The sequence below is a fragment of the Sinohyriopsis cumingii genome, chromosome 7 (assembly GCF_028554795.1).
Source record: "Sinohyriopsis cumingii isolate HCF-2022 chromosome 7, ASM2855479v2, whole genome shotgun sequence".
Lineage (NCBI taxonomy): Eukaryota > Metazoa > Mollusca > Bivalvia > Unionida > Unionidae > Sinohyriopsis > Sinohyriopsis cumingii.
The window spans coordinates 64,733,556-64,877,734 of NC_142967.1; the positions used below are offsets into that span (position 1 = coordinate 64,733,556).

The 144,179-nt window shown below is 37.2% G+C and overlaps 1 protein-coding gene and 1 pseudogene across 1 annotated transcript; one reads left to right on the forward strand and one right to left on the reverse strand.

The window, feature by feature from the left end:
* Nucleotides 1-3,111: 3,111 nt before the first annotated feature.
* Nucleotides 3,112-119,250, reverse strand: LOC149795406 (structural maintenance of chromosomes protein 3-like). Its single transcript, XM_089965184.1, has 33 exons — nucleotides 119,163-119,250; nucleotides 114,170-114,245; nucleotides 102,573-102,611; nucleotides 97,964-98,103; nucleotides 97,271-97,350; nucleotides 93,508-93,586; nucleotides 90,992-91,109; nucleotides 89,607-89,721; nucleotides 82,006-82,066; nucleotides 76,954-77,034; nucleotides 76,019-76,183; nucleotides 75,362-75,483; nucleotides 72,220-72,364; nucleotides 66,505-66,573; nucleotides 64,474-64,577; nucleotides 60,234-60,333; nucleotides 48,305-48,465; nucleotides 42,649-42,790; nucleotides 42,306-42,456; nucleotides 41,372-41,591; nucleotides 40,800-40,881; nucleotides 38,120-38,311; nucleotides 33,973-34,156; nucleotides 32,982-33,052; nucleotides 28,821-28,910; nucleotides 28,090-28,176; nucleotides 27,058-27,201; nucleotides 26,705-26,773; nucleotides 25,826-25,915; nucleotides 23,920-23,988; nucleotides 13,774-13,951; nucleotides 9,728-9,834; nucleotides 3,112-8,562 (listed from the first exon to the last, which is right to left on the reverse strand). Exons 1-33 carry the CDS (start codon nucleotides 119,175-119,177, stop codon nucleotides 8,491-8,493), a joined length of 3,618 nt encoding a protein of 1,205 aa, XP_089821310.1. The 5' UTR covers nucleotides 119,178-119,250; the 3' UTR covers nucleotides 3,112-8,490.
* Nucleotides 107,546-108,990, forward strand: LOC149795407 (uncharacterized; annotated as a pseudogene).
* Nucleotides 119,251-144,179: the final 24,929 nt, after the last annotated feature.

Genomic DNA, 144,179 nt, shown 5'->3' on the forward strand with positions numbered 1-144,179 from the left:
AGCTTTTTAGTCTTGGTTTTCGCCTTTTATCACTTTCTATCACTTTCGCTGCCTTGTCAAGTGATATACTAAATCTGAAATCTGGAGGAAGAGTACATGGATACAATAGAAGATGATGTGCAACGGATACAATAGAAGATGATCTGCAATGGACACAATAGAAGATGATCTGCAACGAATACAATAGAAGATGATCTGCAATGGATACAGTAGCTATTACCCTGTTAGCATCTGGAAGCAAACTGCATTTTGAACATTTCTCTATTCACTAGTAACTATACAGATTTAGTACGAGTATTTTGTGCATTACCTATATCGTATATGTTTCTCAAATTAGCATTCATGAATTCCTGTCCCACCATACAAAAAGTAGATTGCATTCTACTCATATTATTTACCACTGCATTATTAGCAACTTGTTTCCCTTTCATTTTAAAGGACACAAAGATCCTGAGGAGTACAATTAATGCATTGTAAGTTAGTTTGGCATTGACATCTGTAAAGTTTAAATGTGACTGGCATGTATGCATCACAATGACATCTTTGATGTATTAAATTCAATGAACTTTATATTTCTGTTTCCCAAGACTTGTGTATTTACCATCCATATCTTGCCTCTCATATTTTGCCTTCTCTCATGCTTTGATATTTATTGTGCTAAAAGAATAACTACGGTCTACTGTTTTTACAAAAAGTTGCAAGCAGGATATGTATTAGTGTTGTAGCTGTGTGGGGTGGGCGACAGCTACATTGGGGAATTTGCTGGTGGAGCCAACAAACATCTAGGTTACATATTTCTTTAATTCAAATTCAAAAACTCCCTCTAACCAATTCTGCCTCTGTGTATATATCAGCCTAGCGGACTTCACACGAGTTATCCTGATATCACATTTCTATAACTGGCTTGATTATTTCTGGTACACAGATCTGTGTTTCCTACATTAAACTGAACATATCATATCTGACTAATGAGTTGTCTAGAAGTTGATTTGAAAACATAAATTATTATAATATATCTGATCAGACTCACACTCACTTTCAACCTCTTCCTCAAAATATAAATGTTAAATAAATGTAGTTTATGTGTAAGAATTGGCAAAGATTGTCAGAGTTCAAGTATAAAATATATATTTCTTTAAAATCTATATATAAGATAAATTAGAGAAACTTAATCTACTATCTTGTCTCTAATATCATCAGCATTTTCAAAATCAAAAACTATCTGTAATTCCTGTAAATAATCATTTAATTATTTTGCATAAATACAAATGCCTTGTTTTCACTTACATAGACCATATAGCTAGACCTGTTAAACCAAATGATTAATGTCCATAAGGTCATGGGGTGAGTGTGCTGTAAAGGTTCTGCTTGTATTGTTTTGGAACATGTGGATTCTATTCAACATGACTATGTACAAGACCAGAAAATTGGAAAACAAATAAATCCTATAAAATGTCCCTACTACAATAGCATACAAGAATATACCAATTATTCTAACTTCTCAATTCTGTGTTAACATGCATTCAACAAAAGGGAACAGCAGTCGAGGTAAATCCATCAATGTCAACTATTCTGTATGTGTTATTTCAGCTTTAGAACAATCTAATCCCCCTATTTTCCACACATTTAAAAACACAAAAATGTGGGTACTGGTATTTGTTTAATGATTTATAATATATAACAGGTAAAATACTATCCAAGTGCTCCTGAGTATGGTATGATCATTTTAAAAATCATAATAGGCATTAGTTTCATTTTATAATAAGAAATCCTTTAAGTTTTTATCTATTTCCTGTTTTAATGCATCCATTGTAATACCCAAGGAAATACCTTTCATGCCCACTTTGTTATCATTTATTTTAAATGAATAAGTACGACTACTCCATGAAAGTCATTTTATCTACTTCAGTTTTGAAAGTCTACTTTTATTTCAATTTTAACTGAATCAATACAACCATTTAATGAAAGTCATTGTAGCTACTTCAGCTTTGAATGTCTCAATGTGTTCGTCTTTTTCATCTACCGCTTAAAGAAAGCTGTTTCAACTACTTCAGTTTTTAATGTGTGTTTGCGTTTATTTCAATTTGAAATGAATTGGTGTTACCAATTAATGAAAGTAGTTTTATCTACTTCAGTTTTTAATGTATCAGCATCTGAGTAAACATTAATTAGATCGTTTATATATTTTGTTGTTCTTCTCATTGTGTATGTATGTACATGTATGTGTGTATGTATGTTTATGTGTATGTATGTACATGTATGTGTATGTATGTGTGTGTGTATGTATGTATGTATGAATGTATGTATGTGTGTGTGTATCTGTATGTTGTTGTTGTTGTTGTTGTAGGGTTTAATGCCATTTTTCAGCACACGATAGGCTATACATGGTGGCCAATATTAATGGTGGAGAAGAACCCGGGAAATCCCTAGAAAGTACCACCGACCCTCGAGAAGCTACTAGCAAGCTTTCTCACATACCCACATTGGCTGAATCCGAGACTCGAACCTACGCAGACAGAGGTGAGATGGCAGTGATCCGTAACGGAGTGTATTTGTATGTATGTATGCATGCATGCAAACATGCACGTACGTATGTACATATGTAGGTACGTACATATGTATGTATATCTTAAATTGTTTTTTTTGTTCTGTTTTTTTTTTGACATTTTCTTACTATAGTGATATAACTTCAAAGGCTTATGGTTAAGTAGTTACAGATGTTTAATCTACTAAAGTGGGTAAATATACTTGTGAAAATTCTTTGTTAACACATTTTGAACACTTATATGTTGAGTCCTTTTAAAAAGTTCACACTGGATGTAAGATGGACAATACTGTCTACACTAACTTATAAGTTGGGTCCAACAATTGTATAGACTCAGATTTGCCATCGCATTATGCACCAGCAAATCTGGGTCAATGCAATTTGGAGTAGTCAGCTGAACAAAGAACACAGACTGCTGGTACATTACACTTGGCAGAGCAGGGCCTTCTTTTTTTGTTGTTGCAGTTGGACCAGACTGAAGGACATATTGTGCATTGACAAAGTTGTATGTTTTGGTTCTTATGTCACTGACAGAGCATTGATAAAAAAAACTGAAACTGCATTACTTAGCTGGCTTGTATTTTTATTCAAGTTGATAAACAAGGCAAATAAAATGTTTCAAACATATGGAAATATAAGATCTGATGAACTATGAACTATGAAACCATATTCTAGCAAGATACAATGAACAATGACACAAACCACATTCTAGGAAAATAAAACGTACAATTACACGAACCACAATCTAGCAAGATACAATGGACAATGAAACAGTAAAATATCTTCAATAACCATGTAAATCTGACACTATGACAGCTTTGTAAAAACATAATATTGAAGCTTGACAAAGTTTTGAATCGGCACAATGTCTTCAGCAAGTTTGATACATGACATTTTACCAGTGAAATGAGTAAAATAAATGTTATAGCATGTATGTTATAAAATATAATTGCTAATAAAAATACGGTCATCAGCAATTAACTGGATTATTGGAAAGGTGAAAATATAAAATTCAGAGCATCAAAGCTTCTGATACAGAAGTTATCTTAGCCTAAAGAAGTTTCCACCATCAAGGATAATGAAGAGCTAAGTAACCTCATTGACTTTTTCCCCTTACTTACAACTGCATTTTTTCATAAGAAACATATTTACCACAAATTCTATCAGATCTTTACATACAGGCTGTTTATTTTTCATGCAGACACCTATGTCTGCACAAACATGCACACAAAAATCTCCTATGTCATTCATGCATCAGAAGTAGTTCCCAGTGCTGGTGCAGACCTGCCAACCCTGACGAGTCCGTCTCCATAAGGCAGTTGATTTTATCCAAAACATTGACCAGTTTTCAGTAAGGTGTAACAAAATATCAATAACCGCTATTGTAAAGATGGAAAACGTAATTAAAAGTTTGACACATCGATGATAAACATTATGTTCAAATGAAAAGTTTGTAAAGTACATGTGGACTTTTATTTACCACTAGTACAGTTACACAAACTCTAGTTCCAAACCCTATGCAGCTCAATGACTTGTTGCTATCTCTCAACTTGACAAAATTCTTGGAAACTGTTTTCCATTTCACATGACAACGGCAATCAATCTCCTGCCACGAGACATACTCAAATTAACAAGTTATGTCCAATTTTCGTAATGGCTTCCTTTCCAGCTTCTATTCACAAAAATCTAAGTACTCCTTTTCTATTCTTCAGTGTTGATTAGTAACACTTTTCTAGAAGCTTATTTTCCCCTAAAACATGCATCTCTTTCTAGATGCCATTTTTTTAAATTCTATAATCAACAGTTTGATCATGCAGATGCTTCACATGAACAAATAGGTGCAGTTTAAAGCGTCTGGAGTGCTGCTGTAAAGTTAGTATGGTTCCCTGATTAATTTTACTAATCCTAAGATGAAACCCGGATCCAAATAAAACAAGGATGAACCAATTATCCAGACTTTTCGGCAACAATAATTTTTCCGTAGTTTTTGCTAGTATGTTTTAAGACCAAATTTTAAGGGTAATTTTCATAAGACTTATGGCAAAATTGTAAGAGTTGGCAGGTCTGCTGATGTGCATACAAAATGCGATTCAGTTCCATAATCAAGATATACCAAAGAAGACGTATCAGGAAACAAAAGCTAATGAATGATAATGAAAATGTAATGCATGATAATGAAATGTAATGCATGATTATGAAACATAATGCATGATGATGAAATGTTATGCATGATAATTAAATGTAATGCATGATTATGAAAGATAACGCATGATGATTAAATGTTATGCTTGATAATGAAATGTAATGCATGATGAAATGTAATGCATGATGATGACATGTTATGCAGGCTGGTGAAATGTAAATCATGATGTAATGCATGATTATGAAAGATAATGCATGATGATTAAATGTTATGCTTGATAATGAAATGTAATGCATGATGAAATGTAATGCATGATGATGACATGTTATGCAGGCTGGTGAAATGTAAATCACGATGTAATGCATGATAATGAAATTGAATGCATGACAATGAAATGTATTTCTGAGATATGAACAATATTCTACAACAAAAGTTGCATCTGTATAATGAACAAATGTATGAGCATGTGATATTTTAGCCTGTTAAATAACTTTTCCAAATGAAAAATGTTGCTGCATTGTTCTGCCTTAAAAGTTGCCTGTAAAACAAAAACCCTTCATTAGTCAGTCATAGCCTGATTAAATGATACAACAGGAAAAACCAGTCCATGTCATTCAGCAATTACTATAACCCTATCTCCATGTAATGCTGAAATACCAAAACACTGCTCTCAGTTTCTGAATTCTGCCAGTAATTGGAAGTCAATTATTTGCTTTCAATATTGAAAAAACATGATCTTTGCTGCCATAAATAAGTTTTCAAAATTTATTTCCAAACACTCTCTTAAAAATGAGCTCCATATGAATTTTTCATTACTTATCATAAACAAGACACAACGTATTTTAGAAATTGTATCTGCCACACTATCTTCTCATTATCTGCAAAGTAATTTATATATCAAGTACTATTCTTAGACATGTCAAAGTCCCAATTTTACACAGGAAAAGATTTCTTAAAAATAAGTAAATGAAATTAAATAGAACTATATTAAAAATCAAATATTTGAGACATAATACTCCCACATATCTTTCATTCATTTTGAAACATTTACTCTAATTAATTATATTAGAAATCAAAATTAAAAATTCTGTTTCAAACTTTTTTTTACGATACCAAAAGCCATTCATGTCATAATCCTGAAGCATTTGTTTAAAAATTTGTATTATCATTATATTAAGATGGTTAGACAAATAGAGTTTCTTTGAACTGCTGAAAGAGTGAAAACTTTAATGGAAAATTTTCAGAATAATTTGGGAAAAATAATAAATTCTCAATACCAAAACCTCTTAATAAATGATTCTGAAACATAACCTTTGACCTCCAAGCAGTATTCACCTAGCACACTTTTAACCAAATACATTTAACATTTTATAACTTTTTTTCAATTTGATAAAATGTTTTGCTGTTAGAATTTGGACGAGTAAATCTTAACATTATTAATTAGCAACATTCACAACAATAATCATCATCATCTTCATCACCACTATCATTTACTGTCATCATCAAATGATGATATCAGCTTCATACTTACACATATTCCTATTACTATCATAAAAATAAAAAATAAAATAACAAAAAATACAAATAGATATAAAGTAAAAAATGTGTCTACTTATTGACAAATTTTAGAGAAGAAATTTTGTCTAGAATACCACAATGGCAAGCATATTGGATGTAAGAATGGCATTGTTTTCATTCATGACCAGCCAAATATCATAAGAAGTCTTTCTGTGAAAATCCCATGTTGATATTCCTATCCATTCAGGATGAATTGCAATTTAAAATTCTCAAGATGACTGTAATGGCAGCCAAAGTGAATGCCAGATTGGCACCAATATTCAGTTAGTTAGAACTAGAAGTGGTAAGAAGCATTTCTGTGAAAAACCTATGCTGATAAACTCATCACTTCAGGAGGAGTGATGATAAGATTTTCAAGAGGCTGCTATGTTGCCCATATTTAATGTCTGATTGGCATCATTTTCACTTAGGACCAACCAGACACCATAAATATTCTGGTGAAAACCCCATGTAGATCCAAATTTTGTTTTGCGATAGCGATTACAAGAATTTCAAGATGGCTGTCACATTTAATGTCAGAGTGACATCATTTTCATTTAACACAAGACACTAGACTTCTGGTGAAACCCCCCCAAGTTAATATGAAAATACATTAAAGAAGAGTGGCAATAATAAGATTTCAAGATGGCCACTCTGTTAAGGCTCCATTTAAATCAAACTCCTCAAAAGATGTCCCCTCTAGTGTTATAAGCATTAATCTATTAATTGTTTCTGAGCTTAATGTTTCTTATCTGTGTATTAATATTGTTTGTGCTGAATATCCCCTTTTAAAGTCTTGTCTAAAGAAGCATATGCACTGCCATCTAAGGAAGCTTGTTTTTTGTATGGTTGTTAAGTTCAACTTTCCACATAGGCATTGTCACTTTAATATCTCTGCCAAGGAATAAGAATTTTAACTAACAAGACTTCTGCCAAAATTTCATTTTCTTGAATCATTGCTTTGCTGACTATTATGTCAGATTTCTTATCTCTTCCATAATACTGTATTGATGTTTTAAATCCATATATGCTTTATCAGAAATTTTGATTTAAAAAAATACATATATTATGAATTTTTCATTTCCTTTTAGAGTCTTACTTGTACAATTTATCTTAAAGTGCTCTATAATATTGCTGCTCAAGATCCACTAACACTTTCCCAGCTCAAATAATCTGATATACTTCAAAACTTTCAAAATCAATGTCATCGCTGCTATCATCATACAGTATTTGCTGTATGAAATTGTTATCTGAAGAAAACAATGTTTTGAATCCAACATTTCAGTTTTTTTTAGGCAGTCCTTAATTTACACAAGCATTTGTCAAACTATTTGACGAATACAAGGTAAAAACTATGACAGAATACTCGTTACAGAGCCCAATGTGCCAATAAAATTTAGTTTAACAACAATTTTAATAATTTAATTTGCTCCAGGCCCATTAAGGGTTAACATTTAATTAAAAAAATTGTTTATTGCACAGAGTACCATTTTATGAATCAATTTGTTTACTGTTTTATGAGCTAATCTGTAATATGTATGTTATGTGAACTAAATTCTATACTGCAAAGAGTAATGTTTTATGAACTTATTTGTATATTTAATGAATATTTTGTTTTTGAACATGTGTCACTCTCACAAAAGTACATAATACCTGGTGAGTGCCCCTTTATGAAAAAATGAAGAAACTCAAAGTGCATTAAATAAAAAGCAAAATAATGAGAAATGCGATTATGTGTGAGAAATCTGTGTATAAAATTATTTTGAATTGCTGAACCCAATTTTTAAAAACTTATCTTGCATCCTAGGACATTAGTACTAGTAACTGTGTGCTTTGATTCACATGAAGAAATGATTTCTGGTTATGTCAGTGTATTCCAGTTCATGAAATGTGGTGGGTACAAATCTCTCCCTCCCCTCCCCTCACACACCGACACATATAACATTGGTAAGTCAAGGCTTCATTAAAATACATATGAAATACAGAAAACGTCTTCTGCGGAAGGTACTTCTCGTCTCACACTTGAAGACCAAATGCCATCCATGATAATCAGCTGCTTTACTGTACAATATTTCAAAATGTTGTCATTCTCCAGAACAAATTTCTTTTTGCATTGTTGGCTAAAGCTACACTGCCTGGAACTTCTGCAAACCAAACTGGGCCTTAACTCCCAACACAGCAATGATTCATCATAGCAGGGTAAATGTTATCCATTCGTGTCTTCTGCAATAGGAATCCTACTGCTCTACCCATGTGTAGTGTCATCCTCCACAAAGTCTTGTGCCTCTTCCTGACTGACACATTCAATATGGCTTACCTACAACCATGAAAAATGGTCAATACATGTTGTACACATAAGACAATTACACAAGTAAATCGTTTTACATATCACTGAGTAAATGGTCTTATGCAACAAATAACCATGCTGCCAGCTCTGTACACACCAATTATAGAATAGGAAATGAATGAGTACCCATAATAGATTATACACTAAAAATTAAAATAACAGTTCTGTTCAACGGCAACATTTTCAAAGGTATCGTATCGACAGAAACAAATGCCATAGGACCAATGACCATGCTTTTTCCTTTTATTTAATCAGTAACTTTCTTGAAGAAGTCATCCACATGCTCTTCCAATTTCTTCTCGTGATGCCAAGTAAATGCGTACACTTTAAGAGGTGGAGCAAAGAAAATTGTCTAAGTTATGAATCAAGTCAATGTCCCCATGGGGCAAGGAAAAATCCAGGGGAGAATACTGGTTGCATTATGACTTGTCTTATTTATGTGTGTATAAATGGTTTAAATATGATAATAACAGACCGAACTCTTCTGACATTCCTCAGGTGTAATTATAATGACTGAATCTGAATGAACTCATCTAAGATCTTGACGAAACAAGCTTACAAAGCAAGTCTCATCAAAATCTGTTCAGAAATATGGTCTTTAGAGTGTCAACAAGCTCAGTCAATCAGCTGCAAGACCGCCTCATTATTATGCATGTATGCTGCTCATAGAAGAACTCATCCGTATGTTTACATACAAAATCTCATCAAAAGCTGAACAGAAATATGGCCTTAAGAGTGTTTACAAGCACAGCTTACCAAATGCAAGATCACTTAAGATAGATGGATGATGTGTGACATATGCAGGTCATGCCATAAGCTCACTTGGCCTCTGGCCAGGTAACTGAATAAAGGAAACATTCTGTAGTCTCAATTGTTAACTGCCAAATTCTTTAACTCACAATGTATAAATTGACCCATGATATGCATGAAGATTAAATGTTCTACAAATGAACTGACATCATTATTGATACAAACATTATCATACCATACCAACTTAGCACAGGTGATAGCAAACTAAGTAGTGAAATAAAATGATAAACGAAGAAAACAGTAAAAAGCCAAATGTATGAATATAAATAAGACTGCATTTATCCTACATTAAAAATCAAGTATCATGAACATTTTACCATCTCACCTTATTTCTGAATTTAACACCATAGAATTTATCTGCATGTTCCAGAAGCTCCGGTCGGAATGTTGTGGTGATGAATTGAGCATCCTGACAAAGCTCATGTATCATATCTGAAAATTATAAATTTTGATACAAGTCTAGTTCAGTTAGGCTCTAATGAGCTTATGACTTCACGTGGCGAGTCAAAAGATGACCACATGCTTTTTTTTTTTTAAAAATCATCTTTAGCACTGCTTTATATTTAATGATTATAATCAACTTTTAATTTTCATTAATCCAGTTTGATGGAAAATTAGAGACAGAATAACAGAAAGCTATATCTCAGGGACAACCTTGTTCATGGAAATTTTCTGACTTCATTTCAGAACAGCAAAGAGTTCTGTGCAAAAAGTAACTAGTACTGACATAAAAACAAAATTACATTTTTCCAGATGCATCACTAGAGTACTTTGCGTACCACGAATGACATTATTTATACACATGCCCTGTGTTTAATTTCCCTATATGCAGGCATTAATAGGGCATAGCTGATTAAATATTTGGTCAAGGAAATTACTCCAGAGCATATTTTTTCTTTCAGTCAGTGGCCTTGAGCACTGACCTTTAGAACCCATAATAACATTCTTTCTTACCCAATATGTCTGACCTTTAGACCCCCCGAAAAACATTCTTTTTTATCTAATGTGTGGTCATATACAAATTTTTTTTTTTCTTCCCATGATTACTTATTCAATCACATTACTGTTAGGAAAAGAGCTCCATTATCAGCTTGGCGGCTGGACTGGATGCTGACCATCCAGAGCAGAAGTGTATGTCTAAGATATAACAGATCAGGTTAGCATTAAACCTGTTGTGACTTACAGACCCCAAGGCATTGCTCAGAAACATTGGGGAACATACACCAATGGGTATGCCATAGAATGGAAGGATGATCTGTCAGTTGTTGTTGTTGTAGGGTTTAACGCCATTTTTCAGCACAAGATAGGCTATACATGGCGGCCAGTATAACTGGTGGAGGAAGAACCCTGGAAAACCCAGGGAAGAACCACCGACCCACGATGATCTGTCAGCTGCATGCCTTTATTGGAAAGACCCATGAACAGAGGGACAGAAATTCTCCAAGTGGCCAACAACTGTGATGTCAACCTGGTATGCAAGATCTTAAGCGCATTTTTATGTGTGGACTGTCATTTCATCCCTCACTATCCTTACTACTGACGCCTTAGGGTGAAGGCTTAGATTTCACTTTCAGCTGATTTTGACTTTGCTCAGCTTTATTTACTTTAAAATTCTTGCACAGAACTGTGGACCATATTCCATCCAACCACTCTGTGCAGACACTGCATGCTTAAGAAGATGAACATTTATTGCAGACAATGCATGCTTAAGATGAACTCTTACTGCAGACACTGCATGCTTAAGAAGTTGAACACTTAGTGAAGACTCTGCATGCTTAAGATTAACACTTAGTGCAGACATTGCGTATTTATAAAGATGAACACTTAGCATAGTCTCTACATGCTTAAGAAGTTGAACACTGTGCGGACACAGCAAGCCTAAGATCAACACTTACTGCAGACACTACATGCGTAAGAAAATGAACAGTTAGTGCAGTCACAACATACTTAAGATTAACCCTTGGTGTAGACACTATGTTTAAGCTGAACACTTGGTGCAGACACTACACATAAGATGAACACTTAGTGCAGACAATGCATGCTGAAGATGAACATTTTAGTGCTGATACTGCATGCTTAAGAAGATGAACACTTAATGCTTATACTGCATGTGTAAGAAGATGAATACTTAGAACAACTGAGGCACATATGCATATCCTAGTTTGTTTAAATGACATAATAAAAACAACAGAATATAACTCTCAAATATTCAGTTATAACGATCATTAATAAATAAAGTGAAAACTTAAAACAGTGCACAAATATACATCTCCACTGTGTGTTTAATTTTTGTCAATGACTGTATATTATAATGATCATATATAAACAAGATATTACTTGGCTAATTTTGTCCACCAGTGTAGATTCTATTTTAAGATAATGAGCGATAAATAGGTTTATTTGATTATAGACCGGGAAGGTTATGGAAAATGGACTTGATTACTTTCTGAAGTAATTTTCCATTGGATGATTAAGTCAAGTGGGTTGTGTTGTGACATGGAGTCATACTAGAGTCATGGAGATCTATACAAGGAGGAAGAAATAACAATTTATTCCTAATTCCTATTTTGTATTGCTGTTCTTATTTTATGTTCAGCCTGCAAAAGTATTTAATGTTGTGTTTAGATTTAATTTGAGAGGAATCATTTATTTAAATTACTTAATGCAATTACAGAGTGCTCATATGATTGTTTGGACTAAGAACTATTTTGAGATTATTGTTAATTCATTCATAGGAGTTATGCACAATGCCAATGTGATACATCAAAACTGTTGGCACTTCAGCACATTCAAGACCCAGAATTCATTCAGAACACTCTATTCTTTTGGACCTGTGACAGAACTTTTAGGATTATTTGTGTGTGTGTGTGTGTGTGTGATTTGGATTTTTAACATAGTTTTAAAAAAAAATCAGTCATATCACTACAATTTCTGCAGTGTTGCAGTTTATAGTGATGTCTAACACTGGGGCATCATGCTGCAGACATGTAGCATGATCTCCCACCCAGTCACATTATGCGGACACCAGGCCGACCAGTCCTAACACTAACCTCCTAATGCTGAGCGCCAAGCGAGGCAGCTGTTAATACCATATTTTAAGTATCTGGTATGACCCTGCCGCAGATCGAACCCACGACCATTTAGGATTATTTGGATTTAATCCAAAATTCTCCAAGTTCATTTTATATTTTCATTTTATAACTCAGAGAATTAAATGATCTGTCATGCTGTACAAAACTTGCTGATTTTGCTCCCTTCTCTTGCTTAGTTTAAGACCATAGAGTCATAACAATACAAACACAATCTGTGAAATAAATTCAAAATGTTTTTTTTATCAAAATACAAAATAATGATTCCAACATGCAGAGAATACAATAATCAATAATACACTATCTGGATGTGTTTAAATTAAATTTGAGAGGAATCATTTATTTATAGGAATTACAAAGTGACTGTTTGGACTAAGCACTATTTTGGGATTATTGTGAATTCATTCAAAGGAGTTCTGCACAATGCCAATGTGATACATTAATGGTAAATCAGCCCATTCAAGAACTGGTCAGAACGCATACTGCTGTGAAAGCTTATACTGGTACTAGTGGTGGTCAGGGAGGTAATGGATATGTTTCTTCGCTTTATCTGTATAATATTCAGACATGAAAGAAATGCTTGTCTTTGTAAGAGAGATGAATTCGGGAGGTAGTGCAACTTATTTCTTAATATTAATGTGATCAGAGATTGTCTTCAACTGAAAAAACACTTTTCTTCTTTTAGCCAGAGTGACCTTGACTTCTGGATCCCAATATCAACAAACTTAATCTTAAGTGGAAGCCATCCACAAAGATTGGTAACTGTAAAAGGTGGAGAACCTGAGCATTGGTGTGGAAACACAAAATGAAACAGACATATCAACATCATAATATCCATATGTCTGCCTTATTGTGTGCATATAAAAATGAAAAATTGAAGAAGTCTAGAAGCACAACTCACAATCTAAAGCCACTGTAACTGCCAAGGAATCAAACTAAGCAGCAAAAGCAACATGTCCCCACACCTTCTCATTTATTCTTTTTCCATTCTTCCATCATCACAATTCTCCAAATATTCTGCACAAACCATCCTTTCATCACATTTAAAGGTTAAAAGACTCTCTATGTTAACTGTGCTAAATGAGCTGTACAACATTAGGTAAATACAATGTGTACTGACATATGGATGGATACGATCACATAAGCCACATTTTTGTTTTTAAATGGAACAAAACAAATTCCATTGTCAACTCTTATGTTGGTGAAAACCTTTTGTTATTTAGTATAAATGCTGGATCCTCAGGAGAATCACATAAAGAACTAAGTACAATGCTGCCCAAACCTGCCACAGCCTTCCTGTGTTGGGCATCCAAGGCCTGATCTATCTCATCAAACAAGTAGAATGGAGCAGGGTCACACTTTTGAATGGCAAATATCAACGTCAAGGCCACCAGGGATTTCTGGCCTCCTGACAACTGCTGCATATCTCTCATCTCAGCTTTGTTGCCTGTGAAGGAAACCTGGAAATACCAAAATGAGAAATTGATAGAACTTGGTGTTTGTACGTCTGAGCTGAGCTGAATGAAAACCGCACCTTCAAACATAAAAATAGCCTGACAAGGACATACCTTTTCAGTTAAAATGTGCACTTCTGTGATTAAGTGTGAAATTTTTTTTGGCATCTTTTCAAACTTCAAGCAGATATTTACTCACAAGTATTCTCTTAACCTATTTGGAATATGTTACCTTTTATGTAAGTCCTCCCTATAAAATATACTGAACAATTGGAGGAGATTTTAAATTGCTTGACTTTATGGTTTTTAACAGCACTTCCACACATGAAAAGGGTATATTGTGCTGAGGCAAGATATAAGAGAATGCCCTACCAAAAGACACACCAGAGTAGCTGACCCATCCAAGTTGCACACGGTGATCAAACCTGTACCCATCTGGTCAAGAGTCCAGCATGCTGACCACTCAGCTACTGCAGCTCCTTTTGAAGAGATTTAGTCAACAAGTTTCAGAAGTGTCTTGTAGACAGGTTCAGCTCACAAGATTTCAAATACTAAATCATTTACAGTATTATCATTTATTTTTGTGGGTTTCAATAAAGACTTTTTTGATGGTACAATGGTGCCCCTCTTTAACAGAAACCCCACCTTCCACTTCATATGGCCAGAATCACATGGCATTAAGATTGTCTTCAAAAGAATCACTCAAGATGGGCACCATTCTAATGCGACCACCATATGAGTACAAAAACTCTTAAATGTACCCCTTGCAAGCAAGCCATGGTTGTTTACAAACTGAAATCTCACTAATATTTGTCAATTTCTCAAGTCAAAATACTTACATTTGTTCCAACATTCAGATAAAGTAACATTAATCCGTACAAAGAGGTAAGTAATACAATTATCCTTACTGCTGTGTGTTCTTATATGTTAGGTTTTGTCACTTTGATAATTACTGGCTCTGATTACCACATATAAACAAAGCATGCTAACTAAAGCTAACCCTTGAGGAGCACAGTACTGTTCAGCTCAATTCAGTGTGACATTCCATCACCAGATGGTAAAATATCGTTAGCCTTTCTGGCTCCCCTCTCAGATTATAAAGTGTATCTGGCCATGTAACAGACCAACATATAAAAAGCTGATCATGTGACAAGCTCACTTCCTTGGTAAACTCTTAGCATTTCATGTGGTTACTCATACATTGACCATGAAGAGTAAGTTCAGTTTAGAACAAACGGTGAAAGCAATTCAACTATATAAATGCAGGGAGAGTCCTCTGACCACTACTGAGAAATCTGATGTCAGAAAGATTCAAATAAACATCAAGGTACATTCAGCTGCAATGAATTGAAAGACAGAATCGACTGATGCAGAGCTACAGGTATAACCAGATGCTGTGCCAAGATTTGACTGACAATGTGGTTTATCACCATGACTAATGATTATTCACAATTTTTAAAAAAATTAGCTGTTACATTCATAACCTGATAATATTCCTGTGATTTTTTAAATGAAATATTTAATTTATAAAAACTAGTTATTTCTTTCATATTTTACATGTAGTTATTATACATCTGTTTGATTTCCCTTTAGAGAGGACACCATTCTTATAAGGTCACTTTCCTGCTACAGAAGAGGTGGCTTTACAAGAGGGGGACCACTGTACTTAAATTGGTGGTTTTGCCTGTCGAAGTTTGCATAATTACAAGTATTTCAAATAAAGAACATAAAAAAACAAAATCATGACAACAACAGTGATTATTTCAATGCTCAAAACACTACTACCACCTCAGCAGCACAAATCAAACTCTGTCAAGATCAATCACTTAAACTCAACACCAAATGAAGCCAATGTAAGTTAATCGGTCATTAAAATATGTGTGAATGATCTCTTCTATAAAATAAATTCCACAAAGCTGCACCATAAATTACTTTTTGACAACCATGGCATTAACGCCATGGCTTAAGAGTGGTAAAATTAAACTTAGATCCACGTCAGTTCAGAGCATGTCATCATTTCATGTGTGAGCCAAACTCTTGACCAGCTGTCCCTTGCACAATACAATTAGCAATTATTGTACATATTTTATGAGTTCTAAGCCCATCAAAGTGCAATGATGAAAACTAAATAGAAAAATATCAGAATCAGTCCTTTGTTTGAGCCTGCCTCATGTATGAACTTTATCAATAAGGTGATTAATGGTGAATTGATAATTGCTACTCGTGTGAAAATGTGTGGAAGATCTGACCTAATTATCTGTGGCTTTGAGAATGCTGGACTTGTTTAATTAAAAACTTTCAGGATTTGTCAATTCAGTGACTTTGTCCACAAATTAGTGCAGTTCAATACTCTACAGTAATTAGTGTTAATACCTAGTATTTCATTAGTAACTGCACTTCAAACAAAGTACTAGTACTCTATAATCATGTTGATCACTGGGATTAAGCAAGCATGAATAAAATGAGCCATCCTTTCACAATGATTTAAATTTTGTCACAAGTTTCACGTAAATGAGGAACTGTGTTGAATAAGTATTAAATCCAATTTGTATGTGCTACCAACATTTATTGTTCTTTCTTTCATTTTCAGTAATATTAATGTGCTTGATCACATTTTCTCATGTCACAACATATTGATTCTGGGCTGTGAATGCAGCAACTGGATACCGTATATATAGATCTGCACTGAAACAATATAAAATGTTTTATCAGTATTTTTTTTAAAAAAGGTACAAATAAAATAAATACCAATAAAGCTAATTTTTATAACACAATTATGGAAAGGACACTGATTCATGAAATAGCTTTGTTGATCTCTAGAATGAAATGCATTAAGGAGATTGAGGGAGGGGGCTTCTTTATCATATGTGGCTAATTTTCATAGGGTGTTTAAATTTGTGGTTTAGGGTAGCAATGAACTCCATGAAAATTAGTGACACTACATTGATTGTTTTGCCTTCAAATCAGTTTAGTATCCATTGTCTGATCATAAACTTCATTCTGTATAAAACAGTTGTTTACATCTTAAGCTTAAAGATGAAATAAACATAATTGAATTTATTCATCATGTCCATGGCTCTCAGAGCCCACAATGTGACTAAGTGAACTAAATAAAAAATTAATTTGGATCTGCTTTTAACAGAAAGCAAATTTTTAGTAAATTGTGTTTCTCCAACAATACTTACCCGATCACATTAACGTTAGGGATATAAGCCTGCTACCTCTCGAATCCAGCCCTACTAAAAGACGAAAATTCGTCTTTTCGGTCTATCTCATATAGACCAAAGGGCAATAACTCTTGCCCCTTACCTCCCCTTGCCACCGCCAGGTGTCACTAGTTTTTTAAGCTGAGCGATATATATTATACGAGGATGCTCGCATAGCGGGGTGGTTGGGAGGGTTTTTAAGTAATATGATCGGGTAAGCATTCTCGGAGAAACACAATTTACTAAAAATTTGCTTTCTCCTTCAAATACGTTCCCCGATCACATTAACGTTAGGAGAATAATTAATAGGAGGAGGGAATGCTGAGCATCCTACCTCCACCCCGGGTACCTTCTAGGGAATGATGGCTGGATTCCCCATTTGAACGATAACCCGTTCTCCTAATTTCATCAGCAACAAGTCTAGGGTCACGTGATATGTGACCCCTATATACGGTTAAGAAGATAGTTATTGAAATCTTACCTACGAAATTTCACTGGCGAATCCAGCGAAGCTGATAGGCTGTGCCGATTGTTTTAAATGGGTCTGGTGGTCATCTGGGCTGCCGACACCGGACCTACCAGATTCAAGGTTTGCCTCTGCGAAGCCAAATCTCTGAGATAAAAACTGGAGAAGGTTGACTCTGCATGCCAGCCAACAATTTCTATTATATCTCGGATCAAAACATTGCGTTCAAATGCCAGGCTCGCCGAGATTGCTCTAATCTCATGAGCCATAATCTTCATGAGGCGACTCTGATCTTGTGAGACCTCAAAGTACGCTGAGCATATAACCCACTTCAGCCATGAAGAATGGGCTTGAGGGGTGATATCCCGTTTACCAGCTTTGACCGGAAGAAAGAGGCGCTTACGTGTGTCCCGACACGCCTCTGTGCATTTTAAACAGTGCTTGTGTGCCCGAACAGGATCTTGCATGGCTGCTGCTCTTGACTTATCTATGGAAGAGAGTGAGCGAATGACAATTCTTTGATTGCCAATGGATGGTAACCTATTTTTGGCTACAAAGCCTGGTTGCGTCAGGAGGACCACCAAAACATCTGATCTGAACTGAAGAAAGTTCGGGTAACTGGAAAGGGCATGTAACTCGCTCACCCTGCATGCTGAAGCTAAGGCTATCAAGAAACATGTTTTGTATGATAGTAGCTTTAACGAAGTGTGACCTAAAGGTTCAAATTTGTCTGAATTGAGCCATGTTAAAACCCAGGACAGATTCCATTCTGGAAACAGGGTGAGGGATTTTGGTCGATTGAAATCAAAATTGGCTAAAAGATCTGATAGATCTTTGTTATGCCCAATGTCACATCTACCATGATGGTGGAATGTGTCTGATATCATGGAGCGGGTAGCCTTTGATAGTAATTGGGGCCAACTGTTTCTCCTTGAAAAGCCAGAGAAAAAAGTCGGCCAGTTGAGAGATTGAGACACTCAGAGGGACGATGTTATTGATATGGCACCAGTCCCTGAAAAGACGCCACTTTCCCTCGTAAGCCTTCAGAGTGGAGGGCCTTCTTGCTCTTGAGATTCTCTCCACAATCGAAGGTTTAAATTGTTTGTCTCGCAAGGCTGCCCGGACAAGAGCCAAGCGTGAAGAGGAAGACGATCCGGGCAGGGGTGGAACACTGGTGACAGCGGTTGTTTGAGAAGATTTGGGCTGGTTGGAATCTTCCTGGGTAGATCTATCGCTAGATCGAGTAGATCGGTAACCCAGGATTTGTTCCATCTGAGAGAGGCAATCAGAATCATCCGACAGTTTTGACCCCTTAACCTCTTGATTATTTTTGGTACCAAAACCGTGGGAGGGTAGGCGAATGCCCACAACCCCTCCCAGCTGATTGACAGAGCGTCCACAGCATAAGCCTCTGGGTCTGGAACCGGAGAGACGAAGGTGGGCAACTTGCGATTCCACCTTGTTGCAAAAAGATCGATCATCAGACGCCCCCAGAGTGTGCAAATCCGAAGAAAGACTGATTGACGGAGTGACCATTCTGTGTGAATGACTTGACCTCTCCTGGATAGAGTGTCGGCCAAGACATTGAGTCTGCCGGGAGTGTGTCTGATTTGTACGTTGATGTGGAGGTTGTTGCACCAATGTAGAAACTGCCAGATCAGAATGCACAGGTCTGGTGATTTTGTGCCCCCTTGTTTGAGGAGGTAAGTCACCACCACAGACATAATGAGGACAGTTTTTCCTGAGAGTTGATCCTTCCGGAAATGAAAGGCATTGATGACAGCCCTCATTTCTAAAAGGTTGATGTGGAGAGATCTCTCCTCTGGCTCCCACGTGCCGCTGACTGTAGCGAAGTCCGGCAACAGGTGGGCACCCCAACCGTAGGTACTGGCGTCGGTACATATCGTTATCTCCGCTTGGGGCATCTCCAGAGGAATCCCCGTGGACAGCCAACCTGGGTTGTGCCACTGACTCAGGAATGATCGTATCTTGGGCGTGATCATTATTGTTTGATTGAGGGGACTTGAAAAGGGGCGCCATTGTGCCAGTAACATCATTTGTAAGGGACGCATAAAAAGACGGCCAAGTGGGATCAAGTCCGCCGCTGCATTGAATAATCCGAGGAGTTGCAAGAATTCTCTTGCTGAAATCCACGTCCTGTTGGAAACGGACTTGACGAGTTCGACGATCCGGATTACGCGAGCACAAGGAAGCCGTACCAGATTCAGATCCGTGAGAAACTCCATACTCAGATGGACAAAACGCTGAGATGGATGGAGATCGGAATCGGAGAAATTTCCGTGACATGGGGTGGATAGGGACGTGAAAATATGCGTCGGTCATATCTAGACTGACGGCATACTCGTCCTGCCGGATGGAAAGATGGATTGATCTCGCCGTTTCCATCTTGAATTTCAGTGGTAAAATGTATTGGTTGAGGCGACTCAGGTCGATGATCGGCCTCAACTTGCCGTTTGCCTTTTGGATAAGAAACAGCCTGGAATAAAACCCCCGGCGATTGCGGGTTTTTCACAATCTCCACCGCCCATTTTTCTATGAGCGACCGTATCTCCTGTTGTAGAAAGGTATCCTTCTCCCGATCGGACGGTACGTCTGTGAAGAGGGGAGAGGAGGACAGGGGAGGGGGTTGGATAAATGAAATCCGAAGTCCCTCCGAAATGACCTGGATCACCCAATTGTTCAGAGGAAAAAAGGTGATCCAGTGGTCCTGAAATTGCAGGAGGCGGCCACCTACAGGTAGGCTGTCCGCGGGTGGTGGAGAGGGTATGTCAATTTTTTGAGTTAGGAGGCTTGAAGACGGAGAAACTTTGTTTCTTACCGCCTCTGTATGGTTGCTTCCTAGCTTGATTAGACTGTTGTTTCCTGGCATTGGGTTGGGATCTATAGTGCACATTTGATTGTAAGGATCCCTTGTCCCTGGTCCGCCAATCATCCCTCCGCTGTGGTGGCGCTCACCAGATAATATGTACTTTTGAGAGAGTGACGTATGTAAGGTGAAGTAGTTCGCATTTAAAACATGCACAGTGGAGAGAATGTTTGCATACCTCTATGCTACATTAATGTAATGTGGATGATATTTCTTTTGGATATTGTACTTTTGGAAATTTTACATGATTTAAGCACACTGCTAACTAAAATGACTGCTCCCTTGTGTTCAAAAATCAGTCTGAATTAGTCTAAAGTACACTATACATAGCAGCTATTAAAATAGGGAAAATGAATTTTGCCAGACTAGACAATACCAGCTTCTGAAAGTGCAATGAATGAATTACCAAATATATAAAATGTAAAAAAAGTTATCGGCTCTTTTTTATACAAATGACCTCTGAAGTTCAGGAAGTGAAAATGACCAAGTAGAGCTAGCACTTTTTTGAAAGGTGCACATTTGAAGTAAGGCCAAGCTGTATACTCTATAACCCATAGTACACCCATCAATCATACACCAAAATAAAGGGAATTAAAGGTTCTTTGCATTATACCTAAGATATACAAGGTCTTTTTTAAATAGCCAGTATAACCAGTGAGGAAAGCCGGGGACATTCTTTTTCTTTAAATTCCTAACCCTATGCAAAATGCGAAACTGTATAGCGCCACCTGTGGCCGGGGCTGATTTTTTCTAAACGCCTGAGAGGGTTGGGCGGCGAGTTGGAGGGACAGTTCCTGAGCTGCCTGCTTCCGAACTTCTTCAATTTTTCCTCCAAAGAGTAAAGGCGACCCAAACGGAGTCATCCGTAAAGCCAGAGTATGATGGGGCTTGAGCGACGTGGACCGCAGACATGCGTCATGTCGTATCAGGTCTAAGTTGGCAGAAGCAGTCAACGCATTAGCCATGGAATGGTGAGCTGCCCTGCTAATAACTCTAGCGATCCGGGCCGTTGCTTCTCAAGCGTGGTCATTGTCGGATTTTTCTGTGAGTCGGAAAATGGCTAATGAAGCCAAGTCTAACATTGAAGACGTAGCGACTACGTTCCGGACTAGCTTTGACATGGCATGGAACACACTTTTGTCCACTTTGTAAAACAGTGGAGCTGATGTGAACTGCTGCCATATTTTTGTCCAGGGCCTCAAGATCCGTACCGAAGGCGTGTGAATGAGTTTTGTACCAGCAACCCTTTTATTTCGAACGTCGCTGGTACTTGGCTTTCTGAAAAGAACGCCTTAGCATTCCCCAGATCACCTATTCGTCCTGATAGACAATCACTGATCTCCTTAATTTTTGCCGACTGGGGAAGGAGCCGGAAGGACGGCATCTCTTCCTCCCCGTCAAGATCTACAGACGCCTTAACTTTGTAGTCTTGTGTGGCGGTAGGAGGTGGAGGGCATTCTGAAGTTGCCAACACCTTATAAATTTCTTCCACTGCCGCCTTGAAGCCAAACTCAGTCCGTTCCATGGTTGGATCTGCGTACGGCTGATTTGCAGGAGTTTCGTCACCCTCATTGTGTGCCGAGTCGTGTTCTGTAATAGCTTGCATTTCTGGATAGAGCATACCAGGTGGCATAGATGACGCGATTCCGTCATCCTTAACACTGTCACTAACTCTCCCTTGTGGATAAGCCGTGAACATATGGACGGCCGGCCCTGCCGGCTGGTTTGTCTGGCTTGTGGTCGGCCTGAATGTTGGCGACGGTCCTGCTATCAGCGGTACTGGCTGCTCCAATGGCCTGGCTGGACGGACAGATTTCTCACTAAAATCTCCGCCATAGTATTGGTATGTTGCTGGCGGTACAGCTTGACAGACGGATTTATCACTAAAATCCCCGTAAGTCATGTTTGGTCGGATCCTTTTACCAATAGGGTCCCCATGCTGGGACAGTTGGACAGCCGGTGATGTAGAGGTTGTATAAAGAAATGGATCCAATGGATCCGGTAAAAACCCCATGCGTCCTGACTTACAGGCCCGAAGGCCATGCTCGGATATGTGGGGGGACTTACGCCCACTGGGCAGCCTGAAATTGGGGGAACATTCCCCCAAAGAGTCAGACAAAGCTGTGTTAGCGAGCGAGGGAAATAAGGGTAATATCTGGCCTGATGTCAAGAGCTGCGTCGTCGTTTCCTGGACCAAACGACGCATCTGTTCAAAGTTGGACTGTTGTACCCTGTCAACATTATTTCCCTCCATTGCCGCTGATGTTACTGTGGCTGACAGTTGCAAACGACAAACTTTAGATGGAGGGGGGGACCCCAACGTCCCCCACAAGGCTCGCAATGGAGGCTGTCTTCGGATGTATACTGAGGACATCAATGCTATCTTTCTTCGACTTATTCCGTCTATCCCTCCCTTTTGCTGCCTTCTGGACTACATCAGTCCACATTTGCTCTGTCCAAGTATTACACACGCTGCATGGTATAGATGATTTACACTTGGTACATACAATACAAGAGTCACGGTTGTCTTCTTTTGCTTTGAACTTTTTGCATTTCATGCATTTGGTTGACATTTCTACTGAAACGACACAAGAAAAGAAAACAAAGCACAAATTAGCAATTCAGCATGTTATTAATTCGCTAATACCACAACCGTTACTAACGGAATAAGCGAAATTAGTCAGTGTCACATTAACTCTTAATTAACAACACGAGTTCCACGATAGCGTGTGTAACATGGTCTTCAGTAAACGAAATCCGTAAGGGTGACAAAGTCACTCAATTTTGAGAAAAATTGTTAAAATAATGTATACAACCTGTAGAAGAATGATTGTCCAACGCAATAAATCCAAATTTAACTTCGGGTGGTCCAATTTAATGCTAAGATGGCTTGGATTGTTTGGAGGTATAATGTACGTGTTATCAGTACAAGTGAAGCTTAAAAACTAGTGACACCTAGCGGTGGCAAGGGGAGGTAAGGTAATTTTCGTCTTTTAGTAGGGATGGATTAGAGAGGTAGCAGGCTTATATCCCTAATGTTAATGTGTTGTTGTTGTTGTTGTTGTGGGGTTTAACGCCATTTTTCAGCACGATAGGCTATACATGGCGGCCAGTATTAATGGTGGAGGAAGAACCCGGAAAACCCCGGAAAGAACCACCGACCCACGAGAAGCTACTGGCAAGCTTTCTCACATGCCCACATTGGCTGAATCTTAGACTCGAACCGCCGCAGACAGAGGTGAGATGGCAGTGATCCGTAACGAAGAGCGCTTTAGACCACTCGACCACTCTAATGTTAATGTGATCGGGGAACATGTTTGAAGGAGAAACAATATATATGTATAGTATGCCAACCAAAATCTTCTCAATTTTTCATTGCATACACTTCCAACAGTATCAAATATAATCTACCTACCTTAATGCCAACTCCTGTGAACTGCTCTACAAGAGGCACTTCTTGTGACTGAGATCCTTCCTCATCGTCCTGTCAATGAACAAAGGTACTGTTAATGATACACTATATATCAATGATGCCATATTTAATATTCTTCTAGACAGGCATGGCACACTCTGGAGACTATTGACCAAAGGGTCTAAATGAACTGGACCTTTGGTCAAGATTTGTGGCATTAAAATGAATCTACTGGGCAGAAACCATTTTTATCTTGTTAGACCTACCATTATCTTTACACCCAAAAATCTCAAGGTTTCCTTCTTACCCAAAGCACAAGTCATCTACAATGTTTGGTTAAAGAACCTATCTGATAACAGAAGTTATCCTGCAAAACCCATTTTTCTTTTAAATTGCAGCAACTTATAAAAACATCAATAATTACATTGTATTTTAATCAATTTAGTTCAGAGAGTAGGTAGCCATTGATTCTATTGATATATTGAGTGGGTATTTCTGCAGTTTTCATGTATTCACTGTCAATACTATGATATGAACTAATTAAGAACTTTGAAGGTCTTAATTTTTCTGAAATAAATAAAAAGAACCATGGCTGTCTGACTTCACAAGTTCTATGCTTCAGTTAGCAATGTGTGGAGATATATGTAGCTGTCACATAATTAACCTATTTAAGGTCTCCCAAATACTCTTCCCAACAGAGCCTGATAAAATACATGGACAGTATATCAACTTGAAGATAAAACCGAAGACATATGTTTGGAGATCCCAGAGTATATGTGTATGGCACTATTATTAAGAATTTTACATGTGAATATGCAGAAATTGTGAAACTGAGGCAATCTTGAGCCCTCTACAAATGTGAATGAGGGTAGTCTTCATATATATATATATATATATATATATATATATATATATATATATATATATATATATATATTTCAAAAGTTTTTCATAAAAAGAAATTTCTCTTTCAATCACTTTGTGAGAGATGTGTCCAATTATCCAACAATTCATGCTGCAAATAAAAAAAACATTCCAAGCATTAATCAATTCCTCAGCTCAAGCAATATATAAGAATTATTAATCTTTATATCATAAAACACATATAACAGGGAGTGACTTTCATAGTGATCTTGCTTTTGGTTTTTCTGGCTAGGCAAGACTAGTGACTTCACTCAGAGATGCTCCCAGGATTTTACCATAAGGAAGGCTATCCCCTCTTGTCACCAAAGATATGGGGTGGTAGTAGAAAATAAAAAGGCCCAGAGGAGGGGGTGGGAGAGGAGGAAACGGACATTGTTCAGTATTTACCTAACTATTATCTCTCTTTCTTCCTACTCCACTCTGTTAAGGCTCTATCAGTCAAAATCTTCAACGACCTCCCTCTAGTTTTATAAGCGTTGATGTGTTTATTGTTTCTAAGATTAATCTATTCCTAAGCCTTTTGAATATTGTTTTGTGCTGAGAACCCCTTTTTACTGTCTCTGGTTTGAAGGGGCATATGCATAGCTAGCTTAGCCAATTTCGACAAGTTAGGAAATTGTTCTTTATGGTTATCATTTACTATCTTTTAAGACTCTTATTTGTTCAATTTATTGTAACAGAAATAAAGTATGTATAATGCTATGCAGAGCACATTATTATATGCGCAACCATGAACTTCTGAGAGTTCTTGTGCACAACCACTTTCCAAGTGTGCGAATTCTTACAAATTTTGCACAAATCATGTGACCCTGGAAGCATCTCTGTTTCAGTGTGTGATTTCTAGTCCTCTTCTTAAATTAACTTACAAGGAACCAGAAACACTTTATTTTTTTAACTTTAATAATGCCATGGGGGTACCTTTTTCTCTTCCTACCCCTCCCCCCTCATAGCATATTACTCTATGTTCTACATAATAATGTCTTACCCCTTGGTCCTGATCACCCTTCTTCATCACTAACACTGCATGACCCTGGGGGGCAAGCTTCTTGAAAATCTCACTAAAATACTTTGAGACCTGAAAGAAAAAACAATGTTTGAAGACCATTAAAGGTAAATCTTGTTCCTACCTGTGTAAATTAATATAATTCAATTTTGGCAACAATAAAAATATAAAAAAATAGATGCAAAAATACAATTCTGAGTATCAGATATAATTTTTTTCCTCAGGTTTTAGAGCTACTTAAGCAGAAAACCTCATTCTGCATTTCTTCAGCTTCTCAAAAAATCTCGAGGAAGCCACAGTAGCTCACTTGATGGGGCGTCAAAACTCGCAATCCAAGTCTTCAGGACAGCCCAGATCAATAAATAATTCTGGCCTGATCACATGGTGTTAAAAATGACCAAGACCACAAGTCTGAATATGATTGAAAATTCCAAAGGATTCCTACTAATCAAAGCAATGTACTTCAAGTCTGTACTTCTGGAAACTGATAATTTACATTTTTGAATTTCTAAACTGTGAAGCCTTCTGGATTACATTATCTCTGAATTAAAAAATATGGACAACGCATTAAAATTAAGTTTTGCACCAACTACAGATATTTTGTTTTAAATGGTCAATAGGAGTATGTTTTGAATGGTCAATAAGAGTAAAGACTTTGTGCGTGGCAGTTAAATACTATTAATTACGCAAAGAAACCAATCAGACACCAACTGGTCAAGATAGGACTTTGGTAATAATGTACCAAACTCTTTATCCAAAATGATAAAACAAGTAACATTAGAACTAATGAAAACAACTATTTTCCACATAGTAGGACAATTATATCAGAAAGTTCGACTGAGCTTAAGTTAACTGGTTTACCTGTTTGAATGTCAACTGGATGGCTTCATACTTCCTATGATCAAGTGCATTCATCAGATCCAAAATTGACTGAAAGTAAAAGAAAAAATTACATTATAAATAAGGACCATTTACGCTAAAGCCATAAAATGCCAGTCCAAACATGCAATTTGGGAGAATGATGTACCTGTCAGTGTTCAAAGAGAGCATAAACACAATAAGATAAACTGATATCTTATTTATCATTGAAGTGCAAATATACTTCTATTCTTGTTCTCCTCCTGTGGAAATAAATAATCACTAACAGTTAATACTTATGCAATAGATGGCCCTGGTTTTTAAACTAGTCATATATTCTTTGTTCTATGTCTTACCTTATGAGCCCTATCCAGCTCTTCCTTCCGCTTCATCAGTTTTTCCTTTTGATCGGAAAAGTTGACAAATTGATCCAAAGCCTTCTTGTTCACATGACTATACTTCTTCAGCTCTTGGTTACACTGATCCAGTTTCTTAAATAACTGTAAAGTAAGACTCAGTATTTTAAAAACATCATATTAAAAGCAAACCAAATTTAAACTGAACATACCCATACCTTATCTTCTGCACGGTTCCAATAATGTCTGCAAATGACTGTCTGAGACTTAAAGGACAAAATTTTACAAGAACACGACATATTTTGCTTTTCTTGCAAACTTGTTTACAGTGAAAACACTCTTTCATATCCTAACACAAGACATTTCCATATGGTTCTTTAAGCAGAAGACAATCTATTTTAAATCTTCCCATTAAACATGATATGTAATGGAACTATGTTATTGTCTGATCAAGTGAAGAAATATATCAATAACAGATGTTCATTCACAGATCCTTAGTTGAATGATCTACATAACTAAAGCTTGATCCCTGCAAAATTGTCACATTCCCTCATAATTTTCACTGACATACACCAATTATTTTTTTGCCCATTTCCATAACTTTTGATGGTCTGTTAAAGCACAATATGCATTTTAAAGGTTTTATTTTTTTTTCTAGACTGAGGAAACCCTGATAAGTAACTGGACAGTTTTTCTAAATATGAAACCCATGATTTCTAATATTCTTCAAAAATCTTTGAACAAACCAAAGACTGCTGATAATCTTACTCCTCTTGTCATACTAATTATCCTATCCATATATGTCTATGCATAATCTACACACCACTGCAACAGATACCTATGATTCTGGAACAAGTCATTCACATCAACAGTCAATCCAAGAAACTCCAAAGCTAAATCTTGTGCTTGGTCAAACTTCAGTCATTTGCCTTTAAGTTTTGAATATTAGGCATTACGCATAATGTATGGATAGGATCAAGTTAACCCTAACTTCACACTGCATCACTTTTTCTTACAAGCACTGTTCCTTACCTGCTTCACACCCAAATTTTGGTATTTCTCGAAAGCATCACTTGGTAACGAGCCAAGTTCACGAATCTTCCTCATGCATTCATCTTTCTGCAATTACAGAAATTATCTTAGTTTTACAAAGCAAAAAATCCACCCAAACAACTGCTTAAGTGAAGGGAAGAAACTGAAGGAGCAAATATGAATCAAATTTTTCTGAAATACTGCTTAAAAGATTTTCACTACAATTTGTTTACAATATTTTAGTGAAGAAAATAAATTCAGAAGCTCAAGCTGCTACACACTGCCCCAACAAGAACTCAAATGTATAAAAAATGTCTCAAATATGTACATCTGGAAAAAGAAAAATTCAGCTGTATTCTGCTATTCATTAACTAATTTTATTATTTTCTGCATAGCAAGTAAGCATATTTTCAGGTGGATCTCTTGTATCCCTGAGGTATATTCAATATAACAGTATCTCTATATTCTCTTCCCTGGCAAATTTATGTAGCACTGAGGAACGTTAGTCTAAATTTCAGTTGCTCTTTTTCTTTGGTTCCTGTTCGTTTGTTTATTGCAAACAAAAACTGTGTGGAAGTGTAGATATGATTGAATAGATAGGTATGTGTAATATTGTTTTGGATAAAATGAGAAAAATGTGAACAAAGTATAAATCAATCATATAAATCAGTTTCTTAAAGATGAATCTTGGCAACACAGACCAAGCAGACTTTTAATGGCCACAGAATTACCTTTTTGAGAAGCAAGCTCTGTTTATTGGACATCTTTTCCAGCTCTTTGGCATCTTCACTTATCTTCTCCTGATGTTCCTTCTCCTGACCCTGGTGAAGACATTGTGTTAGGTGTTATTAGAATACATGCTATGAATATCCTACTGTATATATTTTCTTGTGTAAATCTCGATAATTTCAGGTGCACATGTATCTAAGGTCTCAACAGTGCGTGTGTGTGTGTGCATGTGTGTGTGTGATTTGGATTTTTAACGTAGCTTTAACAATTTTTCAGTCATATCATTACGATGTCTGCAGTGTTGCAATTTATAGTGATGCCTAGCACTGGGGCATCATGCCACAAACATGTAGCATGATGTACCACCCAGTCACATTATCATGACACCAGGCCGACCAGTCCTAACAGTACCCTCTTAATGTTGAGTGCTTTGCGAGGCAGCTGTTAGTGCCATTTTTATAAGTCTTTGGTATGACTCGACCAGGGTTTGAACTTATGACCTCCTGCATCAGAGGTGGATGTCTCAATATTGGATTAGATTTTATGAATTCTAATAATGAATACTAGTGGTACACTTCAACATTTTCATTATGTTGATACTGACACATCTACATTTAGACAGTTGGTAATGATTTGGCAGGACAACTCAATAAATGACAACAAATGTGTACAAATAGTCAAATCTGCCTCCTGCTGTTGTTGTTGTTGTTGTTGTTGTTGTTGTTGTAGGGTTTAACGCCATTTTTCAGCACATGATAGGCTATACATGGCGGCCAGTATTAATGGTGGAGGAAGAACCCGGAAAAACCCGGAAAGAACCACCGACCCATGAGAAGCTACCGGCAAGCTTTCTCACATATCCACATTAGCCGAATCCGAGACTCGAACTCACGCAGACAGAGGTGAGATGGCAGTGATCCGTAACGGAGAGCGCTTTAGACCACTCGGCCACTCGGGGCCCCAATCTGCCTCCTGCAAGTTCATTAATGATTTACGAAATTTTCACATAATTAGTAACAAAGCTTGGAAAAACAACCAGCAGATATTTTCAAAATCCTTCTATTTTCATCTAAATGAACAACTATACAAACCTTTGCAGTAGTCTATCAGAGTGGTCACACATGGTATGCTTGGTATCACATCATTTGCCTGCTAGTTAATTAACAGTAACACTGAACAATTACATGTAAAACCCATTATAACATGGTTCATTATAATGTGATTCTGCTTATAGCATGATGGCAGCATGGCTCCCATTTTTTAATTTAAGATGACCTATCTTTATAAGATCCTAAATACATACTCTCTGAAAAGCCAATTACTTATATCCCTAGATGATTTTTAATCCCAGCACTGTATTTAATGTTGCCTTAACTTAATATGCACCATTTCCGCCATATTGGCATGTATACAATTCAAAACTGAAGTATATATGATGTCCGATCAAACCCGGTGAACAAAACAATATATGATCGAGAGATTAGTTAAAACTGATGATATTGAAATTTCAATGCACAATTTCTATGGGGAAGTTTACAGAAACATTTGGTGATGCGATCCTGCTTATATTGCGATGTTATTCATTGGACCCCGAGCATTGCATTATAATGGGTTTTACCTGTATCAGGTCAATGGAGTCAGGGCCATATACATGGAGGTGTGTTTTTATACATAAACCATCTATATGGATTCCCAAACAACTGAATGCATGATGTATTTCCAGCTTTCGTCAAGTTTTTATCATCTTTATGCATTTCTGTCAAACTTTATGGAATTTATTTATCATTGTCAAAGCAAATTATAACTTCATCTTAATCAATTTTTATTTTTTATGCATATACATCAGTTATGACCATATCCTGGTAAGATATTGTAGGAAGAAGTGAGTATGTATGAAATCAATGGCTTTACTTATTATAAGTTGTGGTGTCGAGTCTTGGATGTGGATCAGTATCTTGTCTCCTGAAGACAACATTATATAGAATCCTGAATGTACTTACCAGATCACAAAGAAAGAGAATACCAACTACCTTGCAAATCCAGCCCTCAAAAGAGGAAATAAATATGGTAATCACATCTTTTGACATATATTGGCAATAAAAGTGCTTAAACATGTGCTTGCCATGACACAAGTCAGATGAGAGTGGTTTGAAACATGCTGAGGGCAGGTTGGCTAGTGAAACTAATTAAATGATTATCCTGGTCCCCATAACGCTGCTCATGCAACTGAATGGGCAGCTGGTTGTGCAGCGCATTCTATTTATAAATCTGAGTTCCTATTGACATGCTTGATGGAAGGCAAAGGATGGTTAATAACTGGTATGTCAGTGTGGAGCAGTGGCAGCTGGTAACATATATCAGCCAAATCAGAGTCAAACCGCATGTGTCCTGCCTTACAGTCCCAAAGGCAATGCTCCAACATGCAGGGGGACTCAGCTATCTAAACAAGGAAGGAAACTCTCCCATTAGCTCCAAGGCACTATTGGAGTACACTTACCTGGCAAAATAAAAGCATTACTAGACATGTGACAAAAAGGCAACAATACCCCTGATGAAGCAACTGTGCTGTTGCTTCCTTGATCAACCATCATTAACTCCATATAAGATACTAGTCTGGTGTCATTAAGGCACATCCAGTGTGTGTGTGTGATTTGGATTTTTAATGTAGCTTTAACAAGTTTTCAGTCATATCGCTATGATACCTGCAGTGTGGCAGTTCATAGTGATGTCTAGCACCGGGGCATCATGCCACAGACATGTAGCATCATGTCCCACCCAGTCACATTATCCTAACCCCAGGCCGACCAGCTTTTACACTAACCTCTTTGTTATGACCCAGCCAGGGTTCAAACCCACGACCTCCTGCATCCGAGGTGGATGCTCTAACCACTATACCATCGGAGTGGTTGACACATCTAGAGACAATGCATTATCTGTTGCTAGCCGAGAAGATGTGATAGATGGTGACTGACAACCCTTTCCAGGGTAGGAGGTGGGGGGCTGGTGCCAATTAAGCATCCCCCACTATGCTAACATGGGAAGATGATTTCAGGTTTAGACTTAACATGTTGCATTTCAGAAAAATAAATCATATCATGCTTCACTTTGATCTTTCATGATTTTCAGGACAGCCATTGTGGAAGCCATACTGAAAGCATGATTGCAACCATTTTCAATTAATACCAACTAGGCATCATAGGAAGTCTATTGGTTAAAAACCCCATTATTATATAACCATCCATCTGGAAGGAATAGAGATATATTTTCAAGATGTCCACCATGTGTCCATATTGAGTGTCAATCTACATCATTTTTATTTAAGAAAAACTAGACACCATTATGAACTCTTCTGGTGAAAACTCCATATTGATATTACTTTCCATTCTGAAGGAGAAAGAACCAGATTTTCAACATGGCTGCCACGGTAGCCATACTGGATATCAGACATGCACCATTTCCATTTAAGGCTGCTCCATTTCAACAAACATGGTAACCATGGAAGGCACTTCTTGAAAAAATTCATTCCAGGGTACTCTGATTACTCAAGGAGTTCATATGAAAATGACACAAAATTCTAAACATCATCTATGGGTGACAACTGCACATTACATGTGCCTTCCACAAACTTTGACAAATATGAAAATATATCCACAAAATTCCCAATAGTTATCAATTCCTTGCAAATACTTGAACATGTAAAACTGTAATACAATTATTGAAGAATGATTTAAATTCATTAAGTTTGATGAAGGATTTGAAGAGGCAACGCAGGACCAAGCAAGAGCTTAAACTAGCTCCACCTAGCTGGAATGAAGAGGAAGTAATTGGTAAGAGTTTCTTCCCTTTGCTGTATGGTATATATATATATATATATATATATATATATATATATATATATATATATATATATATATATAGACATGCACAAAATATTTGTTATTTGGAATGGCTGCATTCAAGAGGTAGTACGGCTTATGCTTTTAATGTTAATGTGCTATGGAACATATTCAAAGGAGAAATATGGGGATATGAAAATCAAAAAAAAAAAACAACAGAGGTTAAGATAATCCACTTATCTGTTGTTTATAAAGACTAGAGAAAACTGCAAGAAAACAAGTTCCATTTCATTTTCATAGTTGGATGAGCTGTAGTTCTGTTCTTACCTTCCAATGTTCTAAATTTGTCTGCAGCTCCTTTTGCTCCTTGTTAATGGTGTCTAACTGCTCATCCAGTTCTAAATGAAGATATTAAACTGATCATGTGACAAAACAAAATATACAAAGCTAAAAAATAAATATTATTTAAATAATATGGGATAAATAACTGCCAGGCAATAATAACCTGCTATGATACAAGATCAAAATGATAAAAACACAAAACTACATACTTTGCTCCAAATTGGTGGAAAGACAGAGGATGTTATGGCACAGGGATACATAGAGGCCAGCAGGCCAAGATGTAGTCATAAGCCTTATCAAACCAGTTCCTTCCTTGGACCTCAAATAAAACGTGAAAGCGGTTTTATATTTATTATACACATCCTCTTTTACACTCCAAATATTTTTAGCTTTACAGCATGAACGAAATTAAAATGAACTGGTACTGATAAAAGTTTGATTCATTGTCAAAAATAATGATGTACCAAAGTGAGATGACTTGTAACTAGTTCCAATCCGAGCAAGTGATATGAAAATACAAAATGAATGTCTGTATTGAACAATATGACGTAAAATTAAATCTTTACGTAATAAAAGGGTGTGATAAAGAGTTTAATGAACCTGTTACAACTGCAAGAGCAATTTATTGGAAACTCCGATTGCACCATACCTTTGCAAGACATGACCCTTGGAGTGATAAAAGGGTTCTAAACATCAATTCACGATTGCACCATACCTTTGCAAGACATGACCCTTGGAGTGATAAAAGGGTTCTAAACATCAATTCACCACTTATATTCTGTAACTCGTATGATGATTAACAATATCAGCAATCATTCTAAACAGCTGTACAGTGAGGCCCAGAATCGTATTATCTGGAAAAAGTCTGCTTTCTTGCATTCACTAGAGCCAAATGCTAATCTCTATTTGTGATAATCTAAACAAAAGGACAAATGTCTAGATTATTTGGGGGGATTTCACCGTAATCAGTGCATACCTTTCACATGTTTTTTCAGCTCAGTGAGTCGGTCATCGACTGTGGAAAGCTCAGTGGAGGCTGTCCCGAGTCGTGTTTTCCTGTCTTCAACAGATTCCTCCTGCATGTCAGCCAAAATTTTCTCTTTCTTCTTCATCAGATTGTTGTGAAGCAGATTCTCAAGCCGATTTTTTTCACCCTCAAGCTAATGAAAATACAACACATTTTGTTAAGGTTCACTTATGACCTTTAATGAATGGAATGAAAATACATTCTGCCTCAGAAAACATGCATTTTTCAAATTGAAAGCTCTTTCTATCTTGAGACTCTTCTATAACATCTGAATTAGACATGACCATGTACTTAACCATAGGATGCATCACTAGAAACAAGTTATTGGTACTATAACTTTATTCTGCTCAACAGCAAATCTTAGAACAACAAAATTTTGTTTCAAAAAGAGCAGTTTTAAATGCTGAGACAAAGTCCTAAAAATGATTTATCTTTGTATAAAAAGAAGGAGTGAATTTTTTTTTCAAATCCACTTATGCTGTAGTCAGGGAAAATGTCAGTCATCCCATTTTGCAAGACTGTACAATTACCACTACACTATTTGAGCTCTCACAAAAAAAAACAATGGCACCCAATGCAAGCCTAATACCAGAAGTGTCTTAAACCTGTTGTCATCACCCTGAAAGTAATGTGTGTAATCTCATAATCTGAACCCAGTTTAATATCAAATAAATGTCAGGTGCCTGTGTAAAAAGCAAAGTCAGCTTCCTATCCAACATGTAATGGAACAATAAAATGGCAAAAGTAATTGATAACTGATATTTGCTAGCTGTTAAGCTTCACAGCTTGATAAGAGCAGAAAATGAGGAGATATTCCCAAGATGCAAATCTGCATCCACCTGGCCCAGGAACGAGTAAGCAATCAAGTTTTCCTTGACACTGACACTTTTTACTCAGTCGGTATGAAACCCAGCTTATGTTTGGCTGGTACCCTAATGCCTACTTTCAATGTAATTAGAATATGGACTGTATATTAAATGCAGTCATGGCCAAGGACACCAACAGCATGGGATTCTGTATTGAGAATTGCCCCAACAGTCTCTAGACTTGTACATATTTAGAAAGGTCTGATAGCAAAATTCACAACAAAGGACAGTTCATGGTATCAAAGATTGCTATTGACAATAATGCTTAACACTTTCCCAGTGCCAGCTACGCAAAAATAATTAAAGATTTATCAGAATACATTTTCTTTAACTTTACATATCAAAAGGGATAACAGGGAAGGCAAGTCTTATTTTTCTCTGACATTTACTGAGATCTCATGTCAAAGACATGCTGGTACAATGTAATGTTAGAGTAGTCTTTCTATAATATTTGTAAGAAAAATACCAATATGGAGTTTACTAAAGAGTAACCAGTCAACTGGACTACTGTGATTGCCATGCAACGTGTCTGACCAGACAAATATGTCCAGGGCAAGCACAAAGATAATTCATACAGCAACTGAATCTCATCTAGAAGGTCCACAAGCTCTAAGATTCTGGTAAGAATTCAATCAACTTAACTTGTGACCAGTTCAATTATGACTCAGTTATTTTTTTTGTTTTTGTTTAATTCATTGGTGGCTGAAAATTCAATTTTTCCTACCAACTTTGATCAATATTTGCAAAATTAAAGGGCTTTTCCTTGTTGGAAACAAAACTATTCATTTTCTCAACATTTTCCCAGTAGTGTGGGATCCTTGATGTATTTTTGTGGGTATCAATTTTCATGCTTTTGTTAGAAAGACATTTTCATGGGTACTTAAATTTGTGGATTTCCTTGTCAAAGTCTACATATTCATGGGTATTTCATTTCAGGGACTAACCTCTACAAATATCCAACTATAAATACAAGAGAAAACTATGCAGACAAAAAAGGCTGGTTGCTTGAATGGTGGTTACAAATATATGAAAAGCAATTATGAGCACAAATCAAACTGTCAGGTTCAATCACCTAAACTGAGAGATCCCACAGAGCCATCAGCATGTAGTAAAGCAGTTACAGATCCACATCTTTCTTGTCTTAAAAACTGTCCATACAGCTGTTTTATCAGTATGTTCCGACAGATGAACATGGCATTAATACAGAGTGGTAAAATTCAAGTCACACAGATGATGATGACATCATTCCATTATGTGAATCATAAATGAAACCAGCATCACTCTGCTCAACGTTCTCATTAGCTTGTGGCAATCTTCGATGTGTATAAAGCCATCAAAAGTGCAAAAATGCTATCTAAACTTAAACACAATGGAATCACTCTTTTGTACCTGCCTCATGTACAGATGAACTGCAATCATTAGACTTAGCTGTAAACAAATACTACATGGAACTGAAATCATGCTTCAACTGATTTGCAACACAGGCCATAAACACCATGAAAGAAAAAGAAAGATGCCACTGATGAACATTAATGATCTTTATAAATGAACCTTCAAGCATTAATACATATGTCAATTCAAGCTTAAGGATAGCTGCAACTTACGAGGAAATGTCAGAGATCATATTTAATTATCTGAGATTTGGAGAAAACTGGACTTGTGTGAGTCTGCAATTTCAGGATTATTTCTCTGACAACCCTTTTTGTATCAGGAGATTTCACTGACAGGACATTAATTCAGCAGTTTGGGCCAAATATCCAATTAATGTGAGCTTTAGTACTGCACTATAATTAGTGTATACACATGGAGTTTATTAAGTGCTTATGCTGTAATTGGTGTATATACCTGGAGTTTAATAATAACTTGTGTTGAACTTAGTGTATATACAAGGAATTTAATAACTTGTGATTTAAACAACAGTTCTAGTATAATGACTTGCATTTTCTGAAGGATTTAATTTTAACAGGAAAGTTTTCTACCTGTAGTAGAAAGTAGAAATGTTTGTATTTATGTAGATTAATCACTCTGATGATCAATATCTGTGCTCACTCTTAAATTACACAGAATTGCAGAGAATAAAGTAAACTTATTTCACACAAGTATTTTTGACAGCAGTTTCATCTGAAGAAACAAAAAATAAGAATCAGATCTCATTTCTGTGTATTATTTAATTATTCTTTCTTTCATTTTCACTTATATTTTACCGCTTTCTGTTTTCTTTCTATCTTTATTTACCTCAAAAAACATCCATTTAGGAAGCGTAATCAACAAAACTGAATACTATGTATACACACACACACACACACACACACACATATATATATATATATTAAAAAGAACAATAAAAAATATTTTATAATCCTTATTACTATTTTTTCTGAAAGGGCTAAATTAAAAGAAACACAAGTAAAAGATAATAATTTTTGACAGTAATCAAACTGACTTAACAAACAAGTAAGCTTTTCTGATTGCTCAGGAATGTATCAGTAAGGAACAGGGGTGGGGGCACTTTCGGCATTACTTTTGGCTTGTTTCATAGGGTCTTTAAAATTTGTGGTATTCAGAGCAACCAAAAAGTGCATTAAACTTTTTATTTAATAATACTGATTCTGAAAATATTAACCATGCCATTATATACCCTCTAAATATGTACTATTGATAATTTAAATTCTAGTGATTATGCTGGATAAGCAATTTGTAACACTCGAATCTGCCAACACAAGACCAATAATCTGAATGACAAAAATCCATCTAAGCTTTCTTACTGTAAAGATTACTCCTCTCAGTCAACAACCACTATCTGTGTTGCTTAACCCCACCAGAAGGATATATTAAAATTAGGAGACAATTTTGCAAACTAACATTCATAAACCTATCTAATATCTCCCTCCTTAAGTTGTAGATATGCTGTGTGACATTACAAAAACATTCATATTCACTAATGGGTATTCTCTGCATGTAAATATGAGTGGAAATATGATGAAAAGATGAAAACGCTTTTCCTTTCATACTTCTTTCACTCTGATGCAATCTGAACTACGTTAATTGTTATTTATTACCGTTAGGAATGATAAATAAATATTACACTACGACAACAAGAATTTCATAATATTAAAGTGAGATTCATGCCAATCAGTGGGTTTATATTTGAAAGAAATCCTGTATGGCAGTACTGATAAAGTAATATGACTGTCGTTAAAAAGACTGAAAAAGATTTTGCATAAATGCACCTTGATTCTTTCCTTGAGTGAGTCCTTGTTTTGCTGAGTAAGTGTTTTTATCTGGTCTGTAAGATAGTCCATTTCCTGCTGGTCTTCTACACAAAGTTGAGACAGAAGGTCCGTCCCAAGTTCTTCCTTCAGTGACTGGGCTGTTGCTTTCATTGCATCGAGACTGCCCTGTAAGCTCGATACACTTCTGTCCTGAATAAATAGAGGAAAAACTTATCTTAAATCGTCTAAACTTTATATCTCCTCTATCTATGCTTTTAAAATAAGTAACATAAAAGAGTGAAGACAACAAGCTTTGTAAAATTTAACAAATAATTTATTTCCCTAGAATGCAAAGTGCAAAATGAGAAAAATGATCTTATGGTTTTACAGATTAAATCCAAAAATAATCCAAGAATTAAAATACACAAGTAATATCAATGAAAAGTTCTAAGTGAATCACAGTTTGAATCCCGATGAAAATCCATGATGGAAGGCGGTGATGTCTGTAATAACCTACAAAGTGCAGATGTGTCAACAGTCTCTTGTTGAATCACACAAAATATTATTCCAGTTTTGAATTCCGTATAAATTCTAGTAAATGTCTTTATCCAAGGATTATCAGAGCACATATGTATTGCCAGAAAAAATAATCACTTGAATTCAATAATTAAAAAAAATTAAAATTCATGCTAAATGATACATAGTCCAGGTATGACCTTGACTCAACTTAATGATTCATACTCTGAGAAAGATATAAAAAATATATTAAAAAAGTTGTTTACCTCGAACATTAAAAAATGATTCATACTCTGAGAAAGATATAAAAAATATATTAAAAAAGTTGTTTACCTCGAACATTAAAAAAGTCACGTAACACAGAACTGAATTCTATTCTGGACAATATCAAATCCAGTAAGCAATGTTACATTACAATAGGATGTAATGGAATTAATTTTTTTAAAAATCTAACAAACAAACAATTCAATTAAATATACATAGCACATCGTTCCACAACAGCGTATTTCCTCCCAACCCATTACTAACCCTAAGATCTAGAGACCAAACAAGATCTTGGGCTCTGAAGATTAGATCTGCTACAAATCTAAATATATGGGGGAACTGGGGATGAAATTTCAAGTTTCTCCTAACCTAAAGGATGGACTTTTGACCTTCTACATGATGGTAAATTCATATACCAAAAGATGGAATAAAAATTTAGTTTCTGACTTTACAAGACTTGATATCTGGGCCCAAATGACAATATCATATGCAGGATTAGATGGATAGCTTGGTAATATACTGAAGCGTCCAGCTTGTTTGTGTGAGATACTGAGGTGGTGCATGTGCCTCACCATAAAGCCTTTCTAAATGGGACATTCTGCATGCTCCCATACTGAGTCCAAGACCCCCACTGTGCAATGGATCAAGAACATGTAATATACACAAGCTGATCTATACACAATCAAACCATAATGAAATTTTGATCTTTCTAAAAACCCGTATAACTGGACTACGACCTTCCTGTATGCTCCCCAGTCTCATGAAAGTCAAGAATCACAGCATACTTGTTATGGAAATCCAGGCAGCTAATCCAGAATGGACAATACATTCCTAATGGATGTCGATGGGGCAACAGTTACATTTAGGATCAAGCAGACATCATAAAAACACTTACCAGATGTTCAAGGCGCAAAGTTATCGTTTAGGTCCAATGTTATGTCTTACTGGATGTCCTAGAGGCAAAATTTTCATTCTGAATCAACTAGACATCATAAGTAGTATTACTGAATGCCCGAGGGATGGACTAACTAGACATCATAATAGTCCTACTGGATGCCCAAGGAGCAACATTTTCATTTAGGACCAAATCAACATCATAAATAGTTATTGATAAGATAATTCATACAGAAGTGATAAAATAATTTTGATAATGGTCACATTGGACAGATCTGCACAATTCTCACTGTTGACAATTTAGTTCTCAAAATAAGTTTTTGGTGAACATCCCATGTTGCTGAATCTGTGAATGACAACGCTGCCATTCAAGACCAACTAAACCTTGAGATGAATAGATGAATAGGTGTGTTAAGTTCCATGGCAGTTCTCACAGTAGTTTAGATGGGGCAATGATAACTTGTGCTATCCGACAAAGGAAAACAGGACATCAAGATTCTGGTTTTAGACCAGCAGAGCTAATTACAAAGCATTTCTGTCGGTTTTTAAGTACTGTACAGTTCTCAGTGGTTGTGGGCCAGTCACGATAAAAAAAGAAACCAAGCATATCACCTCATGGTATCATTTTGCCTAAGAATAAACCTGTGTACCTAGTTCCAAAAGTCAAGCGGCTAGGCACAAACATTGTTTTTAATTTGTTTTCATGGATATCATGTTTATAATACAATTTGATGCATTTAATAATGTTTATCAACTTACTTGTGAAAATTCAGTTTCCTTAAATGACTGCATACTGGATACTATGAGGTCCAAGGTAAGAAGTTCATAATTTTATGGGGGAAAAAAAAAGAAGTTTGGGGATGAGGTGGGGACCAGAGTTTATTGGGGGCATGTTTGTCCATTGGACTGAATTCAGCATTTACAAGTTAGAAATATATTAAGACTGACCCGACAACTGGACAAATCTGTCAGAATTGCTTTTTTTTCAAGCTCATCTACATACCAGCCTAGACAAATGGATTACCTTCAGTGGCTTATTTTTCTCTAAATTCTTCAGTTCCTCAGTCATTAGCCTCACATCCGCCCTCATTTTGTCAAAAATATCTCTGCAAATAAATCAAATTTCATTTCTTACAAATCTAACTGATATTCAGAAATTCTCACTAACAAGTACAAAAGAAACACTAACGAAAACAAAATGTAACCCATCTGTATGAATTTTTAAATTATCACAAAATCAAGAATATAATTCTTTATCCAATACCGAGTCTTATCATCATGGATCTATCTGCACACAATAAAAAGTATGCATAACTTTTCATCTTTCAATATGCTTATATCTATTCAGCTAATTTCATTTCAATTTATGCATCATGTCAAATCAGTCAAGCTGAGAATAAGGGTCTATTCCAAGAACATGGTTATATATAGTGACTTTGATTCCACATCAATTAATAAAGAACAAAGTAGATGATATATAATCTATTGTCTAGCTTTATGCCTGGTCTCCTGTAATGTGGTATTTATCTAGCAATGACTACAGCATAACATGCTGGGTTGTTTTTGAAAAATACATGTAAGATGAAAAGTTTTTACTTGTTTCTGCTGTTTCTCGTCTCCATTTTCTGCATTTCACTGACACTGTGGTTTATTTGAGCCTCTAGCTCCTCCAGCTTTGCCTTGTGAGTCGCATACTCTGCCTCCTCTGTCTGCAGTTTCTTTGCAAGCTCAGTCTTACTCTTCTGGAGCTCTAGACGTGATCTCCGTGTGTCATAGTACCCACCTGTCAATGCTCCTCGGCGACTTACTTGGTCACCTGATAATATATAACAATTCAACATGTATTCTCTGACAGCAGAAATAGCGCCATCAACGGTACATTTAATGCCCACCCTGTGTTTAACACTGCAGTTTGTTATGTTTTACTGGATGGTAAAAAACTGTACTTAGGAGAAGCACGGAAATAAAAAAAAATCTAGAAATTCACCAATGGCTAAATCATCAAAACTCAGAATAAACAATCCCTAATCCTTCTGAATTATGTTGCCAAACTTAATTTGATAATAAAAAGCCATTCAAGCTATTAATGACCCCTGTGGCATGGATTAATCGTAATAAAGACTAATTGTGCTATTAAATTGCATATGCTCATTACCAAAGATGATGCTCAACAGCATGGAATTATCGCCAAGATTATATTACAACATTCACTACCTAATTTGGAAACTTATGTAATATATGTACCACTATTGCAAGTCATTATGTGTTTGGTGAAGAAAAAAAGAAAACAATGTGTCCACATAATATGCACTATCCCAAAGCAACTTTAAAGTTAAACAAAAAGACTGAATACATAAATGAATACAATAAAATTCATAAATGATTAAACAATAATTCCTTTTTATTCACAATGCAGAAAAAAAGTCAACTTGTATCAAAAGGCTATCATATCAGAAAGCTAATAATTCATGTAAGAATATGTAAATCTTGAATTTGAATAAATCCAGAAAATTTCAACGTGCTCACATACCATCTAGTGTGATGCAGTCCAGGTTCTGGGTTCGTGCAATCTGAGTTGCCACCTCCATACTGCGGCAGATTAACGTTTTCCCAAACACATGCTTCATGGCGGGACTGAACTTATCTCCATACTTCAACTTGCTGATCATTGGGATGGCATCCTGAAACAGAAATTAGATCAAGCTGGACTGACATGAACCTTTTTAGGTGCACATGTAGCCTTTCATTTTAAGGATCCCAAATAAAATAAAGCAACGACTACTACACATTATTTGATGCAACATAAACTATATAAAAGGTTTACAACAGAATGCATGAAATGAAAGAAATATGAAATATGTACATGTACTAACATTTGTTTCTGGATAGTGGGTATCTCTATTATCCAATCGATTAAGCGGCATGAAGGTGACCTCTCCTGGCATATGTAGGCGATTCATCTCTTGTAGAATCTTGGTACCAATTTTGTCTGTATCCACCACATGATGAAACAACCTGTAATAAAGTCCAACTGTTCCATCAACAAGTGTACATATATCTCTTTTCTAGATCCTTCCCACACTGAACTGCTTAAGTATAAACAGGTCAGCTATACTGTGGTGCTTTGTGACAGTGACAGATTAAGTAAAGGGTACTCAGTAATGATATTGATTGTTTAAGGACTGAAACCAAGAATTTCATCAATTATCAATTGATTTGTCAAGGAATTTACTGTCTGGGTAATTATAGCCAAGATCTAATTGGCGCAAAAGGCCCATGCATGGGATCAAATCAGTGAAGCCCATCTGTAGGTAATAAATATATTTTCATTTGTTTACTATAACAAAACAATAAAACTACTAGACTAATGGTGTTTAGTCTTTATACTATCATGTACCAATAAATATATAACTTGAATTGGATAAGAAAACAATAAATAGCTTGCAAACTTATATTATAATGCACTTAGTGGTTTGTGCCAGTGACCAACTCAAAATAAAGGACACCCATTAATGATATATTTTATGGATAATATGCTGGAAATACCACTGTCCAGCTGTCAAAAAACACCAGTATATACTGTAATGACGACAAGATATTGCACACATTGTTATTTGTTCTCACCAGAAAGATTAATAATAGAATGGTGAATTAAATAATAAAGGTAGTTTCTCAATTAGCAAATCAATTTACCTTTCAAAATGAGATGATCTGTGGCTTTTGTACACAATTATAAACGGTGATTATTTCTTAAGCTCCCATTTCATTCATTGTTGCTTTAATTAAATGCTAACAGATATTTTTGTGTTTCCTATAAGATTTGATCAAATTTATACTAGGCAAACAATACATGCATTGTTTATGTATCTAAATCTTACATCAATATTTTTCAAATTCAAATGAAAGGTAAACTTCCTTTTTGACTCAAATGTAAACAAAAGACCTAAGTGAGCCTCATAATGCTCACCTGTTACAAAACTTAACAGTTCACCATTTCACTAAGCACATTTATGTAGTACAGTAAGAACACATCCTTTGTAAACTATCTCCCAAACTTTCTATCATGATGATGTTACCTATCGGGATCAAATTTCTTTCTAAAGATAATGGCATAATTAACATGCAGTCTCTTGCTCATATCCAAATTCATTCATGATCTTGATGATAATAAACACACCCGATCAAAAATATGGCTACAAGGGTGATAACAACGGTAAGGCAATTAGTGAAGGAATAAGTTGATACAAAAAGTAAAAACTGTCAAAAAGTAAAGACAATTTGACTACATGGAAAGAAAGGAGCAGCCTTTGATCACTACCGACAGATATGATGTTATAAAGAATCAAGTAAACATCACCAATATTCATTTTTGTGCAGTGAGTGGGGAGACAGACTCAGCAGAAAGGGATAATTATAGCCAGATGTTTGTGCCCAGATTTGATTGAAAAGGTGGTTTTGCATTACAAATGATGATTATTCATAATTGATTTAACTAACATTACTTAAGTATTAACACTGATTCCTTTACTGGATATTAAAGTAAAAATAATAAATATTAATTAAAAACATTTTTTTATAGTAAAATGTTTCTTTGAGAATACTTACCCAATCATAATACTACTACCAAATTCAGCCCTACTGTGACAAAAACTTTAACGAGAAAAGCTATCTGGCCACCTAGGTGTGTGTTAGGCAGAGTAATCTCCCCTTGGTACAGTTTGGCATTACCACTAGAACAGAAGGCATGCTCTCTATATAGATGTAACTGCTGGGATGGCTGGTAGGTGTATATGTATCATGATTGGGTAAGTATTCTTGAATAAACATATTTTGCTAAAAATATTGGTTTCTTCTGTAAATATATTACCCATCATAATACCTTGGGAGAATTGATAACATGTGGAGGTAGATACATCTCCTTACCGCTGAGATGCCATCTGCAGTTTCCTTAGGTGTATGAGACAGCTTCTAGATAACCCAACTGGAGAAGACTCCATCTGTCGAGGAGCAGATTTGGATGGAAGGTAAGAAAAAGTCCCTTCTGCAAATCCCGTGGAAGTTGCGAAGCTGTGTCTCAATGAAGCTGTCATATGATCCAGAAGGATAACCTTTTGTACTATGGCTAAAGGCTCATCCAGGCTGAGTTGAGCCCTTTTGGATGAAAGAGCTCTGATAAAAACTGGAGACGTTTACTCAGATCTCCATCCCACAGTATAGATAATGATAGGTCACAGTTTCATCCTGTTACAAAGACTGTGATGACTGTCTGAATTTCGTGACCACAAATATGCAAAGCAAATTCGTGTGAGTTTAGTCTGATATGCGCGACAGACAGCCCACTTTCTTCAGGATGAAAATGTCTACATTGATATATCATCCTTCCCTTCTTGATGGTAAAATGAGGTTTGACCTCCCTCAATGCAACAGCTTGATATTCCTGAAACACCACTTTTTACCAATATCTGATTGCTAATCAGACTGTTCTTGGTAATGAATGCAGGGGGCATCATAAACAATACTGATCCATCATGTCGGAACTGCAAGAAACATAGCTGCCAATCAAAAAGTACAAAAAAAATACTGACTACTTATAGAAAATACTAATTTTCAAGAACAAGTACTGATTTTAAAAACTTTAATACACATGTAACTATTTACATCTCCAACCATCAGTAAAGTAGGCCAATAACTAAATTTTTAAATGTCAAAGATACATTTGTTGCTCTCATACAACTTCTGAATGGACACCCTGTTCCATTCAGGTGCCCATTCAGAAGGTGCTAGAGTGCAACACTCACTTAGACACAGGTTGTTTATAGGATCCTTTTTCACACCTTGTTTTTCCAATCATTATCCATTCAAATATACCATCTATCACTGATGGTCTGAATTCTGTGCGACTATTTTTTAATTAACTGTTTTCATTCTAGCACATGATTAATCCTTTGTAATTTTACTGTCTGGAAAAAGTGTACGATATAAATTGCCAGAAACACTTGCAACTGAAAGAGGAAGGTTCATTTCTAAAAGAAATTTAGAAGAACGAACTTCCAATCGAATTACATCAAAGTTCTCTCTGGGATTTATAAACATAAGTTCAGGCTGTGTTGCTGATGATAAAGCTGCAAGATGATGTTTATTAGCTTTTCATGCTGTTTTATGACATGGGTGCCTCCACGCCCAACAGCGAAACCACAGTTACACAACTTGCAAAATGCTAAATTTTCTCCTTTACTAGATGGTATCACAAATCTTAACATGATGGCATAATATTCCTTCCTGTTCCATTTTCTTTTCTTTGCTGGAGAACATTTAGATTCTTCTCCTGTCCTTTACAACTAGAAGCTGAATATTAAGATGAGATACAGTGATAGCGACAAGTGGTTTGCGTAATCCAATATGGTGGTTAAAGAGTGGCATGGTTGCCTTGATTTCAAATGAACAAATCATAATTTAGAACTCTATATCCCCATATACTTGTGATACATTTACTCTCAGAATGGAACCGGGTGCCCATTCTAAAAGGAAAATTGCATGGAAATATTTAATTAAAAATCTTTTTTTTAAACAACAGATTGTTAACATAAAAAACGTACACCTGTATTCAAGTCCAAAATACAGGACAAATATGGGAAAAAAGAGACACTTGGCAGCTATGAAGAAGATAGGTCCATCAAACTGAAATGTATTGCAGATTTTGTCTGCAGCTGCCTAAGTAGTAAGGAGGAGGTCTTATATGATGGGTGAATGAATTTAGCTCTTATAAGCAGTTCAACTGGTGTCTTGTTCAGCCAGGTTAATAACCAAAATAAATTATGCTTAGGCAAGGGTCCAGCATCGCTGGACAGGTGAAATCCAAATGAAAAGAAGATAGGTCTTTGATTTGTCCAATCTCTTCTCTTCCGTGATGGCACAGATTGAGGTAAGTCACCACAGTGAAGTTATTGGATAGAATGAGAACTACATTCCCTGTGTAGGTTCACCAGCCAACAATGAAAGACTTTCAGAAAGTTTCTATTTTGATGCTGTTGACAAGTAAATAATAATCGTGATGGGGCCACACTCCTATGGTAGTCCAAAATGGTAGATTTGCTACCCGAGTCCTGTGTTTGCATCCGTAGCAACTATGATTGCTGGAGGTTATGCTTGCAGAGGTATTGCCAACATGAGTCCAAAGTGGTTTCCCTGCCTTCAAGATGCAACCTTGTATTGTTGCAGATTGTAAGAGTTGGCCAAATGGTTACAGGCTTGGTCTCTACTTGAACCATGTAATGATTGTTATGGGAACCCAATAAAGCAATGAAGGACCAAGACATCTGCTATTGCACTTAGCAAAACTCAGCTGGCAAAGAAATTCAATTCTTGTTACTGGGGGACACATTCTTTTACTTGAACACTGATTTCAGACATAGCTGACTGAATCTTGAAAGGGTATAAGTTCGGAGAAAACCCTTTTGACAAGAGCATTATGTAGTCTCCACAAGGGATGATGTTAGGATCCGTTGTTGCATTCCATCGCAAATCCAAGAACAAAACAGAGTTGATTGAATGCACTTAGGTAGAAGACCAATTAATAAGTACCGTGTTGTAGGTGTGCTGAATGTGATACTGAGTCCCCAGGAAACTATTGTTGGGGCCCCATGTTGCTTTGTAAATCTTCCCCATTCAGGAATGAAAGATTGGAACCTACTCCCTACTGAGGTCTTTCATAAGGATTTCACAAAAGTTGTTCTTGATGAGAGCATGCTGTTTGGCATGAGTGGAAGTAGTAACCGAGATAGTCATGGGATTTGGCAACAATCCTGTTCCAAGGGGAAATCACTCTGCCAAAGCACCACCTAGATGGACAGACAACAAGTTTTTAGCCTGGGAGGGCTGGATTTCCAAGGTAGTACTTCTCCTAAGGTATTACGTTTGGATAATGTATTTAAAGGCAAAATTATTTATGCCTTTCATACTTTGTATGTAGTTATTACTCAAATTGGGAGCATAGTTATTTGTCAATATTTGGATCTTTAACTGATGACCATGATATTTAACACTGCTGGACTAGTTGTGCTAATAAGTGCCAGACATAATGACAGAAAAATATACAGATGAGGATTACTCTACACATTAAACAAGGATATAAAAATGCGAAAATTGCTCAGATATGTAAAGCCATACAAAACAATATACTCTTCCTCTACAATAACTGGGAATAAAAACCACTGACTGGTATGTCAAACCTAGCTGTTAAATTTAAATGGAGTATCCATGAGATACCTATTACAATTTCAAGGTCTTTTCCTAGACTGCATACAAGCTTAACATAACCACCATGGAAACCACTAAGAATATCTACAAACCTGAGGCAAGTCTGGTCAGTTAAATGCAAGATCTGAAAGTAATGATCGATTTCTGAGTCTTTCTATCATTATAAAATACTGTACTTTACAATGAACACTGGGAAATCTGTGAACAGTGGCAGTTAGTTCTCACTCAAAGTTCTTAAAGGAGAATGGAATGCTGATAACTTCACTCAAGTACCTGCTTCCTGCTGTAACCTCCACACAGGTAAAGAAAGTTTTTTCCACCTCAAAGTTTTCAATCAGGACACCATGGTAACCACTCACCAATTCTGGGTGTTTACCTTGATCTTGGAAGCTTTGGATTACCTTCTGAACACTGTTAATACCATTCAGTATTGCCTACAATTATACAAATAAATATCATTTAGAAAAGTATAGATATACAGAATGTAGGTGGAATTAATTACTGCCTAGAAATAAATGTGATTATACAAAACATAGATCATTTAGAAGAGTACAGATATACAGAATGATGGAATTAATTACAGCCTAGAAATACACATAATTATACAAATATCATTTAGAAAAGTATAGATATACAGAATGAAGGTGGAATTAATTACAGCCTAGAAATACACATGATGGTACCAAACAGCATGGCTTAGAATCACATGACCCTGAAATGCAGTAATACATATCAGTACTATACATTATGCCCCCCCCCCCCAATATTGCTTAGTAAATCATAGAAATAAACAGGGAAAATATTCAGTACAGCATAAGGGCTGTTCCCGTAAAACACTTGGGACTCAGGAAAGGCACCTTTAATGTGGAGTAGTCACCCATAGATGCAATTTAGACTTTATTTTACACTTTATTTTTTATTTATTATAATTTATATATATATGTATCTGTTTTTAAATCAATTAGTGATAACATTAAAAATGCCCTAGAAATAACCACAGTGTTAACATTCAGCATAACCCTGAAATACATGGCCTGGAATTGCTGTTACAACTCATCAGTCATAAACTCAGTAACAGAGAAAAGCAAAACCAACAAGTTTTGTAAAACATAACAAGTTATTATCAAAGTTATAAAATAACAAAATTAAGAGGAATTTACAGTATTATGAACTGAATCCAAAATAATCATAAAAAGTTCCATTCAGGTCCAAACAAACCGAATGTTCCAAATGAATTTCAGATTCTCAGATGTACTGGTCTGTCAACAGTCCTGACATATCAAAATGGCACTTCAAGAACTCCTCTGAATAATTCACAATTGTCCCAGAATAATATTTTAGTCCAATGAGTACTCCGTGATTCCAATGAATATTCCAAACAAATGTTTCCTTTCAAATAATATCTAAACACAACATAAAATACGTCATCAGACTAATGTTACAACAAGAATATAAGAAATAAGACTGACTAAAACTGTCCAGCTCCACGTACACCACTCCCTCGATAACTCGCGCACATCGGGGTCCAGAAACATCGACCGCACTATAAGCGAGGGGCGAGTTATCGAGGGACCTATAAAATAAGCCCAAAACCAATAAAGTGATTGACGACATAACGGAAAAATAAGGGGGGAGGGGTAGGCAGATTATACTGTTGAATACTCACTTTATAATCGTTCTGAGATTAACTGTTAATAAATATCTCTTCATAACGGTGTACTTTATTATTTTCTCATAGAACATTAAAAATTTCAGGATAAATTACAGTATATTGAGGCGATCATCGAAAAAATTATTCCACGTGGTTTCCGTTCGCTGAACATGTGTACCACTTCACACATTGTGTACTACGTCACTAAGTTTTATGTTGAATTGTATGCATTCTAGTTTTATTGTTTGAGCCAAATTAGAAGTTTTTTATACACAAAAGATCGACTCTTTTCGAGAAACAGTGTCGATCGAACGATAGATAGATAGATTTGAATGCGATAGAAGTAAAATGGAAAAAAAAACAAAAAACAAGAGTTAATCAGTACTGACATATTTAATTGGTCTACAAATTTAAAACAACGTAAATTAGAACAAGTTAATACTTGCCGTTTGTGCCACGCTTGACAAATATCAATTCACTTTTTGAAAAAATCAGTTAATTTTTTTTGTGTGTGTTACTCCTTGGTTTCTCTGCCGCCGAGCAAAATCCCTCTGATTTCTCAACTGCATGAGCTTTACGTAGTCAACATTTTGGGTCTCCAGCCACCTTATGGCAATATCAAAATATTTGCTTCCTGTGCAGAGGGGTGGGGGTGCAACATCTGTGTCTGCATCACTTTCAACACTTGTGTTACTCCAGTTAGAATCGTCTTCTGCTGTAAATTTGTTCGCTGTAGAAATAATTATAGTTTCATCTGACATGTATTCGGCTGTAGGGCAATCATTGTCAGCACAAATCCACTCCTCCACCAAGAGAAACGCCCATCTCAGGACCATGAGTCTGTACTAATCGTCGTCGTTGTCTCTGTTACTGTTTTGCTTTACGTCAAAGGCAGCTCCAAGACCCTTAATCCAGCACCCGAGGTCTCTTGTAATCGATTTTTTTTTTAATGCAACAAACACTTCCCCAAGTTGTTGATCAAAACAAAGCCGGCATGTACATGTAATTAGGTTCTCACAGAAGTACTCACGGGTTTCGATGTGACGGTCGATTGACTCTTTTCATGTTTTCAATGAACAGACTATGTTGTGATTATAATGTTTACACTGAAACGGAATTAAAGGATTAGAATGTGACTTTCACACAGGAAGTCGTTTAATTGGTGTTTATTTCATTCTCTGTTGCCACCTGTTAACATTTACCAGAAGTTTTCATTGATCGCTATTTCACCAGACTGTTTATTTACAGTATAATGACAACTATTTATCCTAAAAACTTACATAATATATGATATCTTTAAACAGAAGTCTCGCTAGGATTTTAAAACTGGGTCTTTCTGCCTCTGAATTCAATCACTAAATATCAGTATATTTTCTCACTCGGCCGCCAAGTCAAAGCCTTTGAACTAGCCGCCTAGCTGTTGCATCATGTTCTTTTTTTTTTTTTTAATGTACTCTTATGAAATAGCAACAGTACATCAAAGAGTCTTTCAGTCACTGAATTCTGTCATTGTAAATATCAGCACAGTAAACTGATCAACACATTTTCCCACAAAGCAGGTGGCTGAAACAGGACCGGCAAATCTTTGAAATTTCCCGCGCACCTATTACTTGCGTACGGAGGACTCCAGCCTCAGTGATTTTCTGCGTCCCAGTTCAAAAATTGGCGTCCAAATACGCATAATTAAGCGTTTTCGAGATCTCTGAAATTAATTCTTCTCTATGGATTATATTTTTACGGGCATTAATCACCATTTTCGATGATAAAACGAGCAATGTATCAAGGTTTAATTTATCAATTCTTATCGTAATTTTTTTCATGTTCAGCATATTTTAAAGATATTTTAAATACATTTTGTCTGGAAAAAATCGGGAGCCAAGACGGACACCGCGTTATAAGCGGGATCGCGAGTTATCCGGGCGCGAGTTATCGAGGGAGTGGTGTATTTATATACAAGCATAAGGGATGAAAACACATTTTCCTACTACTAACTACATGACGTTTCACAAATATCCCACACCGTAAAAGAAATCATCTGACCTAACCCAGCCAATAGAAAATAACTGATTTTTTCTAAGAACCCACCTGATCCCACCAGCCAAAGAGAAAGCAAATTTTTAGTAAATTGTGTTTCTCTGAGAATACTTAACCGATCACATTAACGTTAGGGATATAAGTCTGCTACCTCTCTAACCAGCCCTACTAAAAGACGAAAATTCGTCTTTTTGGTCTATCTCATATAGGCCAAAGGGCAATAACTCTTGCCCCTTACCTCCCCTTGCCACCGCCAGGTGTCACTAGTTTTTTAAGCTGAGCGATATATATTATACGAGGATGCTCGCATAGCGGGGTGGTTGGGAGGGTTTTTAAGTAATGTGATCGGGTAAGTATTCTCAGAGAAACACAATTTACAAAAAATTTGCTTTCTCCTTCAAATACGTTTCCCGATCACATTAACGTTAGGAGAATAAGTAATAGGAGGAGGGAATGCTGAGCATCCTACCTCCACCCCGGGTACCTTCTAGGGAATGATGGCTGGATTCCCCATTTGAACAATAACCCATTCTCCTAATTTCATCAGCAACAAAGCCTAGGGTCACGTGATATGTGACCTCTATATACGGTTAAGAAGATAGTTATTGAAATCTTCTTACCTATGAAATTTCACTGGCGAATCAAGCGAAGCTGATAGGCTGTGCTGATTGTTTTAAATGGGTCTGGTGGTCATCTGGGCTGCTGACACCGGACCTATCAGATTCAAGGTTTGCCTCTGTGAAGCCAAATCTCTGAGATAAAAACTGGAGAAGGTTGACTCTGCATGCCAGCCAACAGCTTCTATTATATCTCAGATCGAAACATTGTGTTCGAATGCCAGGCTCGCTGAGATTGCTCTAATCTCATGAGCCGTAATCTTCATGAGGCGACTCTGATCTTGTGAGACCTCAGAGTACGCTGAGCGTATAACCCACTTCAGCCATGAAGTAAGGGCTTGAGGGGTGATATCCCGTTTATCAGCTTTGACTGGAAGAAAGAGGCGCTTACATGTGTCCCGACACGCCTCTGTGTGTTTTAAATAGTGCTTGAGTGCATGAACAGGATCTTGCATGGCTGCTGCTCTTGACTTATCTATGGAAGAGAGCGAGCGAATGACGATTCTTTGATTGCCAATGGATGGTAACCTATTTTTGGCTACAAAGCCTGGTTGTGTCAGGAGGACCACCGAAACATCTGATCTGAACTGAAGAAAGTTCGGGTCACTGGAAAGGGCATGTAACTCGCTCACCCTGCATGCTGAAGCTAAGGCTATCAAGAAACATGTTTTGTATGATAGTAGCTTTAACGAAGTGTGGGCTAAAGGTTCAAATTTGTCTGAATTAAGCCATGTTAAAACCCAGGACAGATTCCATTTTGGAAACAGGGTGAGGGATTTTGGTCGATTGAAATCAAAATTGTCTAAAAGATCTGACAGATCTTTGTTATGCCCAATATCAATCTACCATGATGACGGAATGTGTCTGATATCATGGAGCGGTAGCCTTTGATAGTAATTGGGGCCAACTGTTTCTCCTTGAAAAGCCAGAGAAAAAGTCAGCCAGTTTAGGGATTGAGACACTCAAAGGGACGATGTTATTGATATGGCAACAGTCCCTGAAAAGACGCCACTTTCCCTCGTAAGCCTTCAGAGTGGAGGGCCTTCTTGCTCTTGAGATTCTCTCCACAATCGAAGGTTTAAATTGTTTGTCTCACAAGACTGCCTGGACAAAAGCCAAGCGTGAAGAAGCAGACGGTCCGGGCAGGGGTGGAACACCTGTGACCACGGTTGTTTGAAAAGATATGGGCTGGTTGGAATCTTCCTGGGTAGATCTATCGCTAGATCGAGTAGATCGGTGACCCAGGACTTGTTCCATCTGAGAGGGGCAATCAGAATCATCCGACAGTTCTGACCCCTTAACCTCTGGATTATTTTCGGTACCAAAACCGTGGGAGGGTAGGCGAATGCCCACAACCCCTCCCAGCTGATTGACAGAGCGTCCACGGCCCAAGCCTCTGGGTCTGGAACCGGAGAGACGAAGGCGGGCAACTTGCAATTCCACCTTGTCGCAAAAAGATCGATCATCGAACGCCCCCAAAGTGTGCAAATCCGAAGAAAGACTGATTGATGGAGTGACCATTCTGTGTGAATGACTTGACCTCTCCTGGATAGAGTGTCGGCCAAGACATTGAGTCTGCCGGGAATGTGTCTGATTTGTACGTTGATGTGGAGGTTGTTGCACCAATGTAGAAACTGCCAGATCAGAATGCACAGGTCTGGTGATTTGGTGCCCCCTTGTTTGAGGAGGTAAGTCACCACCACAGAGTTGTCTGACATAATGAGGACAGTTTTTCCTGAGAGTTGATCCTTCTAGAAATGAAAGGCATTGATGACAGCCCTCATTTCTAAAAGGTTGATGTGGAGAGGCCTCTCCCCTGGCTCCCACGTGCCGCTGACTGTAGTGAAGTCCAGCAACAGGTGGGCACCCCAACCATAGGTACTGGCGTCGGTACATGCCGTTATCTCTGCTTGGGGCATCTCCAGAGGAATCCCCGTGGACAGCCAACCGGGGTTGTGCCACTGACGCAGGAACGATCGTATCTCGGGCGTGGTCATTATTGTTTGATTGAGGGGACTTGAAAAGGGGCGCCACTGTGCCAGTAACGTCATTTGTAAGGGACGCATAAAAAGACGGCCAAGCGGGATCAAGTCCGCTGCCGCATTGTATAATCCGAGGAGTTGCAAGAATTCTCTAGCTGAAATCCACGTCCTGTTGGAAACGGACTCGATGAGTTCGATGATCTGGATTATGTGAGCGCGAGGAAGCCGTTCCAGATTCAGATCGGTGAGAAACTCCATACCCGGATGGACAAAATGCTGGGATGGACGGAGATCGGACTTTTTCCAGTTCACGAGAAAGCCTAGATGATCTAAAAGTGCTAAAAGATCGTTTCTGCCTTTGAGCAGAATAGAACTCACCATATGTTTCTGGAGGATGTCGTCCAAGTACACTGCCATCCCTGTAGATGAAGTCGAGTGGAACAGGGTGATGATGCAATCCATAACCTTGGTAAAAGCCCAAGGGCTGATGTTGAGGCCAAAGGGTAGGACCTGGAACTGATAAACCGCGTTGCGGTTAGCGAATCGGAGAAATTTCCATGACGCGGAGTGGATAGGGACGTGAAAATATGCGTCGGTCATATCTAGACTGACGGCATACTCGTCCCGCCGGATGGAAAGACGGATTGATCTCGCCGTTTCCATCTTGAATTTCGGTGGTAAAATGTATTGGTTGAGGCAACTCAGGTCGATGATCGACCTCAACTTGCCTTTTGCCTTCTGGATAAGAAACAGCCTGGAATAAAACCCCGGCGATTGCGGGGCTTTTTTTTCTTCACAATCTCCACCGCCCATTTTTCTATGAGCGACCGTATCTCCTGTTGTAGAAAGGTATCCTTCTCCCGATCGGACGTTACGTCCATGAAGAGGGGAGAGGAGGACAGGGGAGGGGGTTGGATAAATGAAATCCGAAGTCCCTCCGAAATGACCTGGCTCACCCAATCGTCCAGTGGTCCTGAAATTGCAGGAGGCGGCGGCCCACAGGTAGGCTGTTCACGGGTGGTGGAGAGGGTATGTCAATTTTTAGAGTTAGGAGGCTTGAAGACGGAGAAACTTTGTTTCTTACCGCCTCTGTATGGTTGCCTCCTAGCTTGATTAGCCTGTTGTCTCCTGGCATTGGGTTGGGATCTATACTGCACATTTAATTGTAAGGATCCCTTGTCCCTGGTCCGCCAATCATCCCTCCGCTGTGGCCAGGGCTGATTTTTTCTAAACACCTGCGAGGGTTGGGCGGCGAGTTGGAGGGGCAATTCCTGAGCTGCTTGCTTCCGAACTTCTTCAATTTTTCCTCCAAAGAGTAAAGGCGACCAAAACGGAGTCATCCGTAAAGCCAGAGTATGATGGGGCTTGAGCGACGTGGACCGCAGACATGCGTCACATCATATCAGGTCTAAGTTGGCAGAAGCAGTCAACGCATTAGACATGGAATGGTGAGCTGCCCTGCTAATAACTCTAGCAATCTGGGCCGTCGCTTCTCAAGCATGGTCATTGTCGGATTTTTCTGCGAGTCGGAAAATGGCTAATGAAGCCAAGTCTAACATTGAAGACGTAGCGACTATGTTCCGGACTAGCTTTGATGTGGCATGGAACACATTTTTGTTGACTTTGTAAAACAGTGGAGCTGACATGTGAACTGCTGCCATATTTTTGTCCAGGGCCGGTACTGAAGGCGTCTGAATGAGTTTTGTACCAGTGACCCTTTTATTTAGAACGTTGCTGGTACTTGGCTTTCTGCAAGAACGCCTTAGCATTGCCCGGACCACCTATTCATCCTGATAGACGATCACTGATCTCCTTAATTTTTGCCGACTGGGGAAGGAGCCGGAAGGATGGCGTCTCTTCCTCCCCGTCAAGATCTACAGACGCCTTAACTTTGTAGTCTTGAGTGGCGGTAGGAGGTGGAGGGCATTCTGAAGTTGCCAACACCTTATAAATTTCTTCCACTGCCGCCTTGAAGCTAAACTCAGTCCGTTCCATGGTTGGATCTGTGTACGGCTGATTTGCAGGAGTTTCGTCACCCTCACTGTCTGCCGAGTCGTGTTCTGGAATAGCTTGCATTTCTGGATAGAGCATATCAGGTGGCATAGATGACGCAATTCCGTCATCCTTAACACTGTCACTAACTCTCCCTTGTGGATAAGCCATGAACATATGGATGGCCGGCCCTGCCGGCTGGTTTGTCTGGCTTGTGGTCGGCCTGAATGTTGGTGACGGTCCTGCTATCACCGGTACCAGCTGCTCCAATGGCCTGGCTGGACGAACAGATTTCTCACTAAAATCTCCACAATAGTATTGGTATGTTGCCGGCGGTACAGCTTGACGGATGGATTTATCACTAAAATCCCCGTAAGTCATATTTGGTCGGTCCGTTTTAGCAATAGGGTCCCCATGCTGGGACAGCTGGACGGCTGGTGACGTAGAGGTTGTATAATGAAATGGATCCGATGGATCTGGTAAAAACCCCATGCGTCCTGACTTACAGGCCTGAAGGCCATGTTCGGACATGCAGGGGGACTTACGCCCACTGGGCAGCCTAAAATTGGGGAAACATTCCCCCAAAGAGTCAGAAAAAGCTGTCGAAGCGAGTGAGGGAAATAAGGGTAATATCTGGCCTGATGTAAATAGCTGCATCGTCGTTTCCTGGACCAAACGACGCATCTGTTCCAAGGTGGACTGTTGTACCCTGTCAACATTATTTTCCTCCATTGCCGTTGATGTTACTGTGGCTGACAGTTGCAAACGACGAACTTTAGATGGAGGGGGGACCCCAACGTCCCCCACAAGGCTGGAGGCTGTCTTCGGATGTATACTGAGGACATAAATGCTATTTTTCTTCGACTTATTCCGTCTATCCCTCCCTTTTGCTGTCTTCTGGACTACATCAGCCCATGTTTGCTCTGTCCAAGTATTACACACGCTGCATGGTATAGATGATGTACACTTGGTACATACAATACAAGAGTCATGGTTGTCTTCTTTTGCTTTGAACTTTTTGCATTTCATGCATTTGGTTGACATTTCTACTGAAACAATACAAGAAAAGAAAACAAAGCACAAATTAGCAATTCAGCATGTTATTAATTCGCTAATACCACAACCGTTACTAACGGAGTAAGCGAAATTAGTCAGTGTCACGTTAACTCTTAACTGACAAAACGAGTTCAGCGATAGCGTGTGTAACATGGTCTTCAGTAGATGAAATCCATAAGGGTGACAAAGTCACTCAATTTTGAAAAAAAAACTGTTAAAATAATGTATACAACCTGTAGAAGAATGATTGTCAGACGCAATAAATCCAAATTTAACTTCGGATGGCCCAATTTAATGCTAAGATGGCTTGGATTGTTTGGAGGTATAATGTACGTGTTATCCGTACAAGCGAAGCTTAAAAACTAGTGACACCTGGCGGTGGCAAGGGGAGGTATGGGTCAAGAGTTATTGCCCTTTGGTCTATATGAGATAGACCAAAAAGACAATTTTTCGTCTTTTAGTAGGGCTGGATTTGAGAGGTAGCAGACTTATATCCCTAACGTTAATGTGATCGGGGAACGTATTTGAAGGAGAAATTACTCCAAAAGTTGTCAATAGGTTTTATTATCAGAAACTTGACATCTATTGATAGATCTGATGGTATCTACAGGCACTGTAATATCTTAAAATAAAATGTATACCTGTATACAAAGTTAGTTATGTAACATCGTCTGTAGAGATAATTACTACAATTTACAGTCATGAACAAAAATTACACATAATATAGATCCAGTCAAGTACCAAAGCTATAAAAAATAGATATACAAAATAATGCACACAAAATTACTTTTCATAATGGCCTCAAAATACAATATAATTATCACTCTGTTATCTTAAAAATATGTGATATGAAAAGTCTGAAAAAAGTTTAAGTAATGATTGTGACTATTTTATCCAACCGATGAACAGTAAAAAAAAAAGCCCTAATTTTGCAGTGGTGGTCTTGCTTATGAGAATTTCCTCTACAGCCTTGGTGTCACTGCAGCTGATAACTACATCAATGTCAAATGTGAGTTCCACTTCACGAACAAACATAGAAAGTAGAAGACTGTAAATTTTATGCTCAGAAAGTGTGTATATATATATATATATATATATATATATATATATATATATATATATATACACACATATACATATATATATATAAAATTTGTACTGTGTGATTAACCATTGTCACAAGTGAGAGTAGGAGATTGGGCCAACCTGACTAATGTCTTTTTTTTTATAAACAACACATTACATAGCTAATTTTGGGGGGATTATTGTAAATTCATTTAGAGAAATTTTGGATTATATCATTGTGATACATAAAAACTGTAGGCACATCAACATTGTTCAGGCTATTGGTACATCAGTACTTTCAAGATTGGAATTCATTTGGAACACCACTGGAATTTATTCAGAATACTCTGTATTTGTTGACTTGTTATAGAACTTTCAGAACTATTTGGGATTTAATTCACATTACAATAAGTTCTTTTTTATTTTCACTTTGTATTCAAGGAAAATAAATCATTTGTTGAATTTTACAAAACTATGGTTTTCTTTCTTTTCTGTTACATAGATTAAAACCACAGAGTTGAAACAAAAGAGAGCTAGAAATAGACATTGATGAAAGAAATCATTTCGTAGGAATGTGTGGTTTAATGATAATATTAGTGTATTGTGGCACAGATAGTGCCAAAATGTGTATTTTGGTACATTGTCAATAAACCAGTTCTTACAGTATTTCTACAAATAGAAGATAGCTAATATTGTCTACATCATCCTCACTTGTTTTATCTGAAACTTTTTGTCTCTTCATCTGTTGTTCTAACAGCCAGTCCCCCCCCCCCCATTTCCACAAGACAAATCGCCAAGAAAATGGTTAAATTATATGCTGTATTGAAACTGGTGGATGTGAAGCATTAAGTCTTTGGTGAGCCGATGCCAAATAACATAATAAAATGGCAAAATCTGAAGCCTGGTAGGATTTTAAAACAAAGAAGAAAATCCTCCTTGAAAGATGGAAAAAATAACCTTGCCACTGTCAATAATGTAATATGGGGATGAAGCCTACATGAGAGACAAAAAACTAGACACATCTGCAGATGATGCAAATTCTCATCCTACAGTTGGTGGTACATAAGTAAATAACAGCATTTTTCTATAATATATACATAAATAAGATATGTCAGTAATAAACAAAACAAACCTGAATAACATCCAGTACTTAATCTATTCACAAAGTAATGATTTGGAAAAGCAAAACTTGGTAGGACAACAAAACTTTAAAACAATATTAAACAAGAAAAACTGATGACAAATCACATCCATGTTTTAACTATAAGGGATGTTTTACAGATGTTATGATGTGTTCTTGGTCTTACCACCAATCGGGGCAATCCATGAATTTGAACCTCCATTTTTATACTGGGATCCATGGAAAATCTTCATACACTGAATGATTTTGCAGAACAGCCTTATTATAATTATGGATACTATATCATAGCAATCATTATATTGGGAAATACTCAAATTTTAAGTTTATACAAGTTCTTTTCAATCTCTAATTAGTTTTTTGAAACAAAAGATAGAAAAAAGCAGACATTAATATGGTCATAGTATACTTTTGTCAGCAATTCAGCTTGGATTCTTCCATATTTAGGGATGTTTTCCAATCAGTGTCTACTTAAAGAGAGTTTTTAAAAATTAAAGATATCTGAGACTCTGACTTCATATTCAGTCTTTAATATTATTTTGCATTTTCTATAGCCTTTCCCAAAATACTGCAAGATGTATCATAATAACAATGTCCTGTACTGTTATATACAGCAGTAGGAAAATTCTGGCAATATTCAACCCCAGCTTTTGATATCCAACATTACCTTCCCTGTCATGGAGTGTAATGCCTGTTCCCTCTTGTGGTATTCTTCCCTCACTGCCTGGAGCTCTTGTTGTAAAACATTTTCCTGTCTCCACAAAACACTGTAATACATCAAGGTTTCTCAGTTGGCAATATTGTATCAGCAAAAAGAAAAAGCATATGCATTTCACTTTAATCCATTTGCCTTGCACAAGGGACCAAACGGAAATACCAGATGGATAAATTGGTGAGGCCCAAGCGCTGGCATTTACTAAGTAATAAAGAACTTATCCCAAAGTTAATGTCTGAGTGAAGATCTAGGAAACTTTGTTTTTACCCATGAAAGAGAGGCAACTGAGGCAGACAGAGAATATTTTTAACCCAGTTTTTCTTTTCATTTTTTTTCTAGTGCTGTCCTAGGCATAGACAAGATACTGCATTTAATGGGTGTCTTGTTTCAGAACTCACCCACCTTTTCTTCACAAGAATCATCTAGACATATCTCCCCTGGTTATGTAATGACAAAATCAAAGTATACTATGGCCCATAACCATAAAATCTGTATACATTTTAAAGCACTGTGGTTGAGCACTCTCTATTTATACACTATTAATGCTACACCGTTTCCATGGCAACATACAAAATACTGAATATGAAAATTTCTAAGAACCAATGCAACTTGCTTGACATGTATCAAGTTTGACTCATATATTTTGAATGGTCTGAGAGTTATGCTCTGGAAATGAGAATGTTTATGGACAGACAGACAGACACAAATAGCTACATCACCCATTATCACACACTGTATGTGTGTGTGTGTGGGGGGGACCTAAGAAGATGGAGTCATCTGCATCTCCCCCAAATATTAAACCTATCAACTGTGAATACCAAAGGCACATCTATTCCACTAGTTTAACATGTCTGTCAGATTCCATAAAGATATCTGAAAATGATTTTGGAGCTTTGCAATGAGACTGAAAACTGTGGATAAGGGATGGACCAACAGACAAGTAAACAAGAAACGTTAGCAAGTTCAAGGCCTGCATTTCGAGCACGTATCAAAGCATTGTTGCAAAATGTGACCACAGCCCCAAGGTCAAAGGGGCCAGCATTAGGCAGAATAAATTATCTTAGCTTCATAATGATACATCTCAAGTATGAAAAAAATCCATCACTGAGTTAAGGAAATGAATACTAATAAATAAACTTTTCCCCAAATTTTCATGTAAAATTATGTTCTTTATGTGACCTCAAAACCAAGCTGAAGGGGCAAAATGTTACAGAATTAATCAACATAGCTTTATAATATAAAGGGATTTAAATATATAATGAAATTACAACAAAAAAAACTAAACAAAAACATCATGCTAATTTTATGTGAAGCCACTGGACACACCTATTGTGAACAAAAGTAATAGCAGAGGTATTTCTCTACTGCTTTACTGTTCCAAAGCAAAGTTACAGAGTATTGGAAACTTCTTTTGAACAATTCTTTACTTGGTTTGGGAATTTTATACTGTTTAGTGGTTGCTTTTGCTGGAACATTAACCATAAATAGCATCTTGGATACTGTGATAGTCTCAATATATGCCTATCTTCCTAAACTCCTAGATGGAATTTTATCAAACAGAATCAATATAGCCTGTAAGCAGGCAATGTTTTATTACTCTCTCCCCTGACAGGGCTCAAACTTAACTTATTTTTTAATACTACTTGCATTTTTTTGTGATTGCTGAAATTATCAAATTGCAAAACCCTATTTCTAGTTGCAATCTTTTTTACCAGTTACTTTTATTAATCTATATTCCAAGTCAAAGGGGTTTGCAGTATGGAATACAAATACAACATGTACAGGTGAGTTTTTTGTGTTGTTTTTATAACTGAAGTGTGACATTTAACAAGCATAAAAATGGGATATGTGATTCCAACTTCAAATATTGCAAATGCCAAGAAAAAAATAATCTCATAAGGTCAGAAGATCATATTACCTGGAAGAAACTTCTTTAGAAAATCAAAATATAATAAAATATTTAAGCATCACAATTAAAAAACAATCTGAAATAGACTCTTCACATTTAATATACACCAAGGTAAATTGTACCCGAGGTAAAACCTAATTCATCATAATGCTCACAAAATATGCAAGAGTTAGCTTTCAAAGGTTTAGTTAAGACCTAGAATATGCTTGTACAGTCTGGGGTCCCCACTCCCAAGTACTGAAAAAATATCCAAAAGTAAGCAGCCAGATCTGAGACATCCAATTATGACTATGCACCAGAGGTATAACTTCATTATTGAATAAGCTGTCTTGGATGCCCAAAAAAACAATACATCAAAAACAGAATGTAAAAAATAGAATATCTTTTTATAAAGGTTCAAATAAAAACACAGCGAATATTCCCTGCTACAATTTGACTAACTCAAAAAGAACTAGTAGAAATTAGAATCATCATATATTCAAGATATCAGCTACTTGAATGGACAATTTTCACAAGAACCATCAAATACTGGAATTTTTTTAGCCATTAGTCACAATAGCTTAATCTTAAGAAAACAAAGCTGATGAATTTTCAAAATTATCATCAGCCGATTTTATACTTTAAGCCCATTAAGACCTAACTTGAACAGCCTGCAAAATTTATAGCCTGCAAATGGTGAACAAATTTTCTGAAACATATTCAGGACATGATGTATGTGCATAAGCAACGACACACATCTATAAATTTTTCTATCATGAGAGTTTAATAAACAGCCTCAACCACCTGAAGACTAACATGTCCAGGACAAACATTTCATTTTTAGAGGAGAGTCAGGGTAAAATGTGATACAAAAATATGTGATTTGCCATCTTAAAAAAGATTGTTTCTGAGAAATATTTCTGTCTTTGTAAACAAAATGGTTGAGCACAAAAAGTTCAATTTTTTCCTGAAAATACAATGGTTACGTCCACTGTGTAATATCAGTAGATATTAGCTATGTCCACATTATTAGGCTAGACAGCTTATCTCACAACAAAATAATCAATTCTGAGGCCCACTTTGTTTTACTTTTCACAATTATACATATATGTTTCACTGAATTTACTTTATGAAGTTTCAATAATCTTTTTTATCACTGGAAAATGTAGCACTTGCAAAAGAATGCAAAAACTCAAAATCTCAAACTGCATTTTATACCGTTAGCTTGCATTTGGCAAGGATGCAAGCATTAAATTCAAGCATTTCCCAGGGGCCATGGGGGTGGGACAAACAGTCAATGCTACAAATCTTTTGATTTCTAAAGCCATTTCCAATTGCTTTTGGGCAAAACTTTATGGATCCACTAACTGAAGGAGGATCTAAACTGCAAACTCAGTTTCAGTTTTGTAAAACAAGCTCTTTGAATGCCTATGCTGCATTTAATAGTTCTCAATGTAGATAACTGAAATTTTCTGCTGAAGCCACTTGTCGTCTTCCTGACCTGACTTTTAATCTTCTGATATACATATCAATAGGCTTACCCAAAGTGTGAGCCACCCACAAAGTTTGGTCTGGGACTCTCATAAAGAACTAATTTTATTGCATGGAAACCATTTTTCTTCTTTCAGTCACAGTGTACATGGACTTTGACCTGTTGAATCCAAAACCAATAGGCATCTTTCTTATCCCCAATCTTTTAAGTGAAAAATTTCACATATTTTAACACAATGTATTTTTATTCCTATAACAATCAAACAAAAACCAATACTATGAACCAAACTGTTCAAATACATTCTCCGGATATACAATTTCAATTTTTAACATGGCATCCTTCCATGCATAACTGCAATTTGCAAAATTCAAGTTTGATCCAAGTCTATTTTTGCAGATCCAGCTATATTTCTTTGTGTGCATGTGTCTGTGATATGGATTTTTTAATGTATCTTTAACAATATTTTAGTCATATCGCTATGATGTCTGCAGTGAGGCAGTTTATTGCGAAATCTAGCATTGGGATATCATGCCGTAGACATGTAGCATCATGTCCCACCCAGTCACATTTTCCTGACAGCAGCCAACCAGTCCTAAAACTAACCTCTCAAAGTTCAGTGCCTAGCGAGGCAGCTGTTAGTTCCAACTTTTTATAAGTCTTTGGTATGACTTGGCCAGGGTCGAGCCTGTGGCCTCCCACATCTGAGGCGGATGACACAGGTGTGGTCCCATATTTCCTTAAAGATTTTTCACTGAATAAAAATGTTCTTATTACGGAATAAAAACGGATGTAGCTATAATGCAGAACATTACCTTCTTTCATTCTGTTGGTCATCCTTCTTCACCTTCATTTCATTGTACGTTTTGTTATTCTGTTCAATTATATCTTTGTGCTGTTCAACTTTGGCTGATATTTCCTGAAACAGAAAGAACCAATTGTCTTCCTGATATTATCTTAAAAATAAGCTCAGTAAATTCATTTTACAGTTTATTTATCAAGCATTTAGTACACATTGTGTGAGCATTAGGAACAACAGTGATTTGGAAACAGTTAATTTGTCAAGTATTAAGTAGACTTTGTGCCAGAGTGATGCATAGAATGTGATCTGAGGAACAGTTTATCAAGCATTTCGTACACTTTGAGTGGGCATCTGTCACAATAGTAATTTGTACACTTTGAGTACACAATTTGTACTTTGTACACAATTTGTACACTTTGAGTAAGCATCTGTCACAATAGTAATTTGTACACTTTGAGTGCACAAATTTGTACTTTGTACACAATTTGTACACTTTGAGTGAGCATCTGTCACAATAGTAATTTGTACACTTTGAGTACACAATTTGCACTTTGTACACAATTTGTATACTTTAAATAAGCATCTGTCACAATAGTAATTTGTACACTTTGAGTGCACAAATTTGTACTTTGTACACAATTTGTACACTTTGAGTGAGCATCTGTCACAATAGTAATTTGTACACATTGAGTGCACAATTTGTACTTTGTACACAATTTGCACACTTTGAGTGAGCATCTGTCACAATATTAATTTATACACTTTGAGTGCACAAATTTGTACTTTGTGCACAATTTGTACACTCTGAGTGAGCATCTGTCACAATAGTAAATTAAGGAACAGTTAATTTGTCAAGTATTTAGTTCACTTTGTGTGCCAGTAATGCACAGTAGTGATTTGAAGAATAGTTAGTATGTCAAGCATTTAGTAAGCTGTGAGCACAAGACACAATTGTGATCTGAGGAACAGTTAATCTGTCATGCATTAAGTATACTTTGTAAGTAATGTGAACTAGTGATATGTGGAACAGTTAACTCAGCAAGCACAGGGTACCTGCACCAAACGATTTTTATTTTCCAGATGTTTTCAAGGTGATTTTAAGGAGAAAATGACAAAATTCAGGAGCCATTTTTAAAGTCTGATACTTCGATTAAAGACACAATAATGCAGTTGAAGGCACGTGTGCAAAAATCTCAGCTTCCATACTCAACAAAGTCTACCAATGTAATATGACAATCGTTGCAAAATCACTCAATGCAAAGTTGCAGTGCAAAAATAATATATTTTCTCTAATGAACTTTTTAGTTAGGCTTTTTAATATCAAATTTCAGGATATTTTATGACAAAAAGCAAGCTTTAAGGTTTTCCAGGATATTATTGTTGAATTCAAATTCCAGTTGAATTCCAGGACTGCCTTAAAAATCAGGAGGTTGCAGGAACCCTGCAAGCATTTAGCACACCGTATTTGTGTAATGCACAGTTGCGATCTGAGCAGTTAATTTGTCAAGCATTTAACACACATTGTGTGACAATAATGCTCACTTGCGAAAGGCTTTGTTCCACTACTATCAACATGATTAAGTGTGTGTGTGTGTGAGTGTGTGATTAGGATTTTTAACGTAGCTTTAACAATTTTTCAGTCATATCGCTATGATGTCTGCAATGTGGCAGTTTATAGTGATGTCTAGCACTGGGGTAACATGCTGCAGACATGTTGAATGATGTCCCACCCAGTCACATTATCCTGACACCAGGCCGACCAGTCCTAACACTAACCTCTTAATGCTGAGTGCCTAGCAAGGCAGCTGTTAGTACCATTTTTGTAAGTCTTTGGTATGACTCGGCCGGAGTTCAAACCCACGACCTCCTGCTTCTGAGGCGGCCGCTCTAACCACTAGGCCACTGGAGCAGTCAACATGATTAAGAGTAATTATAACATTAATATAAAATAAAAAACAACAGTTTGATATAAACAATGTTACAGAATAAAAATATACATAAGCAAAATAATTATACATATTCTTTACTTGAAACTTGTCCTTACCTTTATTTGATTTTCCAGATGTTGTTTTTTGGATTCATCACTCCCTGTATCTTCCTGAAGTCTGTTTATCTGTAAAGATACACATCTGACTTGTCTAGATTACTTGGAAAAATGTTTAATGAAATTTCAAGCTTATGGATCAGCAACATCTTGTCTTTCAACAACATGTTATTGATATGTACTGACATATTATTAACAGTGTTCTGTGGAATGCAGTTTCCTGTTAATGACATATACTGATAAATTATTAAAAGTGTTCAGTGGAATGTGGCTTCTTGTTACTGACATGTATTGACAAATTATTTCAAAGTGTTCAGTGGAATGTGGCTTCTTGTTACTGACATGTATTGACAAATTATTTAAAAGTGTTCCATGGAAAATGCATTTTGTAGTAAATTGATTTTTCAGAGAATACCAAGCTAATCACATTAACATCAGGAAATAAGCTCCTCTTCGTCTTGAAGCAATCAATCCTGGAAAGATGAAAATGCAGACTTTCCCATCTAATATATCATAGAGACAATGGGAAGAAACTCTCAGCAATTATCTATATATTCTTAAGCAGAAAACTCATATGGCATGTCTGATCCTGTAATAAGTGTATTACCCACTTCAGCCACAACGCCTGGGCTTGTGGAGTGATATAATCTTTTCCTGCATATAACAGATGATGTCAAAACCCACTTCTGAGGCTTCTGTGTTTCATGTAATGCTTGATAGCATGAATGGGGACGTGCATTGCTTTCCATTCATTGTGGAGATGGAGAGAGACAGTGGATGGCCATTTTTTGCTAGCCCCAAGACAGCAACTGGTTTTTGGCTATGCAACCCAGTCTGTCATTAAGATTAAGAAACCATTAAAACTTTAACTAGAGATATGTGGGTCTACTGAAAGGGCGTGCATCTCAATCACCCTACAAGCCTTGCACTATCAGAATGCATGTCTTGTAAGATGGCAGCTTTAAAAAGATCTTGGCTAAAGGTTCAAACCTGTCAGAGTTAAGCCAAGTTAAGTTAAAAATAATAAAAATAATTTCAATTGGGAACAAGGTGAGTGATTTAGGCCTATTCTAGTAAAGGTTGGCCAGCAAGTCTGATAGGTCCTTGATGTGGCCTATATTCACTCTATCATGAATGTGTCAGAAATTGCAGACCAGAATCTCCTGAGAGTAACACCAAAGCTAACATTTACTCCTTGAAAAGCCAGAGAAAAAAATCAGCCTGCTGAGAGACTGAAATATTAAAATGGACAATGTTGTTGTCTCTCCACCAATCCATTAAATGGTGCTGTTTGCCCTTAATCCTTCAAAGTAGAGAGTTTTCTTACTTGTGAGGTTCTCTCCAGGACTAAATGCTAACTCCATTCTACACAAGCATCTAATGACATGAAGAAAAAACCTGTCCTGGCAGGGATCAAACACTTGTCAGCATGGTTGTTTGAGCAGGTTGAAATTTGCGATGATTTTCCCTGTGGATGTCTACTGCTAGGTTAAGCAGATTGTCAACTCAGAATTTGTCCCATCTGAGTGGTGCTACCAGAACAAGTCTGGTATGACAGTGTTACGTATATCTGATTTAATTATATCTGATTTAATATATATTTATTTCAATTTAATTGTTTGTCAGTTTCAATATTTTTTATTTTTCATTACATGATATTGTAATGTAAATTTATTCACTTGAGATGATACTTTTTTTAGAAAATAGCTTGACCTTGACTGTTAGTTTATAAACACCAGGTGTTGATCTAAATCCTGACCTTGTTTCAGAATTTGTAGCAACCCTCGTAAACAAGTTCTATTTTATTTTAAAATGATTATTTCCAAGGTCATGATGGGATTTTGTCTCTAAGATATAAACAATTTTTTTTATTTTTTATTTCTTGGAGTTAAAATGATTGGTTTTCGTCAGGCTCACACTGGGTAAACGTCATCTGTAACAAGCATTTGCTTCAATAAACTGCCAGAAGATGATCACGTGACCATTGTTTACGTTTTAGAAAGCCCATATAACCCATGTTTTGGAGAATTAATCTCAGCAGAAGCTGGGTTGTTGAACTGTTAGTAGTATGCTGTGCTGTTTGGAGTTATTTCAAAATTACTTGGTTTGGAGTTATTTCAAATTACTTGGATTAAAAAGAATTTTGTTATTTTTCTGGAAAATACATGTGCTCATGTAATATTGTGGAAAAAGAACAGTTTTTTTTAATAAAAATTTATTCAGCTATCAGAAACCGGAGTGATAATTTTTATTTCTACAAGGAACTGTAGACTTCAACACTACAGATTGCAGCATACGCCATCGTCTTCCATCTTGGATTCTTCATCGGGATTCGAACGTAAAATCAGCAGAACATTTTGTTTTTAGGACTACTAAAATTTTATTCTCGGCTTATTTTTGGATTTGATTCTATAGTTCATATTTCTTTCTCTCATTTTTACAAAATTTTTGTGTTACTGTTTATTCGAGCCTAAACAAGTGACATAAGAACAGAAATCTTGACAATTTTTACTGACTGCAGAAGGCAAAATGAGGGCTGTTCATTCTGATCCTCAGCACCTACTAAGGCACTGACTGTATAGTTACGACTCAAAGATAGTGGATGCTGGTTGTGAGATGGGTGTTAATTCAGATACTTTTCCTCCCCCACAGCTTTAGAACAGAACTCCGTCCTTTCCATTATTGGATTAGACTCCAGGAAGCAGAACAAGTTTTTTCCAAGCACTCACTGTCAGGGTTGCCCTCAAACAGCAAAGTTTTCATTTCTACATACAACATATCAAATGAAATGTGACACAGAAGTGATAGTCCCATTATCCCTAGGTGCAGACTGGTATTTTTCTACCATATATGCCAATAATGTGGGCCCCCCCAGCTGTGCTATTGCCACTGTATGTTCCATCAGGAGGGAAGGCCATAAGATACGGCTGGAAGGCCAGTTGATAGGCAAAAGAGGATGCATACAGTCCCTAATATATCAGAAAAGCCAGCCAGTATGTGGCATGGCCCATCAGGACTAATCTCTAATCACTACCTAATATACATAATCCTGGAAGACTGTAACATAAGTTGGACAACTGGTATAGCAGAGAGTGTGAGGTGACAACATCTGGTAAGAAAATCGGCATATCAGTTTCATACCCATGTGCCAAAGAGCTCAAGTAGGGCCTGAGAAATGGAGGGGCAAAATCTCTCACAATGAAAGTAATTGTGCTGTCTTCTCATGAATCATCTTCCATACGTGCAACTCCAGGAATGGAACATGAGGATACGAACAAAGTCTACTCCAAAAACATTAACAGCACTGCCTCAGCAGAACCTAGTGTTTCAAACTGGGGATAATCTCAAGAAGTAACAATAATAAATGATATCCATACAAAGCTGAACCAGACAGTAAACGTTACATAACTCTAAGATAAGCTTTATTTTAATATGACTTTATCTATAAAATATACTGAAAACAGCAACTTTGCAAGCCTGGAAATACATTGGGTCCCCCTTCTGAACATGCATCCTGACAGCATACACATGCTATTTTGGCCAAAATCCCTTTGTATCAGTGGTTGTATTGAAAATTATCCCTCTTGAAGTATCACTCCTTTTAATGTGGCCCACAGCCAGCGTATTAGTGAGAAAAAAAATAGATCAAAATGATCTATAACAAGCATACACTTAGTGGAATTTACAGATGGAAAACTCAATAACATTTTATTTGTCTGACTTACAATGCCATCAGTTCCAACATGTCGCTAAAGTATCCAACTTTAAATGATAGAAAGGCAAACTATTAATCTGATTATCCTTATTGTTTTGTGTTCCTTAGTTGAAATGTTTTGTCACTTTGATTATTTACTGGCTACTACTACCACTGATATTAAGATACAACTAAGAAGCAAATTATTGTTCAGTTAAAGACAGTGTGATACTGGGCCAACTTAAATTTTAAAAAAATGACATGAAAGCTTTCCTGGCTTCCTATGCATACTTCAGTGAAAGCATCTGAATGAGTACCAGTCTATAACCCAGTCGATTACATGAAAAGCTAAATTCCTTAGTAAACTATTTCATGTAAAACTACAAATTAGTCTGACACTGGTACAGTTACCAATGAAGGAACAAGTTCTTGCAAAGAGGGAATGTCACAGAATAATTCTGTTTAAAAAGAAAAAGTGAAAGTAACTGGATTAACAAAAAGATGAAGTGTTCTATGATCATTACTAAGAAATTTGACACTGAAAAGATTCAAATAAACACCTTTAGTCATACAGCAGTTGGAAAGTGGAAATGACGGAGAATGATAGTTACAGCCAGGTGTTCTAATGACAAGATTTTTAAAAATGGTTTTGCTTTATTAATAACTATTTTAAATGTGAATAAAAGTTTTATCAAACTGATTTTTTAATAGGCATGTGATCATTAACACAGCATTTATCTATAATCTTATAGGAAATCTATTTTTTAATGATTGACTTATAAGAGCTGATCCTCCTGAAGATTATAGCAATTTTGTACCTTTACCCAATTTTACCAAGTACTTAAAACCTATGATTGTGTTAATGTGCCATTCAATCCAACAGACAAGAACGATCTCATCCATTAATCAGAGTGATCACAAATCTATTTCATTTCCCTGACAACAGTTCATTACAACTAGAAACTCATAGCCTTGATATGTTGGTTTTCTTTCATGACCATAAAAATATCATGAACATACTGAATTATAGTCATGCACATCAGCAATAGATCTGATAGCAATAATAATGGGGTTAAACTGGCTTGAAAAATAAGACAGCCCATAAAACTCATACCTATTTTTATGAAAAATTTCTGCACAAACTAATATCAAATTGTAGCAGCAAAAAAAAATGTGCAATTTAACATTGCTGATGCAGCTTTCACAAGATTTTTTTAACTGGCTCAAATTCAATAAGTACATGGTTGGAACAATTCAACAAATGTAATAATGATATTAGCAATGGGCATGTAGATTGTAACAATGTTACAATTTGTAAAAAGAGATGGCATTAAAGCTTGCTGCTGACTGCTAAAGAGACAGACAGTCCATCAAAGCAAATGACACTCTATTGTCTGAAATGAATTTCCAAGAATTCAACTTTCATTTAGGCCAAATTAGACATAAAAAAATCTATGCCAAGTTGTCCATTCATTCAGAGGAAGTAATGGGACCAACATTTTCAAGATGGCCATTGTGGCCATATTTGATAAAAGACTGGCACCATTTGCATTTAAAACCAACTAGACATCATAAGCTGTCTTATAGTAAAATTCCCATGTTGGTATGAGCATCCATTCAGAAAGAGTAACAATAGGATTTTCAAGCTGTGGTGGCCATGTTGGACGTGCAAGTGGCACCATTTTCATTCAAGCCCAACTAGATATCATACAAAGTCTTCTGGTGAAAATCCCATGTCTGTGTGACTTTCTATTTAGAATTTTCATGTAATGGATTTACTGTCAGCAACTAAATTGCACATCATTAATCCTAAATAAAATATTAAGTGTTGTTCTTAAATTTCATACTTTTGTTTTACCAATGTCTGTTCATTTGTGATTGTTGAGCAATCTGCATTTTAGTTATCATCTAAAATTTCCAGATGAAAATGACCAAACCAAACCTACCAATCCATCTATTTGTCTATCAACTGAAATGAATGACCCATGACGATGATGATCACTGTGTGCTTTTCAACAAACCTGGTCCTCTTTGTCCTTGATAGCCTTATTCAGAGATCGCAGCTCCTTCTTGATCCAGTTGTCTCTATCCTCACGTGAAGTAAACTGATTTCCTCGTCCCTGCTTTGCATACAGCTCTTTACGACGCTGCTCTGCTGTAGCCAGTCTGTCGGGATAAAACATGACAATGTGAATGAGTCTTGAAAAAAAGCTATAGTTCAGTTCCAAAGAAGGTGGGACAAAAATGTATGGAAATAAAAGGAATATAAAAAAAGAAAAGATGTGATTGAAATGTTGAGCTTCCACCATGACAGGCTTGACAAAAAAAAGGGGTTCCTCCAAGTGACTGACACAATATTGACCAAAAACAATTTCAAGGAATTCAAGCTAAGACAATTTCTTCTTTTTAACAGCAGTGTTTTGAAAGCATATCTGATACTTCTGACCAATAAGATTTTCAAATAAGTAACTGTGACAGTCACACTTGATGCAAGATCAGCACCATTTTCATTTAGGACAAACTAGACAAACTACCATTTAAAGACTTTTGGGGAAAACCCCCATGTTGATAGGACCATTTATTCAGGAGAGTTAGTGACAAAATTTTCAATATAATCATTGTGGCAGTCATATCTGAGGTCAGATCAGCACTATCTTCATTCAGAACCAGCTTGATATCATAATAAGTCTTCTGGTCAAAAACCCCTTCAATATGACTTCTGTACAGGATTCTCAAGATAGCTGTCAAGTAAGCCATACTGTACATCAATCATCACCATTCAGAACTGACAAAACATCATTTGAATTCTTTCTCTGAAACCCTCATTTACAAGATGGACACAATGGTGATCTATCCAAGTGGAACTATTTTCTTTCTGGACAAACTACACATAAAAAGTCTTCTGGTGAAAAGCCTATGCTGATATGACTTTCAATTCAGAAGACGTTATAACAAGATTTTCATTGAATTTCTTGAGTACCACCATTTTCATTTAGGATCAACTAGACCTTGGATGAATATGCATGTAATCCTCTGAGCAGTTTATAAACTTGTACTCATTGATTTGTTGTTGTTGTTGTAGGGTTTAACGCCATTTTTCAGCACACGATAGGCTATACATGGCAGCCAGTATTAATAGTGGAGGAAGAACCCGGGAAAACCCCGGAAAGAACCACCGACCCATGAGAAGCTACTGGCAAGCTTTCTCACATACACATTGGCTGGATCTGAGACTCGAACCGACGCAGAGGTGAGATGGCAGTGATCTGTAACGGAGAGCGCTTTAGACCACTCGGGGCCCCTGTACTCATTGATGAATGGACAGCAGATGATGGACAACATCATCCCATAAGCTCTTCAAGTCACTGGTCAGTAGAGCTAAAAGTAAAAGTATAATAAAAAGCACATTATATGCCTGCCCAGAGTTTAATGGTCCTCTATGTAGCCCTTAGTACACAGAGACTTCAATCAGATCCAAAGTTGGAGGGTGAGTTGCAAACATTGGTGGGAGGTTTGGGGGACCTCCCCCAATCGGGATAGAAGTTTTTAATATTTTTTATTACAAGTAGCCAGGTGTAAAGTGAAGTAGCCAGGTAAATCAACTGTCTCTCCTCTGGTAAGTAAAACCCTGAGTACAGCATGGTTGTCGCTTCAGAATATTGATCAATTGTCACGGTCATGAGCTAAACCGACTGTGCAGAAGCCATTATTTTCTATAGGGCTTACCATGACTGTGACCTTTCAACTTCAGACCCCTATATCAAGAGGTTTCTTTATTACTCAAATGCAAGCCATCCACAGTTTGGTCATGGAACTTTAAAAGCAAAGACATTCTGCAAAACCCATTTTCAATGATTGAAACGAAATTCGACCTTTCACCTTTTAACCCCAAAATCAATCTGCATCTTCAATACTTTAAGTACAAGCCCTCCAAAAACCTCTGGTCAAGAAAAGTGGTATAAAACTAAAATTATTCCACCCACCCTCCCACTCAAAACATTCTTTTGGCAACAATGATCTTGATGTTGACCTTTTCACTCCAAAATCAACATTTTTCAACTTCAGCCAGAATGAGATTAATCTTGGCCCTTAAAATCAAGTCTTCTTTTGGTCCAGGTCGGTGATGTAGAAATAATGTTATTGTTTGAAATCATTTTTTTTATTTTCATTGTGGCTTTGACCTGTGAATTTTTGACAACAAAATGTATAGGTTTCTTCCTTACCCTTGGTGCAAGTTATCTACAAAGTTTCATTTCCATGATGAAGAAAACATTTTTCTTTTAACAAAGTTCCTTGAACCTTTTGTCCAAAATTGCTTGGCTTCAAACTTTTCTGCAAGTTCAAGCCATTCAAAAGTTTGGTAACAGTACACTGTGAAGAACTTTAATTATGCTTGGAAACAAAATTCTGAACCAAAAGATGAATGGACATCCTAACATTATGGCAGGCATAAAAAAACATACAACAAAACAATCGCAAGACAAACCCTAACCAGGTCACGAATAATAATTTTCAAGTAGACTGCCAATGAAGCAGTCAAGAAATTACAACTCTGTATTCTATTCCTTACTGATATGATATATGCTACATTGTGAAAAAGCTTCTAAAACACATACTTCAATGCATCAGAGGCTTGAATTGTACTGTAACTGATAAAAAAAAATTTAAGGACTACAGACCTAAAAGTTTACAAGTCTTGGTTTGTTTGAGTTAGATGGCCACAAGTAACAAATGTCTTTATTTTGTGATTAAAAGTGTCATTAACATGACAGAATGAAGTGATTATGTCCAAGTTAATATAAATTGTACTATAATGACTAAACTACTGACTCTAACCCAAACACATCCTCCTTTGCACAGGACATTCTTCCTTACTAATCCAAAAGATTATCCAATTTTTAAGACTAGTTTAAACATGCAATCAGATTAACTCCAACTTCAAGCAAAATACCAAAAATACTGTTTGAGTATATCAAACTCAATATAGCTACAAAACGGCACACTGTGTAGTCAAACTCCCATATGTTGGAAAACAGTTTTCAACATGATGTAAACACTCACTACATGCATCAACCTCCAGCCTTAAGACTGGTCAAAGCTCATGAAAATACAAAGTTCTATGCATGGTTAATTCACAAGATGGTACTATCAAGGAGCATTTACTGTTGTGTGCAGTTTTCCTCCTTGTCCCTAAGAGCTTCATATTGTGGAGTGATACCCGACAAATTGGCTTCAGTCTTGGCAATTTTGTCTGTCACCTTCTTCAGTTCATCGTCCAATTTTTTCTGAAATATATTGATAAACAATGCTACACATATTTGGAGCTATTAAACTGCTCTTGTTTATATCAAGAGAAAATATCTTGCGATAATGCAGTCATTACACTTATATCACATTTACCAAAAAGTGACAAAATGTGGCATAAATAAATTGCTGGAATAACCTCATAAATCAATTAGTCAACTTGATAGCACCACAGAATGCTTATCTAATTGTAAATGATCTTGCCTTATGTTGCTAAAACTCTTTTCCACAAGCAAAAACTTGGACAATGATACAATTTCTTTTCTCCATATATAGTTCAATTAATGAAAATTTCCAAGATTATCTTAATTTCTGCTCTTCAGTAACCTTTACTCATTTTAATTACATACAAGCATTTATAACATTGATCTGACACAAGGATTTGGGCTTTATTCTAGGTTCTGTTCTCAGACAGTTTCAAGAGTGTCCAGATCAAGAGTGTCCAGATATCTTGTTAATTTACAATAAGGTGAAGATAATTCTAGTCGGCCCTATTCATCCAAGGTTACTACTTACTCTGGCCTTGTCATCACCTTCCAGTTCATCCTGAATGTCCTTTATGTTCAGTTCCAATTTGGCCTTCCTTTTGGTCAGTTCCTGGTTCTCTGAAGACAGCAAGTCCTTCTCATCCATTATTGCCTGCATCCTTGACTTCAGGTCTTTCAACTCTTTGTTGATAGACTGAAACAACAAGTACTTTCAATTATAAATAATTATCACCATACATATCACAAAGTTCTTCTGAACACAGCAGACTGCCCATCCCACCCTACCCCATTATGTACTGTCCATGTAATTGCATTTTAGTAATCCTTCCAAACAAGATATTGATAATGGGGACAACAGTATAAGGCAGATATAAATATGTCTTTCCTACTGCAATGGTTTTACAATTAGGGTAGGCAAGTCATTATTTATTAACATTACATGCATTTAATGTGAATTATTTTTTAATATTTTTTTTTTAAACCATGGAGCAAAAAGTGCTAGGGTTGGCAATAGAAACAAGAATGGTCGGCTGAACAGAAACACACTTTGTTTTATTCTTCTAAGCATAACATAGCCTAAAGTGACATTTAATTCTTGCCAACAAGATTCTTTCAAAAAACCTTTCAAACAAGATTTTCACAATAGAGACAAGTGTAAGCATAAAAAAGCCAAAACCTTGCTTACAAGATCTTCACACTTAAAGTAATAATGCAATCATAAAAAGTAATGTTTTTTTCTCATTTATAGGGCAGACAAATCTAGCTAATTTTCAGTGCTTACCTCTCCTGACTCAAACCGATTATCTTGGCACAATTAGCTTATGCAGTTACCTTGCATAATTAGCTTATGTGGTCCGTGCATGATAATTTTATGTCATAGTTTCAGGATCATTTTCAGCAAACACAACATTAAACCAAATTTCAGTAGATGGAAATTTACAAAAATTAGAAGACAACACCAACCTTCACTTTATCATTAGCTGCCTGTTGTAGATCCCTCAACTTCTGTGACTGTAAGCCACTGTTATCCCGCTTCTCTTGAAGCTGGAAAAAATATGCACATTTGACACGTTAAAAATTGCTTTTTCTGATCTTTTTCTCAATGTATTTGTATCAGTTTAAAAAATTTCAGGATACCTGACAAATTTTTTTATTATTTTTTAACTTCTAAAATCTAACAGCTTTTTATTAATGCTGATTTTAAAGGTTTTCATATACACTCTCTGTAAGGAAATATAGATATATTATGCCATATTATGCCACCTAAAAATAAACAATACACCTTTTCCTTTACAATTAAGTTTACAATTAAGATGATAAAGTCTGAAATGGAGATTATTGCAAAAGTATTCACCTAGGATTCAGAATGGACACATATTTGATTTCGAGAATGACAGGCATGGGTCATGAAACTTCCATATATTCGTACTACCAGCTGAAAATATTAAGCCCCTTAATAGTTAGCTGCAATTGATAGCATTTTTAAGTAAACACAAGTATTAGCTTTCCAAAAAGCCTAAAGGCTCCACTATCTTTAATTCATAGTATGGATTAGCAAGAAATACATTTTCAAAAAAGAAAATAACTGGAGAGGGCTCACATGAGAATTTGGTCAGGTAAACTGTTCAATATTTAAACAACTGATCAGAATGTTCCTTTAGGATGACTACTTATTTCTATCAAGGGAAGGAGAAAAAGACCTAAATTTCATGGCTTTTTGATGATGGTATATGCACAGGTTGAACAGGTTAGTACTAATGCTAGTTGTTTCCTTACACGTATCAAAATGAAGCAAATTTTGTGTCCAATAAACTTCTCGCAGTGCAAATGAAAATATGCAAGGAATTATACTAAACACAATTTTTTTTTATTTCCAAGGGCATTTTCAGATTGACATCATATGGACTCACGAATATGCATGTAACTATATATACCTGTGTGGTATGCCACAAATACACATGAAGCAATTCAACTTTGTGCAAGCCTGTGATTGATACCTTAGCCAACTGAAATTCCAACAAGAAAAACTTTGCAAGCCTTACCTACATGAACATGACAGAAATATAACATTACAAGAGGCCCAAGTAAACCTGAGTAAGATCGTTTGCCTGACAGCTGCCTAAGAACCAAATGCAAGAGAAGCCAATGCCAAAAGTTTCGGTCAGCAGAATTCTCTATGTAGAAATTTATTCCACTGCTACTGATTGCAGATGTTATGAAAATAATTATTTCAAAGTTTCTATAGAGTTCTGATCTTCATATCTGACAGCACATTAGCATTACAAGAATATGGAAAGACTTTTATACTATTTTCTTTTATGTCAAGTTTGGTTAAATTCTGTTCACTAGCTTTTCTTACATAAAGTTGTTTAAATGTCTTTCTGTTTTTAGTGTGTGTGTGTGATTAAGATTTTTAACATAGCTTAACAATTTTTCAGTCATATCGCTACAATGTCTGCAGTGTGGCAGTTTATAGTGATGTCTAGCACCAGGGCATCATGCCTCAGACATGTAGCATGATGTCCCACCCAGTCACATTATCCTGACACCAGGCCGACCAGTCCTAACACTATCTTAATGATGTGTGCCTAATGAGGCAGCTGTTAGTACCATTTTTGTTAAGTCTTTGATATGACTCGGCTAGGGTTCAAACCCATGACATCCCACTTCCGAGACGGAACCTCTAACCACTAGGCAATCAGAGTGGTCCCTATTTTTAGTAACATCAGGAATACTTGATGGCAAATTTGGTCAAATTCTGTTTAAGCAGTGTTTAGGAAAAGAGTTGTTTAAAGGTTTTTACCCTTTTATGAATAGCTTCTATGCTTGATGGTGGTTTGGCATCATTTGTAATAACAAAAGCCATTTATTCCAGAATGCTTTCTGTCAATTTTGGTCAAATTCAGTTTTGGTCAAATTTGGTTCAGCAGTTTCTGAGAAGAGCTAATTTAATGGGGGTTTTTTCTTTGCAGTGATGGAAGGCATATTTACTAAAAAATCAGCATTGTATGTAGAAACTTAAAGTGGGGCACCAGATGGCAGTGTACTTTGAATCACTCACCTTTACGGATCAAAGGCATCTCACCTGTCATTGTGGGCTTGAGTCTCAGGCCTGGGCAAAGTTGGTACGTGAGAAAGCTTGCCAGTAACTTCCCATGGGTTGGTGGTTCTTCCTTCACAGATGTACTTGCTGCCATGTACAGCCTATCATGTACTGAAAAATGGCTTTAAGCCCACAACATCATCAATAAACCGAAATTCTTTTAAGCCAGGATGCTGTCAAGCTGTATCAAATTCCCTTCTGTAGTTTCTGAGTCATTTTAGTCTACTTTTAGTAACAGTGACCATATCTGATGGTGGATTACATCACTTGTACAGTTCTGAAACCCAGTTACGCCTGGATGTGTCAAATTTGGTTATATTCTGTTCAGTGGTTTTTGAGATGTTTAAAGTTTTTCTATTTGTTTTACTAACGCTGGCCATACTTTATAGCATAGCAGCATCATTTGTAATTCCAGGATGCTGTCAAATCTAGCCAAATTCTGCTGTGACGCTTTTGTGAAGTTGCTTAAAATTCTCATTTTATAGCAACAGCAGCAATACCTGAAGATGTATCAGAATCAAATGAAATCTGAAAGCATGGTGGTTGTTGTTGTTGGGTTTAACACCATTTTTCAGCACATAATAGGCTATACATGGCGGCCAGTATTAATGGTGGTGGAAAAACCCAGAAAAACCCCGGAAAGAACCACTGACCCACGAGAAGCTACTGGCAAGCTTTCTCACATACCCACATCTGCCGAATCCGAGACTTGAACCCACGCAAACAGAGGTGAGATGGCAGTGATCTGTAACGGAAAGCGCTTCAGACCACTCGGCTACTCGGGGCCCCAAAAGTATGGTTCAAACAAAGGTCACTGGTCTAATTTAAGGACTTTGTGAGGGCTTGTTTTTCAAAGGGTTTGCATAAATTAATTTATCCACTTTTAATGTTGAATTATGAAGCTTCTTTTACTTTATTTGTGTTGAGTCCATCTTCCAAATTATAAAATAAAGTGTGAAAATTTTAAGTCTTAAAAAAGTCATAATATATGCAACAATGGCACTTTGAACCAAGTTATTATCATCAGTAATTTTCTAGCTGTATTTGTATTTTGTCAATTAACTGTATTATCTTTTCCAAGTTATGTCTAATCTCAACATTTGACTTTTTCAGGCATTATACCATATCATCCAATTTTCTCTCTCTTCAGATTATTGAATTACTGGAACTTTTCTTAGATCATAAGATACTTTGAACGATAAATATTAGCTGCCATGTGACTTCAGCCTTCTCACTCAGGCTGTGAGCTTTACCTGTGAACCAATGGAAGGGCAAACTGGCCAAAATATGGGTTTAGATTTGCATCAAAATTGGTGAGGTGGCTTTTGTAGATGACTGATATGATAATTTGCTGAATCTGTCTTCAAAAAGAAGTCGTCAATGACCTTTCTGAGTTCCAAAGCACTCATTACCACATAGTGTTTTGGATTTGTCATATGTGAAGAAAGGGTATATTCACCCATTGTCCCCAAATGCATTAACTTATTACACAAAGCACATATTGCCATGGATTTGTCCCTTTGAACTCTCTAATCCACAAGAACTTTGGTTCCATGATCCATGGACAATCAAACAGGCAATTCCACATCATTAAAGCTGATAATGAAGTCAACGTTCACTATGCTTCATCTGCCACTTGCATTAACTGGTTTACTGATGGTGACACCTAATCAATGCTTTGGTACATCCAAGTATAATTATACCCTAGTCTAACCATCGGACAAGTGCTAACACCCAAGGTATCCAAATAAATATAATGTGTGATAAATGAAGGATTAAAACAAATATTAATGCTCAGTTTTTCCCCACAAAGTTCAAGAGTGAATAGTACCTAGTCATGTATTAGTGAATTCTCAGGGCTTGTAAATAGCTACTGAACCATATTTTAGGAACGTTTCAAGTTTTTTTCACCACTTGTTCTTCAAGACCTTTTCAAGACCAGATATCAAATTCAAGGGTTTTTCAAAACCTGTGCAAACCATGCAAAAGGCTTTGATGCTAAAATACCCCTGTAAAATCATGTGCGAAATGGTTTAGCAGTTTATGAAAATCTGTGAAAAACTGAATGATTGATGCAGGAGAAATGATGGGCAATAAAATAACCTAATTTGGCCTTATTGCCTGGTGAAATTTATGTATGATTTGAAATCTTACAGCTAGCACAATTGCGACTATATGGTGCAACAAAAGGGGAAATTAAAAAAAATTAAATATGAAGTATGTAAAAATGATGGGAGATAAAAACTTTCCAAAACAAAAATGCACAATTAGGTACACAATAAAATTTAATATAAAGATGTTAAAATTCTGAAAAATGTTTTTAAAATTAGCAGTATAAACTGCATTCCTTTAAAAAGAGCAAGATTTCCTTGGGTGTTTTGTCCTTGTACAGTTTCTTCAAGCAGTTCACATCCAAGATCTTGTCTCACAGGGTTGAAATTGACACAGTCTGCAAGAATATGTTCCATTGTCAGGGCACACACTTTGGTAGTTTTTCACCTTTCAAAACATGTGCATGAATGAGGTATGTGTGTCAAGAACACGAGCAGCAAAATACCATCTTATGCCTTCAATGTCTTCCATATAAGGGATACGATTCTCCAATGGTGGGTTTAATATTCTCGAATTTGTACGTTTTCATTCCACATATTTTGCTAAATATGACAGAAATGGTGATTTATACAATATTTTAAGTCAGTATGTGAGATCTTCCATCTGAAAACAGGTGACTGCAAAGCAGCTTTGGCTGATTCTTTGCCCATTCATTACCCATAATGACAATACGACTAGGTAGCCAACAGTGCAGAAATTTTTTCCTTGATTGTATGAAAACATCATGTTTCTGAGCTAAAAAATGAGAATTCAATTTAGTTTTATGGTTTAGCTATGGGTAAAACTGGTTTCAAACCTACCTCATCTAACTTTTTTCTGGTGTCCTTAAGTTCATGGTCATGAATTGTATATTCCAAAGACCTATAAAAAAACATAAGACAGCATTAATATAATCAACAGTAAAATGTTGCAAAAAAAGGAGAAACTAATTTTTTAAACCAAAAACTTATTTTTGTTAATTTCTACCAGGTCATAATACTGAAGAACATCCACCACCTTGCAAATCGAGTCATCATATGTGAAAATAAATGCCAACATTAACCACATCATCTGGTTTGTTTTTGCAATAAAAACACTAAATTGCAGTTTACTTAAAGAGACAGAATTCAGATTCATGGTCTCATCATAGATAGAAGGACTGGAGTCCAATCCTATCACTGTCACTTACTACTGGATTAGATGTGTAAGCTCAATCGGGGAGTAAATGTGTGGATGACTTGGGATAGACTGTCTGAATTAGGACTAGATAAAAATATGAAGCAATGCTTACTCCAAAACTTTTCTTTTTCAAATCATTAGCTAAACAGTGTGAGAAGAACAGGTAACTGGTGGATGGATTTGCCTCCCCTTACCATGCAGTTTCTCCTGTATCCGGTTTCCTTATGCACAGCAAAGCAGCTTCAAATCTCATGGAAGTTATGGAATAATTTTAATACGGGTCAATTAATGGATAAAGTCTTGAGGAAAATGTTTGCTTCTGCCAATTCAGCAAAAACAGAATAACCTGCATTATTATGAAGCTGATAAGTAACCTGGGAAGGTGACCTGTCCCATCAGATCATACTGAGCTCTTTGAGCTGAAAGGTCTCTGAAGTAAAAGCTGGATAGTGTCATGTCTGACTTCCATCCCATGACATGAATGATGTCAGTCTGGGTGCAGTTGCACTGGAATATTATGTTGCTGGTGACTGTTCTAACTGCACAAGCTGATATGATCTGATTCACTCAGTAAACTTCAGGTAACATTTCAAGACCCAAAAAGGGACATGAAGATGCCCCTGAGAAGAATGGTTCAAACAAAACAAGTTTCAAGACAAAAGACTGATTCCCCTTTATCAGTAGGTGCCTGATTTTAGGAATGAAATGGGTGCCATAATGAACAAAACCAAATCATCAAAGCAGAACTGCATATACTTCTGGGTTGGATAGAACACATGCATGCTTTGTTTTGTGTCTTTTTTTCAGCAAGAAGGCAGGATTTTCCTTAGAACCTCTGCTGCTAAATTCAGAAGGCTGGTGATCTATGAATTTTCTATACTTGATGGGAGTGATCAGTCTGCACTTGGCTTGCCTTACTTTCTGCAAAACATTCAGAATCACAAGTGGTTAGGAAAAAGGAATATGCATCTAGTTCCATTCCAGTTCATTAAAAGGGCATCAACTGCCCAGGCTTTCTGATCTGTGACTGGCAAATTAAAGGTTGATAGTTTGGAATTCCCCCTTGACACAAAGAGGTCCACAAGAGGCTGACTCCAGATGATGCAGATTCAACTTAAGACCAAAAGGTGAATGGAAAATTCCATGTGAATTGGTTTATTCTGCTCAGATGGCAAGTCTTCTTTTACACTGGCCTGGTTAGGATGTAGCAGACTTAAATGATTACACCACCTGAGAAAATCCAAAGCAAGAAGATATAACTGGGGACTAGGTATCTACTTGCCTTCCAAGACAATAGTGGATTGTTGGAAAGAATCTGGTCGCAAATAACAGATAACATCTCAAATAACACTGGTTATGATTTCAGCTGCCACTTGGATAGAAAGCTCCTGTTTATGTCTCTCATGAACCAGCAAAGAGCCAAATTCACACTAAGAGTCAAAGATATTACTGGGGTGAAAATGTACTCCCCAAGTGAATTGTAGATACCATTGAGATAAAATTCAAAAAGCACATTCCTTTTGGAGACAAACTTGATTCACTGTACACAGAAATAGAGCGAATGCGATCCAAACCATCCTTGTTGACAAAGAATCATGGATAAAATGAGTGAAACAAGGAATTTCATATCTAGGTACACAAGATTACTCACTTGGTTCCTTGGATAAAGTCAAACAGGTAGTTCAATGACACATATGTGAGGATGGTCCTTAAGAGTGACAAAACTCTGTCCATGATTCTTGTGAACACCCAGAGCCTCAAATTCGTAACAAATTCGTAACAAAAGTGGGTGACCAAAAGTGATGCCTGTTTCCTTGAGAGCAAACTTCCAGGAAGACCTGTGCATGGGAATATGAATGTATGTATCTTGGAAGACGAGGCTAACTGCAAAATCTCCTTCATGAACAGTGTTGAGGACCATCACAGGGAGATGCCATGTGCTGAAGCCCCCTACCCTTAGTGGGCTGTATGTAAAGAGTAGCACAAGCACTGTGTTGTTTTCTGCCAAGAAGAGAAACTGTGCCGAACCTATTGTATGCAGTTCAGAAATATGAAATTGCAAGATGCAGGTTGAAATCTGAGGATGACACTGCAGTGGTTTGTGCAGTGTGAACACAAACTGAAATGCATCTGTCGTCCATGAAAAGGGGAATTGGAGACCAAGTTTTGAGCTGACCTGTTGCGTACACCAGCCATGAGAAAGCTGATTCCCAGGCATGTCTGTCAGCAGGGATTTCACCAGTGGGAATTAAGCTATGCTGAATTCACTGAAATACAGCCACTGAGATCATGTCAAGCTAGGAGCCAAAAGCTACAACAACATACCAGAAAATATTTCCAGTCTGACATTCCCAGTCATACATATTTCTGGTGATTTCTGGAACTTTGTATTTTTAAAAGGCCTAGGTGAAGTAAGGTGAAAGTGATAGCTGCAAAACAAAAGAACCTGCAGATGCTTGGATGTTTAAGTTGCCTCTTAAAGCAGTGTAAGATATTGATGACTAAACCAGACTGTGGTAACTGTTTGATAGTTTTATTGACTGATTGATTGATTGTGTTTTTACAGCGCATCAGCACTGTTAGACTATTTAGCGCCATACAAAAGGTTATATGCAGGATTATTTAAAAGAGATAAAAGGTTTCTTATCAACCAGCGACAGAAATATCACATAGTTAAAAGCAAAACGATAAGATGGTAAGGGCAATATATAAAGCTTCCCGATCAACAGGAAATGTAAATGGTGTGTGTTAATGAAGATTAGATGAAAAGGAGGTATAAAGGATGGTATATACATTACATAAAAACACTCGTGGTGGCAGCCTAAAAGTTATATCTTAGAATAAATATTTACTTCTTTCAGGAATTCCAAAATAGAAGTGACATTTCTTATATCAAAAGGTTCCTTCATGTCATGCACATTGTAATACTGATCGCGCAAAGGTTGTAGGTCTAAACACTCTATCAAAAAGAGCTTAACAGTGAATGGTTCATTGCAAGAAACAAACTCTGGTGGGTCTTCGCCTTTTAGCATGTGAGAGTGGGTTATATATGTATGACCAATTCTAATTCTTGCAATGACTACCTCCTCCCTATGGATGGTTCTGTAGGAAGGAGTCCATTCCCCTAGGGTTGGCTTGATTGAATGAAGTTTGTTATTCACTGCATCATTTCGTGATGCCAACCACTTCTGACATAAAGACCCTTTGATATTAGGTTTAAAATCAGTATATGGTATTTTAAAATCAGATGGTTCAGAGGATAGGAGGGCCATTTTGGCAGCGGGATCTGCTTTTTCATTATCTTTAATACCAATATGGCTGGGTTACCAACAGTATACTATATTGTGGGAGGTACTCAGCTCAGTATTTTTGAGGATACAGTAGTCCCCCTCTTGAACGGCCCCCCTGACCAGCGGCCACCCGCTTCTTACGGCCAGAATCCGTTGGCACCGACGAGTTTGTGTTCAAAAGTACCCCTCGCGAAAGGCCACCCGGCTAACGCGACCAGCGGCCAGCATATTAGTGCAAAATCATAAAATTTACCCCTCACAAGCGGCCGCATTTTATTTGAATATGTATCCAGAACCAGTATTGTATTCATAACGTGTGTTAAGTAATCCGATTTCTGTTTCCCGATGTCAGGTTTTCGTTACTGAAAGAAGTGTTGAGTAAAGTACATTTATCACTAAGGTTAATATTATATCATTTACGCCTCACGAGAAGCCAAATTTATTCCATAAAAACCGAGAAAGACTCAAATTTTAATCCATACAAAAGGGTACGTACATGTAATCCAATTAGCCTTACTATTGTGTTATCATAAGATGTCCGGTTTAGTCACTCTGATAATTGTTAAGAAAACAATTATCGAACAGTAGAAACAGCTGAGAAGTGGCAGTATCGATGTGCAATACCCAAGTCGGCAGGAAAATGGTTTAATGGTCTTTATGGCTTCCCTTAGTAAGATGTTGAGCTTGTTCACTTTGGTAATCAGTGGCTATTACCCCTGACAATAATTGTCAAAATTACGAATCCTAGCGGCCGCAAGGTCAAATCTGCGTGATGTTAATGGTACATATCGAAGCCGTTTTGGCTTCTCTCACCTAGTTTCAAGAAATGTATAAAAACATTAGGGTACCAGACTGCGAATGACGAATCACGTGACAAGATCACTTCCTTTAAAAACACGGCAATTTGTTCAGATGCATACAAAATTGTTTTATTAGTATTGTAGTTGGCAACATGAATAACTTACTGCAAAAAGATCAACATGTCATCGAGGAAAATAAAAATTCTCAGTTTAGAGGAGAACGTGAAAGTAATTCAACTGACGGGAGGTGGGGGGGGGGGATCGTCGAGGATCCTTGCAGAAAACTAACGTCGGGAAGACTCAGATAAACAATATCGTGAAAGATAATGAAACAATTCTGCAGAAGTGGAAAGGTGAAATGGACGGAGAAAGGAAGATTGTTTGAGCCAGGAGACGTTTGTATCCTGATTTGAAACACAAGAAAAAGCAAAAATTTTGTCAGTTGAACTGGGATATGACGACTTTACCGCAAGTAACGGATGGTTGCACAGATTTCAAGTGCGACACAATATCAAGTATTCTGTCATTAACGGCGAATCAGCTGATGTTAATAATGAAGTTGTCGAAGATTGGAACAAAAGACTAAACGATATATGCAGGGGATATGACAGCAAGGATATTTTTAATGTGATGAGACTGGTTTGTTTTTTAGACTGTTACCAACAAAGTGACGTGATGTGAACTGTAACATAATTATAAAGACAGTTTTATAACTGTATCAATGGTTATTCATAGCAATTTTTTGCAAATGATGACAAAGTTTGTTTTACATTTATTTCACATCATGCATGTGATTTTTTAATTAAAATATTAAATATTTAAAATTAAATGTACTTGTGACTTTTTTCATATGTATTTACTATTCGCATTTGTCATCCCCCTCTAGAAAGGCCACCCGCATTATAAGGCCACTTTCCTGCTGCATTAGGGGTGGCCTTATAAGAGGGGGACTACTGTATTGGTTAATAATGGATAACTGATTGAAAGAAGGCTGGTCTTTTCCTACTTAATTGGCCAAATGGATGCAGGAATTCTGTAAGACAGAGCATGAAGACAAGGTGGGTAAAACTCTAAATGAAGAGAGAAGACTTCTTTAATGGCTGTGCAGAAGGTGGAGTCATCTCTGGACATTGTGGAACTTAATTAAGAGGCTTGCACGCTTATGCATTCATGATCAGAGATTTGGAGTGACAAGAAAAAATGTTTAATGTGATTTTATTGACATATTGGCAAAGTAGATGATTGGTGACAATGAAAACAAACAGGAGGTCTGCCTAAGTTGTGAGATGTCTATCTCCTGGAGTTCATTTGAAAGTCTGAAGACCAAGTGCCTGGCAATAGAAAATGACATAGCCTGTGCTGGAACACAACGAAGCCCAGATCAATGCTGGCCACCCTGTGATGCCTTCATAGAACTGGTACTGGATATTGTAAAAGACTTGTTCACCCAATCTGGTGCTGACTGCATTGGGCATTCATGATAAAAGTGGGTCTGGAAGTGGCATGACCAGGTGCCAGATTCTATTTGCATTTAGAGTCCAAGACTATGTATGCCGAGAAAACAGATCACCACCATAACTAACCCTGGTGGTAAAAACCATAGGTGGAGACTGTGCCAGAGCTAGAGTGGATGAAGCCTTAGGCTGGATGATGTGCAATGCTGAAGTACGATACCAGCTATCCAGTGATTTATCACCACAGCTAGTGTCAGGGTCTATATGTGGTGATAGATTGTCCACAAGGTCACCATACAATGCTTTTACTGGCTGGGTAATTTTTTTTAATGCTAGCTCTGCCAATCAGATTCAAGATCATCTCACTCAATACCAAACTCAGCCAAGAGCTTGAAGATGAAAGCCCTTATTTCAAGTTAGTATCAGATCAGAAATATGATTTCTAGAATAGTAACAAGATCAGCTAATCAGATGCAAGATCATTTCAATAATATTATCAGACCTGTCAACCCTGATGAGTCCATCTCAGTAAGGCAGTTGATTTTTTTCCGTAAGATTGACCAGTTTTCAGTAAGGTGCAACAAAATATCAATAACTGAGGTTGTAAAGCTGGAAAACATATTTAAAAGTTTGAAGCATTGACGATAAACATCATGTTCAACTGAAAAGTTTGTAAAGTATGCAAAGACTTTATTTACCACTAGTACAGTTGTACAAACTCTAGTTCCAAACCCTATGCAGCTCAATGGCTTGTTGCTATCTCTCAACTTAACATAATTCTTGGAAATTCTTTTCCATTTCACATGATGATGGCAATCATATCTCCTGCCATGAGACATACTCAAAATGGCATGTGATGTCCAATAAACATAATTGTGTCCTTTCCAGCTTTTATTCACAAGAATCTGAATACTTTTTATTCCTCTGTGTTGATTATCAACACTTTTCTAGAAGATTATTTTCCCATTCATCTTAAACATGCATCGCTTTCTGGATGCCATTTTTAAAAATTCTATAATCAACAGTTTGATCATGCAGATGCTTTGCATGAACAAACAGGTGAAGTTTAAAGCGTCTGGGTGCTGCTGTAAAGTTAGTCTGGTTCCCTAATTTCACTAATTCTAAGATGAAACCTGGATCCAAATAAAACACGGATGAACCAATTATCCAGATTTTTTGGCAATGATAATTTTTCAGTAGTTTTTACTTTTATGCCATAAATCAGTATTTTAAGGGTAATTTTGTAAGACTTACAGCAAAATCATAAAAGTTGGCAGGTCTGTAATATGTGCATCTCTAACTCATAAAATCTGTAAACGATTTTGATGATACATGTAATTATGCAAAATTGGATCAAAACTGAACCAGAAATAAGGAAAAGGGGTAACAAGCTCTGCGAATCAGATGTATGCTTGCCATATTAATGTGCATAAATCTTAAATTAATATGAGATACTGGAGATATGAACCTATATTCCAAGCTTGATCAAAATCAGATGAAAAACATGAAGGGAAAATGACAGACAATGGACATGTGGCATACAATAAGTTCATAAGTTCACCATCCCAATAGGCCAAGTGAGATAAATGTTTGTTTTTGCATAAAGTGGATATTTTTATCAGCTTTAAACATTTGGGTGCACACTCTTAGTTAGGTTTTTAGGTTCCAAGAACTTTTATTTTACAAAATATGAATTTACCTTCTCATTTTGTCCCATTTCTGATATTCCTTCAATTCTTCTTTCTCGGACTCTAGAGTGTCCAGTCGCTCCTCAATGTATTTCAGTAGGTCATTGATCTTCTCCCTTTTTCCCTCTGAAAAAAGGTAATTCCTCTTATCATCAACTTATATTTAAAGTTTTTACTTATCTAGCAATCACAAATATAGAATTGGACACTGAAATTTGTAGCCCCATCAAGTTCAAATTTCAAATGTGAATTCCCAGCATAAATGATCATAACATATAATGGGTAAATGTCCCAATGTGAATTTAATGACAACATTAAATGAACAAAGGAAAAAAAACTGAAAACATAACCTTAAAACCTTCAAGTTTATACAGTTTTATGTCTCGAAAATACAGGGTTAATATTAGCTGCACCAATGACCCTGTCTAAAAAAAATCTGTCACAAATTCCTTCTATTTTGCCTGAAGGGTGTATAAAAATAACCCAAGAAAATAAAGATAGAAAAACGTCATGGTCGATTTTAGGCTGAATTGAGCACATCCTAAGTTTATTGAACAGTGTGCACTCATTGTCAAAGAAGCATAAAATGATAAATTTCTTCAAATGAAAGAAACGTCTGATTTTGATTAGTCTGGGCACCACAAAAGCATACTGTCAATGATCAATCATAGAAAATATAAAGAGATAATCAAATCTCAAAATGTATTTCCAAAATAGTGTACAGAAAGGAAACTAATTTACACACAAATGTCCAATATAAATTCTTGAGGGGAGCAGTTACTTGTGCACAATAAATCTTCATATCCTAGTACAGAAGGCTTGCAACAGGGGAAACTGATAAAGACCACTGGTGCGCCTGTCATGGATTTATTAATTCCTGCACTAAATATTCACTTCTCCAACAGTATATACTTTGAATAGCCACTCATCGACTAAAGCATAGTTACCTGTCCACTAAGATAACGATATCTTGAATGGTGATCAGTTATTTTAGCAAGCAAACACACTGTACTAAAACAGTGCTCTAGTCTGTATCTAAAATGACATTCAGACCAGATAATGCTGGAAAAGTGAATAATAATTCCATAAATTAATAAATCCCTGATGTGATTGACAGTGATAAAAAAGGCAAGATTATTTGCATACTCCACTTTTTTCTACATGACTTGCATTTTAACATTAGACCCAACATTTTTTCATCAATGGAATGAATGTTCTACAAATCTAGAATGGCACATTTACCAATTAAAATATAAAAGCATAAATAATAGAAAACACAGCTGAATGCATCTAGCTATTATGGTTTGGGGTTACTGCATGAATCCTTCTAATACAAGTTCAGACTATCAAGGCTTCCTAATAATTTAAGACTGGGTTATGATGCTGCCATGATTACCTGTTTCTCTGAGTATGACTTTACTCTCCTCCTTTCTTTCATCATAGACCTTGGTACCAGCCACCTCTCTCAACAACTTGAGTCTCTGGGAGTCGGGGGCTGTGGCCATTTGATTGATCTAAAATTGAGTCACATATAAATCCTCATTATTTTGAAGTACAGAAAGACAACTACAGTGCAGAATTGGAAATCTATAAAGGACCAACCTCTTAACAAAGTTGATATCACTCACTCCAAAGTCAAACATCTGTCAATTACATGTCATCTCCAATTATGTTCCACAGTTTTACATATCCATTTTATAACAGTGTAGAAGGTTGCATGACATTTCAAACATATATGCCATATTTTATGCATGTATGGATGATATTACCTAATCTCCAGGCCATCTCTGCAAAGGTAAATAAAGCTGTAAAGAAAAAGGAGCAATTAATATTAACTAAGGTTTTCCTTTTTTTCATTCAACACATCATCTTGTTCTGAAGTTTACTATGACTATGTAGATGCATGCAGTAAAACAATATATATGAGAACAAGAAGCGTAAGTGGGTCTGAGATATCTCACTTGGTTGATATGTGTCTAATAACCAAATGCATTAGCAGCTGGCCAAGAAATCTGGGACAACAGGATGCTTTTTGAAAATTTCTTCCAATGATACTGATTGCATCTGTTTCAAGGTTTCTTTAACCTCTGTTATCTTCATCCATAAATAAATAAAACTGACCAGACACTAGGGCACTTCTGTCAAAGTTGGTCAAATTCCATTCAGAACTTTATTTCAACTATGTAAATGATTTTCTATGTTTAGCAGCAACTGACAAATCTGATGGCAGAACATCATCATCTGTATAAATCTGAAAGGCATTCAAGCAAGGACACTTTCTGACGAATCTGTATAAATCTGAAGGGCATTCAAGCAAGGACACTTTATGACAAATCTGTATAAATCTGAAAGGCATTCAAGCAAGGACACTTTCTGACAAGTCTGTATAAATCTGAAAGGCATTCAAGCAAGGACACTTTCTGACGAATCTGTATAAATCTGAAAGGCATTCAAGCAAGGACACTTTATGACGAATCTGTATAAATCTGAAAGGCATTCAAGCAAGGACACTTTCTGACGAACCTGTATAAATCTGAAAGGCATTCAAGCAAGGACACTTTCTGACGAGTCTGTATAAATCTGAAAGGCATTCAAGCAAGGACACTTTATGACAAATCTGTATAAATCTGAAAGGCATTCAAGCAAGGACACTTTCTGACGAATCCGTATAAATCTGAAAGGCATTCAAGCAAGGACACTTTCTGACAAATCTGTATAAATCTGAAAGGCATTCAAGCAAGGATACTTTCTGACAAATCTGTATAAATCTGAAAGGCATTCAAGCAAGGACACTTGCTGACAAATCTGTATAAATCTGAAAGGCATTCAAGGACATTTTCTGACAAATCTGATCAAAGTCTGTTAAGCAGTAGTTCTGAAGTTAAAAGTGCTTCTAATTTCTGTATCAGCAGCCATACTGGATGGTAGATCAGGATCATCTGTTTAAACTTATAAGCCCTTTATGACGAAATATTTTATGTAAAATTTTATCAAATTATGTTCTGTATTTTTTCAGAAGTTCAAAAGATTTTCTTATTCTGTGATGTTGGCCATATCTGTCTGTGAACTGACATCATTTGTTTAAATTTCAAGCCCTTACATTACTAAAATCTTGTCACGCTTAGCCAATTTCTGCTCAGTAGGTTATGAGAAGAATTCATTCAATTTTTTTTCCTCCATTTTTAGTAATAGTGGCCATGTTTGAGAGTGGAATGGCATCATTTGAGTAGAAACCTTAAGGTATATTATGTCAGTATGCCTTCTGTTAAGTCAGATCAAATTCTGCAAAGCAGGGATTTTTTTTGCAAGTAAGAAGTCATTTAATATTTTCCTGTTTATAGCAACAGTGATGATATAGAGATGACTGATCAGCACAGTCTATAAAATTTAAAGCTCCCTGCCATGATATTTTCTGTCAAATTTTCGCCTGAAAGCCAGGTGTATTAAATATCATTAGTGAATTCTGAATATTATACACTTTACATCACTGAATGTAACTTGATATATAAAGCTTCCCTGACATTACAGAAATGCTTTTTCTTCAAGACCAGACTTATAATGGTATTTTCTAATGCCAAAACTCAAGCCCTCCAACAAATTAAGACATCAACTTCCACATAGTATAAACATAGTCAGTATTGTGCTGACATGCTATTAAACACACACACACACACACACACACACACACACACACACACACACACATCTGGCAACAACAACACCATTGTCCCAGTTATGGGTTATGATAATACATTGTTACTGGAAAAAATTAAACATCTTGAAGGAATGATGGAAAAACAATATCAGAAGATAAATGCAAGTTTCATTTTATCTTTAAGTGACAATACAACATATTTTTTGTGTAAAACAGATATAATAAAACAGGTTCTCGACAACTCAAACATTACTTACTTTGCCCTGCTTGACAATGTAGTATGGATTACTTCTTGAGAAACCTGCACTTTCCAGCAAATTCATCACATCACCCTTTCTAAAAAAGTAAAAAATTGTAATAGTAATATATCTCTCTCTCTCTCTCTGTCTCTCTGTCTCTCTCTCTCTCTCTCTATATATATATATATATATATATATATATATATATATATATATATATATATATATATATATATAAAACTGTATAAACTTATATGCCCTTTACACCTAAATGCTTTGCGCAAAATGCAATAAAATTATGCTCAGTGTTTCAAGAAAAACCAGCCACTACAACACAAATCAATATTCAATGTGCTTAATATAAGGCAGACCAATATAAAATGCACACACAAGGAATACTGGATTCTGCAAGTGAGAACTCAAGGTAAAATTTGTCTAAATGAATAAATATAACCTTTCTAATGCAGTCTTGTCAATATTTCAGTCAGGTATGAGTTATGACCTGCATGGCCATCTCTGAAACAATTTTAACCATGTATATATTCCCCAACTCATGAAATGTTATTATCATTATTATTAATATTATTATTATTAACTGTAGAAAACTGTGCTAAAGTTTGACTAAACATGAGTCCATCAAAGAGACCAACACTCTGCTGGGCAAAAAGAATTTCCAGGAATTCAAGATAAGACCATTTCTTCCTTTTAACTTCTCAGTGCTGAGACCATTCTGATATTCTTATGCAATAACAAGATTTTCAAATTAGCTGCTTTGATTGACGTACTGGATGTCTGATTTGTACCATTTTCATTTAGGACAAAGTAGACATTATTAGAAAACTTTTGGTGAAAACCCCCATGTTATAATGATTATTCATTCAAAGGGAGTAGTGACAGCAACATTTCAGAGACAACCTTTGTGACAGCCATATCTGATGTACAACTTTTCACTAGAACCAGCTATATATCATTAGAAATCTATCATGAAAACTCATGTGAACAAAGCCATCAATTTGGGAGGACTAAGGATACATTTTCAAGAGTTAGGGTCAGATGGCTATACTGAGTGTTTGTCACTTTCATTAATGATGAACTAGACCCATAAGAACCCTTTTAATGAAAACCTGATGTCAAAATGACTTTCCATTTAAGAGTAGAGGCAGCAACAAGATCTCAAAAACGATCAGATAAGATCAGCACCATTTTAACTTAAGGATCAACAAAGCATTATAAGATGACTTTTAGTGAAGACCGCATGCTGATATGACCATTCATTCAAGTGAAGTTATAAAAAGATTTTTTTTTTTATCAAGGATGAACAAGACATCATACAAATTTTCCTGGTAAAAAAACCCCACTGACAATATGACTTTCCATTCAGGTGACAACAAGATTTTCACATCTGCCATATTGGACCTCAGATCAGTAATATTTTCACTGAGGACAAACTAGACGTCACTGAAGTCTTTTGGTTAAACTCCATGTCAACATGACTCAGACATGATTTTGGTCATCCATAAAAAAAGCTGAAAAAAATTGTTTGGTGGGGGGGGTCCCTCCTCCAATGATGTCTCGAGAGACAGTGCCCCTGATCCAGTGGTCCAAATGCAGAATGGGACCATACAAACCGTTTTTAAAAAACCAGATCAGAAATGATATAAAAAATGGACTATATCAAGAAAAATCTTATTAAGTCAGGAGAAAAGCTGAATTCCACTTTAAAACGGAGAAAACTCATGTCTGATGACTAAAAGACAAAATTAATTTTAAGATCTGAATCGCAGGATCAGCATAATCATTTAAGACTACCTTGACATCATACTTAGCCATTTACTGAAAACCTCATGATGATATTACTTCTATTAAGGAGCAGTAGCGATCAAAAGATTTATAAGCTGGCCATTGTGTTTTGACGATACTGGGTGTCACATCAGCATAATTTTCATTAAAGACCAACTGTACATCATAAAAGTCTTTTGGTAAAAACTCTCTGTCAATGACTTTTTGTTCAGAAGGAGTTGTGATAAGAATTTCAAGATGGTTTCCATAACGGCTATACTGGATATCAGATTGGCACCATTTTTATCCCAACCAACTAAATTTTCAAGATGACCAATGTGGCATTTACATTCCATTTCATATTGGCACCTTTTTAATTAGGACCAATCAGACATCATAAGAAGTCTTTAATTTCTGACGGTTAGAAAATCTGACTAAATATGTAATCTGAACAAGTTATATGGGTTACTTCTTTCTTTTCTAAAAGAATTACCAAGTCCTAATGATGAGCACCACTTCAAACAGCGACTACTGTTATGATGTTTTCTTCAGATCTATTTTGGGGAAATGGTGATCACTTGTTATGAAAGATAATATCATGTGTAACAACTATAACTAATTTTCATGATTTCAGATATAACTGCGACAATAGTCTGCTACCTGTACTATATATCAAGTTATTTATTGATTTCTGGATATGATCATACTTCAAGAAAGCATTCACACCAACCACTGTCATTCTTACAAATTTTAAAGTTTAATAGTACATGCAAAACAAAATTTCAAGCAAAGCACTATAGCTTCACACACTGTGGCTGTCACACAAACACAACTCCTGTATTTGATCCAAACAGAACATCAAGTAGGATGTTTCCCAACTTATTTCACTCTGGTCCAACAACAAAGCATGAACAACTTCTGATTGAGAAGCAAGTGACTACGAAAGTTTTACAGACACTGGACTTTGTGAAGCTGACAGACAAGTAACTATGTAAACACGAGATTTATTAAAAATGAGAAACAAGTAACTACAGAAAGCCTTATTAATAGTGACATGTCTCTTTAAAAAGTTACTGTCCCCCAAAAAATTTGGTAGATGGTGGACACATGGTCCCCTGTCCCAAGGATTCTAGATGCAACACTGCCTTACTTTTGCTCCAGCCTTTTGTGATGAATGTTATATGTAGATTTAATACTGGGCATATTATTTTCTCAAACCTTTCATCTGACACCAGAAGTCAACAGTATTATTTAAATTGACATGATGTATCAGAAATAACAACTGTAATCTGCTTTACAATATATGCTGAAGATATGTGTCAAATAATGCTATTTGACATCAGAGCAGTGTATGTTTTCATCAACAACTTTTACAATACTCATGGATATGTTGCTTTGCCTGTTCTTGTTGATAAACGGCAAATGTTTCCAAATTAGAGTATTTTATATTATCAGTGTTACATTGTTCTATAACAACAGCATCACAAAATTTCTTTAAAGTAACTAGTTTATTCAGTGAATTTTTGTGACATAAAAATTATAAAATGGAACAAAAAATGTAAAATACTGAACTGTAACTGTGACCTTAAAGATAGAATGTAGTAAGCAACATACTACCATCTAGTTACAATATAAAAATTTCATCCCATAATCTCAAAAAGCCAAATTGATTTCTGGCCATCAATTTCATTGTCAATGTATTATCAATACTAATTTTCATACAACTCACGAGAAGATTTAAATGCTTTGAGTTAGCATATCATGCATCACATATACGAGTTACCATATGTAGCAGGTCTAGCAAGGGGCATAATTCAACTGACTGAGAGAAGATTGGCAAAGCAGGTCTAGCAAGGGGCATAATTCAACTGACTGAGAGAAGACTGGCAAAGCAGGTCTAGCAAGGGGCATAATTCAAATGACTGAGAGAAGATTGGCAAAGCAAGCTACTGATTCTACTAATGTAACACAATAATTTTTTTTGAAGGCACTGATTACTCACGTGACCATTTTCTTGTCTAGGAAGTACTGATCCTTTTTGGACCCAATAACTCGTCGCAACACAACTTCATCTTTTTCTATCTGCACAAACATAAAAATGCTAAAATAGACTATGTGGTATGAGTAAGGTAGTCATACTGACTAAAATTGAATACTTCCACGTTTAACACAAGATGAACTATGCAATTGCTGGACTCACAGAATAGCTTCATAAATCTATCTATTACTGAAATGACATGTTTTAGTTAGGTCCATAACTATTTCTTGATAATTTTCATTTTTCTTTTATAAAATCTTGGCACAAGATCATGACTAACTTCCCCAATCCATGAACACAACCTTTCCCATAATCAATTACTGCAGATCTTAAATGCCCCCAGGTGAACCTTACTTGCTTCAGTTGGAAGTCATTTTTAAACTTGTACCATAAACATGCACTCACCAGATGAATATTATGACCATCTCATTCAAAAAGCAGGTTCGTGACATGCAAATATTTATGCCTAAATCAATTTTTCCTCTAACAATTTTTTGTTGTTGCCTTGTAACAATATTTATAAGAACGATAACAATGAGATTGGCTGTTGATTATGGAAGACGCAACATGTCAATCACAAATTTCCTTTACTTGTTTCTTTCTCTATTAAATTGTAATACTGAAAGCTATGGGTAAGTAGCATGTAGCAATACTTACTGGGATTCTGTTGTCTGAGTTGTCAAAAATGACCTCCACAAAAGCAGAGATGACACGCGGTCCTGTGCCCTCATGAAGCAGGGCCTGTCTCTGTTCTGGTCTTAAATGGCTGAACTCATCTGACAGCACAAACTGAATGGCTGAGGATATAAATGAAATGTGAAATAAATGTTAATGATATAAATATGTTGTTCTTTTTTAACCAGAGTATAAGGGACCTATAGTAAAATTTAAATAGAGATAAATCTACAACTTTAAGAGACAACATATGATAATAATAACAACAACAACAATAATAATTACATCACATATCATATCAAGATGTATAAGACAAATTTGACAGCTCAAACTACTGGAACATTTTTCCATGCCCACCTAAAACAAATGACTAAGCATCAACGTGTGGCAAGTAGGGGTGAAATGATACACCTGTGCCATGTATCAATATGAATTCACAGCTGACCAGAGTTTCCACAAGGGTTGAGCTACTACTGGTTCCTTGTACCGATTTAGGATGGAAAAGTCAGTACAAGACCAAATGTTACCAGTACAAACTGCTACTCAACAAATCTCATCAATGCATGGTTGATTACTTGCAGAGTGGAGAAAATTATGTTGTAAGCAACTCTGTAGAGTAAGAAAATGAAATGAATGAGTTTCTGACAAATTCCACACAGGACTTCAAATTTGATCCTATCCGCGACTCAGTAAATTATCAGGTCAACATCATTAAATGTACCTCATTCGTTTCACACAAAGCATTTAAATGAATTAGTTACTTTTAGCTATATGTAATGATGCTGACCTGAAAATTTAATGAGTTCAAGATATGATAAAATTCACAATTCTGTGTGGAACAAACTATAGTGCAATCCCATTCCAATGTTGATCACCAACCTAATTCATACACAATAATAACTCTGATTCAGATTTTATTTTAAAGTCAACAATTAAAAGAGTTTCCATGCACCACATAAAATGTTTATTTTTAGTAACTTGTGTTTGCGAATGCCTTCAAAAAATTAGCATGGTTAGATCACATAACTTACAGTCAACTATAAATAGAAACTGGCAAAATCCAGACCATGCCGGTCCCCCAGCAAACAAACACTTAGTTATTTGTTTGCTAGAAATAGTGATAACAAGATCCATAAAGTGATCATATTGGAGATCGAATCTGCATTCTTTTCATTTAGGACCAACCAGACATAAGAATTCTACTGGTGAAAAGCCTATGTAAACATGATTTCCATTTAGAAGTAGCAAGAAGATTTTTAAGATGGCTGCCACAGCAGCTACATTTGATGCATTAATTGTGCCATTATTATTTAGGACCAGCCTCTAAAAATAGTTGGATGTCTTTTGGTAAAAAGCCCATTTCAAGATGACCATATATCCGAGCAGTGATAACTAAATTTTCTAGATGGCCACCACATCCCCCACACTGGAGGTCAGACTGGCACCATTTTCATTTTTGACCAATAAAACATCATAAGATGTCTTCTAGTGAAAGCCCTATCCATTCAGGAGGTATGCTTTAAGTTTTTTATGGCATCTCAGCACCATAGTGATTGAATAGTGTACAAATCTGAAAAAATGTAAAATGAATCACACAAAACTTTTGGAACATGTATAGAAATTTAATGACACTAGTAAAATCATGAAAACATATTGTCAAAATCTGTTATATAAACCACAAATTCTCAGATAGTTCACAATTTTTCTTGGGCAATAAATCATCATAAAATGTTTACATTCAGTTCAAGCCAAAATACTTTTATCTCACAGAGTGGAAATTGACATATTTAACAAGAATGTGTACACTATCAATGTACATTAGCATGGTATGCACTCTGATGAAGGTTCACCTTTCAGGAGGCATGAATGAATTAGGTATGTGTCTATTACACAGTAGGAACAATATCACCTCATTTCTACCATTTGTTCTATATGAGAGAAGCCACTCTCTTACAGTGGGTTTGATGTTCTGAAGTTTGTGAAATTTTTATTACGTACATTTTGCCAAGTTTGACGAATGTGCTGATTCCTACAGCAGTTGAAGTTAGCATGCAGAATGTTCATTTGGAAACAGGTGATTGCAGTGCTGCTTTGGCTATTTTGTCTGCCCTTTCATTACTATTAATCCCAATATGACTAGACTGCCAAAACTGTAAAATACTTTTCCCCCAACTATAAAAGAATATCGTGTTTCAGTAAGATCTGATATTAAGTGGCCAGATTCAAGATTCTGCAAAACTTTAAACATGGAAATGTAACCTGAAAAGATGTTAAAAATTTTGAGAGATATTTTCGAGATGGCTGCCATGGCAGCTATTTGGATGTCAGATCAGCATGTTGTTTGTATTTAAAGACCAACCAGCCATCACAAGGAGTCTTCATGGGAAAACCCTATGTTCACAAAACCATTAATTCTGGTAGAAAAGAGACCAGATTTTAAAAATTGCCACAGTGGTGACCATATTGGATGTCTGAGCAGCACATTTTCATTTAGGAAAATGTGAATAAATGTGAAAACTTTCATGGCAAGTCCTACAAGCAGTTTAAAAATAGCAAAAACAAACTTGTGCTAAAGGACAGACTGACGATGGACAGCTGGCTAGCCCAGGCATAACACTTCTGGTTTAAGATCAGCAGAACTAATGAGCATGAAAGATGGAGATAAACTGCTTGAAAAATCCTGGAAAACTGCAAAAGGCACAAATTTAATGTTTTTATATTTGAAAACTTAATGCAAAATCCCACTGCATTAAATCAAACACAAAACATTAGATCATCTCTAGTAACTGTCACAAGAAAACAATACAATATACTGCAGTATCATCAATTTTCATGGTTTTCGTTGTTGTCCTGAACCAAAAATTTAAATCCCTAACGAAAAAATGAGCCACACAGGATGACCCTACCCCTATTTTCTTAGTGTTTCATTCCTAGAGATTAACAGAGCTACTATTATTTGATAAATCAAGGTAAATACTGTAATCTGGTAAATAAATATTAGCTTTTACATGTGTTTGTTTTATTTTTTATTTTAACCTTTTGAAATAAGAATTATAAATCATTTTATATTGTTTCAATGCACATGTTCAATAAGGTATCCGATGGCTGTTAATTTTACACTCACTGCCTTAAATTGATATGGAAGGTAAGTAAGGATAGAGAAAATAGAGAAAAAGCATAAGGTATTCACACAATAGTAACATTGAAAATGAAAGAAAATATAATGCAAAATAACAGTATATGAAAATTAAATTTAACATTTATTCAAATCGATCCTTCATTCGAGTACAACTGTTGTTGAAACGTTTAAATCCTTCTGAAAGCACATTTCATTTTATCCATGCATTTTTAATCCCAAAGAACAACAATCCTGTAAAATATTCTATTTTTTGAAACACTATTATTAATGAAACTCTATGTATATACACTCATTACAACAGAGTATTAAAGCTCACACTTCAGATTTTTGGACACAGTGCCTGTATCAACATCATGTCAATCAAATCATTGGTACTCACAAATGCTTCTCAGGTAAATAATCCCCAAATTGCTGAATTAAACAAGTCCAGCTTTCTCAAAACCACTGATAATTAGGTCCGACCTTTCACTCATTGTCGCATGAGCTGCAATTATCCATTCTGCATCAATTGGCTTGATTAATGAGTTTGCAAGGTTTACTAATACTGTGCACTGATCGTCACCAGTAACTTCTTTTTCCATAATGGCATCCATGACCTGTTTAGCATACCACTCGTGGAAATGTGACTATAATTCTTCTAAGTTCTTTGTACTCTTTCTTACTGTCAAGTCTAGTGGTTGAAGTTGGTCTGTACAAGAGGCAGACACAAACATCAACTGCCTGGTAAGCAAGTACATGTGCAGTGTTCGCAGCTTCTGTCGGGTTAAGAAGTCCAGGAACCGATAGAGGTCTAAGTTGAATTTTACCACTCTTAAGCCACAGTGTTAAAGACATGATCGTCAAAAAGTACTGATGGTGCAACTTGATGGACTGTGGTTTAAGTAAGAGATCATTCATATGTACTTTAATAACTGACTGGCCTAGTGTTGTTCGCTGCATTGGCCTTTGATGTTGAGCACTCAAACGAAAACATGGCGAAAGTGATTATTCTTGACAGGTGTTTTATTTGTGCTCAAAGAGATGGAAGTATTGTTTTAGTGTTGTTGGCTGCGTTGGCATCGATTGATGTTATTCACTTGGTCAAAAACATGGTATAAGTATTGAACTTGCCAGGTCTTTGATTTTTGCTCATACACGTGGTAGCATAGTTTTAAATGTTAAAGTGACTGCAGTTTATGTCAGCATAGTTGTATTCTTTTGTATTCTTTATTTTGGGTATTTGTAGAGGTTTAACCATGAAAATAAATACCTACTAATATGCAAACATTGACAGGCAAAACCACAAATTTAAGTCCCCACAAAAATGCCTTTTAAAAAAATACAAAACCACGAAAATTTAGCCCAATGATAATAAATGATGCTACAGTAACCAGTAAAATCTACATCTTGATGTGCACAGTCAAAAAAAAAATGTGACTAGACATATTAAGTCAGAAGACATGAAATACTTACCGTAAAAGAAGTTACTTTTTCCTGAACCATTCCTTCCAACTGAAAGTAGAAAGTATGTCATCAATGCTTTAGTGACATTAAAGATTAGTGTAATTGACTTCAGTAACAGTTATTGGATGATACATAACTGCACATCCTGACCAAGTTGTCTGTACAATGTTAAATGTAAGGAATCATCAGTGATAAGCAGGGAATGAGGGAAAATTTTACCATATGCACTTATCTTTTCATAGGTAGCAAATGCAAGAACGATGGCTGGATTTGGGACCTCAGAAGCTTTCCAGTTATTAAACCTGGACCAAGTTCCCCGTCCAGCTATCATAAAATAATCTTAAAAAATGTACAAGCACAGCTCATATTCTGAATGCTGAATATTTGTAAACTGTCACGGGATATGCATTACTCTATGCTTTGAAGCAATTTGATTACTCCAAGCAGGATGCTGAAAGACCCTTTGCTTTCTCCACTGGGGGCATCAGGTCCCTGTCTGGAGTTAAGAGCCATTTTGTGATTAAGGGTTCCCTACATAAGTCAGAGAAAAGACATTTGAGTATTAACTTCTTGATTTACATTTCATTAATTTACACTAATAGACCTGTCTTATCCATATTTATGAAACATTGGTGGCTACTATTTGGGAAAATGTTACCATTAAACCATGCGTCTCTTGTGTATTTTGTTTGAACTGTAATTAGGGCATAACCGACTTTTGATCCGGAAATCGGATTCCACCGGATAGTATGAACTTCCGATTAATCGGAGTCGGACAAGGCAGGAACGACCGATTCTGATAATAAAAATAATAAAGTTGAATTTCTATAGCACCGTGTCTAACACTGTGTGTCATTCGATAGTGCGTTAATAAAGTTAAATAAGAAGTCAGAAAAGTCCAATATGGTCAACACAACGGGGTGAAACGATAATACTTGAGTTAGACCGAAAGATTTAAATTTATTAAAATATATAATACAGTCCTACCCGTTTATGTCAACATCCTCAATAATGAAGGCATAATATTGAATACATTGACACATGCTAATGAGGTATTAAAAGAAAATGATTCTTACAATCGTAAATATAAATAAAGTTAATAAGGAAACTTTCACAGCACAATAAACTTGTTTCAATCACCGATCACTTTGGAAAATGCAAGAATCGATCAGATTTCATTGCTTTTATTTAAGTCGCTGCAAGAGGCCAACTCTATAGGACCAAACAAAAGCCTGTTTTACTTTTATTTGACCGCGACATTAAAGCATGGCGGCAAGATCAACTAATTGTTGAATAAAGTACAGGATGGAACTGGCCGCTTGCCGACATAAATGATTAAGGCGGGAATATTAAAGCCTGGCGGCAAGATCAACTAATTGTTGAACAAAGAATGGGTCGGCACGGTGGCTTTGAACTTCGTTGCATTTTGCTCTAGTCCTGCCATATCCTTCCCCTTGTGACATCGGTGTGATATGCAAAACGTGTGTAACACGGTTTAAAAAGTTAATTTGAAAAACCTTTTAATTTAGCATTTCCGATTAATTGAATCGTATCCGGAATCGGAAAAATTTCATGCCCAAAATCCGGAATCGGAAATCGGTAGAAAAATGCTAATCGGTTATGCCCTAACTGTAATGAAGATAAAGATCCAAACTTAATGAGTGAGGATGCCCCATGAATGGATACCTAAGCCCCCCAGGGCAAATATGGACAGCCAAAGATAACATGGTGAAGGATAGCAATGACCAAGCAGGAGGAGATGGGACTTTCCTGGGGTGAGGCACAAGCCATTGCTCAAGACTGACCTAGAAGGTGGAAGATAGTTGCATCCTTTCTGTCCCATACAGGATGAAGAGGACTAATTATCTATGAATGAAGTTTACAAGAAATAACTTATTTATACTATGAGTTGTATGTTGAATGGTATGATTGAAATTAAGAATGCAAGTAAAAAATAAATAATTATATCCAATTGTAACTATTCTGAGTTTAAAGACAGAATATAATGCTATGATTGGAATCTTAATTTGTTTGACATTTCATATGTGCTACTAAGACTTGATGTAAATTCATTCACTAATGCCATGGATACTTACTCAAATCTGTCTCTGGTCCATTGTGAATTAAGCTCCACCTCCTGTCTTCAGAAGTATTACTTAATATATATATATATATATATATATATATATATATATATATATATATATATATATATATATATATATATATATATATATATATCTGGACACAATAAAATAATAATTTTTTCCTGTCTCAGAACTTATGGGGAAACTTTTTTCACCTAAGTCATATGTCCCAAGACGTAAGAAACGAAACAAATTTGTATTGCATTTGTGCTTCCCCTCCCCCACCGGCCCATTGCATGTTGCAATAAAATATATAAACAAAATGATTATTTAATAATAAAAAGAAAGAAACTCACCTTTTATTGTTATCATTTATTCATCTTTTCAACACCAGCATTAAAGAATAAAGTATATCCACGAAATCTGTATACGTAGTGTAGGCTTCCATACTGTAGTGTGTATGGCTCATGTCTGATAACACAAGACACATTGTTCATTGACATGAACAATGAGAAACAAATAGTGTTTGGTTGTGCTCAAAGTTTTAGGTATGTTATCCTACTGAAAAATGGATCCAACAAAATCACAAACAAGAGGTAAATAATCAACCGATATCTTGAAGACAACTGTCATTCACACATGATACGGTGTTAGGTACAAAATAACCAAGACTGAATTATATCCAGGTCTACTGTATGATAGCATCTTGCAAATAAAAATCATTATTTCAAAGCTCATTCACTTGAGTGCAAGTGATAATCTTTATGCCAACACGGGTTACAAAAGTATAATTAAAGCAAGTTATTGCCATATATATTATTTACCTGCAGACATCAATGCTCCTTTGTATTAATTATAACTACAGATGCCAAGCACATAGAAGCTCAGGTGGTGAATAACACAGCTGGTAGCGAGAAGCAAACTCCTTTTTTAAATCTGTATTAAAATCAACACTGATAACAACATTTTTATGAAATTAACTTTACTTAAAAGGGCTTTAAATTATCTACAAAAGTATTTAAATTTCATTAATAGGTAAGTTTTATTGTATAACGATATAATCACGTAATTATCAATCAGTTATCAAAATTGATGACTCTCAGTTAATTACTCTTTCCTGTGTGCATGCGTTGACACCAGTGTTTGTTTTGCCAATGCAGGTCACTAGAACCTCATGAATATTAACGAGGCATTCGTCAACTAAATGGGGAATGAATGACATTTCCTATGGTGTTTTGAAAATTTGCATATGGTGACCATGTGCTGAGAAAAATGTCCCTAAAATCTATTTTTTTTTTCAACTCATGAAAGTTATATTTCAATTTTCAATATACCGGTACAAAATACAATCTTTCTTTCGATACCAAATTTGTTTTTCAGAACAAATACCCACATTTAATTTTGATAGTATCCCTTTCACCAAGTTGACCTCCATAAGACACATGGGCGAAGCTGCCATATCGGTTTCATGATAAACATAACATTGATGTGAAAAGTCGCCGATCACAAGACAAATGGTGTGATTTATGTACAATGTTAGAATATTTTGTATCAGTAAGTAATTATTTTTTATATTTATTTATTTATTAAATATTTTGTGAAATATAGGGTAAATTTTGTCATATATGATCGTCCTCATGTTGACATGTATATGTAGATTTGACAGATTTATTCTCTAATTATTTTACAGTTTACCTTTCTTCTTCAGAACTTGCATCTAAATACAAATTAATGCCATATTATTGTGTGCAAATGATTTTTAAACATTTTAATAATAAAATGAAATCTCCATAAACAAAATTTAACCAAATAACTCGCAAAGACTGGTGGTACGAATAGAGTCGAAAACATGATTTACAGATATACGCATCATACCATGATAAAGTACTGCTCTACAATTTTAGATGATGAAATATATTTTTAACTGTATCTAAAACACTTTTTTTGCTCATTTTCAGTATAGAAATATTAAAGTATGGATTTTCCTGGTCCTTACTGCCAAAAAGCAGGAATAAGTGCTGATACAATATCTTCAAACCTTGTTTAAAAAAATAGACAAAGTGTCAAACGGAATTGTAATTGAAATTTTTATAAGAAAAATAATCAAACATTTGCTGATTTTTTCAACATACTAACATGACTTAATCATGGGTGTCAGTCAATTAACCAATCTACTCTTTCCAACAGAGTTAATAGTGTACTTGACCAGAAGAAAAATCTTGTGAGTAAAAAAAAGTGCCAGGTGTAAAAAACATTAATGAATTTCCAGGGAAGGAATTCAAGACAACGGTGCCAATAAAAAATCATATCACGTGACAGAAAACAAATGCTGCAATGAGAAAGAGTCATCCACAGTGTGTCAAAGCAATGAAGTTCAGTTGCCATGTATTACTTACAGCTCTAAAAATGTTGGCATACAAACTGAAAATTAAACAGAAAATGACATCACAAATCAGTGGAACATGAAAAGTATTTGTGCAAAAAACAACCAAGAAAACTGCACATATTAAAAAAGCAGGAAGCTCAATACAGACAAGAATTAGACTCAATTAATAATCAAATCAGTCACTATTCTGTAGAAAAAATGTCAACATAGAAATTACACATCAAAAATCAATATTCATCGTTTTCATGAACTTCAGCGACTTAACAAAAAAGCAACATCAAAGCTTCACAAAGCGGAAGGTGCCTGTCACAAACACATTGAAGAAATAGGATTGTTAAGAAAAGACCTTTAGAAGCTGCAAGAGCAACATCAACTGTTCACAAAAAAAATGGAAAATTAAAAAGTCTCGAAAAGTAACTGCTCAAAAATCAAACAGTAAGCTCAGAAACAAAGTGTCTCTAGTGAAACAGCCTATATCTGAAATGAAATATGATAACACCCAAAAAAATATGACATCAAAAAAGACACATTTGAAACTAGCTACACTGACTCATAAGTTATCAGAAAAAAACCTAATGGTGTGCAATTTACAGGATAAAATTGAAGATTTATGGGAAATGAAAGAAAGTCAGATCAAAACAAAACATATTGCTGGAACTTACAGTGATAAACTAAGGTTGTGTGTGATCCAGCTGACAGGTCTGGAAGTTGCCATGGAGAAAGTGACACGTCACTGAAGCTGTATCGGAAATACTTTTTTGACAAAAAGTTTGACAAAAAGGAGTTACCAAATAGCACAACAGTGCAAACAATAATAGACGAAGGACATTTCATCACAAAGGCATACATTACTGAAAACATTGACAATTGTGAAAATTGGGGTCTTAATCGGGATGGGACTACCAGGCATAGACAGAAAATAAATGACACAGCAGTAACACTAGGCAACGGTGAGACTGCCAGTCTGGGATTTACCCACGTTTCAAAACAAACTGGCAAAATCATTACAGACGTTACAAAAAAACTCAGCTCATTGAAACAGCCTACATACGAAGCAAATCAATAAGAAAACAACCTAATGAGGATTTTATTGTTAATTCCCTTGCTAAGCTTGCATTCACAGTGAGTGATCGTGCTAGTAATGAGAAGCTGGCTGACGGAACTTTCAAATGAGTGGAGGGACAACATGTTAAAAAATTGTGAGAATGACATTGACAGTCTGTTAAAAACTTTCATTGTATGGCCCATGTCTTGTTGGGTTTTCATAGATATATATGTAATGACCAGTATGGCCCATTAGGACGAGACAGCTTGCCGATCTTTAAATTCTGGTCCAAGGTGGGTACCATCATTGAGCGAGTTGTCTGGATGACATCAGACACTTTTGGACCAGCTGGCAACCACCTTAGACTGCGCGATTGATGGTAAGCCTACTGTACTGAAAAAGGTATATAGTTTACTGATCGGAGTTGGAGAAAAGTTTTCAGTCTACTGTGACCATATTATGCTTAATGGTACCAGAAAACTTTTTTCTGATTCAGTCATTTGAATATTGAATATATTATATATTTTGCAATTTTTGGGTAAATACAACCGTGAAACTTGATATACTGGGAATAATTGGTATAACTGCTTTCAAATCTTTTATTTTTTGCCTTTAGTTCTATTTTTATTTAAAGATACAAATATTTTATTCCAGGAATCAAGTAGAGAGTCGGGAACTATCGAGACAATAGGTTCAACGGTTTATTCCAAACAGTGGATGAGATTCTAGTACATTGCATGGATTTCCAGATAGTCATCAGAGATGTACATGCACAGAACAAAAAAATTCTATCTGTAGATGCAGACTTAAACTCTGACCATATTCTGACTGTTGCTAGCCCTAGAGCTTATGTATGTTAGTGTGACTGGCCTGTACTGGGAACTCATAACATTGGGAAAAGTACCATAGTTAGAACTGTGTTTGTGTACATTCAAAACTTGCAGAAGTATTTATAAGATTAAACAGAAAAGCCCAAACTGATTGAAAGCGATGAACATTGGTTGGGAGAGATGTATGACATTGCAATTGAGCAACGCTTTAATGAAGTGACAAAATCTATCAAGATTGACAGAAAATTACTGAATAAAGTTATTACTTCCATGTGTAAGTCAATGGTAGGAACTATTAAGGGGGTGCTCACCAGTTATTATGTACTTTTGAAAGAGTGAAGTATGTATGGTGAAGTTGTTTGCATTTAAAACATGCACAATGGACAGAATGTTGGCATACCTCTATGCTACATTAATGTAATGTGGATAATATTTCTTTGAATATTCTACTCTTGGAAATTGTACATGATCTAAGCACACTGCTAACTAAAATGACTGCTCCCTTGAGCTAAAAAATCAGTCTCAATTAGTGTAAAGTACACTATCCATAGCAGCTATTAAAATAGGGAAAATGAATTTTGCCAGACTTGACAATACCAGCTTCTGAAAGTGCAATGAATGAATTACCAAATATATAAAATTTAAACAAAGTTATTGGCTCTTTTATGTACAATTTACCTCTGAAGTTCAGGAAGTGAAAATGTCCAAGTGGAACTAGCACTTTTTGGAAAGGTGCACATCTGGAGTAAGGCCAAGCTGTATACTCTATAACCCCTATTACACCCATCAATCAAAGGTTCTTTGAATTATACCTAAGATATACAAAATCTTTTTTAAATAGCCAGTATAACCAGTGAGGAAAGCCGGGGAAATTCTTTTTCATTAAAATTCTAACCCTATGCAAAATGCAAAACTGTAAAGCACCACCTGAAAAACAACTCTCTGATTTCTTGCCTGGTGGGCAGTACTGCGAAGCAACCAATCCAAAAACAATGATGAGGACACAGTTCGTGCAAGTGACCAACCTTGGCTGTCAACACCACTTTGGTGACCTAGCATAGACCAAATGCTTCCTTGCATCACCCCTCCTACATTCAACTACTCAAGAGAAACCATCTCAGAATGAAAGAGTGGTATAACAGTATAACTCCCAAAGAAAAAGAGTCATTGTGGAGGAGTGTATGCCATGGTGGAAAAGACTTGCATCTTAAACATAAACACCAGAAATGTGTGTGCAATGAAATATTGGACCAAATGAGTGAACCGCCACCAAAGAAGAGAAAGTAATCTGAATGACACTGATGAACTCTATGAAAGTGAAATAGATGAACTCAATACAGTATGTCAACAGTTGCTTGTTTTAGACCAGCTTAAGGAAAATGATTATGTTGTTGTATCATACCAGGATGCTTGGTACCCTGGATGTGTTCATGAAATTAAAAATGACAATAATAATAATTTGAAAGTTAAATTCATGGCACAATGTAGGAAAGCGGGAGTTTTTATATGGCCCAGCAGAGACCATGTTCAGGAAGTTAAGCCTGAGTTTGTCATAGTGACTAGAATGCTTCCAGAATGTCTAAATTCTGGACGTCAGTGGGCATTCTCAGAGCATAGAAAATTTGATGAACTATTTACAATGCATGCCAATGTTTTATTCTGAATCAAATGACTTGTTAAGAAATATGTTGTCCAGTATCTGAATTGTCTGGTAGAAGAAAAATAAAGATTTTAACCCCTTATTTTCTTCCCTACAATGAAATCTAGTGGACATAGCTTATTTTACTGTAGATATTTGAATTCTACAGGAAAAATGCTATAAGACTGCCAAGTTTCATGGAGATATCTTTTTAGATCAAAAGTTATGATGAAAATACTTATTTTATTAAATGTGTTGGGTCCACGACTTAACTCATTCGGCCACAGAGGTTTTTGTCGGTTTCGCCTGAAATGCGCTTAGGAAAGACATTTGGGGGGCTACTTCTGAATACATCGTACTGCATCAGCTTTCAACAGATTTTCCATGAGACTAATGCCTAGCTGTATTAGAAACATCGTTTTCCATTGGTTATTTTGCTTGCGCATGAGCAGAAGGGTAAAACTTGGAGTTACTTTATTTTTTTTTGCTTAATGGACCCATCATTATAGTATGGAGACCGCTCTTTAATCCAAATGCCCACCTTATCCTAGTTTTTGCAAAGGTTCACCTGCCTGTGTGCAGTTCAGACCGTTCTGCCTTAGATCTGAGGCCAAAAGGTATAAAATCCGGACACAAAATAATATTCTGACCACAAGCGAATTTTGCGCGAAAAAAAAAACAGGTCCAAAATATAAGGTTTTCCCTTCGTATTTTGTAGTGCAACTAGAACTTCCAGATTATTTGGTATCATTTTAGAGCTATATCTGTCCGCTTTTTGTAATACCACCCACATTGGTGTATCTTAAATGACCTTGATGCTGCAGAGCTTGAAAATAGGGTATAGCCTCATCACGCCTAAAGAAGGGATTGGGGCCGAATGAGTTAAAAGAATTAAACATGCACTTAAATAAGGCAAAAATTCACTGAAAAGCCAACTAATAACATATTTCAAAAATTAAAATTGTTCTGAAAAGGTCTGAATGAGCTCTATAAGACTCAATCATTAAAATGCAAATATGAAGACTTTGTAATTTTGACTGGGGTTGCTAATCAAAGACAAAGGTTATTTTTATTACAAAGCAAGCCGACCTCAGAAGCCAACTTTGGATACTCTGAAGCTGCATTTCTTAAAGGATAAAACACAAAGGTTATTTTATTGGAAAGCAAGCCGACATCGGAAGTAGACTTTGAATTCTTCTGAGAGTGCCAATTTTTTGTTTTGTTTTGTGAATATACAAAGACAGATGAGAAGGTGGATTTTCTTTTTTTAAAGGATACCAATACAAAGATTATTTTATTGGAAAGCAAGCGGATCGTGAAAGCTGACTTTGGATTTTTTTTAAGTGTAACGATTCTTTTGTTTGTTTTTTAATATACAAAGACGGCCGAGATATGGAAGCTACTTTGTTTCCTTTTCACCAGTATTCACTAGAATTCTGAAAATAAATTTAAACAATGGAACAATTCTTAAGTGACACAATATAGTGTTTCGTGCATGGACATCGATGACTCGGCATCACCCAGAATATTTGGAGAAAATAAAATTGTGATGAATTCGCGAAGGCAAGAAGAGAAGCAGATGATTTCACAAACAATATGATCATTAACATGGATGAAATTCTAGTGTACTTTGATCGCATTCCTAGACAGACTGACGATAAGATGGGGGTAAAAAAGTGTGTAAATTAGAAAGACTGGTGCAGATTTGTAAAAAATCTTACTTTAGTCCTTGCAGTTTCCGCTTAAGGTAATGTGTTGCCTCTAAAACATTTTCACAGTATGAGAAAACTTAAAAAAATAATATTCACGCACCAAAAGAATGGATCGCTTGTGTGCAGGAGAAAGGTGGTGTTTATAAGATGCTGCTGCAATAGTTTGAAGAGTTTTATCTCAAGTACAGTTTTATATTTTTTTAAAATAAAATTTCAGTTGGGGGGGGGGCTTTTCTGATGTAATTTTCGAATGATTTAAAAGGTGTCCCACAACTTACGACACAAAAAACGTGTCCCAGAACATACACTGCACAAAAATTTACTTTCAAAATTAATTTAAGATGGCACAACATATATTGTAAATACAGTAACCTGGCACAATTAAAATCTAGCTGAATTTAAAGAAAGTGAACAAAAACAATTTCCTCCTACTATTAATCTTTTGAACTTTCAAATGCTGAATCCATCTTGGATATTCTTGAAAAACTCTCAACATGCCAAATTTCGAATAACAAATATTGGAATATTTTTTTGTATGTCTGAGTAAACATCTTCACCGCATAAGTACAGCTCAAGTCATGGTCATAAACCTGATATATCAAAGACACATCACTGAACTTGTCTCTGATAGTGTCAACTTATATTCACATACCTAGTTTAGTGAAACTGACAATCAATAAATTCTTTTTAAAAATACCAAACTTATTTAACTGGCATCATTCAAAGTGTCTAGATATATCCATAAACTTGGTTTCATAAATGTCCATTCATACTTGTTGTGTTATTATGCTCACATGCTAATGCAAATAAAAACCAAAATCATGACTTTAACCTTGAATTGAATGCCAGAGTGCTGACTGTCAACTTGCTGATTAAATAAACAACTGAATAGAAAATTGGCTCAAAATTTGAAAGTCACTCTCCTCATAAGCTCAATCAAGTAAAAAAAAACTGAAGCAACATTATGGTGATAAAACCATCTATTCTAGTGGAGTGAACAGATTTTCAAGATGGTGGCTATATGGAGGCCATTTCAGCATTTTCATTTAGGATCATCTACAGTTAAACATGTCTTGAGCAACCACCTCCAGTATCCAAAAAAGGAGGTTTCTAAATACAGGCTACTGGTTATTTCTACATCAGAGAGTTTTACAGAATGCTGACAAAGCAGCATATGACTAGTGGGTGCATATACATGTACAGTATTTCCCTCTACCCTCATTTGTGCTTCAGACTCTCAAGCTTGCACCCCTAGGGGATACACTGCATGCAACCATTAATATTGGTTAGACTGTACATCATAAGAAGTCTTTCCTGAAAACCACATTTTGATATGATCATATTTTCTTCTGCAGTAGCCATCACAAGATTTTACAGCTACTATGCTGGAGGTCAGATCAGCCCAATTGTTTATTTTAGATCAACTACATGTAATAAAAAGTCTCTCAGTGAAAATATCAGTAACTAACTTGTACTAAGGCTCAGTGAAAATATCAGTAACTATCTTGTACTAAGGCTCAGTGAAAATATCAGTAACTAACTTGTACTAAGTCACAGCGAAAATATCAGTAACTAACTTGTACTAAGGCTCAGTGAAAATATCAGTAACTAACTTGTACTAAGGCTCAGTGAAAATATCAGTAACTAACTTGTACTTAGGCTCAGTGAAAATAGCAGTAACTAATCTGTATAAAGGCTCAGTGAAAATAGCAGTAACTAACTTGTACTAAGGCTCAGATGAATGCAAGATGAAGTGTCATCAAAGCTCTTCTGGACAATGGCCAAAAAGAAGGCTAACACTATATGCCCCTATCACATTTGTGGTGGTAATGCAAAAACAATTTGCTACATCTAATATTTTTCTCTACTGATATACAGCAAAAAATTACTTATTCAGCATATCTTACCGATCACATTGTGTTTTGGACTAAATGGTTCCACTACAGTCTGGTCTCTATAACTTCGAAAGCCTTGAATAATAACCTAAAACAGAGTGGTACAAATTTAAGTCAACATGCTCAACATGAAGTACTTTAAATTACTGAATGTTCTGTGTACATGGCCTATTCTAGAATGGAATGCTGAGGGGAAGGGAGAAGGGAATTCACCCTTTCAGTTAAAGAAACATGCATGAATTTTCTAAATATGAGGGATTCACCAATAAAAGAATGAGAGTTTTCAAATTTGCTGCAAGTTTTTCAAACAATTCATTGACTTTTGTCACAATCATTAAGAAAATTTCTGTATATCTCTCAAATGAACATCCTAAAATAGACCCTGTGTATATTATAATGTGACATTTTTAAACTTGCTTGGCACAAAAGACCTATGCAAAATATGATAAAATTGTAAACAAAAATTTTTCTTTTTCATTGCAGAACTCAGGCTACTTACAAGAAAGTTTACATGCTACAAAACAATGCTTAGTTCAGGGTTCTCCACAGTTGCATTACAAGACTCCTTCTTTGGAAAAAGTTGCAGTCTCAGCCATAAAACTAGGAGTCCAAATAACATTACTCCCCCACTAATTCACAATACATGTAATGTTGTGTTACCAGTATATGTCATCAGATTTTTAATACTCATTCAATGTGAAATATTTAGGGACCAATTAACAAAATATGTGTCAGTCTAGTTACCCGATTAACCCTATTTGGTTTGTGCCAACCCATTAATTTTGGAAAAACAAAATTTGAAGAAAACAATTTAAAAAATAACAAAATCAACAACCAAAGAGTTCACTATAATCAAAGTTTAATTCAAGATGCAAATGATTATTGTTTTCTAATTTACGCTTCATCTAAATCTATCCCAACAAACAAACAAAACTATATACCTATAATTGACAGTTTAATTTTTTTTTCTCCATGCAACCATAACATATATTTCAAATTTTGCCTCATAATAAATGAATGAAAAATTAAGGCACTTGATACCCAAGATAACTCTTATTGTTTGTGATGTTACAGCTATGTCAGAACAACTCTACCATGTCATTCTTTATATTTATGTGCAGGCAAAATGATTCATGGAAGAGATTACACATTCATTGCCACAGTAAATAACATTATGCTGCAATGACATTCCACTGCGACATAGTGGAAAGCATAATGGCTTGATTATTATATGCACCTAAATAATATACATGTTCTTCCAACCATTGTTACAGAGACTGCTTTGATTGCATTCATTTAATAGTCAGTAAAAGTTCAACATGGGTGAATGCTTCCTTACAAAATTGCACGCTTTGTGCTTTATTTATAGTATTCTGTAAGTTTAACAGCATAGATGGTGACGTTCAACAATGTACTACATTGAACAAATTTCCATCAGAACAGTAAGTACATAGTTAAATGTTGAACACTGGATTCCATAGGCAGGGGACACTGTTCTCCACCCTCCATATCTGGAGGACATTTAACATTATACAGTGTCAGTGAAAATAATAATACATAATACACTGTTCTCTAAAAATGAAATAATCTTATTTGTTTGGACAATTTTACACCTTAACTTTGTGGTCTGCCCTGTACTAACATATTTTTCATGGACAGTTACATTATTGCAATAAAATTAACTCACAAAAACATAAACTTGAGTGTATACTCATTATCTATCAGTAACTTGTAGTGTACATTAATCAATCAGCATTTATTATAATACCTGTTTTCTGAATTACTTTTCTTTCCAAACAAACAAATCATTAATTAAAAGACAAAACTTCAATATCTGCATAAATTTAGTTTCTTTTGCATTGTATCAGCCTCAAAATAAATTAAATTTTTCTTGCTGTGGGCGGTGCTATTAACCTTGAAAATACGTTACACAAATGACCATCAAACACATCACCAAGTGACTCGTCCAACTACCATAAACCTTGAATGCTTTTTATTTCCAGATACATTGTTTTGAAATAGTTATTCATTGCCAGCTACCACCACCCATTTGTAGGCATATGTTTCAATTTTTTTCTAACAAAAAGAATGCCCTTGTGGGCGTCAAAAAGGTCAAGATTTGGGGATACATAATGTGCAACAATGGGCAGTAAAAACATTTTTTTTACTGTAATAACATTTGGACTGTATACATCGAATGTGCACATGTTTATATAAAATTTGATTTCACGAAACATTCTTTTTTTTTGAGAAATATGCTAGTATTTCAAGAAACAATAAACAAAACTTATGTTGTGCTTGTGTTATTGACAGTGAAGAAGATAATACCGCAAGCTTTTTACTCAATCAGTAAAAAAAACTTCATTTTAAAACTGAAATTTATAAGCAAAATGTTAAGTACAGAGTTGCCTACCCCTTCCAATGAAAAATAGTAAGGTTGCTGCTTTAAACAGCAAGATCATTAAAACTAGATTTAAATTTATAAATGGATATGATGTCCGCTTTTTTCATTAATGCTGCATTCTTCTGGCTATAAAATAACTTTGAGTTCAAATGTAAATATCTAACTGTTCCTTGCAGTCAAACAATATATACTTGTTATTGGAAAGACAGCAGACACTATACTCATGAAGTATATGCATGCATGCTACCTATTTATGACAGAACATCAGTTGAATATCATCACTGTCGAAAACGAATGACTACTGAGAGTTCAGTTTTGATTCTTGAGCTAATGGATTCAGGGGCAAAATGACTATTCAGTTTTGCAATTAATGCTGACGTAACACATTTACTGCTTTTTGTCTCAGTGGACCAAATGACACATCTACCTGAAAGATTATGTGCCAATTTTATGATCATAGGCTGGCTGTTAGTCCTACAATGTCAGACGTATCACATGTTATTTATGTTTAAGTGCTATGTCTTACTGCCCAAATAATGGCCTTGTGTAAGATGTTCTGATGTCTCTTGACATCGGAATGAATACTGAAAGTTTCAGGACCTGTTTTGAAGTTTCGTTAGCTAACATTTCAGTTGGCTGGAAAGCGATGAAAGCCAGAAATGCCAAAATCAGGTTAGGTTGAAATATTATTCTTTAACCCTTTACCTCATAGAGCATAGTGACAAAGTGCCGCACGCTATAAATAGAACACCTGTTACCTAGCAGACTGCATCCGCTTAGGCATGCCTGTGAATTGTTAAGCAATGTAGTGGTGTTACGTTTAACAGCAGTTTTAACCATTTTACGTTTAAGGTAGACATCTATTATATATGGAAAAATTGAAGAGTAAAGTCCGATTGTTATAGCTGTGTAATTATTTTTCACAGAAGAATATTTAATGTGCTTTAAAATCGAGAGAGAACTCATTCACCGTCATGTCAGTGAGGCCGCGTGACCGACCGTAGCTGCCATTTCCCATACTCGAAATTTACACGTTTTTCGTCTGCGTCTACATCACTAAGTCATCTGAATTTAATAATCAATAAAAACTAATTGCTGCTTACATAAATATCATAGCCTTTACCAAAGTTATTGAATCTTTCGTGGTTGAGATTCTACTCGTGAAAACTTCGTAAGTACTGAATGAAATCCTGCCTGTGAACTATTAAGCAATTTAGTGTATGTTATGTTTAACAACAATTTTAACCATTTTACATTTTTGGTACACATATATTATATGTGGAAAAATTTAAGAGTAATGTCCGATTGTTATAGCTGTGTAATTATTTTCCACAGAAATTTTTATGTGCTTCAAAATCTTGAGAGAACTCGTTCACCGTCCTGTCAGTGAGACCACGTGACCAACCGTAGCTGCCATTTCCGATACTCGAAATTTACAAGGTTTTCGTGTGCGTCATATCACTAAGTCATCTGAATTTGATAATTTATAAAAACTAATTGCTGCCTACATTAATATCAGAACCTTTACCTAATTTATTGAATCTTTCGTGGTTGTTATTCTAATCGTGAAAACTTCGTATGTACTGAATGAAATCCGCGGCTGCCATTTTGGAGAGTGGAGATTACGACCCAGTTACTTTAAATAGCAGATATCGACCAGTGCATGAATAGCGACCACGTGATCTGACATAATTGTCATTCGCAGAAATGAATGTAGTATGTAAAAGGGTGGTTTTCCCCAAAGGTGGCGCTACGAAAACTATCTCAAAATGGCTGATGTTTACAGCTGGCATCAAAAGGCGCTTCTATGCGAATCTTGCAGAGGCGTCAAAAGGCGCTTCCATGCGAATGGAGTAGAGGCGTCCAAAGACGCTTGTATGAGGTAAAGGGTTAATGAAACGAATCAAAATATATTATGCTTATTGGAAATGTAAGCAATGTTTTGTTTCATTCAAGAAAAATACCCCCCACATGAACCTAGTTGAACATACTTCGGCATACCTCGACTACCGTCGCATCGCAACAAATTCAAATGTTTGTCAATGAAACATGAAGATGCATCCATTTGCTAGTGTCATATTTTGATTCCACCAGGATAAAGACAGCACAGTAAGTATATTAATTACACATAAATTAGTGGAAGAGTATCAATATAGGCTGCCATGTGTGAGATATTCCTGAAACTTTGACTATTCGTTCCGATGTCAACCGACATACAAGGCCGTTATTTTGGTAGTAAGACATGGCACTAAAACAAAAACATGTGCTATGTCGAACATTGTAGGACTAGACTAGCCGGCTATAAACTGATGCTTGAAACAAACAGAACTGAGCCTATGTGGCATTATGTAGGACAGTCAACGAGATCCATCATACGCTGTAATTGCAACAACATTCAGTTTAGAGTTCTTAATTAATGAGGATGACGATGACAACTGTCGGTGCATAAGTCTTTCATGTTGTGTTATACGACCAAATAAACATCTTAATATACTCAGTACTGTATTACGAAGACGATGGATTAGCTTCAGATTTACAAAATGACTATTTAAAATTAATCCGAGTTCACAAATTATTTTTCGTTCTTATATATGGTCATACCTGTTTGATATACATGATGCGTTGATGTAATCCTGATTTAAATCATCGCAATTTATTGTTTACAAAATTGCAAATGGCGGTAATTTACCACAAACCCTTATATCAATAACAATTACAATAATTTCAGGCTGTGATAATGAATTGTCACTTCTCTAGACCAATGAAAGCATGAAAAATTAAAGTCATAAAATCTATTAATAAAAAGTGATCATTGAGCCTTTCAAAACCAATATTTTATGCATTGATATAAACGATCCAATGTTTATGGCGGGAACTGTTTGCGTCCTATATCTAGAGTTACATCCCTTATATCATTGCATCTTGGGTGTTACGTTCCCATAAGAGAGAGAGAGAGAGAGAGAGAGGGAGAGAGAGAGATTAAAATTTACAGATGTTAGCTGGTAAAATGCACAGTGGCTCGTATCGTTGCTTACAATTTACCTGTCATACATGTACGAAGGTAAATTGTAAGCAACGATACGAGCCCTTGTGGTAAAAATGTATACGCAAACGCCCAGACTTGGACCAGATGCTAGCCTAGCTATACTGTCGTAGCCCCAACGTGGTTCGAAGCTACGATTTGATCCTATGCCTTACAATGGAGCCAGTGGTGTGGTATTAAATAAAGAAGTGAGGGAATGCATGTTACTCATATTCGGGGGGAGGGGGAATAGCGAGGAAGAATAATGTAAAGGAAAACTCAAAAAAGTAAAGGAACGCCATTCTCACTCGTTACCACTGCCTCACACCCCCAGAATAGAGCAAATAGAACTATTTTCAAAGACAAAAATATGACCGGTTAAAAAGTACTACCTCAGAAGAGTTGCTTTTCATGAAGCTTGGCGAATGGTAAAGTTATACAGTATGCACGGAAATTCTCGAGTAATCTTGTTACGAATTTAGTTATATTAAATGCACGTTTTCATTTTTCATGACAATATGATTCTGCAAATGATAATGTAAAATGAAAGTTGTATTTGTCACAAATTATATTTATGATCTTTTAATCACATGTTTGATACGCATCACGTATGACAGCGTGGGGTTCAAATGGGATGTTGTGAAAATATATTCGGGCCAAATTCAACTTTGCGAAAAATGTCGGATTTAAATAGAAAATGTAATTATTAGTTATTTACTAACTTTTTAAAATATATTTTGTACATATATTCCTTTGTAAGAGTGAGATATTTTGGAGAACAGGTGTTTTATGTTTGAATTTTACGTAATTTCTCAAGTCCACTAAATATTATCTCGTTTGTCAAGTGTATTTTATGATTACTGACCCTCTCCAATAAATATTCTCTCCGGGCATTGGCAATCACCCTAAAAATTTCCCTGCCTTTACATCAGTAGATTAGCAAAGTAATCGGAGGCTTCGGTTTCAACACTTCATACATATATATATATATATATATATATATATATATATATATATATATATATATATATATATATATATATATATAGTTGATAAACAAAGTACGAGTTCCTGTTTTAAGATCATTCAATGGAATCATTTACAGTTGTGTTCAATTATAAATATGGGAAGAATTATTTATTTAAAAAATTCACTAGAATTACAAAGTGCTCATTTAATATTGGAATAAAATGCTCCTTTGGGATAATTGGAACTCATTCAAATACATTCTGGATTGTATCACTGTGGTGCATCAGGACATTCAAGATATTTGGAATTAATTCGGAACATTCTATTCTTTTGTATTTGTCATTGGACGTTTCAGTATTATTTTGGGTTTTAATTAACAATACTTTTAATGTCTCTTAAAATTTCACTTTGTAACTTAGAGAAATAGATTATTTCTTGATTTTACGAAACTTGTTGGATTCGCTGCTTTCTGTTACATAGTTTATGACCTTGAGAAATAACAGTAAGCTTAAACATCCCATTATAGATTATAATTTATTTGATAATTAACAATAACACAGCAAAGCCATCTGTTATAAGGTATTGACTATTTAATTGGGCAGGAGGCTGTAAATTTTCTTAGCTGAGATATTTTATTTTCTTTCATTTCAATATAAATTAAACAAATAACATAATGGATATAATATGATGTTATTTCCCTGTAAATCAGAGCAAGATGGGTTTCTTTCAGCTACTGAAAGAAAACAACGTGTCAGGTCCCTGACCCACAACTTTAAACTGTTGATTTATAATATAATTGTGGTAGACCGTGGTACGTATGTCGAAATACCGCAGTATACTGCTGTGCAAACTGACCTTACGGAAGATAATAGATCGCGCAGCTTACCAAATCACGTGACACGACGACCTGTTAACCTCCTACAAAGATGAAGTATTTTTCAAAGAAATACATTTAAGTTTAACTGATATTTTTATTAAGAGTGATTTGTGTTATTTTTAAAAATGAAAAAAATACAAAGTGACATAAATTATACTGCAGTAGACAATATTGTCTACTACTGTATAATTTGTCACTTTGTAGTTAAATTTGTAGTTCAAGTTCGTATATTAATACACTAAGTGTTTTATTTCAGTAAATAATAAGAATCAGTTTTAAAGCTGCTTAAGAACTTATGTAAAAGGAAATTAGCAGCAAAAGATGCTAATGTATTTACTATGTAATCTTATTCTTTTTAATTGTATCAGGCTTATGTTTATGCTACCTTGAAAGTAAATGAATTAAAAATTATTAACAAAATCGTAAATATTTACTGTTTAGAAGTATGCTGTTGTACGTAATAATTTTAAAATTCTGTTATGTTCGTCAAATGAAATTGTGATGTTTGTTGATGTAAACATGTAAATGCATGCGTAACATCGGAAGATAATTATCGGAAACCATTTTTTTAAAATTCTTTATTATTAATTACATTTCGTATCCCCATTCATCCTTCAGCCCATTGAGAAAGCAAAGAGTCACTCAAGTGTCTGAAAGATCGAGACGATAAATCATTATTTTGGGACAAGCCAATGTTCGAGTGTAAATTTTCAAACTTTAAAATAATGCAATCTGGGATTCAATGTTTCCTATAGAAATATATATACATCAAAGCCTTAAAGTTAGGGTTTTGTCCACACATATTCTAGCAACGTTTATTTTAACATACATTTTTCAATTTCATTTTTTTTTCTTCTTCAAGCTATATTTTTAATGCAAATATACACGTTGTAATTGTCATCAATTGTGTCTTTATTCAGCTGATCGAACACTCGACCACACGTCTTGAGCCATCGAAATTTCGTTTATGTTTCGGGAAAGGAATAAATCTAACCCCTCCATTTAGACAATCTAGACATCAACTGTCAGAATTACACGGTTCGCTCTGACTTTTTTCACCCTTGTTGATCGAGAAATCAGCAAATTATTGTAACATTTGTAAATATTTATCATAATCAATTCATTATCAGCGTGATTGACAAGTGGTGATTGGTCAATTTGTGGTATCAGCTCCATTATTCACCATGACAGATAACACGAGATTCTCTCGGTAATTTGATTTTTAATAAGGCATTTGGAAATTCTACGATTCCTTATTCAATTGCAGACCATGCTACCACGGTCGGTTTACGTTTCCAAATACGGCATCATTGTCCTTATATTGTATGTGAAAATATGAGGCAAAAGATAGGAAGTATTTAGCAGTTAAACTAATATGGCGAAAGATCAAAAGAAAGTGTTACATAAAGAAGGCAAACAATATTTTAGACATGTTTCTATGATGATATGCAGCAATTCCGGTAATAAATAGGAGGACCATTTAATTTAGAGATATGTTCAAAAGTTTGGATAGTAGGCTGAAGAAGAGCCGGGTGTAAATCTCACCTGGCTGCATCGTTGATGCACGTAGGTTGTTATTAGTCCACGAAGTAGGGGTATTAATATTAGTACGAGCGCTAGCCCTACAAAATGTTGTAGTTCTTTGCATCTGAGAAGCATGAGACGGAATTTCTACCACCTGCACCCGGTCTAGTGTGAACGACTTCGGAGCAATAAGCTGTTATATAGCTGTGAGGGGATGTTGCTTTTTGGCAATAGTAGTAAATGGGGGCACTTTACCGTCAATGGGAATTAGCATTACAGAGACCCCTGGGTCAGATTAGCGTCAAGGGAAATTTAACATGGAGAAAAATCGTGGGTCAGATTAGCGTCAAGGGAAATTAACATGGAGAAAAATCGTGGGACGGTTTAGCGTCAAAGGAATTTAAACAGGGTGGGACTTTATAGCGTCAAGGGAAATTGAACATGGGATTTTTTTTTTTTTAAATTTTTTTAAAAAAGGGGTAGGCAATGGAAAGGCTATCTCTTTTCGAGAAATATGGCTGGCCCTGAAAAGGGCCTTTGGGTTTATGTTAATATTAATATTAACATAGATGGCATCTGTCACATCTTCTTCTTCTTCTTCTTAAACTCCTTCTAACTGCCGGTCCATACACAAGTACCCTCTTGAGACATCCTTGTCTTTCTATGTAAACTCTCCTCATCCATTGACTAGTATCTGTCCTATCAACAACAGTCCACTTGGACCTGACATACATGAGCATGTCCGTCCTAAACATCATGGAAGACACAAGGGTGGATGACTCAACTGTGGTCCACATCTTGAAGCGACGAGAATAGGTGAATCAATGCAGTGAACTGCGCTTATTTATAGGTACAGGAAGGATTGAAACAGATTGAATTCATTCACCAATCCGAACACGCGTTACAAAATTCAGTCAGCTCGCATCCAATCCGAAGAGAGCAGTCTGTGACGTCACGTGGTCTATATAGATTCGTTAGCGCTTGTGTGCAGTCAATCTATGCGACAGTGATTCAACATGACGGAAACTCAGAAAACGATCCATTGGGGTGCACCAGCAGGGGAGACTGCCCAAGGGAACCCGGACTTACTTTCAGAAGAGGTACATTGGGATTTTGTGGATTTTCTTACCTCGCAATAATTTGTTCCGGAACCTTCGTTACCTTCTTCATTACCGCAAGTGGAGAATTTTAGACAGAGACAGAAAGAAGAATTGGAGAAATTTATGCAACGACAAAAGGAAGCGGAACAAGCTTTTCTCCTACAGCAACAGCAACAGCAACAAGAAGAGGTAAGAAAAAAACAACAGCAACAACAGCAAGAAGAAGTAGCAGCAAAGAAACAAGAGGGTGAAAATCAAACGGCTACGGTACTGTTGGACATTTTAGCGGAGTTAAGAAGTCTGAAACAAATGTATCAGACTTCTTTATCACGACCGAAGAGAATACGACCTTCCCGAGCTAAACACGCCAACCCTATGACTAAGCCTGTCCTACCACCCTTAGTGATTTCAACCCAATCATCAGAAGTAGGCCTTGGCCGTGGCAAAGGCTTAAGGCAGTTAAAGTTGATTGGTTAAACTCACTCCTACACCATAAAGAAAAAAGGCCCTTTTCAGGGCCACCCACATTTCTCGAAAAGAAATACAATTTCAATTTGCCAATAACTCAAAAATAAACCCCACCCATTTTACCCTTATAGTACGTGTCTGTGTATGAGTGCTTGAGTGTAGCTTCTTATTTTAAAATCAAAACTCAAAGACACTTACCTTATATCATTCATGTATTCTTTTATCCATTTTTTACAATCCAATTCACAATTCACCACAGAACACTTTGAAAAGTTCGTACACTTCTTCTTTCTCATTATTTAGTCTCTCTCTTTTTTGAATTTCTTCACCGTTTTTTCCTCATTTTCTTCCCTTCTTCTTTTCTTCTCCTGTTTCTTTGCCTCTTTTAAATAGAATTGTCTTCTTTCTTCCTCTTCTTCCTCTGAAGAATCCCTCTCTTCTTTCGAAGAATCCCTCTCTTCTTCCGAAGAATCCCTCTCTTCTTCTGCAGAATCCTTCTTTTCTTCTGACTCCTCTTGTTTCTTTTTTGGGCAATCTGGAGACCAATGTCCTTTTTCTTTACAATAATAACAGGTATCTTGACTTTTGTCTTTTTTAGCCCCTGTTTGTTTTTCTTTTTTGACGGTCTGGACACTCTGAAGACCAATGCCCTTTCTTCTGACAGATATAGCAAGTATCTTGACTTTTATCTCGAAAGGAAGGAGAGTAGTCCGTCGGCTGGTCTGAAGAGAATTTTCTAATGACCCCTCGCAAAGCTCTGACGAAACGTTCCATCTGGGTAGTCTCTTCCATCGTTGTGCTCGGCTTGAGAGTGAAATGAATAGTGAAAGGACAAGACACACACCCTTTTTATATACGCTGGTTTGCCAAGACTATAAATTAGTCTATGGTGTTTAAACTTGAGTCATTTGACGTTTTGCACTCAAGATGAAACGATCCTATTCATTCGAGAAGAAAGAAGAAGAAAGTAAGAGGCAGAAACGTGATCTATCGCCTCGTACCAGGGCTGAAATCTTGGCACAAATTCATGCCAGTGATTTTGAAGAGGACATGAGTGAACCAGAATCCGAACCCTCTAAACCAAGTTCACCACCCTTAGTCAACCCTGAAAAGTACTATTCCATTCGAGAGACGGAAAAGCGCTCCTCTAGAAAATTTAGAACCACGGCTTACACCTACACGGTGAAGTTTAAAGATTTCAAGGCCGACGTACCCTTGGAGAAAGCAGAAGGGTTTATCACCGAGATGTGGGATTCTTTGCTCACCGCACTCAAGCGACAATGTCAAGCCAAAGAAGACGATCGCTTGACACTATCCATAGATCACGACGGTTTGAAATCCCCTGTTTGGATCGAGTTTAGCAGACCCGCAGAACTGACCCCTTCCAAAGTCATGGACAAGATACAACAGGTGCAACAATCTAATGACCAGTTTGACATCACCGATGGTAAAGCCACACTGAAAATGGCCCACGTCTCTCCTCCTCAAGGGACAGGACGCAAAAAGATGTTATTGGTGGACGACCTTCGCAACACCAAAAAGAGTCTCGTCCGAATTAACAACCCTCAAGACCAGATGTGTTTAGCCCGTGCCATCGTGGTGGGACGAACCTATGCCAACAAGAACGACACGGTAGAATGGAAAAGAACCTGGAACACTATTCAACAATCCGACCGAGCCAAACAACGAAATGAAGCAGAACTCCTGTTACAACAAGCCGGACTGTCCAAAGACACACCCTGTGGCATTCCTGAGATGCAAAAATTGCAAGATGCCCTAGCTCCACGCTACACCTTGAAAGTGCACCCTCAAGAAATGCGTGGAACTCTGTTGTTTCGAGGCCAAGATTTCAAGGACGGAAAATACATTCATGTCTATCATCACGATGACCATTTCGATACCATTACCAGTATCACTGGATTCCTGGGATACAGTTATTATTGTGAGAAATGTGACTAACGTTATAACAATCGAGAGCAACACAAGCATTGTGGAATGAAATGCCCAGGATGTTTGGCCTCTCCACCCTGTCTGAGCGAAGGACCAGTGCCTTGTTCGACTTGTTTGCGCACGTTTGTCAGTCCTACCTGTTACCAACAACATCTGAAGACGCAAGGTTCACAGCAGAAATGTGCTTGTCAACTCTTGAGATTGTGCCCAACGTGTAGACAATGCATACGTACCAATAGTACCAAGGCACACGTATGTTCAGGAAAAAAAAAAATGTCACATTTGTCACCGCATCGTGGACTTGGAACACCAATGCTACGTGCAAAAATACCAACCCCCACTAGAGAAAGAGGACGGTCACAAGAAGAAAGGCAATTTCATCTTTTTCGATTTCGAATGCATGCAAGAGACCGGCATTCACATTCCAAATTTCTGCGTGGCTCATCGAGCGTGCGAGAAGTGCATTCAAGAACCTATCTTCAGTCATTGCCCTCACTGCAGCAAGATTCCCGGAGGGCGTGAAAAAATCTTTCGGGGACCAAACACGTTAGCCGATTTTGCCCAATGGGTCTTAGACCCCATCGACAAGACGTGGAGCCAAGAGGACATCGAACGTTACGGAGATTGTCATCGTCAGGCCACGGTGATGGCTCACAATTTCTCCGGATACGATGGACAGTTTCTTCTCAGATGCTATACGGAACAAGGCACCGAACGTCCTAAAGTCACTTTGAACGGAGGCAAAATCATTTTCATGCAAGTGGGACAAGTACAGTTTAAAGATTCGATGAGTTACTTGGCCATGCCTTTGAGTCGAATGCCTAAAACGTTTGGAATGACAGAAATGGCGAAAGGGTACTTTCCACACTTTTTCAATACGGAAGCCAATCAACATGCCGTTCTACCCCATTTACCTGAGGCTCACTATTACGACCCGACAACATGCGTACCGAACAACGAGAAGCTTTCTACGCTTGGTACCAGGCTCATGCCTCTGACCCTTTCGACTTTCAGGAAGAAATGTTAAAGTATTGTCGTTCCGACGTGGACATTTTACGACGTTGCTGTGGAAAATTTCGAGAACTGTTCATGGAACACGGTGGGGTCGATCCTTTGAAAGAAGCTTGCACCATTGCCAAAGCGTGTTCCTTAGTATACCGCCAACGATTCATGCCTGAAAACACCGTGGCTGTCATCAGTCCTCAAACGACCCACTATGTCAAGCGTCAATACTCGGTCAAAGCCCTACCTTGGTTACATTACTTGTGCGACAAGGAAGACAAATGGATTCAGCATGCCCGCAACGGAGGAGGCGAAAAGACCATCGGAACGTATTCGGTAGATGGCTGGGACTTGGAAAACCCCAAGATCGTGTACGAGTTTAACGGTTGCTTATTTCACGGATGTCCCGTCTGTTACCCTGACCGTGACACTAAAAATGAGTTTTTGCAACGAACCATGGAAGACTTGTACCAGGACACTTGTCAGCGACGCCTAAAGTTAGAACAGGAAGGATACCAAGTGGTGGAAATGTGGGAACACGAGTACGATCACCGTTTGAAAACCGATCCCGAGTTTAAACGCCTCGTGGAAAGTTATCAGTTCATGGACCCGCTCAACCCGAGGGATAGTTTGTACGGAGGAAGGACCAATGCCACCTGTTTGCTGTACCAAGCCGACGAAGAGAAAGGAGAAGAAATCAAATACTTGGACGTGTGTTCGCTGTATCCCTACGTGTGCAAATATTGTCGCTTTCCCGTAGGGCACCCGCAATTGTTGACGGAACACATCGACCTGAAAAACATTCGACAATACGAAGGCTTGATCAAGTGTAAAGTTTTGCCTCCCACGAACCTATACCATCCCGTCTTACCTCACCATTGTCAAGGCAAACTGATGTTTCCCTTGTGCCGTACTTGTGCCGAAACGTGCAACCAGGACCAACCTTGCCATCACAGCCAGGATGAACGTGCCTTGACGGGAACCTGGGTCAGCGTAGAATTGTTCAAAGCTCTGGACATGGGATACCAACTGTTAGAAGTGTACGAAATTTGCCACTTTCCCAAGACACAACAGCACCACAAGGGTGACCCTACTCAGAAAGGCATTTTCGCCGACTACGTGGATGCCTTTTTGAAACTGAAACAAGAAGCCAGCGGCTATCCTTCCTGGTGTCACACTCCCGAAGACCAAATACAATTCAAAGAGAAATACTATGCACAAGAAGGCATCTCTTTAGACCACATCGAAAAAAACGAAGGCAGGCGATCGTTTGCCAAAGTGATGTTAAATTGCTTGTGGGGTAAAATGGCACAACGACCGTGTTTACCCAGGACGGAATATTTGACAGAACCTTCCCGCTACTTCCAGATGATTCACGACAAAACCAAATACATGAAACACGTGGACGTCGTTCGAGAGGATTTGATCTTGGTCAATTACGAAGAAGATCTGGACTTTGTACAAGACGACCCTTTTGGAAATGTCATCATTGCGGCTTACGTGACAGCTCATGCTCGCTTAAAATTGTACGAAGCTTTAGAACTGTTAGGGGAACGCGTCCTGTACTTTGACACGGACAGTTGCATTTACATCCATCACCCGATTCAACAGCACCCTGACATCGAAGGAGACCGTTTAGGAGCCTGGACAGACGAGCATCCCGATGACAAGATTCTAAGTTTCGTCAGTGGTGGTCCCAAAAATTACGGCTACGAATACCGGGACAAACAAGGAGAAGTGCACACGACGTGCAAAGTGAAAGGACTGACTCTGAATCATCGTACCAGTCGAGTGGTCAACTTTGGGGTATTGAAAGAAGCTTTGCAATCGGGAGAGGATGGAAACTTTAAAGTGACCACTTATCAACCGAACAAGATTGTACGTTTACTCACTCACCACATCGTCAGTCGGCCCCTGGAAAAAATCTATCAAATCGTGTACCAGAAGCGAGTGCGACTTCCCAATCACTTTACGTTGCCGTACGGTCACATCGATATTGGTCAGCATATAAAAAGGGACAACGTCCAAGACCAATAGTTCATTGTTCACTGAAGTAACTTACCATGTCGTTGACGAAGAAGAAACCAGACTGGTTAGGAGTCAAATGTTGGACATCACCGAGACCAGGGTTTTGAGGCTTGGACACAAGAGGTGGCCCAGTATGCACGAGAGTTATTCAAGGAAAAAAGTTACTTTTCAACCTGTGTTAGTGACGGTGCCAGAAGAACCCGTCACCCAGGACAGGACTGTCGTGGACAGGCCTGAAAGACCCTTTCGGGAGGACACTTGTGTGACCTTACCCCCTACTATAGAACTGGTTAGAACTTTACCCAAAACATGTTGTACAGACACTTGTGTTTATTACACGTTCATGGTTATCATGTGCCTTTTATTCTTGTACTTAAGCCTTTGGCTTTTATGTATTTTTGTCTTTCGTATTCATGTTTGAAAAAAACATTCAATAAACGTGTTCTGAAAAAGTATATAAACTCTTGTCTTGTTTGTTTTTCGTGTCACAAGTGACATTTCTCACACTATGGCTAACTCTGCTGTCTCTGCTCCCTCTTCCTCTACTGTCAAAGTCATCGACGAACACTTAGATCGTGCCAGTTGGGAGGCTTTGTATCTTCGCCATCCCTTTAACATGCCCATTGCTGGACCTAGCGGTTCAGGCAAAACCGAATTCGTCAAACGTTTGATCGAACATAAACATCATTTGATTGATCGACCCCCTCAACGAATCGTGGGGTGTTACAAAGAGTGGCAATCGGCGTACAGCCTCTTGCGAGAAAGTCAAGGCGATTCCATCGTGTTTGTGGAAGGCATTCCTAAAGAAGACGATGGCATCGTCTCTGACTCCCGTCAAACCCATTTGGTCATTTTCGACGACATGTTAGGAGAAGACGAAGAAGAAATTAAACTGTGGTTCACGCGCAAAGGGCATCACCGTAATGCCAGTGTCGTTTACATCACCCAAAATTTGTTTCAACAAAGTAAAGCCCATCGCACCATCAGTCTCAATGAGCATTACGTGGTCTTGTTTAAAAGCCCTCGAGATAAATCGCAAGTGCAAGTCTTAGCCAAACAGTTAGGAACGCCTTGGCTGACTCAGGCGTACGGCGATGCCACTCAAACTCCACACGCCTATTTACTCGTCGATTTGAAACCTACGACTCCCGAGGATTTGCGATTTCGTACCCACTTGTTTCACCACTGGTGCCAAGACGGAGGGCCTGTCCTGTACACGTCTCCGTCCTCGACTTCATTTCACTCCCCATAAAAAAATCTATAAAAACCTCAGACCCTTTTTCGTCTGTCTCACACAGTGTGAACATGACGTCCATTCAGTCGCATCTTCCCGTCAAATTGATTCGTGCCTTGTATGGCATCAGTCGAGAAAAAGATCCACAAACACGAGCTCGTGTCTTAGAAGCTAGTCTCAAAGAAGTCTTACGATGGTTCACGGTGACGGCACGTCAATTACTCCAAGGAATCATTCAGATTCCTCATCAAACCAAACGCTTTTTCGATCGAAACAAAGTCGCTTTGATCCAACTGGCCGATCCCCGCATCGACACTCAAACCAAAAAACAAATCATTTTGAAACCTGGAGGGAGCGGTACTCTAGGAGGGGTCATCATTCGCTCACTCTTAAGATGGGATCCTAATGCCCCCAAAGTTATACCCAAGACAAAAGTCCAACGAAGCCCCAAGAAGAAAAAGACCAGGTCCCCAAGGAGAACTTCTCCAGTGGCAGGGCCCTCCTCTGACCAGACACCACCACCCCGGAAAAAGAAAAGAAGCCCCCAGAAAAAGAAACAGAGAAAAAGTCCCCAGAAAAAGAAAAGTCCACAGAAAACTAGTCGCAAGAGAGGCACTTCGGCCAGGACGCAACCTTACACTCGCAAACCACGACCTGCCACGGCGGTGACTGCGTCTCCGGCAGCCTCACGTTTGTCCACTTCTCCGTTAATGACACCCAGAACTGAAGAGTACTTGGAGACGTTGATCACACCAAGAACTTCTCCGTTGATGACCCCCAAAAGAACTTCCCCAGTGGCAGGACCTTCCAATTTAGTGGCAGTGGCTGCTGCTCACAAAGTACCTTCTCCCAAAATCAAAGTTCAAGAAAGATCGGGCATGTTACAAGGTTTACTGGATTTGTCCAAGCAAGAACTGGCTCGATTTAGTCCGTTACGTACCCCTGCACGACGTGTCATGCCTGTCCTCAAACTAATACGACGTCAAGACAATCAGTGGCGACGCGTTCCAGTATAAAAAAGGCCTGTGACCAAGTCGGGGTATCAGTGTTTTTTGGTGCTCCTGAAGACTCAAAGATGTCACCCTCCAGAAAACCCCAAGGAAAGAAAAGGAAAGGACTGCCACCACGTTTAGCCAAACATGGGGACCTGTTATCTGTCCTGTCCAAAGCTTCTCCACCCCTACGAAAAAAACTCATTCAAACGGCCTCCAAAGAGGTCATCGATACCGTGTGCGAATGTTGTTTGAACGTTTTGAAAGGCACGATTCCTTTGTCCAAACACCAGAAACAATGCTTAGGCAAACATCGTCACGTTCTTCGCCAAATGGTTCAAAAGAAAATTCCCATTCGTCAAAAAAAGAAGATGTTAGTGCAACGTGGAGGTATTTTACCTCTCTTGTTAGGCCCCATACTGAAAGGAGTCTTGGGAACCATGTTGGGAGGACTGGTGGGAGCAAGATAAAAAGGCCTCGGAAGTTCCAGGATCTCAGAATCGACCCCTGACAACCCCATGGAAGGACGAAAACTAGCTTTAGTGCCTTACAAACGATGGATGGAATACCATCGGTGGCAAGAACAACACACCCCGCATTTACCTCCCAATCCCCATTTGAGCGAGATGTCCCAGTTGCAACACGAATTGCAGTCCTTGATGGATCGCCAAGATTTGTCCGAAACAGAAAAATCGCAAAAGTACGGTCAACTCTTGCAACGACTGCAACTCTTTCACCAGAAAGCTTTAGACGAAACAGCTCTACCCACTCTGAAAGATTTTAAGACCTTGATGAAAAGTCCAGCACCATCACCAGTACCAGTACCAGTACCACCAGTACCCGTGACCAAGACAGAAAAAGGAGAAGAACAGGAAGGGTTTCAAACTCCACCAGAAAAAGTACGCAAGTTAACAACACCACCTACCTCCAGAATTGGATGGATTAAAAAGATGATGGCCACCCCTTCTTCCTCACAAGAGAAAAAGAAAGTGAAGACAGAAGTGAAGACAGAAGTGAAACAAGAACCGATATTCCCCGCTCAGACATCTTTCTCCTCTTCGACACCTATTGCTGGCCGCACACGCAAAGCATTGCAATCCAAGAAAATACCCCAAGAGAAAAAGAGTAGCATCCTCCAAGAGTGGGTGTCTTATTAACACACCAACCAACACAAAAAATGGAAAAAGTCTTAGCCAGCATTTACTACGATCCCTCCCATCCTGCAGGTTACGCAGGAGTTCAAAAATTGTATCGTGCTGCCAAAACGCGACTGAAAAGTCTCCGTTTACCTCAAGTGCAACGATGGTTACAAGAACAAGCTACCTACACTTTACACAAACCCATTCGACGCAAGTTTGCCAGAAGTCGCACCCGAGTGGAAGGCATCGATCATCAATGGCAAGCCGATTTAGCCGATGTCTCTCATTTGGCCAGCTACAATCGTGGCTGCAAATATTTGTTTTGTGTCATCGACGTCTTTTCCAAATTTGCCTGGGTCGTGCCCTTGACTTCCAAATCGAGCAGCGAGTTAGTGCGAGCCCTGCAACGGGTGTTGAAACAAAGCGGTCGTCACCCTCTTCGATGGCAAACGGACAAAGGCACCGAATTTCTGAACCAAGCTTTCCAAAAAGAATTAAAGAAACGTGACATTCATTTTTTTACCACCGAGAATCCCGAAACCAAAGCCAGCATCGTGGAACGTTTTCAACGCACTTTGAAAGAACGCATGTGGAAATATTTTACGCATCACCACACTCTGAAGTACATCGACATCTTACCGCACGTGGTGCAAGCGTACAACCAATCTTACCATCGAAGCATCGGACGTGCCCCGCAAGACGTGACTCCCGACAACGAAGTGTTGGTGTTTGAGCGTCTGTTTGGTACGTCCCCGACGAGGGATGTCCCCGAGAAAAGTGGAACGTTGGCCGTAGGAGATTGGGTGCGCATTGGCAAAACCAAACGCACTTTCGACAAAGGTTACTTACCTAACTGGACGACCGAATTGTTTCGCGTCACTGGACGAGTGCATGGCCGTCATCCTATCTTCTATAAATTGGAAGACATGAACGGAGAAGTGCTCAAAGGAACGTTTTATTTGCCCGAGTTACAACGTGTCACCAAAAAAGAAGACGACGTGTACGACATCGAAAGCATTCTCGAACGCAGAACCCGTAAAGTGGGCAAACGACGTGTCAAAGAAGTCAAAGTACGTTGGAAAGGATATCCACCCAGTTTTGATTCTTGGATCGACGCTTCGCAAGTCATCGACTATAAAAAGAAGTGACCATCATGCCTTTTCACACAGATGCAGCTACGTCGACCACTCCTCCTTCACCCAGTTCTTCTGTGCAAGATTTACAAAAACAACCCTTGTGGGTGTGGTGTGGAGAACGTGTGCCTAAAACGCAAATCGTCTTTTTCTGCCAAATCTTCGTGGTGTATTGTGTCATCGGGGCAGCCATCGCCACTTTGAGTTTGCAACAAGGAGACAAACAATTGTGGACCATTTTATTGAGCAGTTGCATCGGTTACCTGCTTCCAAATCCCTCCCTGAAATTCACCTCCAACGGGAACCACGGGAACCTTGTGTCCAGTGCCAGTGCCAGTCACCACTCCAACCACAACCAGAACCCCATTTTGGGCGGAGACACGCCTCTGACGTCCACTAACCCCTCGGACAGCCACAGAACTCTGGAATTATGAGTCACCAAAACCAATTTTACTTAACCTTACCCAGTGACAGTTCCATGGAGGTGTTTCCCAAGAACACGTTGTGCTGTTACACGGCCAAATTACCTCAAGCCATCCCCTTAGATCACGAATCCCATTGGGAAGTGGCTTTAGTAGAAATGATTCACCCGACCCAAGTCCTCAATGTCCTTCCCAATCAAAATTTTTTTGATGTGGAAGTTCATGACGAACAATTGCAACAGTGGATGGATAGCAATGTCAAATATGACAAGAAAACCCGTACACAAAAGTACACCACCTATCACTTGTTCATTTCCCCAGGCTATTATTTTAGTGGTCAACATTTGGTCAGCACCATGGCCTCCAGGTTTAATGCCGTTTTTCTGAAAGCTTTGGAGCATGTTAACAAAAGTGTCACCATGGAGTACCACAAAACAGCTCGTCGCTTCTTGATGAAATTTGAACGGAGTAAAATCCTGTCCATTTTATTTTGTCCTGAATTGTATGACATGTTGGGCGGAGACATGAACCTGAGAATGAGCATGATGAAGAAAAGCGAATTACCCATCGTTTACGACAACGAGTCTTTTAGCAAGTTATTTCATGCCCCGGTAGAACTGAACCAAGGACTGAATTTGATGTTTGTGTACTCCGATGTGGTGGAGTATAACGTGGTGGGACACACCTCCGTACCGTTACTGCGTGTCATTCCTTTCAAAGTGGATTCTGCCACGAACACTGACGAGGAAGGTGGAAACACTTACCACGTCCACCGCGAATTTGTACATCCTCACTATTTGCCTGTCAGTAAGTCGTATTTGGACACGGTCAACATTACTATAAAAGGAGATTTGGGACAAAATATTCCATTCACCAAAGGAAAAGTCACGGTGAAACTCCATTTTCGAAAACGGTTTTCTCACGATTCGTAAGTCATGTATCCAGTGTACCGAGGGGTTGTTCGACAGCGAGGACACGGTTTAGGAGATATGTTAAAATCGGCCTTTCGTTCGGTGGCCCCGGTGTTGAAACCGATGGTGACACGCGGATTGCACGCCTTGAAAGATGCGGCACTGACGCAAGGCAAAGAATTTCTCCAAAATGTCATCATCGACAAACAAAACTCTAAAGAAGCCTTCATGAGGGCAGGCAAAAATGTCTTGCTGCAAACGGGCAAAGACATTTTGGGTCACCGAGAAACACCTATAAATGCCCTGCACGCTACCGAGTCAGGCATTCAGCAAGGACAAGGCAGAAAGAGACGACGAAGAAAACACCCTTTCACCAGACTTCAAGCGAGAAAGGCCAAGAAAAGAAGAACCGTTCGAGACTTAGACGTTTTCGATTATTGAGAAAAGAGACAAAAAAATGATGCACCGAGAATCTTGCGCTTGTTCCAAGACGGAACTGGATCTGTTTGCCATGCCCCCCACGATGATGACGATGCAAGAATCCCAGTGGGTGGAATTTCACCCCGTCTCCTCATTGACCGATTCCGCTCCCATCGAGTTTGAAATCAAAGGACAGCCCGAAGATTACATCGATCTGAATAGCAGTTACTTGTACCTGAAAGTCAAAATTCTAGATAAGACTGGAGGTGCTATAGACGATGAAGCAGTAGCTCCCGTCAACAATTTCATGCATTCCTTGTTCAGTGGAGTGGACTTGTACTTGAATAACAAACTGGTCAGCAGCAGCATGGATACTTACCCTTATCGTGCCTACCTGGAAAATCTCTTGACGTACGGAATAGATGCCAAGAACACTCATCTCAATGCCTGTGTGGTATGGGAAGCTGACGAACCTACCAAGTTTGATATATTGGAAACTGATGAAAAGAAAGACAACAATGATGGATTTGTAGAACGAAGAAAGAGAATCACGGGAGCCGACACAAGTTTAGAACTGATGGATCGTTTGCATTTGGACATGTGGTTGCAAGAAAAGTATTTGCTGAACGGGGTGGATGTCCGCCTGAGACTGAATCGTAGCAGTGCCGCTTTCCATTTGATGGCTGATAGTGACGGTTACAAAACCAAAATCCTAGAAGCCAGACTCTACGTACGCCGTGTGGAAGTGTTACCTAAAGTGGGAAACGACATCATCAGACGTTGAGCAGAACGACTGCAAAGTATCCCATACGACGCGTGGAAGTGAAAACCTTCACCATTCCCAAGGGACAGCGATCCATGATCGAAGATCATCTGTTCCAAGGACAGTTACCCAAACGTTTGATCGTTGGTATCGTCGAGAATACAGCCTTCAACGGAGCTGCCAATAAAAATCCTTTCTACTTTCAACACTTTGGCGTGTCCAAAATCGAAGTCAGTCGCGATGGCAAGACCTTGTGTACCCGACCTTTCGAACCTGACTTTACCAAGAAGAATTACTTGAGATCGTACTTGTCCCTGTACGAAGCCACCGGACAGTTAGGAACCAATACCAGTCACGGTATTACGTACGAGGATTATGCAGGAGGCTACGCTTTGTGGGCTTTCGATTTCACTCCAGACCAAGGCAGCGACGAGGGACATTTCCACCCTATAAAATCCGGCCAGATTCGTGTGGAAATTCAGTTTAAAGACCGAGACCCTGATGAAACGGTGAACGTCATCCTGTATGCAGAATTCGATAATACCATAGAAATCAACAGTTTGAGAGAAGTCATCCTAGATTACTAGAAACCATGGAAGACTGTTATCCCTCTTTACCTAGTGGAGAAACTTTTAGTGTTGGATTATTGTTAAAAAATGTTAGAGTTGTTGTTGTTTAGTGTTAAGTGATTTTTGAATAAAAAACGTTGTGTTTTGAAAAAAATGCCTTTGTCTTTTGTTTAGCTATAAGAATGTTGGATTGATGCTCTTTCATTTCTTACTATCCCTCTCATGACACTCACTAAACGTTGCGACTCAAAAACCGTGTGGGGATGTTTTCCTTCACGTCCGTGCTTTGACTTTAAGAACCGGGTTGTTTCCAGTCTAACCATCCATTGTCGACTCATCCTCCTAAGAAGATGTGCTCCAAACTAGCTAAACTCAACGAAGCCTACGTGAATTTGCATAGGGTCAGACACAGTCTGATACCGAAGCCAGAAGAAATAGAGAATGTGAGAATGTTAAAAATCACTGAAGACCTGATAGAAGAGCTCTTCAGAGAAGAAATGAACAGGGAAAAAGAAGAATGGACAGAGAAGTACAGACTTCAGAGACAGCAGCAACAACAACAACAAGAGCAGCAGCAGCAACCTGAAGCTGACAGAGGTTTTGTCGATTGTCGTATCGACACCAAAGAGTTCTTCTTCTCTTTCCGAAGAAGCAGACCTATCGCCAGAAAGTCTATCCTCAGAGGACATCGCATTCTTAGAAACTAAAAAGAATGCCATAGCAAACAAAAAAAAAAAAACAGCCCTTTTCAGGGCTACCCAATACTCTAGAAAAGAAATAACAATCGATTTGCCAATGTGTGTAGGTAGAGTAGTGTGAAAATAAACACTAACTCTTTTTTAAAAAAATGTGAGGGTATGTGTTTGTGTGTTTGTGTTTGTAAGTTGGTATGGATAGTAGATTAAAATGATGTCTTTTTTGGTGTTTGAGGTGTATATTTGGAGTTAGATTGGATTGCTTTGCGTACGTGGATAGTCTATTGAAGTGATTTATAAAAAATTTTAAAATAGTGATGGGTAGCATAAAAAAGTGAGTGAGTGTTTCTTTTAGGTCGGCGCGTTGTTTTATGGTCATGATCTAGGTAAGATCAATTTTATGTTTTTAGGGGATGTTTTCGTTCACGTCCGCGCTTTCACTATAAATTCAAACTCGTTCGGCAGTCCAGCTACCCTTGTTGATTGATCAACACCAAAAATGAACACGAGACTGGAGAAACTGTTGGAACTTCATGTGCATCTGGAATATGCCAGGCGCATATTAAATGAACTGGCCGCGGAAGCCATTGTGGAGGAGGGAAGGATAAGAGAGGAGGAAGAAAGAAGAAACAAAGAAGAGGAGGAGAGAAGATATAAAGAAGAGGAAAGAAGATACAAAGAGGAGGAGGAAGAGGAAAAGGAGAGAAGAAGAAGAAATTTCAGAATCCCAGAGAGCGAAAATTGGGATTCTGAAGCGACATATCCTGCCTCTGCTCTCTCCCCCCAAAAGGTAAAATGTAATTGGGGGATAAGATGTGTATGCGGCGCCAGGCCTGGAAGGTGCCACCATTAACCAGGTGTCCATGAAGTTCCAAACAAAAAAACAGCCCTTTTCAGGGCTACCCAATACTCTAGAAAAGAAATAACCATCAATTTGCCAATGTGTAGGTAGAGTAGTGTGAATATAAACACTAACTCTTTTTTAAGATAGTGTGAGGGTATGTGTTTGTGTGTTGGTGCTTGTAAGAGCTAAGGTATGTTTCTGTGAATAGTAGATTATGGGTTTCTTTATTGTTTCTTAGCGTAGGTGAAGAGTATAGTTAGGGTTCTGTAAGCGCTCACGTACGATTGTGTGGATAGTAGATTATGGATTTTGTTTATTGTTTCTTAGCGTATGTGGAGAGTATAGTTTGGGTTTTGTAACCGCTCACGTACGATTGTGTGGATAGTAGATTATGGATTTTGTTTATTGTTTCTTAGCGTATGTGTTTGTGTGTTTGTGTTTGTGTGTTTGTGTTTGTGTGTTTGTGTGTTTGTGTTTGTACCCGCTCATTGAGTCATCCACCCTTGTGTCTTCCATGATGTTTAGGACGGACATGCTCATGTATGTCAGGTCCAAGTGGACTGTTGTTGATAGGACAGATACTAGTCAATGGATGAGGAACAGCAGAGGGGGCGAATCCGACATTTTGTCCAATCGTCATTTGGCTTAATTAATACTTTCTGCACTCAGCGGATCCGGTGTCGTCAGCGCCTGGTAAAAAAAAAACGACGTCGTCGTCGGGGAATCGTCCAATCGTCATTTGGTTTAATTAATACCTTCTGCGCGCCGATCCCCAGCGTCGTCAGCGTCCGGTAAACACATCGACGACCGCGTCGATGTCATCGCCCCCTCTGCTGCTATGATCTTACAAACAGAGTGATCACTAACTCCTCCTCTTGTAGATCAATTAGGTTATTTGACTGATCGGTAAGTCTAAAATTAATTCCCGTTAAAAACCGATTATGGCATCGCATATAGACCGGATTAATTGGACTCTCAACGATTAAGAATCCCGGAGGGGCTGTTGGTGAAAATGAATAAAGGATATACCCCTGTTGAGCCTGATTTGATTGCTTGGTATCCACCTGGTAACTCCCTTCGATAGCATCACACACTAGATTGATTGCTATCACCGATGCGATATTTACGTTGTATGGAGCAATATGCCTACCACCATCTCCGTTATCGTGTTTGAGGATATAAGTTGATGGACCGAGAAACTCATTAAGAGATTTTCTTAGTTCTGGCGCGTTGTATCCTGGAAACTTGAAATCGGGTAAATCGGCTTCTGCGATATTATACTCGGTTAGGAATCGTTGTTTATTATCATCGCTGCTATCGGATATTGTTTTAACGATTCGTTCATTGATATATTCCATGTCTGATATAAGTTGATTTAACACCTCAACGTGTTTTTGTGCTTTTGTTTTCCGTAGCTGTTCTAGTTGCAATCGGTAATTATGATTAATCTCGGCAAACGCACCAGTGATATCATTTAAACTAATTGTGACCGAGGCGGACAATTTAGGAGTTTCCTTATACGGAAAATACCATTGCATGGTATTCCTGTCTTGAAATATAAACCCGTTGGGTAATAACGCGCTTTTTATAATAGACAAATCAATTCGATAACTGGGATTAATCTCATGATACAATTGCGCATTCGTGTGCAAGTCCGCGGCGATTCCATGAGGTGGATTCTTAGGCCAACCTAGTATGGTTCTTATTGAACTGTTATAAATATCAACCATATACCCCTGTGTGCTTATTTCAATCGTTGACGATAACGTCGGTTCATGAACCGTAATAGCGATTTTTGATTCCTTTCCTGTGATCGATTTTATCCTGCGTTGAAATTCTTTATTGATTTGTTCTATTTGGTATGACCCAGTTGGTATTGTAACCTCCTTCCAGTCTGGGGTTCCATCGGGTTTACTTGTCCATGCAAAAAACCAGCGAGTTATTAGGTTGTTGTCCGTTAAATGCGTCCGCTCGAATATTAGGCCAACTGTGATATACTCGCAATTTTGCCAGCGCTATTTCCTTCGCTGGAACCGGTGATGGGAAGTTTACACTGAATTCGGGTTTCGTTGACGTTATCGATATCATACTTGTTTGTACCGGAGTGGTGTTCTCCGCGATCCGCTGAAGTAATTGAAACCCTTCGGGGTTCAGCGACATTATTATTATTTGTTGTTTTTAGCGTCTAATTTCAACAACCAGAGCCCATTGAAGTGGTTCCGGCTTCCAGTTGAAAATCCTCGATTTTTGACATCGCGGAGCTATACAACTGGACCATCGTGGAGAATTCAACATCGGATATGAACAAATTATCAATCGACAACGAGATCAACCCGGATAATTTCGAGTACGCGTCGGATACTATTTGATGTTTTACTGTATACTCGTTGAGTTTTTTCTGAAAACACGATGATATCTTCCTAGTGATTGCGTTGGCAACTCCAGCAATTGTTGTCATCGCGGAGATAGCGATTGGAACAGCGATCGGGGCTATCGTGGTCACCGTGGATAAAATAACACCGGTACCGGCTACTATACCCGACATCGAGTACACGACCGCGTCGATGGCGGTTATTTTTCGGCGGTATTTTTTTATTTTTGCGCGGTATTGTTCGGAAAGCGTTTTCAAGTTCGCGGAGAATTCTTTTGCGGTATCGAATCGATATTGATGTGACGTCGGTGATACCTCCGATTCAATTACCCTGGTGGTCATTTTTATTTTAAAAGAGCTAGTGTTTTTAATTACTTAGATCCGCTACAAATTCCACATACCATGTAATGTTTGCCTTGGTTAAATTTCTATCAACGGCATAAATTGTAAACGGTTCAGTTGCGTCCTTGTCTATAATTGCTGATATTGTATTGTTAAACCCGGATGAACTCGACGATAATATATTAAACTGCATCATTGAAACCAGTGTCAATCGATAAATGCCCTTAACAGTTGCGGTAATATTTACTGTATTCTGTGTAGGAGTCCAATCGAATGATCCATGCCGAATCGTGTATACTGTGTTGATGGTGTTCTCATGAGGGATTTTTATTTTTGTCATTTCCGGTATTTTGTCTTTGATATTTGCAACATCAACTACGATTGTTTCTATTTTCTGTGTATGCGCGTTTATATCCCCTTTAATCGCTGCAACATTAGTTTTGATTGTTTCTATTTCCCGTGTATTCTCGGTCATACTTTTTTTGTTCGCTGCAACATCAAGTTTGATTGTTCCTATTTCATATGTATGCACGTCTATACCTTTTTTGTTCGCTGCAACATCAGTTTTGATTATTCCTATTCCCCGCCAATACGCGTCTACATTTTTTTTGTTCGCTTCAACATCAGTTTTGATTGTTCCTATTTCCTGTGTATGCGCGTCTACACCCCCTTTGTTCACTTCAACATCAGCTCTGATTGTCATTATGTCCTGTGTATGCGCGTCTACATTATTTATGATCATTCTAACATCAGTTTTAATTGTTTCTATTTTCCGTCCATGCGAGTCTACATTATTTATGATCGTTGCAACATTAGCGCCGATTATTTCTATTTCCCGTTCATGCACGTCTACACTCCTTTTGTTCGTTGCAACATCAGTTTTGATTGTTTCTATTTCCTGTCCATACGCAGTGATATCATTTATAGTTATTGTAATCTCATCCGGTTTGACATTTTTTTTTACCAAAGAATTTATCAACGGCGTTATCAACCCTGTTAAAATTTTTTCGTAACGAGGTAAATTGGCCCGACAGCGTTGTAAACTCCAAAATACTATTTTTTATCCCTACAAGATTTGGTTCGGTCACCGTCGGGGTCCCAAAAAAACTAGCAGTAGTGAGTTGTATATCGGTGACAGACTTTTGTATCCCCTTGAACTGATCTGCTTGCGCGTTAAATTCACCATATAAATCTTTAAACGAATTCGACATGAATATATAATTGTCGTCTAGTGTATTTATTTTTCCATTTATCGCCAGGATGGATTCACCTGATTTAAGTCGTCCGTCGCTGGTATACAGCGCGATAGTGTTCTCGGCGGCATTACGCTGTCGTGTTAAAACGTCATCCAGCGACACATTACTGGATTTCAATTTACCCTGGCGGTCTTGAAATACAACTATTTCGCCCGGGTCAACACTTGTTAGATTCAACGTATCAGCGATTTCATCCTCAATTGGTTTTTTTATGTCATCAGTGGCGGGCGTTTCCGTGGGCTTTTTCGGCGCCGAAACCGGTCGTCCCCAGATATCAATCATTATTATTGTAAATGTTATTCTCTAAAATCCGTTGAGCCTCTACGACCCCACTAGTGTATTCGTTTACAACCACATGAGGTGGTTTCCGCGATGATGAAATCGCCGCGAGTACGTTCAATACCTCACGGCCGCATATCGGCGGGTCACTTAACTGCTGTGTTGGCAGCGTGGAAAAAAAAACCCGGGCTGAACACGCCCGGGCTGAACACGCCCGGATATACCGCATGAACTCGTTCGGCGGGGCTAACCCGTATGAATCAAAATAGACGATCGCACGCGGATCAATCGCGTATGCAACCCAATGAGTTCCCGCTCCGGAGGACCCATCGAGGTTAATTATGCCGGTTTCAGTATTCCTTGGTGCCGCCGGTAATTGATCCCTCATAAAAACACCTCTGAAGTTTTTTATCGCTAGCGCGTTTGCGGCGTCTATTAAATCAAAATTAGACATAGGAGTTAATAAACGGTTCCCGGTAGTCTTAGACCCTTTCCCGAGTACCATGAATACGGGGTTCCCGGTAGTCTTAGACCCTTTCCGGCCACGGATCGTTTTTTTTTATAGCCTTTCCCGGTTGCCTTCTTCAATGCCATCCCCGCCGCGGTACCAACGGCCCCCAACGCCGCCGCCTTAGCCACTGCTGGTGCGGCCGCGGCAATCAACGCTGGAATCGCAGCTAACAGCGGAAATATCCCACCGGTCTTTTCCATGTTTTTAATCGCTGCGGCCGAGAAATCTATTTGAACACCCTTTTTATTCTTCATCGCATTATTGAAATGTTTTATTTGACGCGCCGTCAACGATATCTTATGATTACCACCTGCCATCTGTGACGGCTTCAGCGTTATTGTGGTCCCGCATTGTTTAGCAGACTTTGATCGTAATTTCTTGACTTGACCATCAGTCAACTCTACACTGACAACACTATACGACATTTTATTGTAAACGCGTTTGTGCTTTCAATTACATGTTTTCCACTGGCGCATCAACGATTCTCATTCGTCCACCAACCCCTTCTAGCAGCATTGATTTATCGCTGAGAATGACAGCAACCGCTCTATAATTAACATTACCCGGGGCTATACGAGCTCGGAAGTGTATATCAACGACGGATTGTCTCGTTAAATCAAGATGTTCCAACGAAAAATAATAAATCGGATACAGGTTTTTAAAATCAAGTTGTGATATTTGCAAACCAGTGTCGACGTTTTGATCACGACCCATATATGACAGCAATCGATGATACACACGTGCGATATGGTTGTCGCCGTAATTAAGCTGTATATCCTCGGATGGTTCCTGTTGTC

What these genes read in the sequence shown, in the direction of transcription:
- LOC149795406 (XM_089965184.1), bottom strand. An exon ending in CCAGAAAAAAGTTAGATGAG is followed by an intron (nt 77,035 to 82,005) that starts GTAGGTTTGAAA and finishes TATTTTTTCCAG; the next exon opens with CTTCAAGAGAAGCGGGATAA. An exon ending in AGCTGGATAGGGCTCATAAG is followed by an intron (nt 26,774 to 27,057) that starts GTAAGACATAGA and finishes TTTTACTTTCAG; the next exon opens with TCAATTTTGGATCTGATGAA.